This window comes from Aquarana catesbeiana, linkage group LG12, assembly GCF_042186555.1.
Source record: "Aquarana catesbeiana isolate 2022-GZ linkage group LG12, ASM4218655v1, whole genome shotgun sequence".
Taxonomy (NCBI): domain Eukaryota; kingdom Metazoa; phylum Chordata; class Amphibia; order Anura; family Ranidae; genus Aquarana; species Aquarana catesbeiana.
This window is the reverse complement of record NC_133335.1, coordinates 206,452,587-206,570,319: the sequence shown is the minus strand read 5'-3', so window position 1 is coordinate 206,570,319 and position 117,733 is coordinate 206,452,587. Positions and strand designations below refer to the sequence as shown.

General features: G+C 42.2%; 1 protein-coding gene across 3 annotated transcripts; it reads left to right on the top strand.

Moving 5' to 3' along the window:
- Positions 1–3,458: 3,458 nt before the first annotated feature.
- On the top strand, positions 3,459–70,388 carry LOC141113453 (BPI fold-containing family C protein-like). Of its 3 annotated transcripts, none has more exons than XM_073606551.1 (16): positions 3,459–3,609; positions 12,293–12,383; positions 22,783–22,894; positions 26,101–26,229; positions 32,092–32,247; positions 36,744–36,807; positions 38,594–38,654; positions 44,039–44,130; positions 46,362–46,535; positions 55,175–55,222; positions 56,242–56,412; positions 56,499–56,584; positions 59,922–59,964; positions 66,703–66,766; positions 66,853–66,920; positions 69,367–70,388. In XM_073606551.1, exons 2-16 carry the CDS (start codon positions 12,356–12,358, stop codon positions 69,403–69,405), a joined length of 1,335 nt encoding a protein of 444 aa, XP_073462652.1. In that variant the 5' UTR covers positions 3,459–3,609; positions 12,293–12,355; the 3' UTR covers positions 69,406–70,388. The 3 variants fall into 3 exon arrangements, with proteins under 3 accessions (XP_073462652.1, XP_073462651.1, XP_073462653.1); XM_073606550.1 differs by having other exon boundaries at positions 12,293–12,414; XM_073606552.1 differs by lacking the exon at positions 22,783–22,894 and having other exon boundaries at positions 12,293–12,414.
- The last annotated feature ends 47,345 nt before the right edge of the window (positions 70,389–117,733 follow it).

Genomic DNA, 117,733 nt, shown 5'->3' with positions numbered 1-117,733 from the left:
ACACCCATGAAAAATTCCTCCGAGTCTGGCAGCCCTGAATATCCCATGTTCAGCCATTGCACTTTGATAACCTCCTTATGTCAATCTGAGGACTTCAATCCATAGTTCACTGGGACTGCTTTATCTATGTCTCTTCTTTCTTTTCTTTCTCTACCCTTTCTGGAATCTTCCTCTTCTTTCCGGCTCACCAGCTTTTATCTTTCTTTAACTCTTTAGTTTGCGTGTAAATCTCATAGGCCTTTAGATTTTGGCCTGGTTATGACATAATTGAGCTTGTCGTTCTTCTCTGTCTATTTCTTTATTCTACGTTCTAATTGTGGATTTGCAATTTCTTTGGCTTAATATTTCAACTAACCTTAAAATCATCACTCCATCCAGATGGAGTATACTTTTGCGTATTATGACGTAAAGTTCTGTTTACTTACCGTACTTTTCGATCCATAAGACACCCTTGGGGGAATATGGGAGAAAGTGCCTGTGTGTCTTATTGAGAGAATATTGAGCAGGAGTCACCACCTTTGCTCGCTTGGTGCACACACACGGGGCACACCACCGACTCGGGCCACCATCTCTCACTCCAGCTTACCAGAAGCCAGCACTGCCCATGGCAATGCTGCATCGCCTCCAATCGCGGTGCCACTAGCCCAATGTGGGGTGAATTGAGAGTCTGCTGTCACCAATCGCTGCCATCCCCATGACGTTTCTGGGGACACCTTCCTCCCGGCTGCTGCTGCGTAGTTATCATCCCATCAGCTCTGTTGGGTATGTTTTAAAGACATTAAAGCCTTTTGTAAAAAAAACCTAACAGAGCAACCTACAATCTTTGCAGATTCTACCAGAAGATGTTTTGTTTTTGTATATTATTGATTTCTGCCCCAGAGATACCAAATCACCTAGATAGGAATAAAGGGTAAATCTTACCAATGGAAACACAGGAAACACTAAAAACTTGAGAGAGATTCCTACTTCCTCGCTCATTCAAAACTATAAAAACAGATGTTTTGGAAGGAGTTGGCATTGGTGTCCCAAGCAAAACAATAGACAAATTTGTATTTTTTTGTATTCTGCTCTGGTGGTTTGCCAGCTGCCTGTTGATTGTTATGTGGGTAGCAATAAAACAGCTGTTAATTAGGGTTACATGATGTTGTTCTAATTATGGTAATTAGCATATTAGCTTTTATGGTGCTCAGGAGAAACCAGTTAAACAAGGATCTCCATGTGTTTACAGTGTGTTTTACCATCAGGAAAGTAATTATCATTAGTCTTGGATTCCTAGGAATATCACCCAGTCCTACATGGCTGTCAAGGCAGTTCTGTTATTTTGCACTTGTGACAGGCATTGTTAAAATGTTAGACAGATATCATTTGATGTTACTAGTTGCTGACAGTATGACAGGAAGGAAGATGAGTTTGGGCATCCCCTGAACTTATCTATATTTGCATATCAAAGTTGCAATCTTTTTTAGTCTAATCAGCTGTTGGTTGGGTCAGAGATAAAAAAAGGGTGTTGCCCTGAAGACCCTGTATGTAGGTGGGGCCCAGCTACATGTCATAAACACATATTGGGCAGCCAGCCATGGCCATGGCCATCCACACACGTTCTGATTTATGTGCTGATGCCAGTCAACATACTGGTAAGTGCTGCAGCACCCTCTTACTCCAGGTCGTGTTCAGGAACATGTACGATGGGAATAATTTAAGCAACACACCTATGAGCATATCCCCCAGTCATTCTGCTATCTCCTCCTCTCTGCATGCTTCTTCCACTGCAGTCCAACTAATTAGCGTCTTGTGCTTGTTTTCCCTCCATCCATTATGGGGTCTGCTGTAGGGGAATTGCAAGAGTCATCTACCAAGTTTCCAAATTCAGGTACTTGAATTTAGAACAACATATTTAAAGATGAATTAATATGATACTGCAATCATTTATGTTTTTTGTATTTGTATGGAGTTCAGCTTGAGGTCTAGGGTAAAAAAGGGGTAGCCGAAAGTTTAAACTCATGTATTCAAAGATGTTTTAGCTCACTATAAAAAGGCTTTCTTTGGAGACATTAACCTTCTTTATTTGTCCTGCTTACTGTTATCACTGAGAGTGGAAGTGAAAGTTAATCCCTAATTTTGGGCTGTCACCAGAGCAGGAATAGAGGGCAAATCTATCAAAAGTAAGCGTAGTTATGGTGATCTTAGTGACAACCAGGAATTCCCTCACTTTGGATAGATTTCCTCTCACTTCCTGTTTTGTCTATGGGAAAGGAAGTGAAAGCAAATCTCCCCCCATGGGCATGCAGATGGCAAAAAATTAAAAAAAACTCTTCCTTACTCTGTCCGAAATGCAATAAAATGTTTTGCCTTTAGTTCTACTTTAGAGTGAGCCTGTACTTTATGGTACAGGAAAAATCATGTTCAAGTTCCTGCTGGTCCTACCTTTATTTTAGCTCCCCTGCTACTCTGTGCAGCCACTGGGAGCAAAAAGAGGACTCTCTTCCAGCCATTCTGTAACAATGCTGGGTGCCTAGGAAGCCAAAAATATCAAGTGCCAGCACTGTCAATTTGGAGGAAGGGGAATAAGTAACATGGCCATCCCATATCCAGAAATTCCAGGTACTTCTCTTCATTTCAGATGGCCAAAGAAAGATATGGGTGAGTTAAGAAAAAGAAAGTATAATATACTGCTGGGGTAGCCATAACATTTAACCTGTTCATCTGCTCTGCATGGTTAAAGCACAGGATTGTGTTAAAACATAGCAGTCCATTTAAAAACCTGCTAAACTTTCTAGAAACTAAGTACCCTTTAACATATCTATTAGAGCCCTGTGGCCCTCGAATTGCAAATTTTAACATTTGTGATAATTGCTGGCTGCCACTGCTATGAACCCATTTTATACCACACTTCCATATTAGCCTAGCGCAGCCTCATTGAGCAATAAGGAGATGTTAAAAGTGGAAGGGAGAGGGTGCAGTTTAAGACTGAACTGGGAAGTAGAGGAACTTCACTTTTAAGGAGCCTCAGTATTCAGGAGGGGCTCTAATTGAGATGTGATTGTGTCCAAAGTTTAATTTCCAAGTCTTTCTTGTTATCTTGGGTGACCTGTAGAGATCTCTGCATTAGCTTCCTAGGTGGCAGCGAGGAACAATGTAGCTGGTTCGTACTATTTACAAAGCTGGTGATTTCATTGCTATGCCAAACAATGTCAAAGTGATGAATGTAATTTTTATACACAGCATGCTATAATGGATGCACATGGCATCTTCTGTAACAATTACATTTGTTTTATAGACCCGTTATTAAAGCTATGAAAATTAAACAAAGCACGTTCTGAAATGTAATTCTAAATTGCTGGAATAAAATAATAGTTGTTATATGTATCACCTTATATTGTTATACTATTGCAAATTTCCATAAATACAGATGTTATGTCACATGCAATTTGCTCCTCCCTATTCCCACACCCAGAATAAAAGAAGAAGAACCAGATCAGTCATTGCAGACAGTAATAACCATTTATTAGCCTATTGTTCATGACCTGTACATATGTGAAGCAGCATTACTTATTGCATACAAACACTGGACTGAGAGGCCCCGGAATTTTCTGTCCTATTTTAATACAGGTAAGTGTTTGCTTTTTTTATTTACAAAAGTTTTATTTGGAAGTTAAAGTTAACATACAAAGAGTATAGATATGAAAAAGCATATAACAGTAATATATTACTTTCATTTTAACAGGGGTGTGATTACAAGTTACAGACAAAATAGTAAATACTAATGATGGATTTACAGGAGTGATATGTAAGATAGTGGGTCTCAAGTATAAAGGGTTATAGGGAAAATGGGTTGAAGATATATTGATATATGTTAGGATGGGTTCCAGTAAGACCATTTCTTCTTGTGAATATGAGTTGTATCATTAAGAGAGTGAAATATCCATTCTGAAAGTTTAAGAGATTCCATTCTGGTAACTACTTGTTGCCAAGGTAGATTATTGGATTTCCAGTTGTAAGCTATCATCCAGTGGATGGAACTGCATAGAGAATGAAACGATCTTGTGCAAGGTGAGGGAATGTTTGGTATGCTTGCATATAACAAACATATCTGGGGGGTGGGAGTGATTTTTAGTTTGGAGGCGTTTTCAAATGTATCAATGGCTTTACGCCATATTTGAGTAAGGTGAATGCAATTTCAAAATGTGTGCAAAAGTGTACCAGGTTCTGCACATCCCTTAAAACAATTTGGAGAAATTGAAGGGTAGTATGTGTGAAGTTTAGAAGGGGTTAGGTGCCATCTGGAGAATATTTTTATTGGAGTTTCTCTAAATGAAATGGCTTTGTTACTTTTGCGAAGATTGTCTGACATGGAGTTCCATTCTTCGACGCTAAATGAGACTCCTACATCTGATTCCCATTTAAGCATCTGTGTGAATTTATCTGGTATTCCAAGGTTATTCAGATAATTGTATAATCTTGAGATGAGGCCTCTGTCACTGGTTGAAGAGATACAGATTTGTTCAAAGGTAGTGTTGGAGGGTTGTGTTGTGAGTGTGAAATGTTCAGCGTAAAAGGATTTAATTAAGTGGTAATGGTGGAGTTCGGAGGAAGGTAGACCATAGGTGGTATGCAATATGGAGAATGGGATAAATTCCCATTTTGATTGTAAGGACCTAAGTGTGGTTAAATTTCTATTGGTCCAAGGAGAGAAGGAGTGTCTGTTGCTATAGGCATAAGGAAATCTAGGGTCTCCTAAGAATGAGGCTAAGGGGGGAGTGTTTGAGATGAGTTTAAATGTATCTTTGTGTCTAATCCATAGTTGATAAAATTGAGCAATGATAATATTGTGTTTAATGAGTTTACTATAGGAGGTGATGTTGGACTGTAATATTCCTTGTAAGTGTAGTGGGGAGATGGAGATGGTTTCAAATTTTTTTCATGGGGTCTCCTGGGTAGGGGTGAACCATTGGGTAAGTTGTATTAATCCGGCAGCAAGGAAGTAGAGCCAGAGGTTAGGGAGGCCTAGGCCGCCTGTGGATTGGAGTCTATGCATAAGGGCATAGCTGCATCTGTGTGTTTTCCCGGCCCATATAAATTTGTTAATAATTCTTTGAATAGAGTTCAATTTAGATTTTGGGACATTAATGGGAAGGGCTCGAAAATAATATAGGAGTTTAGGGAGGATTGTCATTTTAATGTCACATATTCTACCCAGAAAAGAAATATGGAAGGATGACCAGGAATTAAGAAGTGAAGCGATCTGAGAAAATAGTGGGATATAATTATATTTGTATAAAAGATTATGTGTGGAGGTAACTGTGACACCAAGATATTTAAATGATTGGGGGCACCATATAAATGAAAAATTATTTGATAATAAATTTTGAGTATTTTGTGTGTAGTTAATTGGTAGAGCAGAACATTTATTAGTATTAATTTTAAGGCCTGAAATGTTATGGAAAAGTTTGAGTTCTTTAAGAAGAGATGGGATAGAGGTAAGGGGTTCTGTGAGGAATATAAGGGCATCATCAGCATATAAGCTGAATTTGAATTCGCTGTTTCCTTTGGTGTACCCTTTTATGTCAATGTTATTTCTAATCTTATGGGCTAATGGTTCGATTGCGAGGGCGAATAGGAGTGGTGATAGGGGGCAGCCCTGTCTAGTCCCTCTACTAAGGGGAAAGAAATCAGATTGGTGACCCGGAATTTTAATTCTGGTTTGAAGAGCATGATATAACGCGTTAAATCCTTGTAAGAATTTATCTGAAATCCCATATTTAGGCAGTAATAAGTTAAGGTATGACCAGCTAACGCTGTCAAACGCCTTATGTATATCTAAACTAAGAAGGCAAAGTGGGCGAGAATGTAGATTTGCGTCTTGTATAATGTTAGTGACAAGTCTAACATTATCAACAATCTGTCGGTCGGGGATGAAACCAGTTTGGTCAATATGAATTAGATTTGTGATGACAGTTGCTAATCTGTCAGAGAGTAGTCTCCCAAACATTTTTAGGTCGTTGTTAAGAACCGATATAGGGCAATAATTCTGAGGGAGGGAGTGGTCTTTGAGCGGTTTAGGGATGAGAGAAAGATTGGCTAGGAGCATCTCATCTGGGAAGTGATTTCCATTGAGGATATGATTAAAGAGGTTAGTTAGGTAGGGGGTTAAAAGGGAGGCAAATTTTTTATAATATGAACATGAGAAGCCATCTGGGCCAGGGGCTGTAGAAGTCTTGAGAGATTTAATTATTCTAATTATTTCTAATTCTGTAGGCATTCTGTAGGCATTCTGGGGCATTAAGAGATTCTATTTGCTGTTAGTTAAGAGAGGGTAATTGAATATCATCCCGCCATGATTTAGAGGTATGATCGAGAGGGGGTTGTGGGCTGGAGAGTAAGTCTTTGTAGAATGAGGAAAATATATTTAAAACTTCATGAGGATGGGTGATCATGTTTCCAGTTTGATCCCTAAGTTTATATGTGTGTGGGGGTTTGTGTTTGTGATTACGTTTTATGGCGAACATGGCTGAAGGGGAATTACTATGTAATAGAAACTTGGCTTTAGAAAATCTGAGGGATTTTTCTGTGTTTGCTGATAGGATAAGGTCTAAAGCTTTGCGTTTGTCTTGAATCTGTTTTGTGAGTTCTTGAGAAGGAGCATGTTGTAATTTGTTGTAAAGGTGATTTAGATCTCTAGTGAGACTTTTGATGTTTGTGAGTCTTTCTTTGTTTCTATTTGCGGCTAGGCTAATTAGGTGGTCTTGTAGAACAGCTTTGTGAGCCACCCAAAGTGTTGTTGGAGGGGTTTCGTCATTGACGTTGTCTGTGAAGTAGTTTTCAATGTGTGTTGATATAGATTGTGTTAATAAAGGATCAGATAAAATTGAGTCATTTAGCCACCAGTTGTAGGGGGTAAGGTAAGATTCCTATGTGAGAAGTTTCAAAAGAGGTGATATCATGATCCAACCAAGGGCATGGGTGGATAAGGGCTTTGGAGGAGTTAGCTAAAAGTATGGGGGTGCAGAATATATAATCAAGTCTAGCATAGACTTCATGTGGGTGTGAATAATGTGTATAGGCTTTAATTCCAACATCATGGGCCCTCCAGGAGTCAAGAAGTTGATATTTGTTAATGGATCGGTTTAAAGATTTAGAGAAAGCTTTGGTGGATAAGGTTACTTTACTTCTATCTAAGGCCGGGTGTGATGTTAAGTTAAAATCTCCGCCTAGAATTATGTGGGGAGAGCTATATTGGTCAAGGGTGTCAAATTTCAGGAAGAAGGTAGATTGAGATTCATTGGAAACATAAATTGATGCTATAGTTATCTCTTTATTATTTATCAGTCCTTTGATGATGATATAGCGGCTATCTACGTCTTTATATATATTTTGTATATCTAGAATTATGGTAATGCGGATGAAGATGGCTACACCATGGGTTTTGTTGTGGAAAGTGGTATAGTAAAATTGGTTGTAGGTTTTGTCAAAATTGTTTGGATGGTTGGAGGAGGAAAAGTGGGTTTCTTGCATGAGTATGATATCTGCCCCTAGTCTCTTGTAGTGTTGAAAAGCTTTTTTCCTTTTGTGGGGAGAATTGAAACCCTGTACATTATGAGATAAGATTTTAAGAACCAATGGATATGGATGAGTGATAATGTTTATGAAAAAATCTTGTAACTATAAAGTGATATAGATGAGATGAGTTCATGTGAGTGTAAAGGAGATTTAATGACTATCGATTTTAAAGATTGAGGGTGGTTATGCAGAGAAATTTGAGAGAATAACTTAGGGTGTACATCACTTCCTGAGAATAAATTGTCGTAACAAAGAGGAATATAACATTGTTTTTTCCAGTGGAACTGGGAAATATTATTATAACTTCCGGTTTTCAAAATGAATTTGTCATTGGCCATAAAGGCAAAGTTAGCATGTAAGATAAGAAAATATAACAGGAACAGAGGGACAAGAAACATCTTGTCACTAAAATATGAACTCGAGTCCAAATGACAAATATGTCCTAAACCTGCAAACATGATCAGGTGCAGCATCCTCACTGGTAAGGACAATGCAGTTAACCGCATATGCAGGAGGGGGGACAATCCAGCGACGGCGGACGTAACAGGCTTTTGGATTAAACTAGAATTAGGCATCATGAAGTAACAACCAGGGCGGTAAATAGGTTTTCCAAAATTAACAAATATAACTTATATGTTAGAGAGGTTGGGGAGAATGTAAAACATATAATAGTGACATAATTGCGACAAAATTAAAAGGGAATAGTAGAGTTATCTTAGACTTGCAGCATATCCAACTATAACATATGACTTAATAGGTATCTGAAAATTATATATAAGAGAGAGTTTTAAGAGGGGAGGAGGGAAAGGGAGGGGAGAGGGGAGAGGGGAGGGGGGGAAGAGAGGGGGAGGGGGGGGAAGGGGAGGAGAGGGGGGAACAAATCTTTTCCTCTGTTCTTATCCTTGCGATATGTCTTAGAGCTGGCGATGAAGGCAAGAATCGGTAAGAAAAAGATATAATGATGGTAGTTCAAAAACGTGAGTTGTAGTAACAGTGCTGAGTATGACCCTTTCAAAATATGGGAAGGGATTTTGGGTATACTTTTGTTTGTCTTCACTGTTGGGGTACTACAAAAGCAGTGCAAGGCATCATAAGGATCTGCTTAAAAGAAAAAAAAGAAAAAACAAAAAGTGCAGGTAAGTGTTTTCTATTTGTATCTGTGTGTAAAGGGGTTTTACAGCTCAACTCAGCTCACCTAACACTACACATTGAGCTTTTTGTCCTTTATAGGAAGTATGGCTGTGGTGTAGTTGGGCATTGGGTTGATGTGCTGGGTGTAAGTCAGGAGGACCATGTCCTATTAAGCTTAGTCTGGAGCCTATACAAGGCACTAATTTTCTCTGTAAACCAAAGACAATGAAAAGTCACAAAGCGTTAAAGAGGTCTTACAACTCTACTAATTCTGTGTGACATACCATAATTCTTGGCATGTGTGGTGGCTAGCAAGACATGTTACATTCTGTAACCAATAGTGTCAAAACTATCACCAACTCTTAGCTCTTGAGGAACACGCCCCATCACAGGAGGTATTTTGTTAAGAGATGCCAAGATTTATAGAGAATTCTAAAGGTCCCTTCTGAATTCTGTTACCAAACAATGTCTCCTAATCTTGCTTGTTGAATTTAGCTGTATGCCTAACTTTCTCTGTATAATCATCTTCCCAAAGCAGTTCAGTTAATTATGTTTGGAGGCCCTTTTCAACATTCAGTCATTTTGCTCTAAACAGGGTCCTTATACTGTTTTGCCTGCAAAAACAGCTGCCCATATTACCTCTGTTCACTACCACATATCACTACACCATTCAGCCCCATCTGCTCCCTTCCTTGCATCACTGACACCAATGGCATTGCATCCTGTGACACAGCACCAAAAAATCTCATCCCATGGCCACATTCAATTAAACAGTTATTGCTGATGATAAGCACTTACATGGAGGGTTCATCTGCAAAAGGGATATGCAATTAGAGGACCTCCAGCTGTTGCAAAAGTCCCATCATGCCTCTGCCTCTGGGTGTCATGCTTTTGGCTGTCAGAGTCTTGCTATGCCTCATGGGACTTGTAGTTCTGCAACAGCTGGAGGTCCGCTAATTCCATATCCCTGATGTACAGCATGACCACCTGATTCTCCGTGCAGTTCCCCCTACATCTCTACTAAAGCACATATAGTGTGACCATAGGTGTGCGCAGCCTATTGCATTAGGGTGTGCACACCAAAGCGCAAACACACATGCATGTGTGCATATACTGTATATATATAGGGCAGTATGGCAGAGCTTGGTGTCGGTAGAGCAGTGGACGATGTGAGAAGGGCAGAGATTGGTGTTAGTAGTTTCTTTTTATATATTTTTTTTATTATTAGTTTTTTACAATTTTATTATTTTTTACAATATTATTATTTTATTTTTGAAAGAGAGAAGGGAAAAATAGAGAGAGAGAAAGAGGGAAAAATGGCTAGGTTTTTGATTGGCCTGAACATTTCCATATGGACCTATGTGATCTGCCAACAATCACTAAATATTGAAATCCATGCAATCACAATTTATAAATCATGAAAATAAAAATAAAATCACCAGTTAATGATAATTCTGGTTTTAAAACTTATTCATTAATTACTATTTTATTATTATTTTATTATAATGTTAGGAAAATATCCACTGGGAGTATAACTGAGATACCTCCAGAGAGCAGTCAAGTCAGGCCCTCATAAGTAATAAGTGACCATTTTTTTATAATCAAGCAGCTTACAGAAAACTCCTGGCTGACCAATAGGACAGGACCATGGGAAAAGAAATAGGGATAGGCAGGGAGCAGAAAAATTAAAATGTTTGCATTTTAGTTTTATTTTATGGGCAATATGCTTCACCCATTCAGAAGATGCACTTTACTGTTAGCTGCACCAGACATAGAACATTTATTTTCATATATCCCATAAAATGAGATATAAATGAATACAGCCTTCTTCATATAGACATAGGCATGCGCACAGGGTGTGCCAGGTGTGCCTGGGCACACTCTAATAACCCTGCGCTGGGCAGATTTCCCCTGCTGCTTGGCTGCAAAGAAAGGGACTGGGGAATATCTGTCCTTAGTCCCTTTCTCTGTCTCAAAAGTGAGACATCGGGAGTCTGTTTAGACTCATGATATTTCACCAAAGCCCCCCAATGGGGCTCCTAAAAAAATTGTAAAAAAAATAAAATAATAAAAAAAAAAATGTAAAAAAAAAATTGTAAAAAAGTAATAATAAAAAAATATATAAATAATGAACTACTGACTCTGCCCTACTGCCCTATATATACAGTATATGCACACACGCAGTTGTGAAACTATGTGTAAGAATTGACTTTACCCTCAAACGTCTACCTAAATATATCATCCCTTCCATAGGCATGAGCACAGGGTGTGCCAGGTGTGATTTCCCCTGCTGCTTAGCTGCAGAGAAAGGGACTGGGGAATCCCTGTCCTTAGTCCCTTTCTCGGTCTCAAAAGTGAGGCATCAGGGGTCTGTTTAGACCCATGATATTTCACCAAAGCCCCCCAATGGGGCTCCTAAAAAAATTGTAAAAAAAAAAAATAATAGTAAAAATAGTGTAAAAAATAATAAAATTGTAAAAAAGTAATGATAAAAAAATATATTTATAAAAAGAAACTACTAACACCAATCTCTGCCCTTCTGACATCGTCCACTGCTCTACCGACACCAACCTCTGCCATGCTGCCCTATATATACAGTATATGCACACATGCATGTGTGTTTGAGTTTTGGTGTGCACACCCTAATGCAATAGGCTACGCACACCTATGCATATAGATTTCACCAAATTATATTGTATTTATTTGGTACCACATACACTGTGTGAACAAAATCTATTGCATTAGCATTCTGGGTCAGGTTTTGCTATGATGAGCAATTTACTTTTACCCTAAGAGCCCTTGCACACTGGGGCGGTTTGCAGGCGCTATTGCGCTAATAATAGCGCCTGAAAACCGCCCCGAAAGTGCCGCTGCTTGTATTCCAGTGTGAAAGCCCCGAGGGCTTGCACACTGGAGCGATGCGCTGGCAGGACGGTAAAAAAAGTCCTGCCAGCAGCATCTTCGGAGCGGTGTGTATACCGCTCCTTTATCGCTCCTGCCCATTGAAATCAATGGGACGGCGCGGCTATACCGCCGGCAAAGCGCCTCTGCAGAGGCGCTTTGCGGTGGTATTTAACCCTTTCTCGGCCGCTAGCGGGGGGTAAAACCGCCCCCGCTAGCGGCCGCATACCGACGGTAAAACGCCGCTAATAATAGCGGCGTTTTACCGCCGACGCCGCCCCCCCGCCCCAGTGTGCAAGGGCTCTTAAAGGAAATCTTTTTTGAAATAACTAAGACAGCTAACATTACTACATTCTTTGGGAAATTGCTGCTACCATGGCTGTCTCTGGCTTCTACACTTTTTAAATCACAGATTCACAGCTTCAATATTTTCCTTGATGTAAATTTCCTTTAAGTAAAAATATATATATATGAACTTTACTACTAATAAAATATGTATGCACATTAATTTATGGCAAGAAAAAAAAAGTATTCATGGCATGTACAGTATAATTAAAGGATTATAATTATACAGGATCAAGACTTTATCTAACTGAATCCCATAATTAAGCACAAAGGAAAATGATTATTTTTATTATCATATCCTGAGATGCTTTAGCGTTTCAGAGGATACTAATATAATCAATTGTTCTCTACTTAACAGATATAAGACAACAATGCTGCTGGCTGGCTCTGTGTTGTTCATCGTTCTTAGCTTATCTGCTACATGCAGTGGGGACAATCCTGGAATAAAGGTCCGAATGACGCAAGATGTCTTGGAAAACGGTAGATAATAAGAAATGTTCTTTTTCAAGTCCTTATTGATGTGCACCTTGTTCCCTTGACCTTTCTTGCAAGCAAACCACAATCCCTTTACAGCAATATATTCTTTAACGTGAACCCATGGCCAGACTATGGACCATCAAGTATTTATATATTCTTAGCTAGGGATGAGCTTCGTGTTCGAGTCGAACCCATGTTCGACTCGAACATCGGCTGTTCGATCGTTCGCCGAATTGCGAACGTTATGGGCCGTTCGCGCTAAATTCGTGTGGCGCGTCACGGCCCATAATTCACTGCGGCATCGCAGTGCATTGCTGGCTGATGATTGGCCAAGCATGCACTATGACCCGCATGCTTGGCCAATCACAGCGCTGTCAGTAGAGAGAGCTGTAATTGGCCAAAGCCAGGGTGGCTTTGGCCAATTATGGCTCAGGGGATTTAGTACACACCCCACACTATATAAGGCCGCCTGCACGGCGGCCCTGTGTAGTGTGTGTTCCGGTGTGCTGAGAGATAGAGAGAGAGAGAGACAGTGTCATTTGATTTGAGTTAGATAGATTAGGCAGAACAGTCAGTCAGTTAGCTGCACTTACAGTGTATTGTGTATATATATGCATCCCAGGTGTTGCATATATATATATACACTGTATTCAGTTTAGCTAGATCTGTTCCTGTTATCTTCTATCTAGACTATTTACATTTAATGCAGTGCGTCCTGCTCACAGTGTTCAGCTAGATCCGTTCCTGTTAAATTCCTACTGACCGGCAGGCTTGTCTGGTTACAGTATATAAAGCTACCTGAAGAAAATTACAGGTGTTCTATTTGATCCTATTAGTACCACGGTCAGGCAGCTAGACTATTTACATTTAGTACAGTGCGTCCTGCTCACAGTGTTCAGCTAGATCCGTTCCTGTTATCTTCCTACTGACAGGCAGGCTTGTCTGGTTACAGTATATAAAGCTACCTGAAGAAAATTACAGGTGTTCTATTTGATCCTATTAGTACCACGGTCAGGCAGCTAGACTATTTACATTTAGTACAGTGCGTCCTGCTCACAGTGTACAGCTAGATCCGTTCCTGTTATCTTCCTACTGACAGGCAGGCTTGTCTGGTTACAGTATATAAAGCTACCTGAAGAAAATTACAGGTGTTCTATTTGATCCTATTAGTACCACGGTCAGGCAGCTAGACTATTTACATTTAGTACAGTGCGTCCTGCTCACAGTGTACAGCTAGATCCGTTCCTGTTATCTTCCTACTGACAGGCAGGCTTGTCTGGTTACAGTATATAAAGCTACCTGAAGAAAATTACAGGTGTTCTATTTGATCCTATTAGTACCACGGTCAGGCAGCTAGACTATTTACATTTAGTACAGTGCGTCCTGCTCACAGTGTACAGCTAGATCCGTTCCTGTTATCTTCCTAATGACAGGCAGGCTTGTCTGGTTACAGTATATAAAGCTACCTGAAGAAAATTACAGGTGTTCTATTTGATCCTATTAGTACCACGGTCAGGCAGCTAGACTATTTACATTTAGTACAGTGCGTCCTGCTCACAGTGTTCAGCTAGATCCGTTCCTCTTATCTTCCTACTGACAGGCAGGCTTGTCTGGTTACAGTATATAAAGCTACTTGAAGAAAATTACAGGTGTTCTATCCCAGCTTAGTGCAGCTACAGGCCATTAGTATGTCTGGAAGGCCAAGAAGGAGAGGCAGACAGTCACAAGCCAATAAGAGAGGGCAAGCAGGCTCTGTGTCTAGTGCTGGTCGTGGAGACGGTGCATCCTCATCAGCACGTGGCCATGGGACACGCTTGGCCTTTTTTTCGGCAGCTGGCCATGTTGAGCCGCAACATGCGGAAGACTTGGTCGAGTGGATGACCAAGCCGTCCTCATCCTCCTCATCCTCTCTCACCCATGCCCAGGGTGCTTTGTCTGGCAAAGCAGCGGCCTCTTCCCTCAGCTCAATGTCATCAGTGACTCCTTCCCTAGCTCCACCATGTCCTCATGAGGATTCCCTCGAACTGTTTGACCACAGTGTTGGGTACATGCTCCAGGAGGATGCCCAGCGTTTGGAAGGCTCTGATGACGATACTGAGCTCGATGAAGGCAGTAACATGAGCGCGGACAGAGGGGGTGCCCAAGAAGGACAGCAATCTGGCAGTCATGCTCCCCCTGCTGCAGCATACTGCCAGGTTTGCTCCAGTGATGAGGAGGGAGGGGATGATGAGGTCACTGACTCAACGTGGGTGCCTGATAGGAGAGAGGAGGAGGAGGAGGAGGAGGAGGAGGAGGAGGAGGAGGAGGCGGCAGCACATCACCAACGAGGCAGGATGCCCTCCAGGGGCCAGCCTAAGGGCAGCACATTGACTGCATCACACCCCAAAGCTCCACATGTGCAGGGCGCTGCAGTCTCTGCGCGTTATTCAAAAAGTTCTTTGGTGTGGGCCTTTTTTGAGACGAGTGCATCAGATCGCACCGCTGCTATTTGCAACATATGTCTCAAGCGTATCTCGCGTGGCCAAAATATCTCCCGCTTGGGTACCACATGCTTGACCAGACATATGTTGACCTGCCATGCAGTTCGTTGGCAAGCGTATCTAAAAGACCCACACCAAAGAACAAAGAGGATCTCTCCTTGCTCCTCATCAGCTGAGATTTCCAACCCCACTAGACCTTCAGTCCTCTCTGAGACCTGCAGTGAGAGGAATGAAGGTGTAGAATTAGGTGTGTCACAGCCAAGTACTTGTGGGCAATCTGCTTTTGGTACACCGACGTCAGATTGTACCAGGCAAATTTCCCTGCCCCAGCTGCTGCACCGCCGAAAGAAGTTTGCTCCCAGCCATCCACATGCCCAGCGGTTGAATGCTAGCTTGGCAAAATTGCTAGCACTTCAACTGCTGCCTTTTCAGTTGGTAGACTCTGCCCCCTTCCGTGAGTTTGTGGAATGTGCGGTTCCTCAGTGGCAGGTACCCAAACGCCACTTTTTCTCACGGAAGGCGATTCCGGCTCTCTACCGGCATGTGGAAGGCAATGTCCATGCCTCGCTGGACAGGGCGGTCAGCGGTAAGGTGCATATTACCGCTGACTCATGGTCCAGCAGGCATGGACAGGGACGTTACCTAAGTTTCACGGCGCATTGGGTGACTCTGCTGGCAGCTGGGAAGGATGCAGGACAAGGTGCAGTAGTGTTGGAGGTTGTTCCGCCACCACGCCTCCAAAATGCTGATTGTGACACACCTCTCTCCTCCACCCCCTCCTCTTCTTCTTCCTCCATGGCCTCTTCCTCGGAACCAGCGGTGCTCCGTAGGCGTTCAAGGGGCTACGCAAGTACGCAGGCCAAAAGATGCCATGCGGTGCTTGAGCTGGTGTGCTTGGGGGACAGGAGCCACACTGGGGCAGAGGTTCTGTCAGCTCTGCAGGGGCAGGTTCAGAGGTGGTTGACGCCACGCCAACTTAAGGCAGGAATGGTGGTTTGCGACAATGGCACCAACCTCCTCTCTGCCCTCCGACAGGGACAAATGACCCATGTGCCCTGTTTGGCTCACGTCCTTAACTTGGTGGTGCAGCGGTTCTTGGGCAGGTACCCGGGCTTACAGGATGTCCTGAGGCAGGCCAGGAAAGTCTGTGTGCATTTCCGCCGGTCATATAATGCCAGTGCTCGGCTGACGGACCTCCAAAAGGAGTTTAACCTGCCCAAGAACCGCCTAATCTGTGACATGCCCACCAGGTGGAACTCAACGTTGGCCATGCTGCAGCGGCTGCACACGCAGCAGAGGGCCATAAATGAGTACCTGTGCGACTATGGCACCAGGACAGGGTCAGGGGAGCTTGGTTTTTTTTCCCCACGCCAGTGGGCCATGATCAGGGATGCATGCACTGTCCTGTCACCATTCGAGGAGGCCACGAGGATGGTGAGCAGTGACAGTGCATGCATCAGTGACACTGTCCCCCTTGTCCACCTGTTGGAGCACACGCTGCGTGGAATAATGGACAGGGCACTTGAGGCAGAACAGAGGCAGGAAGAGGAGGACTTCCTTAGCTCTCAAGGCCCCCTTTATCCAGACAGTGTTCCTGCGTGCCCGCCGATCACACAGGAAGAGGACGAGGAGGAAGAGGAGGAGGAGGAAGATTGTGTCAGTATGGAGGTGGAGCCTGGCACTCAGCATCAGCAGCAGTCTTTAAGGGATCAGTCCCAAGAAACACATGGACTTGTACGTGGCTGGGAGGAGGTGGCTGCGGACCATGTCGTTCTTAGTGACCCAGAGGACTCCGGACCGAATGCCTCAGCAAACCTACGCTGCATGGCCTCCCTGATCCTGCAAAGCCTGCGTAAGGATCCTCGTATTCGTGGTATCAAGGAGAAGGACCAATACTGGCTGGCAACCCTCCTTGATCCACGTTACAAGGGTAAGGTTGCGGACCTTATCTTGCCATCGCAGAGGGAGCAGAGGATGAAACATCTTCGGGAGGCCTTGCAGAAAGGTCTGTGCAACGCGTTCCCAGAGACTGGGAGGTTACAAACTCCTGTTTCTGGACAACGTGTTGCTGAGGCTTCGGTCAGTCAAAGAAGGAGCGGTGGAGAAGGTGGCCGTCTGACCGATGCGTTCAGACAATTTTTTGGTCCGCAGCCCCAAGGTATGATCGGTTCCAGCAACCATCGCCAGCGTCTGTTTTACATGGTGCAGGAATACCTAGGGGCAAGATCAGACTTGGACACCTTTCCCACCGAAAATCCTCTGGGTTACTGGGTCTTGAGGATGGATCACTGGCCAGAGCTTGCACAGTATGCAATTGAGCTACTGGCCTGTCCTGCATCCAGCGTTCTTTCGGAACGCACATTCAGTGCTGCTGGAGGCGTGGTAACCGATCACAGGGTGCGTCTGTCCACCGACTCGGTCGATCGGCTGACCTTCATAAAAATGAATGAGTCTTGGATCACCACCAGCTACCAAGCACCTGATGCTGATGTAACCGAATAATTTTTTTTGAAATCTCAGATCCCTTCAAAGACTGCCTATGCTGATGCTGAGTGACTATCCCTGAGTAATTATCCTCTTCCTCCTCAATCATCACGCTGATAGCTTGTTGCAGTGTTGTGGCACCAGCACCAGTGCCTAAGGCCCAATTTTTCTGCCCCTGTCTAACAGGGGCGTGTAATTACAATTTTTGATGCAATACTTTGCAGCAGGGCTCGTTCCTGCGTTCCAACTAGAGTGTCTGTGAGGGGTTGCAGTGTTGTGGCACCAGCACCAGTGCCTAAGGCCCAATTTTTCTGCCCCTGTCTAACAGGGGCGTGTAATTACAATTTTTGAAGCAATAATTTGCAGCAGGGCTCGTTCCTGCGTTCCAACTAGAGTGTCTGTGAGGGGTTGCAGTGTTGTGGCACCAGCACCAGTGCCTAAGGCCCAATTTTTCTGCCCCTGTCTAACAGGGGCGTGTAATTACAATTTTTGAAGCAATAATTTGCAGCAGGGCTCGTTCCTGCGTTCCAACTAGAGTGTCTGTGAGGGGTTGCAGTGTTGTGGCACCAGCACCAGTGCCTAAGGCCTAATTTTTCAGCTCCTGTTCAACAGGGGCATGTAATTACAATTCTTGATCTAATATTTCACAGCAGGGCCCTGTGAGGGCTTACAGTGTTGTGGCCACAGCAACACCTAAGGCCCAAATTTCTGCTGAGTATATAGGGCAGGACCCTACTTTCAAACATCTAACTTACAAACGACTCCTACTTGCAAACGGAAGGAGACAACAGGAAGTGAGATGAAATCTACCCCTAGGAAGGGAAATTCTCTCCTGTAAGAGTTAATATGGGAAAACAAGTTCTCCTTTCCACTGATGCTTTCCAATCCTTGTTCCACAAAAAAACCCAAATTTTCAAAAAACATTTTTCATTGGGACAAAAAAGTGAGGTGAAATCTTCTGAAGAGGAGGAAAGACAGCAAAACAAATGTCACAGGGGTGATAACCCTTCCCTATGTTTTCCAAAAAGCTTAGAAAAGATTTTTTGGCTGGAGCTAAACACGTTAAAAATGTTCAAAATTACAAACAGATTCTACTTAACAACAAACCTACAGTCCCTGTCTTGTTTGCACCGCCTGTATACTGCTGTTCAGAGTATATAGGGCCTGGTGGCCCCACACCTTTCCTTATTTTAATTTGGGTGCGGGGTTCCCCTTAATATCCATACAAGACCCAAAGGGACTGGTAATGGACTGGGGGGTACCCATGCCGTTTGTCTCACTGATTTTCATCCATATTGCCATGACCCGACATGACATTAAACCCGCAAGCAGTTTTAAATGAGATTTTTTCCTTTAAAAATGACATTTGGTGCAGGGACTGTTCTAAACATGGGAAACACGCGTCACTTTACAGGCATACTATAGACACCCCCCAGGTACGATATTTAAAGGAATATTTCACTTTTTTTTTTTACTTTAAGCATCATTAAAATCACTGCTCCCGAAAAAACGGCCGTTTTTAAAAGTTTTTTTTGCATTGATACATGTCCCCTGGGGTAGGACCCGGGTCCCCAAACCCTTTTTAGGACAATACCATGCAAATTAGCCTTTAAAATGAGCACTTTTGATTTCGAACGTTCGAGTCCCATAGACGCCAATGGGGTTCTAACGTTCGTGCGAACTTTCGGTCCGTTCGCGGGTTCTGGTGCGAACCGAACCGGGGGGTGTTCGGCTCATCCCTATTCTTAGCTTACAGTAAAGAACATTTTAAAACATGTCCTCTCTGGCCTTTGTAGTTGCAGACACTGTGAAGGAATTCATCCTCAAAATTCTCAGAAGGACTGAAGTTGTTCAAGTTCTTCTCTCGGCAGCTCAGCATCTCCTGCCCACCCTTCCTGTTATGGCTGGCAACCATACCATACTCATTTTAACTAATGGAGAACACTCAATTGCTGAAAGCAGAATCAATCCAGGGCCTAGGGGGATTCCAATGAACACAGACACGAGAAAGAATCAGAGCTTAGGCTGACTACATCCCATCTGCAAACACTAAATTTAGAATATGGACACTCCAGCTTTAAAGCAGGGTCCTTACAGTAACTTTCCTAACAAAACAATCTGGCCGCACTGTGTGCAGTAAAAAGGTTCTTCTTGGTCATATTCCTGAAGGCAAAAAAAACACAAATGCTGGTGTGATCACTCACAATAATTCTAATTAAATAATAAGAATAGTATAATAAAAGTCCGCATATACGGTATTTAAAATTAGAAATGTCAATCAATGGTGAAGGATACTAGTTAGTGAGTCTGGAGGGATGAATCAGGATGATAGAAGCGTTCTCACAAAGGGCTGCTCTTCTCTGGAGTGAAGTCAACTCGAAATCAACATAGAAAAAGCAAGAACAGAAAAGCGCCTCTGAGTGAAGTGTTTTAATCAATAAAGCAGGAAAATAATGAGCACTCACCATTAAATAAGTACAGAAATACTCGTAAAGAAGGGCAATGTCCTATGGATCTGGCTGGTGTCAGTGCCATGTTTCCCGGAGGTACCAAGTCCGGCTCCCTGAGCCACAAGGAGCCGGAGAGGAAGCTGGCTAAGTCCTGTAGGGGAGAGGTAACGTAGGTGCATGCGCCTTACGGACTTCATGCATGCTCTGAAACGCGTTGTGTTCCCTTGCCAGCGCTGACGTCACACGCCGTTACCTCTCCCATACAGGACATAGCCGGCTTCCTCTCCGGTTCCTTGTAGCTCACAGGGTTGGGACTTGGCACCTCCGGGAAACATGCCAATGACACCGGCCAGACATTGCCCTTCTTGACAAATATTTCTGTACTTATTTAAATGTACGTGCTCATTATTTTCCTACTTTATTGATTAAATAAGAAAAAAAGGGGGTTGAATCGCTCTAAAACAGATTGGTGATCATACACATCATCACCAAACCAAATATTTAGAACTAAGTGAAGAGTTCCCCTTTAGTGTATACATAATATACAAAACACATGTCAAATGAATAATCAATCCAAAAATAAAATGTTCAAAGTGATAATAAAAAGTCCATGTATAAAAAATAAATCACCCAAGTGATATGAAAGTATCTTAAAAAAGTTCCAAAAAACAAATTCTTGCTGTGAGAAGAAAAAAGCGTGCTTGCTCCACCACCGTGAAATCAGACTGGCCGCTTACCAGAAAATCATGATCCCCCGTTACAGAGGATCAGAGAAAGCTGTTTGTTAATACTGCTTTCGAACCACGACCAATGGATCAGAGACCTTATACCGAGATGGGACATCAAAGACTGCAGGGTCAGGCTAAAGATGTTCACACTGACAGGTACTCAGACATCAGCCCACAGCAATGCAGATACGGTCATAGAAGGAAAAAAAGGCTCCATATAGTGTAAAATCATTGACTTTATTGGATAAGTAAAAAGTTAAACTCACATGTTAGTAGACAATAGTAGGCATGTAGTGTAGTCTGGAGCGTCAGCCGGAAGCTCACAGACAGCCCGTCCTACTGGAAACAACAGCAGCAATGGGAGGTGACGAGAACACGTCGCTCTGCCCTATGCGGCGTTTCGTGATAGAGTCACATCATCCAGGGGCACGGGCGGCGCGTCTCGTCACCTCCCCTTATAATAGAGCCTGACCAAGCCTCGCTTTGAGTTCCACTCATCGGCAGACTTGCACAAAAAATTGAAAAATCCCAAGCGCTGATTGGTGCCTCACTAAACCAAGCCTCACTGTGAATGCCGAATCATCAGCGAGCCTACCCAGGTCAGCTAATCCCAAACACTGAGTGGTGTCAGGTGCGCAAGTGTGTGCACAATCACTGGAGAAAGAATTAATCATGAATTGCAATAAACCGCTGGCTGGAAGGGGGTAGGAGGTCAGGTATCTGGGAACCATAGAACTCATATGGAGATAGGTACCCCAAAAAAAAGCAATAAAATGTCAACAAATTACTAAAATTGTCAAGTCAACCAGTGCGATCCGTGTCACAGACAGGACATGAATTGACTTGAGCATAAGGGGACATTCTAAAGATAAAATAAAATAAACAAAGGCCACCCTTTGGCCATGTTAAAAATTGCAATAAGATATATAAATGAAAATAGAAATAGAAAATGGAAATAAAATAAACTATAGGTAATAGAGCTGTGTATCCTTACGAACACACAGAAGTCATACCTATATTGTATAAATAAAATAAAGGCAAAAAAGCCTCAAAATAATCCTAAACAAATAGGTCCCAACTAGCAGCATGGTCCGTGTCACAGACAGGAACCGGCTTAAAAAAGACATAAGGAGACATGTCAATGAAAAGCACGGTGGCCACCTACTGGCCGTGTTCAAAATGGCACAGCACTATAGAGCCATGTCAGAAAACTAATCCCAATGGATATATTGAATCAAATGGAACCAATAAACCTAATCGTGACTGTAATAGGACCATAGCCCCACAAATTCGTCTTGAGGAAAATATTGATAGAAAACATTCCAAGAATAGATCCCAAAAGACAAATAAACAATATTTAATAATAATATTGATATTTTTAAATGAATCCTTATTATTAGTTTTTTATTAAGGAAAAATCGGATGTGCCATAGAAAGATAATAAAGGACGGTATGTTTACCCCGCCACCACATTAATGGGGCTATGTAGGTGGTCTAGATGGATGGGAAGTCAAAGCATAAGCCTTCAAAAAATTCACCAAGGGCACAGTTTGAACATCGAAATACAATACCATCTCTCAAACGCAGCTCATCCAAGTACCTAGAAATTGGGCTGCATACTTCATGTATATTGGTTAATGGCAAAAAGCTGTATCCCTCCTTAGGAAATATTAATAAAGGCATTTACATCCACGTCGACATTCATGCCGTGTGGTACATAGCTTTTGAGCCTGTGGATCCAGGACATCTCATTCTTAGAGATCTCCCTGACCAACAGGCTACCCCGCCAATGTGGTTTGTACTTATCAATACCCACAAACAGGGTATTGGAGGGGTCCCTGTTATGTACCTGGTCGTAGTGTCTGGACACAGGGTGCTTGTCATAGCCTCTCTTAATATTTTGATATATTAATATATTTTAATATATTGATTAAAACACTTCACTCAGAGGTGCTTTTCTGTTCTTGCTTTATTCCTCAAGGCAAAGCCTGGGGAGGAAGGACCTTTATTCAAAAGGTCACCCTGAATATGTATCCCCAGCACGCATCCCTGGTGCTTGACCAAGGCAAAGGGGCAGGGATAGGGGGGGTTCTGTAGTCCAGCGGGCAGGGCTGATAATGCTGGTTGAGATTTCAGGGCAGAAGCGGCACTGTGTTGTCAATTCAAAGACGAGGTTAGAAGCTCACTGTATGTCTGGCAGATCAGCAATTATTTTTCTGTTTCCTGTAGGTGTGAAATATTTAATTGATAAAATGACAGCAGAGATCTCTACTTACAATCTCCCAGATGTGAATGGAAGTGCAACAATAGATTCTGATGAAATGTTATTTGAACTGACAAAGTAAGTTTACAGTGCATGTTGGGTCAAAAAGAAATGTTTAGCTATGTTCTATATGTACCATTGTAGTAATGCTGAACTCTAGGCATATATAAAAGACACACATTATTGCAGCTCTTCACTCATTAATATATAATTGACTGTATTTTTAAATGCAAGTAGTGTAAGTACCTATATTTGACCTGGTATCAGCTTCCTGCAGTCCCCGCAGGACTGAAGTGTGAGTGGAAGCAGCAGCGCAAGAAGCTAATCAGTTCATCTGCTGCCAAAAAGCATGTGGACAGAAGGAGGAAGCAGAGTGACAGATAGCTAACCTCATCTCTGTGCTGCTTCCCCTTTTACTGTCCAGTCCCAAACTGGGGCTGGTCCAGACAACCTGAGCTCGGAGATAGTGGGTTGAATGCAAGCCATCAGACTGAGGACATCTAGGGGAAGAAAAAGCACTGTGGGGGAAATCTCTGGATTGAAGGTGAATATTGCATAAAAATTAGGTTTTGGAACCTTTTAATGGGTTATTCATTTTTATCTTATTATTTTGGGCTAGAGTTATACTTGAACCCTGTCTTGAAAGACATATACAGGTGCATTGTTATGCACCAGCACACATTTTCTATGTTCAATGACATGCATTTAGACTCTTTGTGTCAGAAACCGTGAACCAGACCGAGACAGAAGTACAGTAAAATCACACTTGTTTATTAATAAAAATAAAAAAGTAAATAGAGTAAGCGTAGTCAAAGCATAGCCAGAGTCCAGTAACCAGATCGGGTAGTCAGCCAAGCCAGAGTTCAGTAACCAGATCGGGTAATCAGCCAGGCCACAAGTCAGGGATCCAAGTAGAGGAACAGCAAGCAGGATAAGGAGCCAGAAGGGATGTCAGCAAAGCCAGTCTTTAAACAGGAACGCAGGAGATGGTTTCTTGTGATGTGACCAAGGCGAAGGCAGGAATGAAGTGAGCTGGAGATCTTTAAGTAGGCGGGACTGACGAGCAGATCCACAACAGCTGGTTAACTGTGGAGGGAGATGAGAGCTGGCAATTAGCCGACAGCTGAGCAGCCAGCTCAGAGAAGGAAGGGCTGAGCCAGCCCTGACACTTTGACACATGTTTTCAATGCATTGTTCAATTTAGAATTTGGAGCAGATATGGCTACCACTCATTGACAAAGGATTGTTAATATCTGTTGCCAATGCATCAGAATGATATAATAAGTGTTTTGAGGTACTGCTATTGGCTTTTATGGGCCCCCTAATACACTGGAAAAAACTGAAAAAAAGGACATGTTGTATTTTTCAAGAGCTGAGATGGGAACAGATCCTATTTCTATTATTTTGAAGTTGGACACCTGCATTTTTGCGTGTTGCAACGTGTACGTTAAAGCGCCTGTTTCCTGTGATCCTCTCTGACCTTAAGCCTCGTACACACGATCGGACTTTCCGACAACAAAACTGGGGAATTTTGTCCGAAGGGCGTTGTCTTAAACTTGTCTTGCATACACATGGTCAAACAAACTAGACGTACTACGTGGTTTTTCAGCTCTTTAGCGCCACCCTTTGGGCTCCTTCTGCTAATTTCATGTTAGTAGAAGTTTGGTGAGTGTTGATTCGCGCTTTTCATTTCGCACTTTTTATATCGCACTTTTCAGTTCGTTCCTGAACGGCCGTTCGTCAACCAGACATGTTGCGGAATCGGAGGAGATAACGTGTTATTTATTATTGGCCTTGGAGTTATTGCTTTGACATTATTTTTTTGGTTGAATAATGATTTGATTTGGTATATTTTCTATATTTTTGGATGCATAGAATGCACTTTTTGGTTAAGTTCTATTGGCAGATAGCATGTCTAATTTTATTTGTTTTATTTTTTTAATGCACAATAAAAAATTGTGGAGAATAATACTTGGCTATGTGTTTTACTTCAAATGACAGTTTGGGAGTAGTCAATTACATTTTAAAAAATACAATGTAATATTGACAAGGGACGCCAATATAGTTGTACCTTTGATCTTAAAAACTACGGGATTATGGTGTTGTGGTAACTTGCCCAAATAAAAAAAAAAAAAAAAGCATAATAATATTATTCTTGATATCACTAGAAAAAAAAAGCAGCTTCATTATTATCCCATTAAAGAAGAAGAGAATTGTGCGCTGCATTTGGAGATTTTATAATTTGCTACGTCACGAATGTTAATTCTCCATTACGAACGCTAGTTTACAAGACTGCCAGCTTCCGGCTCGTCCTTGCTTCCGATCATGCGTGTTTGTACTTTGGACTTTTGTCCAACGGACTTGTGTACACATGCTCAAAAAATCTGACAACACGCATTTGTTGGCGAAAAATTTGAAGACATTTGTTGGCGGAAAGTCTGACAATTGTCCGATGGAGCATACAAACGGTCGGATTTTCCACCAACAGCCTGTCATCGAACATTTCCCGTTGGAAAATCCGTGTGTATGGGGCTTTAGTTCACTTTGGTAGTCTACCCTGGCATTCCCTGAGTTTAGATTTAAGCCCTCCCTTTGTTTATAATACTGTCATTTAACAATTGTAGGACTTTCATTCCCTTGAAGAACAAAGTCTAATCACATCAGTGACCTTTTCAAGCATTTCCTTCAATCAGTGATTCTCTAAGTATATTTTTATAAGAAGGGAACTCAATTACAATGCTCTTAATGACATGTATTCATTCTTAGAATGACCATGCCTACCGTGGGGGATTATAGATTAGTTAGATACCCATTGCATGCATTTTTAACAAGAATAAGGCTCGGTTTCCACTATTACAACCCCAAAGTCGCGCGATTTTGCTGCAATTTTTTGCCGCAACTTGAAGCAATGCCTGTGTACTCTTGAGGTCTATGGACCTCAAGTCGCAACAAAGTGAGACCAAAGTAGTGCAGGGACTATTTTGAAGTAGCTGCGATTTGAAGTCGCCCAGATATGAACGGTACTCATTGGAAATCATGGGGTACGACTTGGCATGCGACTTTTCAGTCCCAAGTCGCATGAAAAGTCGCACTAGTGGAAACCGAGCCTTAGCACAAGTACCTGACTGTTACTTCCTATAAGTTAAGTGTCATTCCATGTAATTTTACTTTGGTGACAACCCAAAGGGGCAACCCTTTAAAGATAATCAGTCTTTTATCTGTATGTTGTGAGTTACTTTAATTATCTGTGTTTTGCATCTCATTTCCATTTGTATTTATTTTAGGATACAGATTGCGGATTTCAAGTTTGAGAACGTTTCCTCAAAGTTCGTCCCAGGAATTGGAGCTCAAATATCACTACATCGTGGAAACGCTGTCATCAATTGTCAATACAATATAAACAGTTGGTTGATGTAAGTTGTCATTCCTGAATATATGTTATTTAAATACAGTATGTAGCCAATTTCACCAAAATCAGTATTTCTACTTTGCATTGTTGTTGACAAGTTGTTTTTTATGTCCCTACGGAACTGTAATAGCAAGACCTCTACAAATGTTTTGCCAATATTTCCAGCATTATTCAACAGCCACAGCCATTACCAATCAAAATGATGATGCTGTGCCCCCTCTCACCTAGATTCCCATAATGAAGAATAAACACTTAGAGTCGGTTCACACTGAGGCAGCACGACTTGCAGCGCGACTGCCTCAGGCGACCTGCACACGACTTCAGCGGTGACTTGCAAAACGACTTCTGTATAGAAGTCAATGCAAGTCGCCTGAAGTCGCCCCCAAAGTAGTACAGGAAACTTTTTCTAAGTCGGAGTGACTTGTGTCGTTCCTATTAGAATGGTTCCATTGTACAGAATGGAGCGCGACTTTTCATGCAGCTAAGTCGCCTGACAAGGTCCCCCAGTGTGAGGGGTTGATTTACTAAAACTGGAGAGTGCAAATTCTAGAGCAGCTGTGCATGGAAGACAATTAGCTTCTAACTTCAGGCTTGTTCAATTAAACTTACAAAAAAAAAACTAGAAGCTGATTGGTTTCTATGCAGAGTTGCACCAAATTTTGCACTCTCCACTTTTAGTAATTCATCCCCTTAATTGGGAGCTCAAACTGCTATGGGAAATCTCAGTATTTGAAAGAGAATCACTAGTTCACTTTTAATCACTTTTTTCTTACATACTGTTATTTGCATTTAGCTTTGTCTGATCTGTAGAAAGTCACACCATGTGTGTGACAGATTCCCGTCAAATTGTATTACTCTGCATGAATAAGTTAAGGAGAACACGGGCTCTGCACGTGGGGTGTGCGAACACACCGGAGCTCATCCTTACTAACCACCTACTGAAAATTCGAGTTTCAAACTCAAGTCCTTAAAGTGAAAACTAAACCCATCAATTTAATGGTTTTAAAAAACTTACATTCCCGGCATGCTGGGAATGCTATCTGTAAAATTTGCTTGTGCTTTCACCCAAACTGTCAGACCATCAAATGGCCGGAGTCTTACCTGATCACATATGCAGCACCATGGGAGTAGCGGACATAGGCGTGCGCACGGGGTGTGCCGGGTGTGCCTGGGCACACCCTAATCACCCCCTGCTGTGTCCAGAGATTTGCCCCAAAATGCTGCATCCAAGAGAGTGTGTGGCCCGCGCTGCCTGTGAAACAGTTTCTCAGGCAGTAGATCGTGAGAATTGCCAGAGCTGTTCAGTGTATGAAAGTGTCAGATAATGACACTGCATGCAGGGAGAGACACCAGCTGTCAAAATGTCGGGGTGATGTCGGGGGTGGGCGGGACAGAACGGCCATCAAACACCAGCCAATGGGATAGGGTCTGGGCAGGCCGCTACATTTATGTGGCCCCGCCCCCTCTCTGAAGCAGCTCAAACATTGGCTGGTGTTTATAGCGCTTGGTCCCGCCCACTCCCGACATCGCGGCTGAGTTGTAAGTCATCACAACTCAGCCGCGATGTCGGGGGTGGGCGGGATCAAGCGCCAACACCAGCCAATGATTGGGCTGCTTCAGAGAGGGGGCGGAGCCAGAGAAATGTAGTGGCCCGCCCAGACCCATCCTATTGGCTGGTGTTTGGTAACTGTTCAGTCCCGCCCACCACCAACATCACCGCTGACTTTTAACAGCTGGTGTCTCTCCCTACATGCAGTGTCATTATCTGACACTTTCATACACTGAACAGCTCTGGCAATTCTCACGAACTCCCGAATGTGAAACTCCCCCTCTCTCCTATCTGTGCCACCCAATGCTGCCTATCAGTGCCAACCAATGCTGCCTATCAGTGCCAATGCTGCCTATCAGTGCCAACCAATGCTGCATATCAGTGCCAACCAATGCTGCCAATCAGTGCCAACCAATGCTGTCAATCAGTGCCAACCAATGCTGCCTATCAGTGCCAACCAGTACTGCTTATCAGTGCCAACCAATTCTGCCTATCAGTGCCAACCATTGCAAACCAGTGCTGCCTATCAGTGCAAACCAGTGCTGCCTATCAGTGCCAACCATGCTGCCTATCAGTGCCAGTGCTGCTTATCAGTGCCAACCAATGCTGCCTATCAGTGCCAACCAGTACTGCCTATCTGTGCCAGTGCTGCTTATCAGTGCCAACCAATTCTGCCTATCAGTGCCAACCAGTGCTGCCTATCAGTGCAAACCAGTGCTGCCTATCAGTGCCAACCAATGCTGCCTATCAGTGCCAGCCAATGCTGTAAATCAGTGCCAACCAGTACTGCCTATCAGTGCTGCATATCAGTGCCCATCGGTGCTGCCTATCAGTGCCAATCAGTGCCCATAAGCGCTGCCCATCAGTGCTGCCAATCAGTGCACATTAGTGCTGCATATCAGTGCCCATCAGTGCTGCATATCAGTGCCCATCAGTGCTGCCTATCAGTGCCAATCAGTGCTGACAATTAGTGCCCATCAGTGCTGCCTATCAGTGTCACCTACCAGTGCCCATCAGTGCTGCCAGTCAGTGCAGCCTATCAGTGCCAATCAGTGTCCATCAGTGCTGCCAATCAGTGCTGCGAATCAGAGCCTATCAGTGCCCATAAGTGCTACCAATAAGAGCCCATCAGTGATGCATATCAGTGCCCATCAGTGCCACCTATCAGTGCCAATCAGTGCCCATTAGTGCCAAACAGTGCTGCCTATCAGTGCCACCTATCAGTGCACATCAGTGCTACCAATTAGTGCCCATCAACGCTGCCAGTCAGTGCAGCCTATTAGTGCCCATCAGTGCTGCCTTAGCAGGGATGGTGGAAACCCCTCTACAGATAATTGCAATACAAATTACCTTCGAGTGCAACAACTTTTTAGTTGGGAGGTTCACACCATTATAGCACTTTGGATTTTTTATTTTTTAGAGTGTTACACTTAATTGTATATGTTTTAGTTACAGTTATAATGTGAATTATTGCACTTGAAGTTAATTTCCCACCACCCTTGCTAAGTCCATGTCTTTATGGACCTTGCTTTGTGCACTGGTGAGCAGTCATGTTGGAACAGGAAGGGGTCATCCCCAAACTGTTCCCTCAAAGTTGAGAGCATGAAATTGTCCAAAATGTCTTGGTATGCTGACGCCTTAAGAGTTCCCTTTACTGGAACTGAGGGGCCAAGCCCAACCCCTGAAAAACAACCCCCCACCATAATACCCCCCCCCACCATAATCCCCCCTCCATCAAATGATTTGGACCAGTGCACAAAGCAAGGTCCATAAAGACATGGATGAGCGAGTTTGGGGTGGAGGAACTTGACTGACCTGCAAAGAGTCCTGACCTCAACCCGATAGAACCCCTTTGGGATGAATTTGAGTGGAGACTGCGAGCCAGGCCTTCTCGTCCAACATCAGCGCCTGACCTTACAAATGCCCTTCTGGAAGAATGGTCAAACATTCCCATAGACACACTCCTAAACCTTGTGGACAGCCTTCCTAGAAGAGTTGAAACTTTTATAGCTGCAAAGGGCGGAGCCAACTCAATATTGAACCCTATGGACTAAAACGGCATTAAAGTTCATGTGCGTGTAAAGGCAGGCGTCCCAATACTTTTGACAATATATATATATGTATGTGTGCTTGAGCTTTCGGGTGCACACCCTAATGCAATAGGCTGCGCACGCCTATGGTAGCGGATCAAACAAAAGATGGCAGCCTCAATGGCTGAAAAGGATAAGAGGGTTTAATTCAGCTTTAAAGTGATTGTAAAGTCACAAAAATTTTTTATCTTAATGCATTCTATGCAGGGGCGGACTGACCATTCGGGCACTCGGGCACTGCCCGAGGGCCCCATGCCACTAAGTAGACCCATCAGGGTTGCCAGCCTCAATAAAACCAGGGACAGTATGTAAAAATCTGTTTTTTTTTTTAAAAATCCCAAGATTATAGCTGCCCCGCCTCTCCAGTACCTTTTCAGTGTGTGTATGTGTATTCTGTGTGTGTATACTGTGTGTGTATATTGTGTGTCTGTGTGTGTGTATACTGTATGTGTGTGTATACTGTGTGTTTATATTGTGTGTCTGTGTGTGTGTATACTGTATGTGTGTGTATACTGTGTGGCCCCATAATCTCTTGCCTGGGGTCCCCATAATCTCCTATTGCCTGGGGGCCCCATAATCTCCTATTGCCCGGGGGCCCCATAATCTTCTCCTATTGCCCAGGGGGCCCATAATCTCCTATTGCCCGGGGGCCCAATGAGTTGTCAGTCCACCCCTGATTCTATGCATTAGGATAAAAAGCCTTCTGTGTGCAGTAGCCGCCCTCAGCCATATAAAATAAAAAAGGCCAAGGATAAATCCAAGGAAAAAACAAACTTACTTAACGACCAGCCCACAGACAACCGAATCAACCTGTCTAACAGTATGCGTTAAAAACAGGGGTTTAGTCTGCACACATTTGCAAATGCATGCATAAGCTACAGAGCCTCATCAAGGCACCCTGGTATCTGTAGTCCTATCACTAACTAATGAGTGACTCCACAGTAGAAGCACATGCATTCTGATAGATAGGTGAAGGGAAGATGGACTGAAGGACAGCCACCCTTTCTTAAAGGTGCAGGAGCACACTGAGCCCCCAGCATATAGCTCAATGGCTGCAAAGGTGTCAGTGCATTGCCTGACCAATATACAGTGATACAAAAAAAGTGTCCACTGCCCCAACCTATAACTGGCCATTGCAGTAAGCAGCATTGGAGGGCAACATAAGATATAAACAAGGCCAAGGATAAATCCAAGGAAAAAACCAAGCTTACTTACTGACCAGACCCCTAATACTTACCTGAGCCCCATCTCTGTCCACGAGTCTCTTGGCCAGCCGTGACTCTCCCTCCCGATTGGCTGAGACACAGCAATGGCACCATTGGCTCCCACTGCTGTCAAAGTCAGTCAGCCAATCAGGGGAGAGAGGGGGCGGGGCTGTGTCGCAGCTCCGTCTCTGAATGGACACAGGGAGCTGTGACTCGGCTCGGGTGCGCCAATAGCAAGCTGCTTGTTGTAGGGGCACTCAATAGGAGAGAGGTGCAAGAAGAGCCGAAAAGAGACCCGAGAAGAGGAGGATCCAGGCTGCTCTGTGCAAAACCATTCACCAGAGCAGGAAAGTATAACATGTTTGTTTGTTTTTTCTTTAAATAAAAATGACTTTACAATCACTTTAGGTACTTAATGTCACTGATCTGGAACAAGTATGGAGATCAGATGAGTCAGGGATGAGTAATAATTCCTAAAATTTATCCTTGTTTTTCCATTGTATCTCCACCTAGTCCACACTGGTGAGATGTGGGAAACCCTGTGAATCCAGTGCGGGTTCCCGCATTGCACCTGAATCGCCAGCGGTTCACACTGCCCTATGTGAACCGCTGGGAGTGTCAATACAAAGTTAATGACACCCCCAGATCGGTTCGCAGATCACAGTGCGAACTGTGAATTCAGACAGGAATCAGATAGCATGGGTGTGAACACCCTTACGATCCGATTCTGGTGCAGACAAAAAAAAAAAAGGGTCCTGCATGAGTTTGGTCTGAATGCGATAGCACAGACATCACATGTGATCTGCACAGCAATGCAGTGCAAATCACATGCAGTTTCTCAAATCGCACCAGTGCAAACCGAGCCTTAATGTATTAAAGAAAAAAGGGTCAGCATTATAGCCAGACCCCAAGTGTATTCAGTAGCAAAGCTCAACAATGCCAGCCTACAGTTTTTTTCACGAATAAAAAGACCAAGTATAATTTTTTTCCCGCTAATATGATAATTATTATTTTCATTTCAGAAAAGATAGTGCATCCGCTCTCTTAACATTAAAAGAAATATCCATCGTCATGATCTTGGGGGTTCGTAGGATTGATCCTGGAGTGCCATCGCTGTATATGTCTGACTGCCAATCAATAACTCAAAACATTGATTTCAAAATGTACAGTGAAATAAGGTAACTGTTGCTAAATGTGGCTATTAGTCACATGTTGATTAACCATTAAATGTAAACGTGATCATTACAATCTCTAAACTTTAAAAATCTAAAGTAATTCTAGAAGTCATTATCAGCATTTTAAAATCTGTAGCTTTCATCAAGCCATGAAGGTCCTTGTTTGGCATTTCTTGTTATAAAAAAAAAAAAAAAATCAAATATAAGTCAGCACTCTCCTTACTTGTTTCTTATTAGCAAATACCTATATGCTTTTTATAGCCAATCAATTTTAAAACAAAGAAATATACAAAATTGCATATAAAATGCTGACAAAAAAAATAGAAATAATAGTAATGTCTAGGAAGCAGCGTAGGCAATAAAGTCTATATAATATTAAACAAACAAAAAAAAAAAAAAAAAAAAGAAAAAAGTGTCTTCTTAAAGCGGGGTTCCACCCAAATTTTGAACAATATCTGTATGTATTCTCTTCCTTGCCTACATGCTGACATGCCGTTTAAAAAAATTTAAATCGCCGTAATTACCTTTTATTTTTCTGATCTTCTTTGCACTTCCTGGTTCTCCTCCCATGGGAGTAGGCGTGTTTCTAGCCTCTCCCAGACTCCTGGGAGCTAGTCTCAGGCTTCCCAGGATGCCACTGAGCATGTGCGGGAACGAGCGGTGAATGCTGGGAGCACAGCATTCACCACATCCAGGAAATAAATGCTTGTGGGCTTCAAATGCCCACAATGAAGATGGAAACCGCCTGCAGTGAATAATATAAGTTATTCTTTCCGACGAAATCTGACACAGGCGGACATATTACACACAATATGTGAGTATGTAATGCTGAGAAGAAAAGTTTGTGAATGAACTCAAAAAAAGAAAAACGATAGATAGGTGGACCCCCGCTTTAAGCTGATTACTGTGATAAATATTTACACTCAAAGATGTGCCAAAACTTTCTTTGAAAAAATTGATGTCCATGTTAATAAATTACTCTAAATAATGAAAACAGTGACCCACCATCTTTTATCCTCCAACACTTTCACCCGTGTATTAACAGCTGGATGCTCACCCTCCTCAATGGACCTCTTGTGTTACAGGAGGTAATATAAATTCTTAGAAACATGAAAAAGTGACGGCAGAAATCTGCTCTTTGTTTTTTTTTTATTACCTAATTTTGTCTGACTATAGCTTTATGTCTTCTGAACATAGTGTCAGTACCCAACAGATAATCCACCACTTTTTTAGTTGGGATATTTTATTAATATGGACACAATTTATTCAAAGAAAGTCTGGGCAAGTTTTTAAGAATGAAGATTTATCACAATAATCAGTTTAAGGACATATTTTCTCTTTTCTTTCACTTGTTTATTATTCTATAGACTGTATTGCATACACTGGCTCCTAGACATTACTATTAATTATAAATCAATATTTTTAGTCAGTATTTTATATGCAATTTTTTATATACAGTAAGTGAACAAAAAGGGTTTTTTTTGGCTACAAGTGGTCGTGCCGACACACATCATAGAGGCATAGTCCTCCATTTTCAGTTATGTGCAGCAGTTGCTGCAGTGCACGTAGACAGCAGGAGGCTGCCTGAGATTTGCAGTGATCATATGCAACTAAGTATAAAAAAAGCTGGAGACCCACTAAGTATCCCCAATGTGCAGAGTATATACACCCCCTGCCCAAAAAGACCAGGAACTGTCACAAGATGGGGAGGATGTCTATTATAAAAATACAGACTTTTAAAAAGTTAGTGTTTGCATCAAGCTGTTGCCACACTAATGCACTGAGCAAGAAAAGGTCTAAGGTCAAGCATTTTCGCCACACAGAGTTTCAGAAACTAGTGTACATGTCTAAGTCCGTGACAGTGGTTGACACCACAATGTTGTACCGTCTTCTAGAGGGGTGGCATATCTATGGGGTGCCTGTTTGGGTGCGGGCAAGACTACCCAACCAACAGCTGCCACACCAAAATGGGGAGCCTGCCTGGGTACAGGAGCAAGACTACCTACATTGTTGCCAGTACACAAGAAAAGGTCTAAGGTCAAGGAGTTTTGCCACACAGAGTTTCAGAAACTAGTGTCCATGAGCAAGACTACTTACATTGTTGGGGTTGAGTTCTTGGAAAGAAGTTGTTGTCTCTACCATTCCAGTTAAAGGTCAAGAATACTCATCGTGAATTTGAAGACTTTTGTGTATAATGTGTGTGCCCGGATCCCAAGGACCTCTTTACGCCATGCATTTTTCCCACTTACTGTACTTATTTATTCCCCATAATCAGTTACAGCTATTCTGACCATACACCTAATCAACAACTGGTATAAGCCACAATTCTACTCAGGTCTTGTCAGTTTGCTTGACAAAAATTTCTACTTTTTGAGATTAGTGCCAAGAGGCTGCAAAGGCTGTATTTAAATTTTTGCTGAATGTGTTTTCTTTGGAAGTCAATGTAGAAGCATCAAAATGCACCTTAATGTTTTAGGGTGCATGTTCACACACTTTGTCCTTTGTGCATGTTCAGTACCCAAGCTGAACACTGTCATTGGTTGTTATGGAGCAGGAGGCCACCTGTGTAAAATATGGCCAACTCAGAAGGCATCTGCCCCAGGCATGCCTTCATGTAGGACTGTGCTCAAGCGTGGAAGAGTTACGTTGCTGGTAAGGCTAAAGGCAGTTTTTTTCGCAGGCAGAATATTTTATTCCAGGAAATCATGTATGTGTCGAAATGGCTTCTTTGAGTATTGATGGGAGTTGTTGCACAATGAGTTCCTTTATTTGTTTTTGTATGGCATGTTGTTTAGTCAGAGTTTTCTCAGAAACTAATTGTTCTCTGGAAAAAATAATGAAATTACGCCCTGTGTAGTTGTAGTAAAGTGTGTAGTAAAATGTTCACTTCAAAAAGCCAATCAAGTGAATGGGAATTAAAAATAAAAATAGAGCTTCCCTTACACGATTGAATGTTTAAAGTGAATATGGATTTACTTTGTTTTAGCTATTATTCTACTTTATTAAAGAGAGTGTTTTGTGTATGTAGCTTATGCAGCTAATGTTAAAAAACTATATTGTGTATGACAGCTCTGTTAGTTGAGCTGAATCGCTTTAGTGAGGTTGCTTCCATAACACAAAGAACCCCACAAACAAAAGAGGAGGTGCTGAGGAAAATCTAGTAGATAGCAGTAAGGCACCACACCAATGGAGAAAAAGTCAAGAATAGGTTATTATTAGAAGACCAACAAAGTAAAAACCCCAGCACGTTTTGGGGGATTCACAAAATCCCCCTTCATCTAGACTTTAATGTTCTGTTATTCCCCAAGTAAAAAACATACAAGCATTGATGAAAGGGGATTTTGTGAACCCCCAAAACACATATTTTTTAATGGTGTGGCACCCCTAGTGATATCTACTGTACTATATTTTTATTTCTGTCAATGTGCCTGTTGCAAAATTTTACCTCACTTCCTGTGTGGTGAATCTGTTTTCAGCAGGACAGGAAAAAGGGAAAAATCTCTATAACAGAGCTCCACATAGCAGTAAAAATGTGACAGCAATTATATTCTTTCTACATGCTATTTAAAACTAGAAATTATATTTTTGGCTTGAGATACAAGATAATATCCCTCCCCTACAAGAAAAACATGCTGTACTGCAAATTACTTTGCAACCGGAAACCGGTGCTCTGGCCCAAATGCCTTTGAAATGTATCAATAATCGTTTGATACAATGAAGCCAGCTCCTTGGTAACATCCATTGCAACAATTCTTTATTGGCTACATAGCAGGATATAGTAGTAACACGCTAACAAAACCAGTGCTATGAGTAAGCATTCGGCCGAAACGCATTAGCGTGTTATGACTGTGTCCTGCTATGTAGCCAATAAAGAATTGTCGCAATGGATGTTACTGAGTAGCTGGCTTCATTGTATTAGAGGATTAATAGCCCTCCCCTACCCATGTAGTTGATATTTACCATCCCCACACACCACTGAAACTATGTGAAAAAGCCTTATGTAAGCTTTATGATAGTCTGGTCCCTCAAGCCTTGTAATCGGCCACTCATAGTCACACGTTCTTCCATACCCAGAGTAATCAGGCATCACACTTTTTTTAGCAGGAGAATGGGGCCATTGAGAAGCAAGAGGATGAAAAGTATCAGTAGGCGTAAGAGGATTACCAAGTGAACAGGATTACCAAGGATTACCAAGTGAACAGTTTACCTAAACTCACTTTGAGTCAATTACTTATGATGGAAGGTCCCTACTTTTAGCTTTGATATTGCCTTTTCTCAGTTTTGGAGAAGATTATGGTTCAGGCTTACAATCTCTGTTAGGCTTATATTTTTGTGCTTGAACCAGATGGGGAGATTTCTAACAAATTCTAACTCCTTCTAACTATCATATTTATTTATTGTTTTTTTACAAAAGTCAGATCAACTTTTAATTATTGTACCATAGTACAGTATGACAAACAACTTTAACTGAGTGCTTTTTTTTCTTATTTTTTTTTTAGTTATGTCTATGAGGCCCTTAAATCACATATAGAGGAGGTTCTTCAAAGAAGTACTTCTGAGCAGGTATGAAAAAGATTGCAAAATCAAGAAAATGTATGCATTTAAAGTGCAACCTTCAAGTCAGCTTTAAAACTTCGGGCAGCCTTTCAAAAAAACATTCATGTGACCCCTTCCAAATAGTAAGGGTTAAACGCATCTGTATGATACAGGGGATGTAGATTAGAGAAATACTTACCTTATTTCTCACTTACTGCTCCAGTCCCGGTATGCAGATGGACCCTCAATTTCCTAACATACCATGCAGAACATTGTGCATAATGATGTCAGTGAAGACCAGTGAAGAGAAGCATCTACTTTCCTGACAATTCCATCCTGGAATTGGTAGGAAAGAATCCTGCAGGAGTGAGAAATAAGGTAAGAATTCCTATGCTTTAAACCCCCATAAACAAAACGAGCATTTAACCCTTACTATGTTGAGCACACAAAATCCTAGTGTAATTTTTCGGCTTCCCCCCATAATTTGCCATTCACAGAACACCATGTATTCTGTAAATGGTCAAGGGGAAAGTGATAAGAAACTCTGCTGCAATCTATGAGAATACTGACCTTATTTCTTACTGATTGCTCTAGTCCCAGAATGCAGGTGGCCCTCAACATCCCCTGGTCCTACATTGTATGTAATGACATCAGAGAGCTCAACCAACAAAGAGGAGTGGCTACTTTCCTGCCAATTCCAACTCAGAATTGGTGAGAAAGATGTCTGCAGGACCAAGAAGTAAGGTAATAATCCCAATGCTTTACACCATGTAAAATGAATAAACATTTAACCCTTACTACACTTACAAAATCATACATGCAAACATAGGACTCAGCCCAGCTGGTGTTATGTGATCGTACCTCAAAATAGAGAGCTTATATACTGATAAAAAAATAATTTTATGTAATTTTGTATGTAATTTTATTACATACAAAATATAAAATCATAAATTCCTTCCCCATTAAAAAAAAAAAAAAAAGAAAACAGATCAAAATACATAGTATTTATACTTTTAGTAAGAGCTTCATTATCACGTCTGAAACGGGTGGATAGGTTCATTGACCATCATAGATGGATTCTGTTCATTTCCAGTTACATGTGAAAACTTGTGTAACAGTCATGAAGAAGCCCCACAAAATGCATAGAAGGATATACTGTAATGTGCAGTGCAAGTCTTCTAGACCAATATACAGTACTATGTGGGAGGTCGATTTTGAGGTTCATCGCACAACACCAGTTGGGCATATTTAAAGTCCATTATAAAAAGCTGAGTCCTACTTTTGCGCAGTTGATTATGTGAGGATGATGCCCTCTAGTGTTACATTTCAGACCATGATAATATAGTGATCCCCAATACCTAATTATTTGTACCTTACTATACAAAACACACAGAATGCTAGAGTCTTTTTTCTGTCCTTTCTCGCATTGGCCATTCACAGAATGCTGTGTCCTGTACTGTACTATGTGAATGGCCAAAGGGAGTACAGGGGAAGAAAACCGACAATAGTGCTTTAATCTAGGAGATTCTCAGCTCTCATAATGGAAGTGCAGTGGGAGCTATATTATCTGGCATGCAAGTGTTGATTTTAAGCTACAAAGCAGCGATCCAACCATATAATACACCGTACCAGTTGTTTACACATTAGAACCTACCAAATCTCTGTGCCTGAAGTTGGGAATTGAGAGAAATATTATTATTATTAACATTTTGTAATTTTTAGCAAGAAGAATAAATAGAGCATGGCGTGGGGTTTCCTAATATATATTACCTAAGCCACTTGTATCAAAATAATATATTTCTTTTAACCATAGTTATGTTCTGCTGTGAGAAGTCAAGTTATTGCCTGGAATATGTCCTTCAGCGATTTACAAAGTAAGTAATATGAACACATACTTTAAACACATTGACATGTTAGGCCTTGTTTAAATCAGTGGGTGAGCGGTAGTAAAAACAGGCAGTTGAGCTGTGGGTTTACAGCTCTTGACCGCTGAGATGCAAGTTAGTTACGGTGCGGTGTGCCAAATTTTTTATGCTACAGGCTGCATTAACTGAGCAGCAGCGTCGTCCAATTCAACCCATTCAAGTGAATGGGGCCATGGTACAACTGAGCTGCAATCATGTGTAATGCAGTGAGAAGGTGACAAAATGCTTCTGAACCACCTGTTAAATGCATTTGTAAAGCAAGCCACCAAAGGATCACTTTTTAGAGGGGTAGCAAACATGGACCCCGTGTATGACTTTCTACTAAAGATCACTGCACTACATATTGCGCTGACGTTCTAAAGCCTAGTGACCCCTTCCCCTCAACCCTCCCACCCATTCATCCCCACCCTCCTCACCATCTTGTACCACTCTGTGAGGTATTTTTTTAGGATTCCAACAGCCCCTTTTTACTCATTTGATGTTGTCATCACATGTCTCTTGCCGGTTCTTGTCCAGTAGGAGAGGCCAGTTATGCAGCGCTGAGGTCTGGTCTGACTGGTCTCCTTACCACCCCTCATCATGACCGCATCATACTAAATGTTATATTGTAAAGCGCTGCGCATACTATTGGCACTATAGATATCACATACAGTAGGTGGCCTGTCCACTAGGGGCGCCCCCCCATCCATGTGTCTGGCCCCTAATCTACATACAGGGCGCCAAACGCATGGATTTTATTGTGGGGGGGGGGTTAAAGCATGTGATTAGAGCCAAAGGCTCTAATAGGCTTCAAAAAAGGGTTGGCTAGGAGAGCAGAGAACTGCGCTCAGCGCCCACCCAGTTGTGTGACAATAGCGAAAGATTATGCGCTATTTTCACACTAAATCTCCTTCTCGCCAATCAGGAAGCGTGTCGTGAGAGCCGTTTCCCGATTGGTCGAAAGGAGAAGCAATCTTATTGGGCATGGGGGAGGAGACGCATGTAGAAGCAAGGAAAGACCCACCGACCCACCAGCCACCACGATGGCTCACCAGCAGCGGCTCCACTCCCTGGCTCGGTCAGGGCTGGGAGGAGGACGGGAGAGCGGGCAGGCAGGACATCTGCCTCCTAAGGTAAGAAGGCCGTCTGTCCCCCACAAGGGGGGTTCCCCACATTCATGTCAATCTCTGGGGGGTGGCGTTGGTTAGCTGCCACCCCCCCCCCCCAATTATCAAGCACCAGCCACCACTGATCCTGTATAATAATGATAATGTTCATCTGGAAGTGGGGTATGTTTATCTTAATACATGTGATGATGAACAATGATGTACAAACTGCAAATGTACAAATTGTCAGACACAAGCATAAATTTGGAGGCAATGGCCATATGAAACATTGAGCAAATAACTATCCAGAAAATAGAATTGCTTCCCTTATGTTTATGTGAGACTGTAGACCCATCCTCAAGGGTGAAATTATAGCCATAGAGGACCAAGTGACAGCTGTGTGGCCATGAAAGTACAAGGGGCCCAGTACCATCTGGCTACTTTGTAAATTGAGTTGAAATAGCATAGGGAAAATACATAAAATAATGTACAGTATCTCACAAAAATGAGTACACCCCTAACATTTTTGTAAATATTTTATTATATCTTTTCATGTGACAACACTGAAGAAATGACACTTTGCTACATGTAAAGTGGTGAGTGTACAGCTTGTATATCAGTGAAATTTGCTGTCCCCTCAAAAAAACTCAACACACAGCCATTAATGTCTAAACCACTGGCAACAAAAGTGAGTACACCCCTAAGTGAAAATGTCCAAATTGGGCCCAATTATCCATTTTCCCTCCCCGGTGTCATGTGACTCATTAGTGTTACAAGGTCTCAGGTGTGAATGGGGAGCAGGTGTGTTAAATTTGGTGTTATCACTCTCGCTCTGTCATACTAGTCACTGGAAGTTTAACATGGCACCTCATAGCAAAGAACTCCCTGAGGGTCTGAAAAAAAGAACTATTGCTAGATGGCCTAGGCTATAAGAAGATTGCCAAGACTCTGAAACGTATCTGCAGCATTGGGGCCAAGACCATATAGCGGTTTAACAGGACAGGTTCCACTCAGAACTGGCCTCGCCATGGTCGAGCAAAGAAGTTGAGTGCACGGGCTGAGCGTCATATCCAGAGGTTGTCTTTGGGAAATACACTTATGAGTGCCGCCAGCACTCCAGCATTGCTGCAGAGGTTGAAGGGTTGGAGGGGGTCAGCCTTTCAGTGCTCAGACCCTACGCCGCACACTGCATCAAATTGGTCTGCATAGCTGTTGTCCCAGAAGGAAGCCTCTTCTAAAGATGATGTACAAGAAAGCCTGCAAACAGTTTGCTGAAGACAAGCAGACTAAGGACATGGATTACTGGAACCATGTACGGTGGTCTGATGAGACCAATATAAACGTGTTTGGCTCAGATGGTGTCAAGCGTATGTTGCTGCAACAAGGTGAGGAGTACAAAGACAAGTGTGTCTTGCCTGCAGTCAAGCATGGTGGTGGGAGTGTCATGGTCTGGGGCTGCATGAGTGCTGCCGGCACAGGGAAGCTACAGTTCATTGAGGGAACCATGAATGCCAACATGTGGCCAAGACCATACAGAGGTTTAACGGGACAGGTTCCACTCAGAACAGGCCTCGCCATGGTCGAGCAAAGAAGTTGAGTGCACGTGCTCAGCGTCATATCCAGAGGTTGTCTGTGGGAAATAGACTTATGGGTGCTGTCAGCATTGCTGCAGAGGTTGATGGGGTGGAGGGGGTCAGCCTGTCAGTGCTCAGACCATATGCCGCACACTGCATCAAATTGGTCTGCATAGCTGTTGTCCCAGAAGGAAGCCTCTTCTAAAAGATGAATGTATAAGAAAGCCTGCAAACAATTTGCTGAAGGCAAGCAGACTAAAGACATGGATTACTGGAACCATGTCCTGTGGTCTGATGAGACCAATATAAACGTATTTGGTTCAGATGGTGTCAAGCGTGTGTTGCTGCAACCAGGTGAGGTGTACAAAGACAAGTTTGTCTTGCCTACAGTCAAGCATGATGGTGGGAGTGTCATGGTCTGGGGCTGCATGAGTGCTGCCGGCACTGGGAAGCTACACTTCATTGAGGGAACCATGAATGCCAACATGTACTGTGACATACTAAAGTAGAGCATGATCTCCTCCCTTCAGAGACCGGTCCGCAGGGCAATATTCCAACACGATAACAACCCCAAACACACCTTCAAGATGACCACTGCCTTGCTAAAGAAGCTGAGGGTAAAAGTGATGGACTGGCCAAGCATGTCTCCAGACCTAAACCTTATTAAGCATCTGTGGGGCATCCTCAAACGGAAGTTGGAGGAGCGCAAGGTCTCTAACATCCCCCAGCTCCGTGATGTCATCATGGAGGAGTGGAAGAGGACTCCAGTGGCAACCTGTGAAGCTCTGGTGAACTCCATGCCCAAGAGGGTTAAGGCAGTGCTGGGAAATAATGGTGGCCAAACAAAATATTGACACTTTGGGCCCAATTTGGACATCTTCACTTAGGGGTGTATCCACTTTTGTTGCCAGCGGTTTAGATATTAATGGCTGTGTGTTGAGATTTTTTGAGGGGACAGCAAATTTACACTGTTATACAAGCTGTACACTCACTACTTTACATTGCAGCAAAGTGTCATTTCTTCACATGAAAATATATAATTAAATATTTACAAAAATGTAAGGGGTGTACTCACTCTTGTAAGATACTGTATGTATAATTTAGGAGCCCTTATTGATATATAAGCGATTGGTACACGGTATCTCTAGAGGAATTTTCTTTTGGGATGGAAATGAGAGCCCCATTACACATAATTATGAGACTAACCTAGCTTTTCTTAACCCCATGCAACACTAAGGTTTCTCCAGATGATTCTAGGGGTTCCTTGAGCAATTAGTAATTTCTCTCTCTAATGAAACCAATGATCTTTGTAGCTATCTGTAAGAGCGGATTTGTCCAACTGATCACATATGTAAGAAATTTTTTTCCCAATTACCATCACAGTAATTTGCGATCTCTGTATTTGTGGATGATACTAAGCTAAGCAGGGAAATAACTTCTCCACAGGATGTGGAAACCTTGCAAGAAGATCTGAACAAATTAATGGGGTGGGCAACTACATGGCAAATGAGGTTTAATGTGGAAAAATTTGGGTGTCAAAAATATGAATGCAATCTACTCACTGGGGGGAAGATTCTCTGGGGAATCAAGGATGGAAAAGGACCTGGGGGTCCTAGTAGATGATAGGCTCAGCAATGGCATGCAATGCCAAGCTGCTGCTAACAAAGCAAACAGAATATTTGCATGCGTTAAAAAGGCGATTAACTCCAGAGATAAAACAATAATTCTCCTGCTCTACAAGACTCTGGTCTGGCCTCACCCGGAGTATGCTGTCCAGTTCTGGGCACCAGTTCTCATGAAGGATGTACTGGAAATGAAGAGAGTACAGAGAAGGGCAACAAAGCTAATAAAGGGACTGGAGGATATTGGTCATGAGGAAAGGTTGCAAGCACTGAACTTATTCTTTCTGGAGAAGAGACGCTTGAGAGGGGATATGATTTCTATTTACAAATACCGTACTGGTGACCCCACAATAAGGATAAAACTTTTCAGTGAGTTTAATAAGACACGAGGCTTAAATTAAAATTAGAAGAAATTAGGTTTTACCTTAAACTTTACTGTAAGAGTGGCAAGGATGCGGAATTCCCTTCTACAGGTGGTGGTTTCAGCAGGGAGCATCGATAGTTTCAAAAAACTATTAGATAAGCACCTGAACGACCATAACATACAGGGATATACAATGTAATACTGACATATAATCACACACGTAGGTTGGACTTGATGGACTTGTGTCTTTTTTCAACCTTGCCTATTATGTAACTATGTAACTATGTAATGTACTGTGAGCTTGGGATATAGTAATTATTATGTTATTTCAAAGGGTTCCTCCATGTGAAAAAGGTTGAGTAAAGCTAGACTAACCTTTTAAGTTGATGAATCAATTCAGTGAGTAAATACATAGAGGAACCTATAAGGTAAAGTACAATAAGTGATGGGCAGATACCTAGAAAAAAGAGTCTGATTTGATCTTTCATCTATGAGTAAGCCCATGGTGTTCTTTGTACTTCTTTATGAGAAAAGACCTGTACTACAAGTACATAATGAGTACATTGGTGGATTAGTCTTAACACTCCTTACCATTGTTGTGCATTACCATACTTCATGTTGTGAAATACTCCTATTTGGCTTGATTTACTGGAACAGGAAAATATGAATGCTGTTTCACTTTTTGCAGTGAACTTCACGTTATCTAGGAATATTGAGGCCGATTTGTCACTTACTAATGATCCAGAGATTTCCGAAAGGTATGCTGATCTGAATCTCAAGGTAAGCAATCCAACACGTCCAAAAACTCCTCAAGTGAAGCAAAACATGTAAATTATAGAGGTTCATTTGCAACCTATCTTTGTTTTCATTTTCGGGGCTGTCTACCCATTAAACATGTATAATAAACCAAATAAAGTATAAAAAGGGATTTTAAATGACTTCCTCAGAAATATGTAGAATGAACAATTTCATATCCAAATGTATAAAAAGCTTTGTTACAAATAGTTGTACATTTTTTTTTAGTAAAATCACATCCCAAGAGGGTATTGCATAATTTACATGTCTTCAAATTTAAGCAGCAGTCAACGCGTTTCAGAGCATTACCGCTTCCTCCGGACTATAAATAAGCTTGAAACTGTGTCATATCAACAGAAATAAAGTTAACAATAAATAAAACATAAATACAAAATTATATGTTTCTCTCTCTCTAATGAAACCAATGATCTTTGTAGCTATCTGTAAGAGCGGATTCGTCCAACTGATCACATATGTAAGAATTTTTTTTCCAAATTACCATCACAGTAATTTGTGATCTCAGTATTTGCGGACGATACTAAGCTAAGCAGGGCAATAACGTTTTCACAGGATGTGGAAACCTTGCAAGAAGATCTGAACAAATTAATGGGGTGGGCAACTACATAAATACATAATTATATTCTTTCACTCTTCATCTGTGTCCCACCAATGTATATACATACCCACTGTTGTAAAGTACAGGGTTACCAAGCAGAATTTTTACTGTGCTGTATCTGTACCTGGACCATGTCCTTCACAAGCTATAACACAACTGTCTGTTATATATCCTTTTCCTGCAGACAAGAGAACAACCAATTAAAAAAAACAGGCATGGAAATCATACAGTATATGGGACCTGTTTAGTCTGCAAAAGGTTTTTTTTAATTCTGTACAGCCAGTTTTGTGATCCAGGCACTCTACTACACGGACACTTTAACCTGGTCCTTAAGCTGGCGATATGCTAATTGATTTCTTTTGTTTAGCTTGCGAGCTGAACAAAAGAAATCTAACAAATTATTTCATCCACATTAACAGAGGACAAATCCCTGCTGCCAAGCTATATTTTTCAGCTGTCAAAATACCCAAACGGTGACAATAATTTGACTGAACAATGAACTTTTACAGTGTACACTCACCTAACCTTCCTGTTTTTCAGGAATCCCCTGCTGACAGCTGAATGTGCTGTGCTGGGATGAGTCATTGGTTGTTGGGACTCCAGTGTGTACCGACTCCCTATTAATCAGGAGGAAGCTGTCACAATTAGCAGTAGTAATAATTAGACTGCACACAGTGCAGAGGTCTCCCTCATATTATTTCCCCTTCTGGTCAAGTGTTCTTAGCCTTTAGTGTTAGGCTCTTTTTTCTATTGATAAATGTTAACTCTTAAAGGATATGTAAACGTTTTTTTTTTTTTTTTTAAACAAACATGGTATACCTACCTCCTCTGTGCAGTTGGTTTTGCACAGAGTGGCCCTGATCTTCCTCTTCTGGGGTCCCTCAGCGGCACTCCTGGCTCCTCCTCTTCTCAAGTGCCCCATCGGAGGAGCGCTCTCCCTTGGGGGAACCCATGTGGGTGCGCTCCCGAGTCCTGCTGCTGAGTCCATTGACACAGACAGCAGGACTCGGCTCCACCCCCCAACTCCCGCATCATTGGATTTGATTGACAGCAGCGGGAGCCAATGGCTCAATAGCAGACTTACTGGCTGGATCACAAGGTACTAAAACTATGTTATGGGAGGGACACAAGAAAAACAAAGACTGCTGTGTTAATGCCAGTGATAGACTGCATCATATATGTCATAGTTCTACTTTAAAGCGGAGTTCCATCCAAAAGTGACAGCTCCGCTTATCTGCTTTGGGGGGTGGGGGGGACGAGTACCTGTTCTCCTTCCCCCGCCGCCAGGCCATTCAGAAAGTGCAGCGTGCTTCGCGCATGCATAGTAGGGAAGCGGCCGTGAAGCTGGGGTGCAGACATTGCTGGATTCCAGGACAGGTAAGTGTCCTAATATTAAAAGTCAGCAGCTCCAGTATTTGTAGCAGCTGACTTTTAATAATTTGCTGCGGTAGGGTGGAACTTCGCTTTAAGGAAGGTTTCCTGCTAGTAAGACTGTTGCAAATCTAAAACATTTTATGCTTTATCTTTGAAAATGTTGTGCATTTATTGAGTAAACCAATCTACAAACATCATTTTAAAATTAATTATATCCTAATTACAGGGCCAGTTCCGTGAGCCTAACGTGACCGCGATGCAATATTCTCCAGCTCCATTTACTTTACCAGCCCAGGATTCCTCCAGGTCTTGTGCTGGAATATCAGAGGCCTCAGTAAATTCCTTTGTTAATGCCTACTACTCAAGTGGATCTATGAATGCCATGCTGTTCAGTACTTCAGTAAGTACAAGTGCCTTTCGGTATACCAGCTGGAGAAAATAGGGAATAATGGGGAATAATGCCCATGACAACCAGTCAGATTTTTCCTGCCATTTTTTGACAAAGGTTAGATTCCTTTCTCATAAACATGACTTTGTTCATCTAGCTACCAACACATGCTGTTCCCCATATTTATATGAAAGGTACAGAACATACAGTGCTTGAAGGATGATACTGATACTTAACAAAGTGTTGGTAATAGAACTGCTACCTTATTTCAATACACAGGTGTTGACCGATTATAAAGTTAATACGGTTTTGCAAAACAAAATATTAGAGAATCACCACTGAATGCTTTATTGCTGCTAAATTACCAAAAAGGACCTCCTAATCTACACCGAAATGCTTACTGAAATAGATGGAAAAGAGAAATAGAAAACATAGCACACTGGGAAGTACAAATATATTTTTTTTTTATTGAACAAAAAAAATGTAAATGCACTCAAAACAAATTGATCAGGGCCTAGCACCAGGAAAACCATCCAGTGGACATTTCAAAAGTTGCTTAAAAGAAGTATCACATTAAATTTCTTTACACCTATCCCTTCCCCATAGGACTGCATGCATTTTATCCCATCTTTCTAGGTGATGTTGGACAGAGCGCCCCTCTCCACTCAATGCACATCTAGCCCACCACAGTTATTATTATTATTATTATTATACAGGATTTATATAGCGCCAACAGTTTGCGCAGCGCTTTAAAAATGGGGGCAGACAGACACTTACAATACAAATCAATACAGGAGGGATCAGAGGGCCCTGCTCATTAGAGCTTACAATCTAAAAGGGAGGGTCAAGTGAAAACAAAAGGTATTAACTGTGGGGGGTGAGCTGATGGAGAAAATGAAAAAACAAAAACAGTTGTTAGGTGTTGTCACGGACCTGGCCGGAGCAGAGGCTGTTGGAGAGGACTGTATGCAAGCCTGTTGCCCACCGATTATGGGCCCTAGCATTTGAGGTGAATGAGAAATCCAGTCTGAACTGTATTAATCGGACTCAGTCATGTATATATTGTATGGGGACTCCTTACTGTAGATTTGTGTCCCTGAAGAGGGAGGGGGGATTCCTCCAGCAGCCCACTGCTGATAAGACTGATTCATTCTGTTGGGACACATCCTGTGAGGAGATGCTGGTGTTATCAACATGTGTTTATGTTAATTGAGAGAGCTGATCACATTAGCCACCAGCACTGGCTAATAGACGAATGGTCTAGGCTGAGGAGGGGGGAGATTGTTGTTTGTATTGTTAATTGTATTAATGTGTGAAGCTCGGTGCCCACAAGACTGTCATCTGGTCTGGGTACATTTTGTAGTAAATTAGGTCATGTTAATTAGGTTAGCTTTGAGTCATCCCTGCTGTATAAAGGTCTGTGAGATCTCAAAATAAAAGTAGTTCTGATGTACTCCAAGACTGGTGTTGTCTAGTTCTTGGGGTTCCTATAGCCAGATCCATTGGACTCGTGTTCCAGAACTTAGGAAGCGGTATATGACGGAAGCACTCAAGCGGAGTGTGGGGCGTTCCGTGACAGGTGTGGGTAGGGTAGGCTTCTCTGAAGAGAAGGGTTTTCAGGGATTGTCTAGAAGCTAATAGAGTAGGGGATAAGCGGACAGATTTGGGTAGGGCATTCCATAGGATTGGAGAGGCTTTGGAAAAGTTCTGGAGGCGAGCATGGGAGGAGGTGACGAGGGAGCTAAAGAGCAGGAGGTCTTGAGAGGAACAAAGAGAACGAGTAGGTTGGTATTTAGAGACTAAGCTAGTGATGTAGCTGGGGGCTAAATTGTGAATGGCTTTGTAAGTAGTTGTTAGTATTTTGAATTGAATTAGTTGAGTGAGCGGAAGCCAATGGAGGGATTATCAAAGAGTTAGCAAGGAGATGGAGAAGACAGGATGCTTTGACAGCCGAGCACTTGCCCGGTCAGATATCACAGACAGCTTTACAGGGCACTTGGAAACATGAAACAAAATACTACAAATGTAGTCCCATGGAGAAGTGTTAGGTGTAAAGAAATTTAAAGTGATACTTATTCTTTATAAAAGTACTTTATGAAAGTACTCTTTCTAGGCCTCCAGCAAAAGCACAGGTTCAAGCAGGGATGGATGCTCTGATGTTGGACACTGCAGGAACCGAAAGAGAGATCCACAAGATCATCCCAACAGATGGTGCAGAAGGGAGACCAAAGTTGTAACCTGAATTGTACCTCCACTGCACTAACATGTTTCAGGGCCATGCCACTTCATCACCCTTCTGCACCAATTGTTGGGACAATCTTGTTGTTTCCTTCCTTTTGGTTCTTGCAGTGTCCATCTCAGAGCATTCATCTCTACTTGGATCCCTCCTTTTTTAGTACTGTAGATTGGGGGTCACCTGAAACCTTTTTTGTGCTTTTATTGCTAAGCATGTATTTCTGCTCCAGCGACACCAAATCCTTTAAATAAAAGTGAGGTGATACTGGATATCCAAAGGGGATGTAATCAACAACAATAGTATTTAACCGAGGGGCGATTCGGCGTTTCTCTTCTTACATGATACATATAAATTGGGACAGCATGCGATGGGTCAGTTTCTTTTTCTGGCAAAACCGGTCAGGCACATTTTCTACTTGGACCACTTTTACCGCCTGTTGGCGATGACTTATCCATTCTGAAGTACATTAGCACAAATGCTGCCTGGGAGTGTACAGTATATATGCACATTACTATGTTGGCACAAAGGCTATGGACGCATGAGGACGTAGACATACACATGAGGACCCAGGCCTGGTCCATATATTGTAGCCTGAGGAGAGCTCTTTTTATTTGCACAATAGACTGATGGAGATGAGCGCACTAAGCTTGTGACTCGCTTATCTACAGAAGGCAACTATTTATCACCATGGGTGCTTAATATAATGGGCTGGGAGTCTATACAAGCTTTTCCACAGCTTTGTCTACTTATAACATTGCTCCACATACTGTTCAAGTTATTATCTCTGGATACTTGTTATTTTGGATAGCTCCTCAAACATATTTATATTTCTGGTACAGTATATCCAGATAGCCTAATTGCCTCTAGCCTTGGATATTACCTTTAGAAGGACAGAGCCTTTGGTTTGCCTCATTTGTTCCCTTTTTATTTTAGGCAGTTTATTTGTGCCATATAGGCATTTGATGAGTCCAATTTCTGGTGAATTACCTAATAATTGTCCTTGTTTGGATATGCTGTTTGGATGTTATTACAAGCGAACTCCTCATCAACTCCTTATGAGTATTGTATTGTGATACAAATTTCAGCAAGATGGACAGGATGTTTTATTGTATATACATGTTTCCATTCTGATGTGTCACATAATTAACTGGCCCACTATTTTTCTTTTGTCTTAGGGGTTGGTAGTCAAAGTTTCTTTTTTCTTTTTTTTGATGCTCTACATCACTGTTAATTTTGACATCAAATTTTGATTTAGTTTTAGCCATAGTCTTTTAACTAAAATGCCATTTTAGTTTTAGTTCTAATTTGGTCATCTGAATTATTTTAGTTTTAGTCAACTAAAATCACAGGTACATTTTAGTCGACTAAAATCGAATAGGTTTAGTTAAATTGTAATGCATTATTTAAGCATTTCTCTAGAATTGCCAAACTCATTATATACTCCTGGAGTAAAAATCTTATTATTTATGGTATTAAGGTTTGAATATGCACCACAGACACAGATTTAGCCGTTGTGATATAAAACATCATTATATCTAAAACCAAGTTTCATAATTAAACAAAAATATAGATTTTTGACAAGCACAAGTGCAACTTAAAAAAAACAAAAAAACCCTGTAAACATTATTCACTGTAATGCCATTGCACATATTACCTGAGTATATTACCAACATGAAAGATTAAGAAAAGCCTTTTCCTTTTTTTTTTTTTCTTTCAGCAGCTTAGTAGATTCTCTCTACATATTCTTATGTAGTAGTGCAATAGCCAAATACATGTTTAAACTGAAGGCTCCATGCACACTGGGCTTAAAAAACATAGTTCCCATGGCAGAAAAAAACGCTCTAAGACCCCTTTCACACTGGAGCGTTTTGCAGGCGCTATAGCGTTAAAACTAGCGCCTGCAAACCGCCCTAAAACAGCTGCTCCATTCGCTCCTAAGGGCTTTCACATTGGAGCGGTGCGCTGGCAGGGCGTCAAAAAAAGTCCTGCCAGCAGCTTCTTTGGAGCAGTGAAGGAGCGGTGAACTCACCGCTCCTCCACCACTGCTCCCCATTGAAATCAATGGGGCAGCGCTGCGATACCGGCGGCATTTTGTGGACGGATTTAACCCCTTTTCGAGCTGCGTTTTGCAGGTGGATTTAACCCCTTTTCTGCCGCTAGCGGGGGGTTAAAACGAATAGCGCCGCTAAAGCGACGGTAAAGCGGTGCTAAAAATAGCGCCACTTTACCGCTGATGCCAGTGGCGGCACAGTGTGAAAGGGGTCTAAGGGCCAGTTCACACCAGATGCAGTTCCGTTTAGTTCCGTATGCTTTTTCCTGCACTAAAATGCATGCACAGTGTTTTCCATGTATTCCAATGGCTCTAGTTCACACCATGCAGTCAGTTTCCGGCCAGTTTCCAGTGCAGAAACTGACTGGAAACTGACTGCATGGTGTGAACTAGAGCCATTGGAATACATTGAAAACACTGTGCATGCATTTTGTACAGAAAAAAAGCATACGGAACTAAACGTAACTGCATTTGGTGTGAACTGGCACTAATAGTGTATTTTTGTACACAGTTTAGGCGAGTTTAGCGTTCTTTCTGCCAGAAAGCTCCAATCAGAAATCCAGAAGGGTTTTTTTTTCCCTACTTCTAAAAGCTGAGCTCAAAATATGCCTGTAATCGTCCTAATGTGAATGGACACATAGGATAACATTAAAAGAGAAACAAAAGAGTGCCTCTAAGTGTAATATGTATTTGTACATTAAAATAATCCCACAATTGGACACTCACATGATATAGGATTATCATCAGTGGTGATAATCAGGCAGAAGGTGTCTCCAGAGCTTCCAATCCGAGTGTGTAACAAACCACGGTATGACAACGAGATTGTTCGGTATGAAATCCAGCAAGTCCAAGTCATTTCCAGGTGTAGGTGGATGGAGAGCGGCTGGTAATGCAGCGCCAGCCTGCATATGACATCACCAGGTGGAAGGGGAACCACAACGCATTTCAGAGCATGCGCAAGTCTCGCACAGAGCAAACACTCTGAAATGCGTTGTGGTTCCCCTTCCATCTGGTGAAGTGACAAGCCGCTCTCCATCCACCTTCACCCGGAAATTACTTGCACTTGCCGTCTCTCATCCCGACCATCTCCCTGTCATACCGTGGTTTGTTACACACTCGGATTGGAAGCGCTGGAGACACCCTCTGCCTGATTATGGCCACTGATGAGCCTTTCACAATCCTATATCAAGTGAGTGTCCAATTGTGGGATTATTTTATTGTACAAATAAATATTACACTTAGAGGCGCTCTTCTGTTTTTCTTTTTATGCTATTTCTCAGAGTCGGCTTCACTCCAGAGAAGAGCTTGTCATTTGTGTACTAGTCCACCTCTAGCCTGCTCATAGACAGGCGTTCCTTTACCACATAGACTTTTAATGGACTTTATGGACTTTTATTTGATTGGTTTTATTTTGAGCGCTGGCATTTATTGTGTTTGTACATAGGATAACATTGAGCTGCTTCTACAGACAAAACACAAAACTCCTGTGGAAGCTGAAATTTTGAAGCCAGTGTGCATGGAGCCTTAATGTGCTATCATAATAGGCAGTGGATGTAATTGTGTTTACAAATGCCAACAGACGGTGCCAAAGAGATAATGTGGATGAGTGTAATGCACGCTTTCTCAATCTTTTAACCCTAGAGGAACCCCAAAAATGTTAATTTCCCGAGGAACCCTTACTAAAACCAGTTCATCAGGACTCAATAGGAACAATGCCCCTTATATTGGTGGTCAATAGAAAGAATGTCCCCCTAAAGTGATGCTCAGAATGCCACCCTTAAAGACAGCTAAAACAATATTTGGTGTCATGCTGCTGGCTTTGTTAAGTGGTGCTGAACCTTCAACTCTGTAGGCATCATCAAATAGGTGGTTCATCACCCACAGCTTAAGGAACCCTTACCTACCTCTAGAGGAACCCCAGGGTTCCATGGAACCCTGGTTGAGAATGGCTGGTGTAATGTGTGGAACTGCATAGGAAAGGGAAAGGATTGATGGGAGTCTGCGTCTCTCAGCCAATACAGCTTCCCAAAAGAGTCAGGGGCCTGGGGCTTTACAGACAGGGGGAGCTCCGAGGAAAGCTGAGGTTCAGGTGGGTAAATGTCCCTACCTCACATTTTTTGTTCTGTTTTCGTTTGTTGACGAATATTGGAGTTAATTTTCGTCAATTGACTTTGTTTGAATTTTATTTTTTGTTTAGTTTTCATCACTGAAAACATGCAGCTGACAAAAATTATGGACAAAAATATTTTCGTCAACTAAATTAACACTGCTTTACATTTAGTATACTATATCGGTGACTACCTTCTATCCTTAAGGCTACTAAAAATCTGTTTTGTATTATAGGACAGACCAGATTGAGGACTTTTTTTTATTGGTGTGTGTATTTAACCTCTCTCCCCATTATCTCAAAAAAAAAAAAAATCTGCTGTTGGGTTTAAAGTTTGAGTATGTAATGTATTGTGACCCTCTAGTCTAGTGACTGTATGAATAAGACTATACTGTATAAGTAATGTTAATAGTAAAGTATGAAGTGTAATAGACAAGTGCACTGACAAAAAATATGTTCGTTTTCATTTCATTCGTTTTTTTTCTTTTTTCGGAAATTCGAAAATTCGGAAATTTCCGAATTTCCGAAGTTTCGAATTTCAAATTTTCAGATTTCCCAATTTCGGAATTTTCGAATTTCCGAATTTCAAATTTTTGGATTTCCGAATTTCAAAATTGCCAAATTTCGGAATTTTCGAATTTCTGAATTTCTGAATTTCGAATTTCTGAATTCCGAATTTTTGAATTTCTGAATTTCCGAATTTTTGCATTTCCGAATTTCCGAATTTTCGAATTTCCGAACTCCAAATTTCAATTTTTCGGATTTTCAAATTTCCGAATTTCGAATTTTCGGATTTCCGAATTTCCAAATTTTTGAATTTCTGAATTCTGAATTTCCGAATCTTCTAATTTTCGAATTTCGAATTTCCAAATTTTTGAATTTCCGAATTTTGAATTTCCGAATTTTCAAATTTCCGAATTTTGAATTTCCAAATTTTCAAATTTCTGAATTTTCAAATTTTCGAATTTCCGAAGTTTGAATTTCCGAATTTTCAAATTTCCGAATTTCCAAATTTTCAAATTTCCGAATTTCGAATTTCCAAATTTTTGAATTTCCGAATTTTGAATTTTTGCATTTTCAAATTTTCGAATTTCTGAATTTTCGAATTTTCGAGTTCCGAATTTCTGAATTTTCAGATTTTCAAAAATTCAAAAATTCAAAAATCTGAAAGAAAGAAAGAAAATCAGTAAAATTCAAAATAATAACTAACTATTAAATTATAGGTATTGGAATTTCCTTTAAAATTTGGCTGTTAGTGAACGTAATGAATACAAATTTATCTGAAGTTACAAATTATCCGAAATAACGAATGATGTATCTAAACAAATGGAATGGAACAAATTAATAATAAATAATAATAATAAAAAGGTTTTATTATTATTATTTATTATTATTAGATCGTTATGTTCCATTCGTTTAGATACGGCATTCGTTATTTCAGATAATTCATAACTTCGGATAAATTCGTATTCGTTACGTTCACTAACAGCCAAATTTGAAAGGAAATTCCAATACCTATAATTTAATATTTATTATTAGTTATTTATTATTTCAGATTTTCGGGTTTTCGAATTTTCAGATTTTCATTCTTTTGAGTTTTCAGATTTTCATTCTTATTCTTGAATTTTCAAATTTTAGAATTTTTAAATTTGACATTTCGAAATTTTCGAATTTCCTAATTTTGAATTTACGAATTTACTAATTTCGAATTTTTGAATTTTCAAAATGTTCCAATTTCCGAAATTTTTCAATTTCCGAAATTTTGAATTTTCGGAAATTCGGAAATTCGTATTTTCGGAAATTCGAAATTTGGAAATTTGAAAATTCAAAATTCGGAAATTCCTAATTTCAGAAATTTGGAAATTCGACATTTGAAAATTCAAAATTCGGAAATTTGGAAATTCCTAATTTCAGAAATTCGGAAATTCGAAATTTGGAAATTCGGAAATTTGAAAATTTGAAATTCGGAAATTCAAAAATTTGGAAATTCGTAATTTCGGAAATTCGAAAATTTGGAAATTCGGAAATGGAAAAATTCGAAAATTTCAGAATTAACGAATTTGTCAAAATTCGTTAACAAAACAAATTCGAAACTAAACGAATTGCACGTGTCTAAAGTGTAATAACAGTAATAGATAATAGTAATGATACCTAATCAACTGCCACTTGCATCACCACTGCTTTTCCTTTCTTACACTTTTAATACCAAAGGCATTTGTGAATTAACTTGATAACTGTCTATTTTATATCTTTAACAGAGATCCATAAAATTAACAACATCGGATCTAGCAGATGCGGTGCCAGAGGTGGGCCATATGTACATATAACCTTACATATAACCTTTGAAAGCATTTACGTACTTGAGAAATGCATGACATTTACAGCCAAATAGAACCCTTAGTTTAAATCGTCAAAATACATCCCATGTGCATCAAAACAAAAGATGTTCAATGTCTTACAGTTTTTCTTTCTAAAGCAGCTACAGCCTGAGTAAAAATGGCTGTCCCATGCCACCAGGTGCAAAGGGGAACTCTTGTTCTCTTTGGAGAAGCAGTAGTCTATCAGTAGAAGCCTGACGCACCTTACTGTCTCAAACCTATAGCTCTGGAATTAGAACAAGTCATGCGCCTTGCTGATTGGAGAGTTCTGACTATGATTCAGGTGGTGTGTTGGACCTTTGTTAAGGGATCACTGCTTCCCCACAGAGAGCAAAAATCTGACTATGCAACTGCTGGCAGAGGACAGGATTTTCTATTCAGGCTGTGGCTGCTTTAAAAAATCAAGCAAACTGTAATGCAGGCCATACATGGGTCGAATTCTGAACAAATTTTCTTTAAAAAATCTGAAATTTTGTAATCTGATGGTACCACCACTGATTTAGAAATTCAACCAACCAAGCCTTCAATTTCATCTCATGTTGCTACAGAAAAGAAATTTCATGGCCAGGAATCTTCTTTTCTTTCCAGGTCACAGCTCATGGACATTTCCTTTACGATTATATCTCTTGCGCGATTCTCCCATCATTGATTAGAAATGTATTTGTTTTTCTAAACATTTATAAAATGCCCGATCACTCAAATTCAATGGACGCATGAAAATCGCCAGTTGCTGCGGCCCACTAATGGTGCAAAATTCAAGCGAAAATTCACAACTAAGATTTTCAAAAGGAAATTTGTTCGGAATGCAGCCCGTATATGCATTGGAATGCAACCCAGGCTTAAGACATGGGGAACATTTTTATGCACCTGGAATGTATTTAGTCAATTTAAACTGATGGTTCTATTGGGAATTAGGTTTGATACAACTTTATTTTCTTTCTTTTAAGATTTCTGAACATTTCAAAAGCCCAACACCTGCGAAAATTATACTGTATGCTACTAGCTGTCCAAACGTAACCCTGAAAGACAAGGATATAACCATGGACTTTCAAGGACTTTTTCAAATTCACGCCAAACCTGCTGAAGGCAAAAGCCAGGTGCTCCTTGAAGCAAACATAGTGAGTGTCTTCATCCTTAAAACAATTATTTAAAATAGAAAAACATGGAATTTTTGATAATACGTTTTCTTTTTAATCAAATATAGCTGGCTGTCTTGAATGGTGACATCACTATGTCAGATGCAGAAAAATTCCCAGGTTTGAATGTGAGTGCTTCAGTCAGCCTGAACAGGTAATCAGCTTTGGATCATCTATATCTGTGGTGTAGCCATTTGTGTTTGTTATTTCTCATAAACACGAATGAGGTTTAAAGGGAAAACACATCAGAAGAGATCATCTCCTGTTAGTGTAATATGTACAGTATGTATATTTTCCCTTCTCTGTATCACTCTGATATTGACAATTTCTAATATGTGATTAAAGTAAAATAATTTTAAGGGGAATCATGTATTTTAATGACTGCACTTAAAGTGAACCCGTCACCCATTCTGAATACCCAAAAGAGAAAGTGTTGCTTGGAGGAAAACATCTTAGTGAAGTTGCTCTTAAATTAATCCCCCCCCCCCACCACCATTAATTGAGTGCAGCCCAGAAGCCTAGAACCAGCCCAGAAAGATTCCTAGTGTGGTCCTGCCCAGCACTGCATAAGATACAAAGAAAACCTGTGGCTGGCTCCTCTTCACACTATGTATTCATGCTGGGGCCCCATTTTTTTCTATGGGATATCTGTACTCCCCAGAGTGGAGGCTAACCTATAGAAATTAATGGCTGGATTGAGGCTGAAGGTAAGTATGCTACTGAGTAGGTTGCACTTAGAGGGGTGGGGGGAATTAACTAAAGAAAAGCTTTGCCAAAGATGACTTCATCCTTTAAAGAAGACTATGTATTCATGCTGGGGCCCCATTTATTCCTATTGGATATATGTAGTCATCAGAGTGAAGGCTAACCCATAGAAATGAATGGCATGGGATATCTGTAGCCCTCAGAGTGGAGGCTAACCCATAGAAATGAATGGCTGGATTGAGGCTGAAGGTAAGTATGCTACTGCATAGGTTGCACTTAGAGGGGTGGGGGGAATTAACTAAAGAATAGCTTCACCAAAGATGACTTAATCATTTAAAGAAGACTATGTATTCATGCTGGGGCCCCATTTATTCCTATGGGATAGCTGTAGTCCTCAGAGTGGAGGCTAACTCATAGAAATGAATGGCATGGGATGTCTGTAGCCCTCAAAGTGGAGGCAAACCCATAGAAATGAATGGCTGGATTGAGGCTGAAGGTAAGTATGCTACTGAGTAGGCTGCACTTAGAGGGGTGGGGGGGGGAATTAACTAAAGAATAGCTTCACCAAAGATGACTTCATCCTTTAAAGAAGACAGTACATGTTATATAAATTACAGACAGTTATAGAAAAGCACCTTCGAAGGCCCCACATACAATTCTTAGATGATCGCACTCCAACATTTCTCCAACTTCAACCTTTTTTGACAGGACATGGGCATACAGTAGGTTAGAATCTCTCTTATGCTTTTATACTTAATATACTTAAATAATTACACAGTTCCAGTGACCTAATACATCTATGGAGCACAATCTTTTTTAAATTTTGTGTTAGGTTGAGTCAGCACCTCTTTGTGCTTCTTGTGCAATACAGGTTTTCTATTACTGAGACAAGTGGTGGTCGCTAAAGAATTCCAAATGACCCATCCAGTGGCATATTTAGCAAGTTTGACACCTGGTCAGATTATTTAATAACACCACCAATGCAAATGATGAGCAATTCAAAATAATCTCAGTAATGCTCATAAAATGAATAAACACTAATAATGGCCAGACCATAAAATGGGGTTTTTATGCTAGTAAAAACTGTAAAGTTCAAGGTTGAAAAATGGGGATATTAGCAGCATTGATTGGTAGTGACAACTCTAAAGAGGACTAAATTATAGTAATATGGTCCTCTAAACACAATTTACTTGACACATAACAATCCATAGAATACATAATCTCTAAATAGGCAATTATCTACTATGCACAGAAACAATCAATTGGTATGATTAACTGGCAACAAATGGGAAATCATACCAATAGCAGGGCATTTAATGGGCTCCATTGCCAATTAGGATCCCTTCCCCTACCAAGCAAAAATTTCTGCAACCCAATCTTTTTAAGTTGAGTAGCTGCAAATGGCTGCACTCAGTGTTGACAGCTCCCGCAGCCCTGCCCTAGATATGCCACTGGACCCATCTGAGATTGCATTAAGTTTGCTATGGACACCTTGACTTTGGGGTTAGGCCCTTTCCTTATTCTACCCAATAAACCACCAGACGCTATCCAATAGGAGTGACTCACTATCCAATGGGAGCATTCTCATTGGACAGTTGGCTGACAGGTAGCCAAAGCTTTGCACTGAAAGCACACATAGACCCAAAGTTAAGGACCTACTAGCAAGCTGAAAGCAATCTCAGACAGGGTGACAAGGGAGCCCTACCCCCCTTGTCTGTAATGGTTTGGAGTAAAGTGAAATACACAATGCTACTCAAAGAGAAGACAATATTTATGAATGAGTGGCTGAACTGTAATCTTAATCTATATGTAACAGCAACTTTTTTTTCTTAGTTTTGGATAAGAAAAAGTTTTGGATGGAAAAGTTAAACCCTTTGTCATGATTTTATTGCTGTCTGTTTCCATGCTGAGGAGATTTACCGCTCTATTTTTACTAGTGAGCATTGTTGAAGTAAAATCCTCCAATGAGGGCACCTGTACCTATGACAAATCTCTAAGATGAGATTTCACTTGCCAAATATACGGTACATTTACTATAGGAAAATTGGTACTGTACATACATTTAAAAATAAATATATATTTCTGTGGCTTATATGTTTTCTTTTCTTTGCAGCTAAAGATTACATAAGTTTAAACTCTCTGTTTAATTTTGACAAAGTAGGGAAAGTATAAGCGATGGGTAAAATCATTTACAAGTTATTCAAACATTTCATCGTAAAGCTTAAAACTCTTTAAATAGTTTTATGCTTTTAGAAGAAATGTTTGAATAAGTTGTAAATGATTTCACTTGTGTGATTTTCTTATGTGGCACCTTTAAAATCCTGCGTTTTCAGAGTGTATTTGTTGTGTGCAATTGGGATGTGGTATCAGCTGGCTTGCTCACTACCCCTTTACTTTAGGGAAAGTTTAAATCACCTATCAGCAGTATATCACTAAGGAGATTTCACTCCCTGTCCTATAGACACAACAGGAAGTGAGAAGGACAACTCTCCAAAGTGAGAGAGATACCCTCTCAGACAGTTGTCTCTGGAACAAATGTTCCCGTTGAAAATTTCCCCTTTATTTCTGTTCTGGTCACAACTCATAATTTGGAATTTTCCCTTATTTTTAGCCTTGGTTAGAGTGGTCACCAGGGCAGATAGAATGGGTGACTTTCTCCAGTAGAGATAGAGACAGCAATATAATCTTGACAGGGACTTCTACATTTTCCCTACTATATCCAAGACTAAAGTTTTAAGCAGTATGCTAGCTTCCCACTGAGCTCACAGAAAATTATCTTGTTGCAGATTTCAAATACTCAAAATTGAGCCCAACAATAAAGAAGCAAAGGTAGGCTGAAGCTCACTGAGGATTTTCAGTAATACTGACTCGTATTTGTATCATTTATATTAAGTTTTTAAATCCAGTAATAGCTGTGTCATGTGGCTGCAAACCAACATCCTTTTTAGGTATTGCTGTGCCCTGTAAAGTTATTAGAGCTGATTTACTAAAGGCAAATAGGCTGGTCACTTTGCAAGGTAAGTTGCACTTTCTAAGAGAATTTGCTCCAGAGCTTAGTGAATGTGGTGAAGTTTTACTGTGCAAAGAATACCCAATCACATGCAAGTAAATTTAACTGGTTGCCACCTGGCCACGGTACATTTACTGTGGCAGGGTGTCATGGGCAGACTGGATCAGGTACATGTATGTCATCCAGCAGAGGGGCAGGCAGCGCACCACTCCCACATCCGGGGAACACGGCATATTGCGCCCCCCGATACCTGGTTGCTTTGAGCAGCTGGTGGATCAATTGATCATTCATCACAATGTCAGCAATTCCTATAGCTATGCTGTGATTGGCCCACAGTTATCACATGGTACAGGGTGCTGTGATCGTCCCAGGTACCATGTAATAGCTGTGGGCCAATCACAGCATAGCTATAAGAATTGCTGACATTGTGATGAATGATCAACTGATCAACCAGCTGATCAAATCACAGCATGCAATAGTAACCACAGCTGTTATGAATGTAACCTATTCATGATAATTCAAAAAATTGCTGTTACAGTTATCATCACTATAATGCCCCGTACACACGGTCAGATTTTCCCACGGAAAATGTGTGATAAGACCTTGTTGTCGGAAATTCCGACCGTGTGTAGGCTCCATCACACATTTTCCATCGGATTTTCCGACACACAAAGTTTGAGAGCAGGCTATAAAATTTTCCGACAACAAAATCCGTTGTCGGAATTTCCGATGGTGTGTACACAAATCCGACGCACAAAGTGCCACGCATGCTCAGAATAAATAAAGAGATGAAAGCTATTGGCTACTGCCCTGTTTATAGTCCCGACGTACGTGTTTTACGTCACCGCGTTCAGAATGATCGGATTTTCCGACAACTTTGTGTGACCGTGTGTATGCAAGACAAGTTTGAGCCAACATCTGTCAGAAAAAATCCTAGGATTTTGTTGTCGGAATGTCCGATCAATGTCCGACCGTGTGTACGGGGCATAACAGCAATCAAAGTGTAAAAAAAATCCTGATCTGCCCTTCCCCAGAGTAGTACAGTGTCTACTACTCTGATAAAAGTATGTAAAGAAATAGTACAATAATTAAAAAATGTTAAAACAAATTGAATAAAAAACTATTCTTTTTTTAACATAACATACTGTCATGTCAGTATCCCTGAACACAGCCACACCTGTCATATGATGACACTGTACTACACTGGTGTCTGTATGTAAAAAAAAAAAAAAAGGGGGGGGGGACCCCAAATTTGATTTAATTTCTTAATTTTTCAAAAAAATTATGACAAAAAATGAAAAAAAAATGACTTCAAAAACCTGCTACGCCTCTTACTAAATACCTTAGACTGTCTACTTTCCAGAAAGGGGTAATTTGGTGGGTATTTGTACTGTCCTGGTATTTTAAGGGCCTCAAGAAATGAGATAAGTCATTAATACATTAGGATTGCTCAGTTTTCAAATATATACCATAGTTTGTAGACACTATTACTTTCACATAAACCAATTAATATATAATTATAGTTTTGTTTTTTTACCAAATACATGTAGTAGAATGCAGTGCATCTGGAAAGTATTCACAGTGCTCACTTTGTGTTATGTTAGTCCTATTCCAAAAAAGATTAAATTCATTATTTTCCTTAACATTCTACCAACAATACCCCATAATAACAACGTGAAAGAAGTTTTCAAGAATCTTTGGAAATTTGTTAAAAATAAAAAAGGAAAAAAATCCCATGTTCATAAATATTCACTGTCTTTGCTCAATATTTTGATGAAACACCTTTGGCACCGATTACAGCCTCAAGTCTTTTTGTGTATGATGCTACAAGCTTGGCACATCTCTTTTTAGGCAGTTTCTCCCATTCTTCTTTGCAGGTCCTTGCAACCTACATTAGGTTGGATAGGGAGCGTTGGTGCACAGACATTTTCAGATTTCTCTAGAGATGTTCATTCGGGTTCAAGTCTGGGTTCTGGCTGGGCCACTCAAGGACATTCACAGAGTTGTCCTATAGCCACTCCTTTGTTATCTTGGCTGTGTGCTTAGGGTCGTTCTCCTGTTAGAAGAAAAACCTTCACCCAAGTCTGAGGCCTAGAGCAGGTTTTCATCAAGGATGTCTCTGTACATTGCTGCATTCATCTTTCCTTCGATCCTGACTAGTCTCCCCATTCCTGCCCTTGAAAACATCCCCACATTGGCCAGGTTATTAGTGGTTCCTGGTTTCCTTCAGACATGACGCTTGCCATTCGGGCCAAAGAGTTCCATCTTTGTTTCATCAGACCCGAAAATTTTGTTTCTCATGGTCTGAGAGTTCTTCAGGTGCCTTTTGGCAAACTCCAGGTGGGCTGTCATGTGCCTTTTACTTAGGAGTGGCTTCCTTCTGGCCACTCTACCATACAGGCCTGATTGGTGGAGTGCTGCAGAGATGGTTGTTCTTCTGGAAGTTTCTCCCCTCTCCACAGAGAAATGCAGGAGCTCTGTCAGAGTGACCATTGAGTTCTTGGTCACCTCCCTGACTAGGAAGAGTCCTGGTGGTTCCAAACGTTTTCCATTTACTGATGGTGGAGGCTACTGTGCTCATTGGGACCTTCAATTTTGCAGTAACCGTTCTGTACCCTTGCCCAGATCTGACCCCCGATACAATCCTGTCTCGGAGGTCTACGAACAATTCCTTGGACTTCATGGCTTGGTTTGTGCGCTAACATTCACTGTTAACTGTGGGACCTTATATAGACTGGTGTGTGCCTTTCCAAATCAACTAAATGTACTACAGGTGGACTCCCATCAAGTTGTAGAAACATCTCAAGGATGATCAGTGGAAACGGGATGCACCTGAGCTCAATTTTGAGTGTCATGGCAAACACTGTGAATACTTTCAGTAAATACATGGGATTTTTAATTTTTTTTTATTTTTAATACATTTGCAAAGCTTTCAAACAAAACTTCTTTCATGTTGTCATTATAGGGTATTGTTTGAAGAATTTTGACGAAAATAATTAATTTAATCTATTTTGCAATAAGGCTGTAACATAATAAAATGTGGAGAAAGAGAAGCGCTGTGAATACATTCTGATGCACTGTACATTTTAGCCTAAATGTATTATTTATTTATTATTTTTAGGAAATTGTATTTTATTGGATATGTTTTATAATAGAAAGTAGAAAATGTTGGTTTTTTTTTTTTTTTATTTTTGGTCTTTTTTGGTTTATTTTGCAAAAAATAAAAAATCCGGTGGTGATCAAATGCCACCAAAAGAAAGCTCTATTTGTGTGAAAAACATGATATAACTTTCATTTGCATACAGTGTTGCATGACCGAACAATTGCCAGTTAAAGTAGCACAATGCTGAATAGAAAAAAATGGCCTTGACCCCTTCATGGTCATGAAGGAGGTAACATTTTCCAAAGGTCAACTGGTTAAAAAACAACAGCATTTTTCTTTGCACATTGGATGTTGGAAGTCAGCAGAGCTTCATATCATTCACTAAGCTTTTTTTCCATTAGTAAATTAAGCCCCTTGCATTTGCTGAAGCTGAACCCCAGACAGGCATAAAACACCAATTGATACAGTCACAGTAATAAAAATTCATTACATTTATTTTTAAATGCGACTGTTCTCTAAATCTGTCTTGGTATCTGCCTCCTCTCATACCTTGCACAGCTGCACTGAGGCTGGGAAAGGGAAGGGCAGTACTAGCACCCAATCAGGTTCTGCTGTGGCTTACACGTGCTAACAGGCTACGTGCTACCAGAAAGAAAGAGTAGAGTGAGCAGTGGTTACACTGATCACCGTGCTATTGCTCCTTTATTGTCCAAGTGGAAGGTAATACTGCTGCTTGTAGCCAGGCTATGGACATTAAAGCATTTACATATTATTAACAATCAGTAAAATAACTTCAAAACAGGTCCTCACTAATCTCTGTAGCTGCATGTGTTGTGGAGCAATTCATCCTTAAAGATCATAGCAGAAGCCCTGAAGCTGTTCAAGTCAGGTCTCACCAGCTCAGCTTACCTTGCTTCCCACTTTACACTGGTTCTAGATATTTTGGTTCTGATCAGGACCAAAAAACCTGCTTGTATAAGCAAAGAAACATCTTCAATATTACAGAGCATTTAAATTGAAAGCTACTAACTACTAAGATCCATCAGACGTATACCCTAATTGCCCAGAATAAAAAATAAAAAATAAAAAAAATACACAATTTAAAAAAAAATTAAAAAAATAGAAAAACAGTTTTTCATTTTTCAATATATAATAAACAAAAACAGGTGAGGGTTTTAAGTAAAACAGTGTGGCAAATAGAAGTCCTATATGTTCTTACCACTTAGATTAGGCTTTTTCAACTTTTTTAAAACAGAGAAACCCTTGAAATAAGTTTCAGGTCTTAGGGAATCCCTGTTAATAATGCCCAATATCTCATGGGACATTTAAGTGAACAGTGAATTGAGATATGAGAATAAATTAAAGGACAGGTTATGCAGGGTACTTAGGATATTTGACAAACACCAATGTCACAAAATTATTTTTAGGAATAATAATGAAATGAAACTAGTAAAAAAAATAAAAATGGCTAGAAAAAAAAAAAATGCAGACAATGAAAAATGTAGTGTTTCCTCCGATTGTTGGTGATTAAGAAAATGCCCACTTACACTAGGGGTCAATGAAATGTTTTCTTAGATTGGTGGTCAGAGGAGGGGGGGCATCCTTAGATTGCTGCTCAGTTAGAGAAGGACCCCATTACACTGGTGCTCATTGGGAAAAATTATCCTTACATTGGTGGTTAGTGTGATATTTACTCACGTTAATGGGCACTGGGGAAAACGGACCTTACATTGGTGGGCAGTGGGAAGAATTACCCATAAATTAGTGTTCAGTGAGAAGAATGCCCCTTACAATAGCGGTCAGTGGGAAGAATGGCCCTTACATTGGCAGTCAGTGGGAAGAATGGCCCTTACTTTGATGGTTGGGAAAAAACGGCTATTACATTGATTGTCAGTGGGAAGAATAGACCTTACGTTGCTGGTCAGTAGGAAGTATGCATCTTTTACACATAGCTAGAAAGACTCCTGTCAGTGGTTACTGGTCTGAGAGTCAGAAATTGCTCAAGGAACCCCTGGATGCCTCTAGAGGAACCCTAGTTTAGAAAGGCTGATTTAGATTTAATCAAATTAGTCTTAAGCCTCGCACACACGATCAAATTTTCCGAGGGGAAATGTGTGATGACAGACTGTTGGCAGATAATCCGACCATGTGTAGGCTCCATCGGACAATTGTTGTCGGATTTTCCGCGGACAAATGTCGGATAGCAAGTTTTAACATTTTCCGCAGACAAATGTCTGTTGTCGGATTTTCCAAGTGTGTGTACACAAGTCCGTCGGACAAAAGTCCAAAGTACAAACACGCATGCTCGGAAGCAAGAACGAGCCAGAAGCAGTCGGTCTTGTAAACTAGCATTTATAATGGAGAAATGACATTCGTGACGTGGCAAATTATGAAATCTCGAAATGCAGCGCACAATTTTCTTCTTCTTTAATGGAATAATAATGAAGCTGCTTTGCTGGTGATACTGATGGAGTTAATGCAAATTAATTTTCAAAGGCTTTTTTTCTAGTGATATAAAAAAAAAAAAATTTTGGGGGGGGGGGGGGAGTTACCACAGCACCATTATCCCGTAGTTTTTTAAGGTCAAAGATACAACTATTTTGGTGTCCCTTGTCAATTTTACATTGTATTTTTTTTAATGTAACTGCCGACTCCCAAACTGTCATTTGAAGTAAAACACATAGCCAAGTAATATTCTTCACAATTTTTTTTTTATTGTGCATTAAAAAAAGAAAAGAAATAAAAATTAGACATGCCATCTGCCAATAGAACTTAACCAAAAAGTGCATTCTATGCATCCAAAAATATAGAAAATATACCAAATCAAATCATTATTCAACCAAAAAAATAATGTTAAAGCAATAACTCCAAGGCCAATAATAAATAACACGTTATCTCTTCCGATTCCACAACATGTCTGGTTGACAAACGGCCATTCAGAAACGAACTGAAAAGCGTGAAAAGAAAAGTTTGAAATGAAAAGTGCAATCAACACTCACCAAACTTCTACTAACACAAAATTAGCAGAAGTAGCTCAAAGGGTGGTGCTAAAGAGCTGAAAAACCATGTTGTACGTCACTACGTTTGTGATTGTTTGCCAACAATTGTGTGCCATGTGTATGCAAGACAAGTTTGAGCCAACGCCCTTCGGACAAAAGTCCACGGTTTTGTTGGCCAACAAGCCGATCGTGTGTACGAGGCTTAAGAGTTGTTCTCAAGTTAACCAATGAATGCTGATACTGCTAAATTTGGTCTGGGCACCTAGGCATCAATGACTTCTGGTCATGAAAGGGTTGAACACTGCCAAAATAACTCACCTTTCTCATTACCTCCAAAGCATTTTCACCATTTCTTTTGAGTCTGGTATTTTTATTTTTATTCAATGAGTATAAGACATGAACTGCGTTCTTACTCTGTGATATGTAAAAATGTGCATTTCCCCATTGCCTTCTAGGAAGCTGCATCAAAGAAGGGTATTCAGCACATATTTAATCAGATGCTCTTGCCAAAAATTAATGGTAAGTACTTCCAGTTTTGATACTTAGTTGACTATCAAAACATCCTTCCATGCACTGAATTCACGATTACCTACTATATTTTGCAGAAAAGCTGAAGCAAGGATTGCCAGTACCTACAAGTATCCTGAAGAATCCCTCTAGTATTAGTAGACAGGTAGGCCATTGTTATTTTATTTATTTATTTGATGGGTACCATCACATCTCTTGTTAGGAAAGCTGTAGGTGACTGCTTAAAGTGTATGTGTGTCCAAAAATAAAAACAGTATTATCAGCCCTGCCAAGTTCCGTTCTAGGGTGTCAATGTTGCTCTTCCATATATAAAGTACAGTGAGGAAGTGTTGTCACCCTAGGAGAGGTACTGTGTTACTAGCAGGTTCACCAGGTAAAAATAAGAAAAAAAAAACAAGCCTTAAAAAAAGAAATCTAAACATCCAAAGACTGGTATGCTGCAATCTATTACCTTTTTGATCTTTGGTTTACATATGTTTTACTGTTACTATGAAACTAAGAGTCACCATCTAAGAAGCTATGCATTAGGCATTGGATAATGGCATATTGTAAAAAAAACACCCTTTTTAGGGTTTTAAGGTTAGGGTTTAGAGTGGTCATGTGACCACTTCCTGTATCCTGATATCTGTGCAGTGCCATGGCTTGTTAGGAACCAACAATGACACTTCCTGTGGTACCTTGTGCCAGAAGCCCAGAACTCAACTCCCTGAAATTCTTGACACATTATTATACTGTTGCAGTTGGAGAGTGAAGGATTTGTCTCTCCTTCTGGTCTACATAGGGATTCTAGCAGGCTCTGTGTGCATCAACATGGCAGCCTTGCAGCGGGAGTCCTCACAAAGGGGTGACAACTCCACTGTTGTCTTGTAAGGCAGTGTGTGAGAGTTGTCACCCTAAAACAAGATGTGCAAACATCACAACAGTTTAATAAGGTATATTTAATTGATTAAAATGAACAAATTCATGTATTCTGTTGAGGTTAGAGGGTGATTGAGCTCCTACATATTTCATTTGCATACACTTAAAGGCCCAGTGTACACCGGGTGTTTAAACTCAGTATATGAGGCTCTGGCGTTTAGGTGTAGGTGGTGGTCATAGGTGCACCATCCAGCTCTGCTGCAGACAGACTGTCAAACTCTATGGGAGGCTGCAGCTGGATGGTGCACTGAGTGGTATGAACCTGTATAGGGATGAATGCTCAAAATACTAACTTCTTGCCTTCTGGACATTCCTCCCTGGTTGCATACTGTCCTAAACGCTAGTGCCACTAGATGCGCCATCCTCCCACAATAGCTTTCAATCTCTCATAGAGCTTTATAGGCTGGACTGTGCACCAGTGCCCTCTGCCTACATCTAAACACCCGAGACCCATGCATCGGGGCTAAACACGCAATGTACACAGGGACTTAAGAAGCCATCAGATTAAGATGTGCTCAATCAAAGCATCCCGCCCATCTGCTACTTACCAAGCCCGTTAAGGTTGTAAACCTCTGACATGAACTATGAACAAAGCATAACCTATCTATAGCAGTGATGGCGAACCTTGGCACTCCAGATGTTTTTGAACGACATTTCCCATGATACTCTTGCACACTGCAGTGTAGTTGAGCATCATGGGAAATGTAGTTTCAAAACATCTGGAGTGCCAAGGTTCGCCATCACTTGTCTATAGTGTGTGCTTGCCTCAATCCAGAAGTGTAATTTCTGTCTACTGCCTTGTTTCTCTGTTATCTGCATGAGTCACTTCTAACAGGTTTTTCTGACACCAAGAGAAAAAAAGGTGACAGGGGTGGGAGCTCCAGCACACAGCATGTGATTGACAGCCTCGGCTCTATTCTTGTGTGCTGTGTGATAAACAGTGTGTCCCTTCCCTCCAATCAGCTCTCAGAGCTCTACTCACTGAGCTCTGCAGTGTGTGACATCAGATCCCTGTCCTTGCCTCTGGAAGCTGTGAAAAACTGTGTACTTCCTGCACTGAAGAGAGCACTGCAGATAAACAGGCACAACTTTTGTAGGAGCATTTGTTTAATCTGTATGAATCACCTGAGGCTGGTCACAGTGCTGGTTATACGTAGGGGTTTACAACCACTTTAAAGCCTATGGACAGACGACCTATCTGTAGACCAGCGGTTCTGGAAGGATAGTTGCCCCAGGAGCAAAAAAAGATAATTCATACAGCTTTGCCCATTATGCTAAAATGTGGAATGAATCCTGTATTATCATGGTTTGAGAGTGAAGGTAGTCATCCAGAGAGTTACTGTTTTAAGATGCCTCTACTGCACTCAGCACTGATTTGGCTTCTTTGGTTCCATTTATCTCAGCTCACCTCATCGTAATGTGTATAGGTATACCATCTCCCCATACATGTAACAACCTGGCTGTACAATCTTCAAATGATCTCCTTTAGGTTTAAAGGAATTGGTAAAATTAGAATATACTGAGACCATCCAGTCAATTTTTATACCCTCACATAGCATAGTTGTTGATGGATCTAAAGGAGATTGTACAGTCAGATTGTAACCTATGTGGTGATCTTTGTTGAGCAATGCGCTTTTTGCTGAAATGTAACCTTTTTTTTATCTAAATCTTAGGGCTATGAACTGGTGGAAATGGATTTTATCCTGGGCTGATGCAGCGTTATCTGGATAGCTGGAATGCGATACATAACCCATGGTCATTTAAGAAAACAGGTCCACAATTCGTGAGGACAAGGCTCTGCATTTTATATCTCCTTGTGAATATGGAATATATGAAATTCCCAATACCATTATTTAAAAAAAAAAACTTGTCAATCAGTAAAATGTGTTGGCTGCTATTCCTGACCTTCTTTGAAAATGTTAGTTGCCTGGCTGCCTCTAGCGTTACTGACCTAGACAAAGCATGTAGCCAGTGAAGCCAAACATCTTTATCTGCATGTCAGGTTTGGGTAAGTGCATGACAGCCAGGCAGATGGAGAGGTCAGCAATGGAAGCCTACATATTTCCCATATACAGGTTCCCTTTGACTTATAGGGCGTACACACGGTCGGACTTTGTTCGGACATTCCGACAACAAAATCCTAGGATTTTTTCCGACGGATGTTGGCTCAAACTTGTTTTGTCTACACACAGTCGCACAAAGTTGTCGGAAAATCCGATCGTTCTAAACGAGGTGACGTAAAACACGTACGTCGGGACTATAAACGGGGCAGTGGCCAATAGCTTTCATCTCTTTATTTATTCTGAGCATGCGTGGCACTTTGTCCGTCGGATTTGTGTACACGCGATCGGAATTTCCGACTACGGATTTTGTTGTCGGAAAATTTTATCTCCTGCTCTCCAACTTTGTGTGTCGGAAAATCCGATGGAAAATGTCCGATGGAGCCCACACACGGTCGGAATTTCCGACAACACGCTCCGATCGGACATTTTCCATCGGAAAATCCGACCGTGTGTACGGGGCATTAGGATACATGCAGTGCTTGTGTGCAATTCCTAAATATATATTTATAATTTATATGTATATAGCTCAGGAATACAGATGATAAGATTTGTTCATTATTTCAGTTATCTGTAATGCTTGTTATGTCACGTTTCATTTAAAAACATTCAATAAATAAATAAAAAAATAATACAACCACAAGGTGTCTGTCTGTTGTAGCTACTAATAATACAGAGCTATATTTTTTAAAGCCTGACTGCTGCCAGCATGCTGTAGAGAAGGACCCTTGCCATCTCTCTGTGTGGAAGCTGTGGTCTTTCTGCAGACCTCCAACATATCTGCTGAATTAGAGCCCTAGCTCTCCAATTAGCAGGGATAATGAGCATTACTATTTGCAGAGCTCTAGGTGTGACTCTAGTAGCTAGAGAATAATTAATTTCTGCAAAAATCACATTTTAATTAAATCCTTCTGGCCAGGCATTTTATTTATTCGATTCTAGTGTAAAGATTAGGCATAATAAAAGGTGTATTAGTGAGCATTCTGGGGGAATAGCGGCCAGCACAAAAAGGTGACATGCCAACCTTATTAAACATCAACTCAAAAAAAGTGCAGCGCTCTAACCCAAAATAAGGTAATAAAAAACACACATACATAAAAAGTGCCTTAATTAATAAAGCATAATAAATTCAAAAACATTAGTGTGCGAAACAAAGCAACCCTAAAGTGCTATAGTGCTCAATAATCTGCTAATATACAGTGGGGACGGAAAGTATTCAGACCCCCTTAAATTTCTCACTCTTTGTTATATTGCAGCCATTTGCTAAAATCATATAAGTTAATTTTTTTCCTCATTAATGTACACACATCACCCCATATTGACAGAAAAACACAGAATTGTTGACATTTTTGCAAATTTATTAAAAAAGAAAAACTGAAATATCACATGGTCCTAAGTATTCAGACCCTTTACTGTGACACTCATATATTTAACTCAGGTGCTGTCCATTTCTTCTGATCATCCTTGAGATGGTTCTACACCTTCATTTGAGTCCAGCTGTGTTTGATTATACTGATTGGACTTGATTAGGAAAGCCACACACCTGTCTATATAAGACCTTACAGTTCATAGTGCATGTCAGAGCAAATGAGAATCATGAGGTCAAAGGAACTGCCTGAAGAGCAAAAAATTCTGCTGCACTTTAGGGTTCTAAGATCACAGTGGCCTCCATAATCCTTAAATTGAAGACGTTTGCTTGTATGAAATAACCCTCCAAGCTGTTAAAATTAAGTCTCATTCGTACAAACTGTCTCTTCAGTATGTTTTTAAGCCAAAGGGGATGGTGACAGCTGTCTATGGGGATAAAACTATTCTTATCCATGGGCTTAAAAAAGGATTTAGTGACAATAGCTTTCACATTGCGAAATTTACTTTTTGGGCTCAACTTTATTTAATAATGGGAAAGGTATTGTCACTAAATCCTTTTTTAAGCCAACGGATGTTTTATCCCCATAGACAACTGTCACTCTCTGCTTTGGCTTAAAGGGATTGAAGTCTCAAGGTTTTTCACCTTAAAGAATAAGTTCACATTCGTTCACTTTTTTTTCTTCTAAATTCCAGCTCCCCTATGTACCAGTATAGCATTCAAAATATCAAAATATCAAAGCTTTTCAATAATTCTACATACACTTACTTGTTCTCATCCATGTTTACAGACGTATCCATTTGTAATGTCATGCTTCCTGGTCAGTCTATAGGTTATGACACAGGAAGGAGTTGACTAGCTGACCTCATTAGCATACACCCTGCTACATCAAACTCCTACATTCCCACCCACTCCCAGCTGCACGTTTTTTAAATGAAATGCAATCAATCAGTGATCATCCTTCACACTAAGTGCCGGTTCACACAGGGGCAACTTGTCAGGCGACCTAGCCGCCTGACAAGTCGCCTCCCGTTCTGTACAATGGAACGCAAGTCGCTCCGACTTAGAAAAAGGTTCCTGTACTACTTTGGGGGCGACTTGCATAGACTTCTTTACAGAAGTCGTTTTGCAAGTCGCCCTGGAAGTCGTGTGCAGGTCGCCTCGGTGAGGCGACCTGCAAGTTGTGCCGCCCCTGTGTGAACCGGGGCTTAATGCACAATATACAATCAGATTGCATAGTGTAAGGCCATCTTTATACAAGTACATGGAAGGGAGTGGACAGAAACACTCAACATGTTGTAAATGTTCTCTCTCAAGCAATCCCTCAACCTTCTGATTGTTCTCCCTATATATTGCTTCCTGCATAAACATTCCAACAGGTATACTACATGTTTAGTATTTCAGGTAATAAAGGAATTGATCTGATAACTCTTCCCTGTAGTTTGGAAGAAGTTAGAGTAGAAACATGGACTTTATAGGCACACGTGTATATTAGGTAAAACATTTAGTTTTTAATAGGATATAGTTAAAACCATTGTATACAAACACATTAAAAAACATATAGTTGAGTGACCTCAAGGACTCTCAGAAGACCTCTAATACATATATACAGTTTATACCACATGTTACAAGCACAAAGATATGAAACACGTAGAATATTATAAATCCAATGGTTATTTGAATACATGGAGAGGTTGAGTGGTATTTGAAGGTCGCTCAAAAAAGTCGTCCACGTGTTATGCGCGTTGATGCACTTTTTCGGGAGATTGCATACCTAATAGACATTTAGGAAGAGATCATAAGAATACATCATAATATCCAGAAAAACATAATTATATATAAATAAAAGGATAGGTGAGGCTCAACAATGCATGCAGCCCAAAGCAGGCAGCCAGAAAAAAGGGGGGGGGGCAGGAAACAGGGCCCCTCCATGTGGGGACGCATATATATATATATAGCAAGGTAGCATATTTGCAGAAAAATATGTAGTTGAGCATACGACCGATATGTATTGCATATTATACTCTAACAAATGAATATTTACATAGTTAAAGAGTTCTCATAAAACAATAACAAGATGATGAATAAGCACGGGCGAAAAAGAATTGTCCCGTAGATTCAAAGTAAAAAATCTATAGAAGAAAAGAAAAAAGGAGAAATACATAGTGGCAACATGTGTATATATACACATATAGCACCCAACGGAGAAAACTTAATAGCACGCACATACTAGAGTCAAACCTACAGATATCATGCATATGGCCATTTGGTTTAAGAATGTTAAAACAAATTACATAGACAGATGCTAAGGGATGGCTTACCATAGGCAAAGTACAGGTGTGTAATTAAAACCATGTATGGCTAATAAATGTCACCACCAAGAGAGAGGTGATGGACACATAATGGTAGATACTTATCTACAGCGGCAGAATGAGTAAGCTGACGTCAATATTAAGGCTATGTTTCCACTAGTGCGACTTTTCATGCGACTTGGGACTGAAAAGTCGCATGACAAATTGTATCCCATGATTTCCAATGAGTACCGTTCATATCTGTGCGACTTCAAGTCGCAGCGACTTCAAAGTAGTCCCTGCACTACTTTGGTCCCACTTTGATGCAACTTGAAGTCCATAGATACAGGCATTGCTTCAAATCGCGGTAAAAAGTCGCGGTAAAATCGCGGTAAAAAATCGCGCGACTTTGGGGACGCAATAGTGGAAACATAGCCTTATTGTTGTAACAATAACCAGCGATGTCCAATGGTAGAGAAGGGAGTGTTTGACTAAGATAGCCAATCACCTTATAGCCATTGAAAAATTAAAAGAGAGCAGTAAAGTATTGATAGTAGTACCAACACGGTTAAAAGATAGAGAGAATACATAAATAGATATGGTCAATATTGCCCACTAATCTTATCTTTGTGGACAAAGCTGTGGTGAATGATAAAAAACGAACGACATCCGTGTGTGATCGAATGAAGGTATGGTAGCCTGACTGACTGAGCCGAAAAGCAGCCCCATATATATGGGTACCGTCAGCAAACCGGAAGCGGGCCACCGCAAGCCGGGAACCGGAAGTGCGTAATTGCAAACCGGAAACGCACCATCCGGCCTGGTCACAGTAGTTGCTGTAGTTCCTGGCTCCCCCCTTCATCGGGTGCCCTCGCGGAGAGCTGCTTTTCATAGGGGCACCCGTGGGGGCACGCTACCGAGTCCTGCTGCTGTGTCCATTGATGCAAACAGTGGGACTTGGCCCCGCCCCCTGCTCCCATGTCACTGAATTTGATTGACAGCAGTGGGAGCCAATTGTTTTGAGTTAGTAAGCTGTCTGGTGAGTGCATAAAGGTGGAGAATCTTTGCATATTTGGTGACGGAGTGAAGGTGCTTTTTCTGCACTTGGGGACATTAATTCCCAGTATTTTGAAGAAGATTTGTGAATATGTAGACTATGGGAAATGTTTGCACTAGTACTTTATGATCTTTTTTCATATCTAATTGTTTTATGTAGATGTTTGCATATATATTAGCAGATTATTGAGCACTATAACACTTTACGATTGCATTGCTTGGCACACTAATGTTTTTGCATTTATGCTTTAATAATTAAGGCACTTTTTTATGTATTTGTGTTTTTTTATTACCTTATTTTGGGTTAGAGTGCTGCACTTTGTTTTTGTTTTGAGTTAAAAATTAGGCATAACAATTCAGTTACAGTGTGGCCGTAACTAGCGGGTGTGCTGGGGGGACTGTGCCCCCCCAGATTTCAGATGCCCCCCAAAACCCCACCCCACACCACCCCTGACCCTCTGTCACCCATCTCCCATCCTTGCACAGTACATAGCCTGAGCACAGGCAGCAAGATCTCCGCCTCCCTGCACAGCACACACTGTAGCTGAAATCTGATTCCCTTACACACAGCTAGAATATACACAGTGTATAGGTGGCCTCTGTTCTACAGTTCTGACATGTGAAATTCCTTGGTCGGAACAGCAGCATGGCTGCCGTTACCAACGCTGTATCCTGGCCTAGGCCAACAAGGCCCAGGCCTAGGGCAGCACTTTGCAGGGGGCAGCACGGAGAGAGTCCCTGCTGGCTTGCGCTGTTTATTTTTTACCATCCCTGTCCCATTGCAGAGATTTCCTTTCACTTCCTGTCCGAAAGCCAAACAGGAAGTGAGAGGAAATCTGTGCTCCCCCCAGGCCCTTAGAACTAGTGTCACCACTCGAAAATTTCAGGGCGGGTCTTAAACACCAAAGGGGTGTGGCCTTGACAGGAAGGGGTGGGTCATATTTAAATTAGGGGGTGCACGAGTTTAGTCAGGCCTAGGGCAGCACAAAACCTAAAAACACTACTGGCCGTGACGAGCTATACACTGTGCAGATCATAGCTGTGTGTAAAGAAATCAGATTTCAGCTACAGTCTGTGCTATGCAGGGAGGAGGAGATCTTGCTGCTTGTGCTCAGGCTGTGTACTGTGCAGGGATGGGAGAAAGAGCTATTTCCTCTCCCCTGCCAGTAGTGACCTTCTGTCCTCTCCCCTGCCAGCGTTGACCCCCTTCCTCTCCCCAGCCAATGGTGATCCCTGTCCTCTCTTCTGCCAGTGATGAACACTGTTTTTTCTCCTGCCAGTGATTATTCCTGTCCTCTCTCCTGCCAGCGGTGGCCCCTGTCCTCCCTCCTGCCAGCAGTGCCCCCTGTCCTCTGCATTGCCAGCGATGACCCCTGTCTTCTTTCCTGCCAGTGGTGACCCTTGCCCTTTCTCCTGCTAGCGGTGACTTCTGTCCTCTCTCCTGCCAGCAGTGATCCCTGCCTCTCCCCTGCTAGTGGTGACCCCTGTGCTCCTTCATGCCAGCTGTGACCCCTGTCCTGTCCCCTACCAGCGGTGACCACTGTTCTCTCTCCTGCCAGCGGTGACTCCTGTCCTCTCCCCTGCCAGCGGTGATCCTTGTCCTCCCCCTGCCAGTGGTGACCCTTGACCTCTCTCCTGCCAGCGGTGACCCCTTTCCTCCTTCCTGCCAGCGGTGAGCCCTGTCCTCCCTCCTGCCAGCGGTGACCCCTGTCCTCCTTGCCAGCAGTGACTCCTGTCCTCTCCCCTGCCAGCGGTTTCCCCTGTCCTCTACCCTGCCACCAGTGACCCCTTTCCTGTCCCCTGCCAGGGGCGAACCCTGTCCTTTACCCTTCCACCAGTGACCACCGCCCTCTCCCCTGCCAGCAGTGACCCCTGTCCTCTCTTGTGCCAGCGTTGACCCCTATCCTATTTCCTGCCAGCAGTGATCCCTGTCTTCTCCACTGCCTGTATTCAGGACGAATGTACAGAGGCATTTGAAACGCCAAATTCCTGTAACAGCTTGTAAACGCGTGTTTTTCATTTTTGACTATGCAAAAATAAAAAAATTATATATATGTGTGTGTGTATATATATATATATATATATATATATATATATATATATATATATATATATATGATTTAAAAAAAAAAAAACGATTCTAAATGCAAATGCGGCTAAGCTCGTTAAGTAAATGCGGCAAAACAGACGTTTTTAAATATCGGTTACTATCTGTCAAATTAAATCCTTCGGGAGAGGTTGTAAAACATTCTGTGTACATTAATCCTAAAGCTGTTGATTGCATGGTACTGAATGCATACTGCAATTATCATATTTTATTATGTGTTCAGGCACAATGATGTGATACCTCCCTCTAGTGTTCAAGAACTACAACAAATATTGCTTTCTAGCATTAGTCAGGGCTCAATGCTGTATAAATCCACTGGTGATAATTTTGAAAGATTGTTAAATTTGAAATGTAATTCAAGTTCACAAACAAGAATGTATTTAATTTCATCCACTGAAATGTACCCCCACTATTCACTGTATTTACGGCATTTTGCTACTGGGGGTAAACATGAGATATGCATCAATGTATGTAGTAGGATCAAATGCGTTGTATCATTCTAAATAATCAATTTATCAATAAGTGGGGAATTCAGATGTTCGACATTCAGCTCTGAATGGTACCCTCTGTAACAAAAAAAGCAGAATAATGTGCATTAGAACTAAAAGATGGAACCCAAACTACTGGATAATCAACCAATATAGAAAACCGACTGAAACCAACTGAACGGGGTACCTCCACAACTGTAGCACTATATCTGAAGAGGGGGGGTTGGGGACAGAGGACAAGAAGAGTTGTAAAGGTGGACCAACCACGGTGTATGTAATTGGTGATGTAAACGTTAACGATACAAAAGACAAACAATTTTGACATGGGCACAGTGGCCCACCCCTTTAACCACTTCCCGCCCGGCCTATAGCTGAATGATGGCCGGGTGGTGGTTCAGTTATCCTGACTGGGCGTCATATGACATCCTGCAGGATAACAGCCGCCGCACACCCGTGGGGGCACGCATCGCGTCGATCGGTGGTGCGGTGTGTCAGTCTGAGGCTCTTTACCACGTGATCAGCCGTGTCACGGCTGATCACGATGTAAACAGGAAGAGCCAGTGATCGGCTTTTCCACACTCGTGTCTGACAGACACGAGTAAAGGAGAGCGGATCGGTGGCTCTTCTGACAGGGGGGGTCTGCGCTGATTGTTTATCAGCACAACCCCCCTCGGATGCCCACACTGGACCACCAGGGAAGCCACCAGGACCACCAGGGAAGCCCCCAGCATGTGGATGGCCTGGTACATCCCCCATGGCCATCCAAATTGATGCCAAATATATGCCAATCAGTTCCAATCAATGGGCAGTGACTGGCACCTCTGTGGCACAATAAAAACAGTGATGCCCCGCAATGCCACCCATCAGTGTCATCAGTGCCACCCATCAGTGTCCATCAGTACCACCTATCAGTGCCTATCTGTGCCCATCAGTGCCCACCTATCAGTGCCCAGAGGTGCCCATCCGTGCCACCTATCAGTGCCACCCATAAGTACCCATCAGTGCCGCCTACAAGTGCCCATCAGTGCTGCCTATGAGTGCCCATCAGTGCCACCTACCAGTGCCTATCAGTGCCACCTATCAGTGCCCATTATCAGTGCCCATCAGTGCCACCTCATTGGTGCCACCTCATCGGTGCCCATCAGTGCTGCCTTATCAGTGCCTGTCAGTGCAGCCATATCAGTGCCCGTCGTTGAAGAAGAAAACTTACTTATTTACAAAAATTTTTAACAGAAACAAAGAAAAACTTTTTTTTTTCAACATTTTCGGTCTTTTATAATTTGTTGCGCAAAAAATAAAAATCGCAGAGGTGATCAAGTACCACCAAAAGAAAGCGCTATTTGTGGGAACAAAATGATAAAAAACTTGTTTGGGTACAGTGTAGCATGACCGCGCAATTGTCATTCAATTTGCGACAGCGCTGAAAGCTGAAAATTGGCTTGGGCAGGAAGGTATATAAGTACCTGGTATTGAAGTGGTTAAGCACCGTTAAAATTGGTTAAAAAAAAAACAACATTGTCGCTTCAACAGAACACACAGGACGCCATTCACATGTGCAATCAAACCGCAATCAACCTAAGTGGAAACTCCCAAGTATCTGAGCCTAGGGGGTCTGGCTATAGGGTGATCAGGCACAAAGCAATACTTGTCCCTTCCGGGGCTTGTTGTATGCTATTTATGTCATTAACCCCTATAACCTTAGACCTGACCATTGTAACATGGTCCTCAAGCCTAGTGATTCATTTCTATACTAACCCACACTGTATATGAAAAAAATAAATGAAGGTAGCAGCTAGATGAATGGCCCAGATCAATCGGGCAGTTCTGGACAGTCTTGGAGTATTCCTCTCAAGAGATAAATTGGATGGACTGACTGGAATAGTTAATAGTCCATTGGTAGGTATGGATCACTGTCAGGGCTGAGTAGAAAACGTGGTACTCCTGTCAGAAACCATGAATCAGACTGAGATAGAAGTACAGTTAAATCACACTTGTTTAATAATATTAAAAAAGGTAAACAGAGTAAACGTAGTCAAAACATAGCCAGAGTTCAGGAACCGTAACGGATAGTCAGACAAGCCAAAATGTCAGGGAGCCAGAGAACAGCGTAGTAGAACAGCAAGTAGGATCTGGAGCCAGAAGGAAAGTCAGCCAAGCAAGTCTACAGGAACACAGGGGAATGTCTCTAGAGATGTGAACAAGGCAAAGGCAGAGATCATCTGGACTGGACGGCTTAAGTAGGCAGGACTGACGAGCAGGATATCATCAACAGGTGAGTCACTGTGGAGTGATAGGGGCTGGCAATTAGCCGACAAGTGAGCGGCCAGCTCAGAGAAGGAAGGGCTGAGCCCAGCCCTGACAGTACCCCCTCCTCAATGACCCCTTTCCCTCAGAGGACCACCAGGTTTGAGGGGAAAACGTCTATGGAAATCACGGAGGAGGACAGGGGCATACACGTCCGAGGATGAGACCCAAGAGCGTTCCTCCAGACCGTACCCTTTCCAATGCACCAGGTACTCTATGCGCCCACGAAACCTACAGGAGTCAACAATGGACTGTACTTCATACTCCTCATGGTTCTCAACCTGTACAGGGTGAGGATGAAGCACTGAGGTGGTAAAGCGGTTGCAGATCAAAGGTTTTAATAAGGAGACATGAAATACATTTGAGATACGCATATTAGAGGGAAGGTCTAATGCGTAAGCCACTGAGTTAATCCTGCGAACAATACTTAAAGGCCCAATAAACCGAGGTGCAAACTTCAGAGAGGGAACACGAAGTCGGAGGTTGCGAGATGACAGCCAAACCCTGTCCCCAACCTGGTAGGAAGGCGCAGGCAGGTGTCTGCGGTCAGCATGGAGTCTGTACCTATCATTAGCATGTCGCAAAGCCTCCTGGACTTGTGCCCAAGTGGAACGAAGACCACAGAGATGCTCCTCTAACGCAGGAATACTGTGCGGAACAAATGAGCCAGGCAACATGGAAGGTTGGAAACCATAGTTCGCCATAAACGGGGACAATCGGGAAGCAGAAATAAAGGCACTATTGTGAGAGAACTCCGCCCATGGTAAGTGGTCTGACCAGTTGTTATGATGGTCACAAATATAGGAACATAGGAATTGCTCCAAGGACTGATTGGCTTGTTCTGCGGCTCCATTACACTGCGGGTGATGCGCAGAGGAGAAAGCAAGCTTAATTTCCAACTGTGCACAAAAGGCTGACCAGAACCAGGACACAAACTGACTACCCCTGTTCGAGACAATCACATTGGGTAGCCCATGGAAGCCAGTTCCTTAGAAGTGGGCAACTTGTTAAGTGAAATACAATGAGACATTTTCGAGAACCGGTCAACCACCATAAGGATAACTATGTTGCCCTAGGGGTTGGGTAACTCCACAATGAACTCCATGGACAGGTGGGTCCAGGGCCTCTTTCCATTGGGTATGGGTTGTAGGAGGCCCACTGGAAGGTGTCGTGGAGTCTTACTCTGAGCACACACGGTACAGGCAGTTACGAAGGCAGTTACATCAGCATGTAGCCTAGGCCACCAGAATTTTTGGGAAATGGCCTTGGGAGAATGGTAAGCCTGGAGCACGGTAGTATGGAGACTCTCTGGGACAAAGCAGCGGTCACAAGGTTTCTCAGGAGGAGCATGGACCTGAGCAGCAAGAATTTTGTCACCCAAAGGAGAAGTGAGACTGGTGCGAACCATAGCCAGAATACAATCAGCAGGAATCCCAGGAACCGGAACCGACTCCATCTTGGAAGTGGAGGAAAATTGTTGTGACAAAGCGACAGCCCTTACAGTCTTAGTACCGGGTAAGAATGAGACAATGTAAGAAGTAAGAAGAAAATATGGCAAATGAAGTACATAGGAATTCTGTGAATAGAGTTTGTTGGGTGACAGGTTAAAGAGCAATGGAGCCAGTAAAAGATCGGCATAGTTTATATTGAATACTGGTGTAACACATAATATCCAGTGCTCTATGATTGCAGTGTAGATTATGGACTCCTTCTTTAATGTGTATTATGTTTGTAATATTGTAATACATGTAATATATTAGTAACATTTCTATTTTTTAAAAATTAATATACATATATTTTTTTAAATGGTATTAAGTGAAACAACATGCCTAAGCCCATGCTTACCTTCATTAAAAAGGAACTCTCCCCCCCCTAAAACTTACAACAAAGACAGAAACACTGTTTTTTTTCCCCTTCCACTTGAATTGGTATTCTTTGCAAAGTGAATTTTCACCACATTCACAACTCCCTTCTCTTTTTACAGAAATTAATAGAGAGCACTTACAATTCAGGGTCTGTTTTTTTTCTTTTCTTTTTAGTGAAGTATTTGCAAGATCATTTAAAATGTTTTTGAGCTTCCTTAAACTTTATCTTTAGCCAAGTGGAGATCAAAGATTGGGACCTGAAACTGTAGGCACTGTTTTTTATTGCTTTATACAATTGAATAATGATCTACAAAATAAAAAAAAAAAAACAGATTGAAATGTTGAACATAACCATGTATTTAATGTTTCATCTGCACTGCTTCTTTCTGTTTTCATTGATAGCCGTCAGTGCTGATGGGGTACATGCGTGACATCTTTAACAAGACTTACCTGGTTCAGCTTAATAGTAAACAAAATAATTTATGTACTGTGTATTAATATTAAAGCAGAGTCATCTAAAATCAACTTGGTCTAAGACCCAGACTGAGTCAAGGCTAAGTCATCAAGTCATAAAGTATGTGCTATAGCTAGTTGGTAGTCAACTGTGTTACAACTGCATAAGCTGAAATAAACTCATATCAAGATCTCTCCACTGACCCTATGGGAAGCCCACAAGCCAGTCATTAGAGAGACCTGCAGCAGTCAGGCATCCCACATACGTAAGGAGAAACGTCTGCTTCAAAAACATCTTGAAGACACATTTTACACAGCATCGGCCTCATTTCAAAAGCCACCCCTCCCTGGCCACTAGCCGGGACATGAATAAAGCTCGACTCGACCTATTCCTCACGGAATCAGCTGAGAAACCCCTATGCAAATCTCGACACAAATTTTATACTAAGGAGAATAAACCAGATACGTTTCTCGCCCTCGCCCTCCTTAAGGCGGACCATACCCACAAACCTAAACGCCTAAAACTCTCACACGATACATATTTTAGCAATCCCCTAAAAATACTATGCAAATTTAATTGTAGACTAACGGAATTATATACACCCCAGAGAGCATTCGACCAGAGTAGATCTGAGAACCTTTTCTCTCAAAACAACTTCCCCACACTCTCAGCCACTAACTCCGAGAACCTAGATAAACCTATCACAATCTTTGAAATCCTAACGGCCATCAAAGCTCTCAAACCTAACAAGCGCCTGGGCCCTAATGGCTTATCGGCCACATATTATAAAAAAATTTGCTGACCTCCTAGCGCCTATGCTTGAGATGGCACTAAACTCAATCTTAGATTGTCAATCGTTCTGGGCAGAGACCTAGACAGCAAGTATTTCAATGCTCCCCAAACCACACTCTGACAATACAACACGGTCCAATTATAGACCCAATTCGGTCCTTAACTTAGATATAAAAATATTGTCAAAAATCCTCTCTGGCCCCCTGAACTTAACCATAGGCACTCTGATCCATAGAGATCAGGTTGGCTTTATTCGCTCCCACCAAGCAGGCGATAACTTTCCTGGGTCTCCTCCCTCTACGCCAATCCCAAAGCCTATGTTCAATACGCCCGATATAAATCAGATCTCTTCCCCATTGCTAGAGGCACTCGCCAGGGTTGTCCACTTTAACCCTTACGCTTTTCCCTAGCCATAGAGTCTTTAAGGCTCCTGATCCGGTCTGACCCAACATCAAAGGCGTTGAACTGGGGAACACCCAACACAAGCTCTGCCTCTTCGTGGATGATGTCCTGCTATTCATGACGTCTCTGCTCATCTCTGCTCCTAATCTACTCCAGGTCCTAGACCATTTTGGCAGTATCTCAGGCCTGCAAGTCAATCCCCACAAGTCGATGGTGCTTAATGTCTCCCTCCCACCCCTCCATCAGCACCAATTAGACCATGTACTCCAATTTACATGGTCTTCTTACCATATCCTCTTTCTTGGAATCAAACTAACTGCTAACTTTTCCAACTTATACTCAGCAACCCCCCCCCCCATACTCTCGTACCTCACTGCACTCATGTCCACGTGGTCCGCTATATCCCTTGCATGGCTAGATAAAATAACAGCAATAAAAAAATTACCGTCCTACCCAAAATACTCTACTTATTCTGAGCATTCTACAATGCCGAATCTCTGCCTTCATCTGGGGAAAATCGAAACCCTATGTTCCAAAGGCATTTGGGACTGACTCAAAACACGTTATGGTCTACAATCTAATCATAAACCCATGCTCTCTTTCCTCCGAAACCTGGCGTTCTAGCCAACATGGACATCTCTATCCTCCTTCTCAGCATGTTCCACAGCAGGCTTGATCCGCATCCATGAATTTATGCAATCCGGGAAAATAATAATGTTTCCTTCTCTCTGCGAGACATATGGCATCCCCCATCGGAACTCTTCCGTTATATTCAGCTCAAACACTTCCTGACCCCCCTTATCCCTCCTGATGTCGCTGCCCAACAGTTTCCCACTTTGTGCACACCTGCAAATCTGATCTACATAGAAGAGGGCTTATCTCGGACCTATACAAACGACTGTTGCTACCAACAACTACTAACCCTCCATCCTACGTTGCTAAATGGGAGAAAAATATCCACACTTCTTTAGACCCCGCGGACTAGTCCCACATATGGGAAGCCACTAAGTCAGCCTCACAAAATATTATTGCCCTAGAAACCAACTATAAGACCTCATTAGGTGGTACTTGGTCCCCGCCAGAATATCTAAATTTTTTCCACAATACCCCTCCCAATGTTACGGTGGCTGTGACTCGCTGGGTACACACTAACATATATGGTGGGAATGTCTAGTGGTACAAGTATTCTGGTCTGATATCTCCGTTTTTTCTCAGGTTTTAGGACAATAGATTATTTTTTCTAAGGATGAAGGTGCATTATGCAACTTGACAAAGGGATCCATAGAGGTTTTAAAAATGATGACTTGAATACCAACATGATGGTGGACCATTACAGGAATGACTGACTTAAAACGGTTGTGATAGCTGGTCCATAGACAGTTTCAGGAATCAGTGACATAGATATTTACCCATAGTTCCACAGAACCTCTGTCAGCTGCATTATTGTTAGCTCTATGTTACATAAAATTTCACTATTACTAGGACATCAGCTGTGTGTAAGAAATTGATATAGAATGAATTTACTACAATGAATGAACATATGTAATTCACTAATTGTGAAACTAATAGTTAAAGGGTAAATCCACTTGCATGGAAAAAAAATAGAAAATAAAAAAAAGAAATGATATAGCATATACAATTACGACACAAGTCATATTGTGTTTTATTGTTATTAAAAATCACCTTTCCTTTTCAATCTGCAGCTCTGTAATTTTCTGTGAACACAGATGGTGTACAGAACGCCCCCTGAAAATGTGATTTCCTGCTTGTGTGATTGGCTTACTGATTTTCTCAGAAGTCTGCACTAAGATACAAGTCAGATTTCAGGCATCCCCTGCAACAAAAAATTCATTTTTGGTGAGATAACCCCAATAGGAAATAACATCTAAAGGGATGCAGACCAATTTTCCGCATTAGAGTTTTACAGGTGCAGCAGCTGGTTGATATTTAGGAAACCACTCCCATTAGACTCACCTCTGCACATGAGCACAGACAAAATGCAAGAATTTCTTCAGAATAACAAAAGGTAGTAATCTGCCACAAAGTTTGTCAAAATCCTTGTAATGCACATAGATCACCCAGAAGGGAATGTTTTTTTCTCAACAAAAGTGGGGTTATTCTTCAAACATTGCAAAATTATGTATGAACTTAGATGCCTTAGATGCCTACTAACAGTGCCGAATAACACTTGAAAATCAAAAAGCACAATTACATGTAATTATATAAAGCAAAAAAAAAAAAACATAGTTAAAAAAATCACAGTGCAAAAAAAAAAAAACATAGTTAAAAAATCACAGTGCAAAGTAAGTCTACAAGCAATCAAGATAAGCAAATTCTTCTCAAGTTAGCCAAACCGCCAAACATGAATATCAGAGACTTGCTTCTGTACTATGAAAAGTTTATTTTTATTTTTCGGAGTACTGAGTGCATTGTGTATAGTATATTGCTATAAATCCTATGTCATGGAACTCTGCATGTTGAACCATAAAAAAGGAGCTTGAGAATGTGGAGAGGTGGAGAGCGAACTATGACTTACATTGTAATAAGGAAACCTCTGCACTTAGTGTAAAATAAAATGATCAAACACTCATAAGACACAGCAGCACCCTACACAGTGTCAGAATACAAACACTTAAAGCAGTAGTAAGCCGCATAAAAAAGAAAAAAATAGGCACTGGGCAGTTTAACCGCTTGGCGCCAGACGCACACAAATATGTGGCCTCTCGGCGCTAAGGTCCTTAGCACTGAGGGGCCGCATATTTGTCTGAATTGCTGCCAATACACCTGTGCCGAGAGTGCGCGTCAAAAGAAGGAGTGATTGGAAGTTTTCGGATCACGTGATCGCTGTGACAGCCAATCGTGACGGTCACGTGGTCTTAAGACTCGCCTCCCCTCCCGGCACCATAAACCTCTTAAAGGGCCAGGAGGCGCCGACTCTAAGTGGTTAAGTCATAATGTGCTACTATATATCACATACTAGCATAATATGACAGACTTACCTGAAAACAAAGCCCTCTAGTAGTGCGCTGTCACCACTGAAGGCGCTTCCATTTTCACCTGGCCTTTCTTCCAGGATTGCGGGCTTCAGCCATATCAATGGCCGAGCCAGCGATGATGTCACTCCTGCACATGCACACGGGTGTCACTGTTTACAGTATGGCTCTGAAGAAACGCAACGGGTATGACATCACCGGTCCATCTAGAGTAAATGTCTCATAAACCGTGCACGTTTAGAAGATATTTACTGTACTTATAACTCCCACTTTAACCCAAGCTGAAGCAAAAAAACTGTACTATCTCTTTAAATAAAAATATGTAAATAAGTGCACAAAATTACTTAATATATAGTAACACTATAAACATTCACAAAGCTCCTGTGTCATATGAACATAAGTGAAGACACATCTATACCAAATAGTGACAATCCACCGTGTTATCTTCGGTCTTCGGTGATCCAACACCAAACACACCGACTTCTTACCAGATAACATGACCCTTTAAACTTGAGGTCATTACCAAATGAAAAGCAAGCTGCTCAGCAGAGCATGTGTACATGATGACATAACTGCCAAGTTCCCGCCCAACGCGTTTTCTTCAGGGACAGCGGATGTCTTCAGGCTGTGGTGGCACGCTTTTCATTTGATCTGCTAGTTTACTCTATTCCCTTGAGCATATGTTTCGTTTTAATAAACAGTGTTTTTAAATGTTAAACACCATATCCTCTTTATCTTTCCTCCTTGGTGCCCATGGCCATATTGTGCTTTCAGCGGAGGTGCGCTGATGGCAATATTTTAAGGGGCCTAATGCTTAAAATAACCACTAAGTGATTATATGGTGGAGTGGTCGGGTGCTGGGAGTTTCTGGTGGTTTGGAGGCAAGATTCTTTGCACAAGCGCAAATGACCTCAAGTTTATTTTCTGATACGAAGCTGGTGTGTTAGTGTGGTGTTGGATCACTGAAGATTTATTTGTTCACACAGTGGACTGTCACCATTTGGTATAGATATGCTATCACTTGTGTTCATATGACACAGAGACGTGTACTTTTTAAAAAATCTTCTTGGATGAGTGATAAAAGGCCAACAGAACAAGTCCAGTTCAATGTAACTACTACTGGTGGTAACATTTTTGATCTTAGATTCATATTATGACCAGCTGATATCTTCCTCCACTCACTGTAATCTGTAGTCTTTCAAATTTACTTTTCTTGAACAAGGGGCATTTATTGTATAATTTGACATTTCATAACACTGCATACTTTGTTGTATTTTTAAAATTTATTACAAATTTGTGCCATTTTTTTTTACAGCTGACCTGAGCATTGGAGTATCTTTACCATTATTACCAAATGTTGAGCTTATTAATGAAATCATAGAAGTGAAAAAGGTAAGCAACACATGTTAAAAGATAATTCTAGTGTAAATATTGTTGTGGGTCACCAGGAGGATAGTGACGTTTGTTGAGCTCACCGGTCCTTGCCTGGGGTGTGTAGTTTTAGTTGAGATGACCAATCAGAGCTTGAATTGGAGTTCACTGCTGATATGCAACGCTTAGTGACTGGTGATACTTAAGCGCTTGTTACCCCAAAACTTCATATTCCTGATATGTGCCTGCTGTATCATGTACTTTTATGAGAAAGTATCCGGTTTATCCTGTATGCTTCCTTTATGTGAAATCATTGGTGTTCCTGCTAGTCCCCCTGCTTTCCAATTAAAAACTGACCACACTAAGCAGGAGAGCACACCATGGTCAGTTCTCTAGCTATGCTGAAAACTCAGTATGCGCTCCTCCAATGATCAGACTTGTCGTGACATGTCCCCGCTGCACAGCCATTCACTGGGAAGCTCAGTTTGCTGCTGCTTCTCCTCCCCCCAGCTCTTATGCAGCTGAGAACAGAGGGAATGGGATCACTTATAAAAAAAAGGAAAACTGTATTTGTAAAGAACATAGCATATAGCATGAGGGACTCCATTTTAATTCAAGATGTAATTTTATGTTTTAAAAGGAAAGTTGAAATCCACACATGTTTAAGCTGTTATCTATAGAAATGTTTTCATGTTTACTTATGCATGTATATATAGCTAGAATGTGGAGTTTGCCCTAAGCTTATGTTTGTTTTAGATTAGCTAAGTACTTTCCTTAACATCTGTATAAGTATACATATAGTAAAAATGATGTGAATTTTGTCTTATGACACCAGCTAATAGGTAAATATTAACTGAACCTATTTTCATTGAAATGACACGTACAAGCTTAGTAAACTCCTCCTGTCCCCTCCCCTGCCCCCTAGACTGCATAAATGTTCTCGTTCTGAGTGAGTAAAATTAGATATCTTTAAGTGAACAAGCAAACCAGTCTCCTGTGTCACATTATTGATATCTCCGGGCCTGTATTTGTAATGCATTTTTATATCTATACTGCCAGGAAAGAACTCGGAGAAGAACTGGCAAATATGCCAATATCCAATATGGCCACACTAATGCGCGCCTGCGCATTAGCGAACGGCATGCAATGATGACCGCATGATTGCAATGGCTAAAGGGCGTTGGCAAAACATGCTAATTGCCAGTTTTCACTGGCCTATATAAGGACACCAGTGGCTCTTCCAAAATGCTTTATTATCATCAGCCTTGTATCCTGTGTTCCTGTGCCTTGTGCTTCTGTTGATTACCCATTACCAACCCGGCTTACCCCTGACCTGCTCTGGCTTCTCTCCTGGCTCCTAACCTGGCTTGCTTCAAAGACATACTCCTGCCTTTTCTAGATTGACATCCTGTGTTTGTCCCCGGCTTGATCTTGACTACGCTTCCTGCCTCTGCTCCTGACTGACTTACTGTGTTTGACACCCGACCTGGCTTCTGACCTCGCTTTACCCATCTAGCAAGATCCACCAGCACTTCCAGAGAATCATTGGCTGTGACCACCTTCCCTGCTCCTGGGTGTCCTCGCATCTGGAATCATCGGGCAGCTTCATCTTCAGGCAACCCATGCATCTTTGGGAATAGCACCCTCTGTTACCACCTTCAGGGGTACTCTGCACTCAGCCACAAGGGGAGCCCTTTTGTCACCTCAGCCTCCAGCCTGGGATGTGAAAGTTTAATCCAGCCATAATGTGTGAGGCTGAAAGAGATGCTTCCCCGTTAGAGACTCTCTGACAGCAAATTACTCTCCTTACCCAAGCGGTGAAGAATTTGCAAGAAGGTTAATTTCAGTTGGAAGGTCGCCTATAGAACCTTGCTGTGTAATCTGCACCTATTAACCAGAATCCACCTGCTGTACCCTCTGTTTCAGCTGCTCCTGCCCAAGAACATTCTGTCTCTGCTCCCACTGTGGTGATGCCACCTCCAGAACCCAGGGTACCAATCCCCAAATGCTTTTTGGGGGACCAACGAAAGTTCAGGGTATTCCAGAATGCTTGCCTTCTATATTTTGCTCTCTAGCCAAGGACTTTTTCTCTAGAAGCTGTGAAAGTGGGATTTATCATCTCACTCCTCTCAGATGAACCCCAGTCTTGGGCCCACCACCTGCTGGAGCAGAAAAGTCCTGTGCTCAACTCTGTCTCCACGTTCCTTGATGTCATAGCACAACTCTTCGACGATCCTTAACGTGTGGCAACTGCAGAGACTGCCCTTCATACCCTGTAACAAGGGCGTGCCCAGTTGAGGATACCGGATGGAATGAGATGTTTCTCTTCATTCACCCAAGACAATTGGGCTTCCCTTCTCCCATGTGCCGAATTTGCTTATAACAATTCAGTTACATACATTGCTTTTACAGGAATGTGCAGTCGTGTCATGTGACGCTCAGTGTGTCGAGTAAATACAAGCTTTGAAGTGTTGTCAGTTTCTGTTATGTTAGTGTTATCTGTTTAATCAAAATCACTGGTGAAGAGCCTTACATCCAGAAAAAGGACAATCACTAACCATTAATTCATATTAAAAAAAAATTAAAATCTTTGATTGAATAAAGCTATCTGCACTTGTTTTTTTCTCCTATTTAGAATTTATTTTTATTTATTTTGAAGTGCCATGATTTTTTAGGTACTAATATAATTGACACCGGTGTCCTATAGTGATCCGAGGCTTCAGTAACTAAGCAGGGGGGTCTCACACAAAGGTTTCTACAGGATTATATTTATTCAATAAGAAAGTGAAAAAACAAGGTGACCACAGCAGAGAATTTAGGTTTTGATAAGCTAAGTAAATTATAAAATATAATTAGTTGATATTGGTGATTGTATTTTCCATCAGACATTGTATATTACACATTGCACTTCTTATGAAATTATCCATATGACTTCTAATTCAGGTGTGAAGCCATACTATCCATGGAATGAAGGTAGAGTGCCCATTTACACATGCTCAGTGCCAAAATCTGATTACAGTCACTGTGAGATGATGTTTCTTGCCACATACCGTAGGAGGTCTGATCTCACTAAAATAATTAGTTTGCAAGTATGAAATTTCCCAGATCATGTTTCCCTGAGATAAGGCCAGTGTCAGATGTGTTTGCTTGGAGCTCAGTCAAAATGACAATGCATGATTGTATCTAGGCCATTTTACAGAACAATCGTGTGGCACTGGCAGCCAAAAAACTCCATTACAAGCACAAAATCTATTGGAGCAGAAATCTATTCATATAGATTTTGATACCAACACCCCATATTGCATTTAAGTTATAATGGTATCTGAAAAGTTCCTCACCTCATGTTTGGAAGTCAGGAAATTTAACTTGCCTACTAGTAGCCATAGAACAAAAAAACACTAAGAACCTTGGTATTCATAGGATTACACTTCCCATTTGGTGGCTTGGTATAGGAATGTTCCCAATACTTCTACAACAGGGGCCCAGGTAGAGTCATGGAAGTTTTTTTGCTAAAAATAACAACTGTGTACAGATGATTTCTGATAAGTAACTACAAGCTAATGCGCATTGCTTTTCTAAGAGTACAAATAAACATTAGGCTAAACTCTAGTAAGCTCTAAAAAATAAGTGCATAGTGTCCCCCTTCTCTACACAGTAAGGGTTAAAAGCTTGTTCCTCTTCATTGGTTATGTGTTCCCAACCTTTCTGATGTCATCACATACAATTCAGGATTGCCCACATATCAGGAGTGAGCCAGCTGCTGGATAAGGATAATGACCAAAGTTCAATGTTAAATTATTATAATTGTGCAGGCTTACTTATCAAATATTTTTAGATGCTTAAAATTCACTTTATAAGTCTTTTGCCTATTACACAATAGCAAATCTGCCAATGACAAGATCACCAATTGTCCACTTTCCTTGCCCTTTGGTGTCAATTTTTGTCGGCTGAACAAAGACGTCAACCATTACTACTCCCACGTGAGTAATCAAGGTTCTGCAGTCAGCTAACAAAGTAGGGATTTCCAATAAGTAAAGTGGCATCTGGATGATGGAGATTCTGCCTGTGGCCAGGTGTCACCAGCAACAGAATCAGTCTTAAGCCCCGTACACACAATCAGACTTTCCGATGGGAAATGTTCAATGACAGGCTGTTATTGGTAAATCCGACCGTGTGTATGCTCCATTGGACAATTGTTGTCGGACTTTCCGCCAACAAATGTTGACTAGCATGTCTTCAAATTTTCCGTGGACAAATGTGTGTTGTCGGATTTTCCAAGTGTGTTTACACAAGTCCGTCGGACAAAAGTCCAAAGTACAAACATGCATGCTCGGAAGCAAGGAGAGGCCAGAAGCAGTCGGTCTTGTAAACTAGCGCTCGTAATGGAGAATTAACATTCGTGACGTGGCAAATTATGAAATCTCTAAATGAAGCGCACATTCTCTTCTTCTTTAATGGGATAATAATGAAGCTGCTTTGCTGGTGAAACTGATGGAGTTATTGCAAACAAATTTTCAAAGGCTTTTTTTTTCTAGTGATATCAAGAATAATATTATTATTATTATTTTTTTTTTTTTTTTTAGGGCAAGTTACCACAACACCATTATCCCGTAGTTTTTAAGATCAAAGATACAACTATGTTGGTGTCCCTTGTCAAATTTACATTGTATTTTTTTAAATGTAACTGCCTACTCCCAAACTGTCATTTGAAGTAAAACACATAGCCAAGTATTATTCTACACAATTTTGTTATTGTGCAGAAAAAACCCAACAGAAATTAAATTAGAGAGATGCTATCTGCCATCCAAATAAAAATAACTTAACAAAAAAAGTGCATTCCATGCAATAAAAAACTAAGAAAATATAACAAAACATTACCAAAAAAATACACAAATCTGAAAATCGCAAATCAACGCTCACCAAACTTCTACTAACACGAAATTAGCAGAAGGGGCCCAAAGGGGGGTGCTCTAGAAATGAACTTCATGCTATCTGCCAATAGAACTTAACCAAAAAGTGCATTCTATGCATCCAAAAATATAGAAAATATACCAAATCAAATCATTATTCAACCGAAAAAATAATTTCAAAGCAATAACTCCAAGTCCAATAATAAATAACACGTTATCTCCTCCGATTCCTCAACATGTCTGGTTGACAAACGGCCGTTCAGAAACAAACTGAAAAGCGCGAACTGAAAAGTGCGAAATTAAAAGAGCAAAATGAAAGGCGCAAATCAACACTCACCAAACTTCTACTAACGCAGAAGAAGCCCAAAGGTGGTGATAAAGAGCTGAAAAAACACGTAGTACGTCTAGTATGTCACTACGTTCGTAATTGTTGGCCAACAATTGTGTGACCATGTGTATGCAAGACAAGTTTGGGCCAACGCCCTTCGGAAAAGATTCCACGGTTTTGTTGGCCAACAATCTGTTTGTGTGTACGAGGCATTAGAGCCTAGGTGGAAACTGACGTGGAAAGTGAGAACCACAGTGATCACCGCAGTCTTCAGTCTGTGATGACCGGCTCCCTTCTGCATAATGAACAAAAGGGGGTTGCTTGCTAGGTATGGGTGCCATTCACAAAATTCATTGCATTTCTTTCAGGAAATATAAAGCGCTTCCTGATTGATTGAGGTGGAGAGATGGGTTGGTGATGTCACAGGATCTGGAAGACTGCAGTGGCTTGGAATATAGCAGTGATTTTCCACTTCTACAGTAGTCCCAGAAGTATTGAATATGTATACTTGCACAGTTACCAATGTAACTATACAATAAAAACCATATCTTGAGTTCGTCTTTAAAACAGGTAGCTGAAATTGTTTGAAAATGTGTATTTTCAGGACTATGGGTGACCTCTGACTCCTTCACACAAATTGAAACATCCCACTCATACAGGGTAATTAAAATTGAATAAAGGGGAGTGTATAAACTTTTTTTTATGTAAGCCTACACAAATATAATATCTTTAAAATAAAAATGAAGTTGATTCTAAATGGGCAAAATATGCTTGATTGGAGAAATAAATGGTTTGTGTATGGGTAATTTAGACAAATTGGGACTCAATACTAGCCCTCAAAAGAGGGAGGGGGTACTAGCTAGAGCTTGTAATCCAGTGAGGGCCAACCAAATGGGAACTCTGGCTCTGGGCCCATAATATGGTCAGTTAGTTCATGACCTTCAGTGTACTTTGTGCTTTTGTTGTGTAAGAGGAAGGATATGATTATCCCTTATCTCATGTAAATCTTCAGAAATCATGACCAAGGTAATATTTACAATACTTATCACCTGATGTAAGGATAATCTTTTTATCCTCAATCTATCCTAGGAGGAAATTAAAAATATTTTAGTCTACTAAAAAAGATTATGCATCAGTAAAATAAACAGAGCAGTGTGTGCGCAACCATTCTTTTAAATCAAATGTAAATGACCTCATTTTAACTTTAACCACCTGACCTCCGGAAGATTTAACCCCCTTCATGACCAGGCCATTTTTTGCTATATGGCACTGTGTTACTTTAACTGACAACTGCACTGACAAAAAAATCCCAATAGGCATATATTGATTGGTTTGCTCAAAAGTTATAGCGTTTACAAACTCAGGTATATATACTGGAATTTTTTTTAATTTATTTTTTTATACTAGTGATCAGCGACTTATATTGGGACTGCAATAGTGCAGCGGACAATCTGTTGGAACTAGTGACACTAATATAGTGATCAGTGCTAAAAATATACATTGTCATTGTGCTAATGACACTGGCTGGGAAGGGGTTAAACAACTAGAGTGATCAAAGGGTGCCTAGCCAGTGTTTATGTCTTCCGTGTTAGGTGCTTTAACTAGGGGAAAATCCATCGCCCCCCCCCCCCGTCAGAACGAAGCTCTGCCTTGTTTAACCACTTCAGCCCCGGAAGATTTGTCCCCTTAATGACCAGGCCATTTTTGTGTTTCAACACTGTGTCATTTTAACTGACAATTATGCAGGCGTGCGACTTTGTACAAAAACAAAATTGATGTCCTGATTGATTTGCTCAAAATTTATAGTGTCTACAAAATAGGGACTAAATTTATGTCTTTTTTATTATAATTTTTTTTTACTAGTAATGGCGGTGATCTGTGATTTTTATTGGGACTGCGGCATTGTGGGGGACAGATCAGACACTTTTGACACTATTTTGGGACCATTGACAATTATACAGTGATCAGTGCTATAAAAATGCACTGATTACTGTATAAATGTCACTGGCAGGGAAGGGGTTAACAGTAGGAGGCGATCAAGGTGTTAACTGTGTGCCCTAGGGAGTGATTCTAACTGTGGGGGGATGGGACTGCCTGGGTGGGGAGACCGATCGCTGTTCATACTTAGTATGAACAACAGATCGGTCTCCTCTCCCCTGACAGCACTGAGATCTGTCTGTTTACATTGACAGATCTCCGTTCTGTCTCTCTGTGGAGCGATCGCTAGTGCCTGGCGGCCATCGCGACCGTCGGGCACACACATCGGCTCCGGCGGCGCTCCTTGCCTCCTGCCGCAGTACAACTGCAGCAGCTGGTTGGGAAGTGGTTAAAGAGTTTTCATAACGTGCCTCTGCCCGACAATCTTGAGGGTGCCAGAAGACATCTTGTGCCTGGCACCCTCATATCGGCTTCTGTTGTGAGTAATCATAGCAGAAGTGGTCCCCCTAGCCAGAAGTGCAGAATCACACACACACACACACACACACACACATATATATATGTGATTCTGCGCAGGAGGGCCGCTCTGTAGCAGTGAATCTGCTATGGGGGGGTCCGGAACTAGTTAATGTTTACTGGATAGATTTGGTTTTAGGTTATGTTATTGCAACGAAGAGTATAAAATCATTTTTTGCCAATTTTGGCCCGATCTGCTAAAAAATCATATTTTTTATTGGATATTATATCAATAGCATCATCTAGAATCATAAATGACACTAATACAAGACTGAATAAGTACACACTGTAGGAAATAATTATTATCAACTCTGAGGTCTCTTTATATTAAATTAACTGGTTAGCCCATCCACAACTGATATTTGAATTTTTATCAGATGCTAAAGAGGTGCATCACCTGATATTTTTTTATATCTTTCAGGTTCTAAAACTGTGCTTGAATTCCTGGGTTTGAACATCTGCTGGCTATTATGAGGTGTTCCTAATCTCTCTGTTGGGTTTAATCTATTTTATTTCATGGAGAATGCAACAAGAGGTGCTGGAACACACAGGTGAACGGGATCCCTCAAAGCTCTCAGAAATACAGAAACCTAGTTGGAAATGATGGCAAAGAGATCTTGCTGTTGCAATATCCAAGACTTAAGCCAGGGACTTCTTTTAGTAACAGAGTTTTTATCAGAATGTCCTAAACTAGTCAGAAAACATTGTCATACGACGCATATTTGTTTTCAGGCAATCAGCAAACCTATCTGTCGGTAGTCTAGCTAAAGTTGAAAACTCTTATAGGGCGTACACACGGTCGGACTTTGTTCGGACATTCCGACAACAAAATCCTAGGATTTTTTCCGACGGATGTTGGCTCAAACTTGTTTTGTCTACACACGGTCGCACGAAGTTGTCGGAATTTCCGATCGCCAACCACGCGGTCACGTACACCACGTACGACGAGACTAGAAAAGGCCGGTTCAGAACCAAGCGCGGCACCCTTTGGGCTCCTTTTGCTAATCTCGTGTTAGTAAAAGTTTGGTGAGAGACGATTCGCGCTTTTTCAGACTTGTGGTTTTCAGATCGTTTTCTGCTGTTCAGTTTGTGCTTGTGGGTTTGTATCTGCTCTTCAATGCGTGCAGTCAGTTCGTATTGGAGTTTTCTGAGCGATCTTGTCCGCTCGTTGCTGTTTTTCAGGTCGCTCTTCACAGGCCTTGCTGTTCTTTAGTGCGTTCTGTTACTTCGTTCTGAGCAGCTGACCGTTTTCTAGCCATGTTGCATATGCGTACTCCTCGTAGAGTTCGTGCTGTGCGGGGGCTTGGTGTTGGGGTCCTGACCTTGACACAAGTCCAGTCCATGAACAGGGTGGGGAGGAGTTCATGGACCAAGAATTGGTTGCTTCAGCGTGACCAGTTCTCTCATATGCCTTTGCTCCGTAAGATCCGTGAGAATAATCCTGATGATTTCAGGAACTTTCTCAGGATGACGGACCCCGTGTTTCACCGTCTGTTGGCTTCGCTGACCCCTTATATTAGCAGGCAGGATACCTGCATGAGGCAAGCCATCACTCCGGAGCAGAGGCTGGTCGCTACCCTGCGGTATTTGGCGACAGGGAGAAGTCTGCAGGACTTAAAGTTCTCGACAGGCATCTCCCCAAAGGCTCTGGGGATCATTATCCCAGAGACCTGTTCTGCCATCATCCAGGTCCTGCAGAAGGAGTATATGAAGGTAAGATTTTTATCCTTTAATATCACATTTTATTGTATTGAATGTTTGGTAATATCTTGTATTTCTTTCCTCATTCCCTAATTACCATGATTGTAATATGCTGTGAATGTCCCCTTTGTTCTCATGCATGCTGGATTTTTATGTAATTATTATTTTAGGTCCTTCATACATATTTGCCCTTCAATAACCTCCCCAGCATGGTGTCTCCTGGCCTATATTCACCTCATGTAGTCACTTAACAATGTATTTTTTCAGCTCCATAGTAGTGCTTTACCCCAAACACCCCCTAAAATGTTTGGAAATGTTATTTTTGCTTTAAATTCTGGCAGAGCGCCAGAGGCTTTTTTTTGTGGTGTCCCCAAATAATTTTTAGTAACCCTCCCTCCCCCAACTGCTAAGTCAGCTGATCCCAATTCTCTATCTATCCTCAATCATCTATCTGCTGACTTTGCCAAACCCATACACACTATACCCATCTCTTTACTGGTCAGATTTATGGATGAATTCCCCAAAGCATGTAGTGCAAGGGCCTGCCTGTATACTTTCAAATGGTACTGTTTAAAGTTTTTGGATCCTATTATTATCTTGATAGGTAATAGCAGAATGTCCAAATGTCCTCAAATGTGTACAGTGTGTATTTATATCTTTGTATTATGACACTTCTTACCTGTCCAGTGGGCTGCCAATAGTGTAACTAAGGAGGGGCTGTTCCAAGTAATACCCATTATTTAGGCATTCATCTCTCAATGAAGTGAAGAGGGTTACCTGTCCAAGATTTCCACACACCCCCTATAATGTTAGAAATGGCCCATGAGAGGGGGGAGGGGGGGGATACGATAGGTGTACCTTATACTTTGGCGTTGTTAAATTCCCCTTAATAAATGCTATCTGGAGGTTGCCCCATAATGTTTGTGTCTAATCTGCTTGCCATGTTTCTGATTAAAAATAGTAATGTTTATTGTTTTTTCCTCAACAGTTTCCTTCCACGCCACAGGAATGGCAGACTGTGGCCTCCCACTTTGCCGAGTGGTGGGACTTTCCTAACTGCGGAGGGGCAATTGATGGGAAACACGTCCGCATCGTCCCACCACCCAACTCGGGGTCATACTATTTCAACTATAAGGGGTTCAATAGTATAGTGATGTTGGCGGTGGTGTCGGCTAATTACGACTTCCTGTATGTGGACGTGGGGAAGAATGGCCGGATGTCCGATGGTGGAGTCATCGCCCAGACTGAGTTTTACAGGCGTCTCCAGAATGGCAGCTTGGACTTGCCAGCTCCAGAGGACAATGTTGAAGGACTCCCATTTGTGTTCGTTGCTGATGAAGCGTTTGCGCTGGGGGACCACCTGATGCGGCCATTCCCAATGAGGACCCTCACCCCGGAACAGAGGGTTTTTAATTACCAGCTGGCCAGAGCCCGAAGAGTGGTGGAGAACACATTTGGAATCCTGGCCAGCCGGGTCCACCTATTTCTGACACCCATCCATATGGCGGAGTATAAACTGAACAATATTATACTTGCGTGCTGTGTTCTCCATAACTTTTTAAGAAAACATTCGGCCAACTATGCTGGCTCAGTTGGGCCTGAGGCCGGAATGATACATCAAACCACACTGACGGCGCTTGAAAGCGGCCGTCCTGGCTTGCCCTCCCTGAGTGCCCGTGATGTCCGGTTACGCTACCTGGAGTTCTTTGCGGGTAGGGGGGCTATCAATATGCCAGCAAATCTGTGAAGCCTTTTTATAATAAAACAAAAAAAGAAATTCTTTGTGGACATTTACTGCTTGTGTTTGTTTTAGCTGACCCTGACAGAAATGTGTTGAGTCCAGAAAATGTCGTGATTGTGTAACCTTATTATACAAAGCACTGTTGGCTGTTATTTACTAAAATGCAAAAACACATTTCACTACAAGTGTAATTGCAACTGCACTGAAACTGCACTTGTAGTGCCAAGAGGATTTGCCCATAGTAAATAACCCCCATTTTCTCACAAAACAACAATGACATCACCACAAAAGTGTTGTAGTGTTGAGACAATAATCCACACATTCTTGATTAACAATCTTTTTAATACCTGCACAATCACATGTGCATTTACCAAAGGTTTTTCAAACAAACCAACCTGTTTGTTGTATACCAAATTTTGGGGTGGCATTATCAAAACTCAAAATTTCCATTTTAGATAAAACAGGCCTGTGTAAAACCAACAAGAAAGACACAAATCTTGAACTTACAAACGTCACATTTTGTAGAACTTGAAGGCAATATCAGACATGAGTATTTAGGAACTGGGTTTGATATAGCGTTCAGATGGGGTGAAGTCACCCCAGGAAAAGCCAAATTTGGAAGATGCACACCAATTTAACAATGTCAACATGTGCGACCTGCCATCACGGGGGATCAAGGGATGTGTTTTGGGGGAGCAAGCCCTTCCTCACCGCTACTTTATTATTGAGGAAGGGGTTGCACCCCCAAAACGCGTCCATTGATCTCCCGTGATGGCAGATAGCACATGTTGACACACTGTGTGCATCCTCCAAATTTGACTTTGGGAAAAATCACAAAAACATTTAGCACATTGTAGCACACAAAAGAAGAAAGTGATTTGGAGGGGCTTTAAACTCGCCCCAAAACATCAATGATGTTTTTATTTTTTGGAATAACATCATTGATGTTTTTCTTGATGATTTCCAATTGTAAATTACACCCCATGATCTAACAGATCAGGATCTGGGCACTTTCGGATGTGAAAGGATCTGGATCCACAACCTCACGATCACCTAAAAAGAGAGGAACCCCAAAATAAATTAGGTCTAAAAAAAATCCCGGCATCCTTCTCTTATCTGAGCCTGTGGTCACAGACACTCACCTGTTGTGGTGACTAGTTCCACCACGTCTTCTTCCTCATGCTCAGATTGTGTTGGTGGGATTTCCCCTTCTTCCAGAGGGGGGGGGCTCTGGTCTCCTTGGATGAGGGGTGTCCTCCGAGTCTTTTATCCCCTATGTAAAACAAAAATGGTATAATTAGCACACAGATATTTGATGGCAGAACTAGAAATAGGAAACATTGCTTGGAAGTGTGGTACAATTGGCAATTTTAGCAGAGTTCCAAGATGTAGCATTTTCAGTGTCCTTTGTCAAGCTGCAATACTTTACCTGTTTGGTACAAGCTTCACAGATGTAGCCCCCCCCTATAGTATACACTGGAGCACCTGTGTGCCCCCCAGGGCTGGACTGGGACAAAAATTTGGCCCTGGACTTCTTTCAGACCGGCCCACTTTACTCCAAACACCTGGTGTTGGCGCTTCAAGCTTCTCGGCACCATGGTTGTTATGGTGTCAGGATGATTGAAGCGCATTATTTCTATTATTACATTGTAATATAACATGAAATAGTTCAACTCACCATAATGCAGAATCAGTGGGAGCCCTGAGTGTGTCACCTGCCACGTAACTTACACTGCATCTGGTGGCAGGCGATGTGGCAAGTGACACGTTGCATCTGGTGGCAGGCGACGTGGCAAGTGACACGTTGCATCTGGTGGCAGGCGATGGTGGCAAGTGAGATGCGACACCTGGTGGCAGGCAACGTGGCAAGTGACATGTGGCATCTGGTGGCAGGCGACATGGCAAGCGACACGCTGCATCTGGTGGCAGGCGATGGTGGCAAGTGACATGCGGCACCTGGTGGCAGGCAACGTGGCAAGTGACATGCGACATCTGGTGGCAGGCGACGTGGCAAGTGACAAGCTGCCTCTGCTGACAAGTGCCGTGGCAAGTGACACACTGCATCTGGTGGCAGGCGATGTGGCGTCACTTGCCACGGCACTTGTCAGCAGAGGCAGCTTGTCACTTGCCACGTCGCCTGCCACCATATGCCGCATGTCACTTGCCACATTACCTGCCACCAGATGCTGCATGTCACTTGCCACGTCGCCTGCCACCAGATGCTGCATGTCACTTGCCACGTTGCCTGCCACCAGGTGTCGCATCTCACTTGCCACCATCGCCTGCCACCAGATGCAACATGTCACTTGCCACGTTACCTGCCACCAGATGCAAAACGTCACTTGCCACGTCACTTGTTAGCAGAGGCAGCTTGTCACTTGCCACGTCGCCTGCCACCAGGTGTCGCATGTGAATTGCCACCTTCGCCTGCCACCAGATGCCGCATATCACTTGACCCGTCGCCTGTCACCTGCCAAGTAACTTGTCACCAGATGCAGTGCTACTACAGAACTTGCTGGGCACCTCCAACCCAGCTCTGTACCCCCCAAACACACAACGTGACAGGGGAGAAGAGAGAGATACACAGCGCCAAATGTAGCATTAAAACAACTTGTATTCCACTTAAAGAACGTTACTGACAAAGTTAGCAGGGTGAAAGGCATTGAGACACTGTGCAAGAGTCCAGGCTTGTCATCGTTCTGAATTAGGAGCCACCACCGGGAACCGATCGGGCCAGTAGATGCAGAGCTACTACTTCCTGGTAGCGGTGGAATGCATGATGGGGCGGACGTGATGTCATCATCCGGAAATGATGCAAGGTGTGGGAGGTGATGCATCCTTCAGACCATCATTCCTCTGCCACCAGGAAGTAGTAGTACACACCGATGCGCTCTGCATCTACTGGCCCGATCGGTTCCCGTTGGCGGCTCCTAATTCAGATTGATGACAAGCCTGGACTCTTGCACAGTGTTTCAATGCCTTTCACCCTACTAACTTTCTCAGTAACGTTCTTTAAGTGGAATAAAAGTTGTTTTAATGCTACATTTGGCGCTGTGTATCTCTCTCTCCTCCCCTGTCTCTGAAACTGGCCCACTGAGCCATCGGCCCACCGGGAATCTCCCGATGGTCCCGATGGCCAGTCCATCCCTGCTTCAGACCATCATTCCTCTGCCACCAGGAAGTAGTAGTACACACCGATGCGCTCTGCATCTACTGGCCCGATCAGTTCCCGTTGGCGGCTCCTAATTCAGATTGATGACAAGCCTGGACTCTTGCACAGTGTTTCAATGCCTTTCACCCTACTAACTTTCTCAGTAACGTTCTTTAAGTAGAATAAAAGTTGTTTTAATGCTACATTTGGCGCTGTGTATCTCTCTCTCCTCCCCTGTCTCTGAAACTGGCCCACTGAGCCATCGGCCCACCGGGAATCTCCCGGTAGTCCCGATGGCCAGTCCATCCCTGGTGCCCCCCTAATAAAAATGGTGTTCTTGTGTCCCACACTAGTGCTCCAGTGCCCAGATGTGAAAACAGCTGCTCAGTGTCCTCTCCTTACACAGAATCTAGTTTGCATTTCATTCTAGTAACAAAGTCATCTACACAACCCAATTCTTTTAAGACAAGTATAGGGCGTCAAAATGGTGGCCAAATGCATATGGCCTAAACAATGGTATTTTAGAGTCCGGAAGCAAAATGTTTGATCCGAAGAAATAATGTGCCCATGAACATGAAAGTTGCCATTTTAAACTGTACAACAGTTCCTAAAAGCACATGGAGCAGCACGAACGTAATAAACATAAAGAATAGGAACACAGCACAACTACTTACTTTTTTGCAGCACTCTCCGGATCTTTCTGTACTGCTCATGTTCTTGTAATTTGAGGTCCGACCACCGGTTCCTGAGCTGATCTTTCGATCGTCGTACCCCGAAATTCCGGTGCAGACTCCTGACCACTTTCGCAATGATCTTGGCCTTTCTGACATTGGGGTTGGGGTAAGGCCCATACTTTCCATCATAGTCGGCCTTCTTCAGGATGTCCACCATCTCCAACATCTCCCCAAAGGACATATTTGAGTCCTTAAATCTCCTTCTGGATCGGGACGTCTCCGGATCCGGCCTTTCCTCCTCCTCCTCCTCCTCGTTGCTACAATTAGCACGCACCTGCTGTGTATCCGCCATGTGCTCTTCCCCCACTGCGCCGAACGAAAAGGGGCGGGGAATAGACTAGAAAGAACGTCAGGGGCGGGCGGAGTTACACGCATGCGCAGTGTGTAAAGCGTAACACGCGTGCGTCTTACGTACGATCTGTGAGCGGAGGAAGGAGCATCGGAGGTGCCGATCGTGATAACGAAGGTAGGATCTAAACTTGGGCCAATACTGCTTCGAAATGGAAGCCTATATTGTAACAAGATTAGGGGAGTTTGGCCTGACATTAGGGTTTGTCTTGTGTTGTGTCTTGCAGAGAAAATGGATGGGTTCAACGACCACAATTTCCTCCCCCTGTTCATTGACAAATACAGGGAGCTGCCCTGTCTGTGGCAGGTCAGACACCCCCACTATAACCATAAACAGAAGAGGCAGGCAGCGCTGGAGAAACTGCTGGAGTTGGTGAAGCCGGTGGTCCCCACAGCAACCATCCCCTATTTAAAAGCCAAAATTGGTGGCCTGAGGAGCACATATCTTAGGGAGCGCAAGAAGGTCACAGATTCCCAGAGGTCCGGAGCTGCAGCAGATGACGTTTATGTACCCAGGCTGTGGTACTATGAGAGACTGCGATTTCTGTCAGACCACACTGAAGTCAGGGAATCCCTCTCTACTCTTCCTTCCACGCTTCCTTCCACCCCAGCTGAGGCTTATGATGTCCAACCTGAGCCTTCCAGCCAGGAAGAAGTGGAGGAGCCCAGCTGGAGCCAGGTATAGCATTCTTCTACTGATTTCTGGTCAATAAAGAAATTATGTTTACTAGATGTTAGTATTGATCACTAATTGCTGCTTGAAAGTGTTTTACATATCAATAGACAGTAGTGGGCACCCAAAATTGGGACAAGAATGAAAAATGCTGGGCTCAGAAGGATAGTTATATTTGTTAACATTCAATTTGCAACAGTCAGGAGGTGAAAATTGTGTGTGATTGATGAAAAAAATACTAAAACTATGTCCCTTTTTCATACACAGGAAGACCTCAGCCAGGAGGAGGTTGTGGAATGTGGCAGTCAGGAGGAGGCAGGGATTAGTGGCAGCCAGGAGGAGGCGGGGCTAAGTGTCAGCCAAGAGAAGCCTGGGACCAGTCGCAGCCTGACTGAGTCTCAGGTTCCTCCCCTCCGCCTTCCATATAAAACAGCCAGAAAGACGACTCCGAGTCCCGTGCAGGATTCAGCATTCAGGCTGATCCAGGAGGCTTCGGCGTTCCTACGAGCCTTACCCACTCCTGAAGAGGCCTTTGCCTGCATGGCTGCCACCAAATTGCAGGGCATGCAGGAGGGTCAACGCAGGCTCTGTGAGGACCTGCTTTATAAAGTGCTACATAAGGGGGTGAGTGGGGAACTAACACCCAAGACCGACGTAGTTGAGTTGGACCATCCTCCTCTTCCTCCTCCTGCTGCCACAACTCCACCACCACAGCCACCGCGTGGAAGGAGGCGTGGAAAGAAGACCAGAGAGTGATTGCCCTGGGTTCAGTCTGGTCTGACAGAAGCTGCAGTCTCTCGTATGACCACAGCCTGGGGACACAGATGTCATCTGCTGCTTTCCGGATCTCTGGGACTTCTGGACCAGACTGCACTCCCTTAGATATGGACTCCTCAGGCCACCAATTTTGCTTCAAAATAGTTGATGTGTGCCCTGGGGGTACAAGGCTTCATCCACTTCTGCAGTTTCTCCAGTGTTGCCTCCCTCTTTGTTTAGTTGTGACCCCTTAATAAACATTTTTTTTGGAAATTATACTCTCCTGTGTGTGTTTTCATCCAAAAAGGACAGTTTGTTGGTGACGATTCAGGTACATTTCTAACATAAAATGTGAAATTAACAAGGGACGACAACACCAAACAATCTCCTACAGATTAAATCGAACAACATATCAATGGTGTTGTGGGAACTTGTCACAAAAAACACACACAAACATTTTTGGGAGTACAAATTAAAATCTCAAAAAAACCCTTCAAAAAAATACAAACACAAAAAAAGAATCTACATTAAAGCCAAAAAAAATATAAAAAATAAACACAAATATGTTGTCAGATGTGAGAAATCAAAATATATTGAGGGAATCCAGATAAATAGTAATGAAATAAGTTTGTGAGAAGTCTGTGTGAATATGAGCAGCAAAACTAATATATTCTTGTCACATTATAAAGAAGAAGAGAGTGCGCTGTATTAAACCATTTTTAACAATGCAGCGTGACGAAAGTGCTGTATCCATTGCGAATGCTAAGTTTACCAGAACGAGCTGTTTCGTCTTGGAATTTCTTCTGAGCATGCGTGGCACTTTGTACGTCGGAACAGGCCACACACGGTCGGAATTGATGCGATCGGATTTTGTTGTCGGAAAATTTTATCTCCTGCTCTCCAACTTTGTGTGTCGGAAAATCCGATGGAAAATGTCCGATGGAGCCCACACACGGTCGGAATTTCCGATGACACGCTCCGATCGGCCATTTTCCATCGGAAAATCCGACCGTGTGTATGGGGCATTACACTTTATTACAAAAGCTCTAGCTGCATTCAAGGCATTGTTTTATCAATGTATAATTGACATTGAGTGTAACCCTCTTTTTATGAAAAATTACCCTCACCAAACAGGATATTGCGCTAATCCTGTAGGTAAAAAAGCGAGCCAGAACCTTCGTGGAAGAATGAGTTTGATAATAAAGTTGGCAGTGCCTCCATCCAGGACAGGGCCTCTGCAATCAGAGGGGTTTCCACTCCTGGGAAATTAATCAGAAATCTAATCAAAGTAATTTGGAGCAGAAAAACTACTGCAACCAGCATATAACCATAAATATATAGGTGCCCACCAGTATAGAAATAATACAAGCTTTATATAAGAAGAGATTAATAACAGTACATACATCCAATGTACAAACAGATGTTATCAGCAAAGGGCCCAATAGGAGTCCTTGGTGGAATTGTGCATATATACCGGGGTAAATATATGGTTATTTATAAAGATACCTCCAGATGATCTTGCAGCAAAGTCCAGTTGCAGGGGCTCCTGAGGATGGTTCGCTGTCTGTCTTTGTGTCAGAGACCTGAAGACAAAATCAGTGGTCACAGGGGATCCTGCAACTGTTGTCCAACCATCCTGGAATGGAGCTTCTCACCGGCAGAAACTGTGGTGTGGTACCTGAGCTCAAAGTCAACCTGTCTCCTCTACATATTAGTCCTTCCCCTACAGTTTCTAATCTGACATGCGACCAAACTTCTAAGCCTATGATCCCAATGTGGCCATGGAAGCCTAACCTGGCTAAAGCCTATGCTGGTTATTAAGCCCTAATTTTAAACTAGCTATCCCAGACCAGAAGGGACAGAGTTAACTAGATTTACAGGAACTGCATTTAAAATATATTGCTATAAACAGGTTCACCTACTAATATATTGAAAGGTGACAACAACACACACTTAGCATGAGGCTATTCACACTGATGTGAATTGGATGCATCCAATTCGCATTAGAGGAGAGTGTGCCTGGCTCTCAGTGGAGCCAGTTCACACAGCTCAGGGGCGGCCGCGGAGCACACTGGAAAAGGGTCCTGTGCGGCTTTGGCTCTGTTTTACGTCCAAATTCAGGCAAAAATTCGGCCCTATCATGCAGGTGACTTCGTGAAGAAACTCCACCACTGGTAATACTAGCAGCTCACCTTCCAAAGTGGACCCCTAGAGGAATGGGGTCACAAGCGCTTTCCCCAAACGGGGTAACTATCACTATGTTGCTGGATGAAATCACCAGGTTGGGCTAGCAGTAAGGATCCCTCTCTCTGCAATCCAAGCTCCAAACTCCAAGCAAAAGGAACAGATTCCCCAATACCACAATTGTCATGCAATAAAAAAGGGTATATAGTGCTCCCTGCTTTGGACAGGTTTTTATTGTAAAAAAAGGAATACAACTTACAAACATGGCACTGTGATCAGTGCCCAAGACACAAGCGTGTATCATATGGATAAACGTTGGGTGACATCACGTGTATCCCTTCCGTCCATATGCGTTACGTACCAGGGGGCGGGACTTCATCAGCACTCCCTGGGACGTAACGCGTATGGACAGAAGGAAATCACGTGATGTCACTCGCAGCCAACGTTGATCCATACTATGCTTGTGTACTGGGCACTGGGTCACAGTGCCATGTTTGCACTTTTTATTATTTTTTTACAATAAAAACCTATCCATAGCAGAGAGAACTATATACCCTTTTTATTGCATGACAATTGTGGTCATGGAGAGTCTGTTCCTTTCGCTTGGAGGGGTTTGGAGCTTGGATTGCAGAGAGAGGGATCTTTCCTGCTAGCCCAACCTGGTGATTTCAACCACCAACACAGTGATATTTACCCTGTTTGGGGAAAGTGCTTGCGACCCCATCCCTTTAGGGGTGCACTTTGGAAGGTGAGCTCTTTTATTACCAGTGGTGGAGGTTCGTCACGAAGTCACCTGCATGATCGTTTTAACAGCACTGTTTCTAGACACTTACCATTGGTGCTTGCGATTAGCGATATGAACTTTTTTGCACATATTTTTTCCTTAGCGCTGAACTGCTTTATTATTATGTTTTTATGGGATTTGGTAATTTGACCCTGAGTGCTCAGCAGCTTTTCATGTTTATAGGGTTTTAATTGCGCTGATTGATATACAAATTTTACAAAAATTCGGACCTGATTCACACCTGAAACGGAGAACAAGGACACACCTGACCCCCTGCTGTGCCTTGCGGCCGCAACTGGTGAATTAATGAATGAATGAAAAATTTATAGAGCGCTGCAAATGCGAACTGAATCGCCTCAAGGCGCTAAAGCGTTGGTGTTGACAGCTTCTAGAAGAGGAAGGTCTTGAGTTTTTTCCTGAAAGCCAGATGGTTTTCTTCCATGCGTATGTGGGGCGGAAGTGCGTTCCATAGTCGAGGTCCTTGGACTGCAAACCTTCGTTCTCCCTTTGCTTTGTAGCGGTGTGAACTCGGCCTAAAACAAACTATCTAGTACTATGCATATGTCAAAATAGCAATAGGACAGTAATAAGTCTGTCAGAAGGATTCAGAAATACATTCAAATAACTATAGGCAACTGCATTTCAACATTTAGGCTGCATTCACATCTCTGCGTTTTGAATCATAGGCAGATTTGCAGTGATTCTGCCCGCAATTTCAAAGCTCCGAGGTGTGAATGACAAATCGCAGAAAGCACATTTGAGATGCCATTCATTAGGTGGCATTCATTTGAACGCCACCTAAAATCGTGGTGCTGTTCTGCCACAATTGTCTTGCCATAAATCGCGCTGCAATCGCAGCAACACACATCCCCATAAAGCATGACGCTGAAAAGTAGCTCTTGAACTTTTTTTGGGCTTCACACGATGCAGATTGCCGCGATTGCAGCACGATTTATTGCACAAAATAGTGACAGAAACTCACAGCAATTTTAGGTACCATTCAAATGAAAGGCATCTTAAATGTGCTTTCTGTGGTTTGTTATTAACACCTCAGAGCTTTGAAATCATGGGCAGAATCTCAGCAAATTTTCCCGCGATTTAAAACACAGAGATGTGAATACAGCCTTAGAACTTTACCTTGTGCAAAAGATACCAAAAGCCAACAAGTAAAATGTAATATGTTTAAAATAAATCCAGCATAGAAAGCTATTAACCCTAGTCTGCTGTTTTGTTGAATGCGCCTTTCCCAAGAAAAAGTAATGCAGAAAATGTTTGACTTCAACAAGTAAATAAAACTTCTCCAAGGTCTTGTTTCTGTGTACTGGAAAGCAAACCAACTATTGCACACAATGCAGTTCAACCAAGCTGCAGCCCTTCCCCACATAGGGTACTGCTTGCACAGCTGCTGATAGCAAGGTACAATAGTACCTTGGATTACGAGCATAATTTCAAAGCACTTGTATATCAAAGTGAGTTTCCCCATAGGAATCAATGGAATCAATGGAAACTCAGATAATTTGTTCCACGGTGACTGCTGGTGTATGCAGTACCGCATGTGGCCAGAGGTGTGGGGGCTCAGGAGACACTCGGAGACACTCCGAGTGTCTCCGATCGTCTCTGAGTGTCTCCGAGCGTCACCGGCGACCCCACACCTCTGGCCAAATGCAGTACTGCATACCCCAGCGTCTTGAATCCTGCTTGTTTTGCGAGACAACTCTCGCAATCATGTCAGATTTTTTTTTTTAAATAGCTCGTATTGCAAAATGCTCCTAAACCGTGTTACTCGCAATCCGAGGCAGGGAAGGGGTTAACATCAGGGGCCATCAAAGGGTTAAATGTGTCCCTAGGGAGTGCTTCCTAACTGTGTGGGGGTTGCTTGTACTGTGAGAAGACAGAGATCCGTGTTCCTGCTTAGCAGAAACACAGGATCTCTGTCTTCCCTTGTCACAGAACGGCGATCTCTGGAACAATCAGCGGGCCCCTGGCTCCCACTGTGTCCAATCACAGCGGGAGCTGGTCACTGAAGAGGCGTTCACATACAGGCACGTGATTTAGCATGTACATGGGGCGGTCGGCAAGTGGTTAGGGTGTTTGCAATCAGGAAGTTAGCCGGGAAGAGTCAACAGAAGCAGCAAACTGTGTGTGTGTATCACATGGATGAGAACCACTGTGGACAGCAAAGGAAGTGTTGCAAGTCAACCAGATGGCTATGATGGCCTTATATGTAATGTAAATGGGCTTGGTTACATATTTCAGGGCATTGCACCGTTTGTCAGACCTCCCCCTTGACGGGGCACAATTTGTAAGTAAGAGATTACCTATAGGTAGCGCATCCCTTAACCACATCAGCCCCGGAAGATTTGGCCGCCATTTTTGCGATACGGCACTGCGTCACTTTAACTGACAATTGCGCGGTCGGGCCACGTTGTACCCAAACAAAATGTATGTCCTTTTTTTTCCCACAAATAGAGCTTTCTTTTGGTTGTATTTGATCATCTCTGCGGTTTTTATTTTTTTTGCTATAACAAATATCCCCAATTTTTATATAAAAAAGCAAATTTTTTCCTGTTTAGGCCGATATGTATTCTTCTACATATTTTTGGTAATAAAAATCACAATAATTGTATATTGATTGGTTTGCGCAAAAGTTATAGCGTCTACAAAATAGGGGAAAGATTTATGGCATTTGTATTATTTATTAATTTTTTTACTAGTAATGGCGGTGATCAGCGATTTTTATCAGTACTGCAACATTATAGCGGACAGATCAGACACTTTTGACACATTTTTGGGTCCATTGCTATAAAAATGCACTGATTACTGTATAAATGTCACTGGCAGGGAAGGGGTTAACAGTAGGGCACGATCAAGGGGTTAACTGTGTTACCTAGGGAGTGATTCTAACTGTGGGGGGATGGGACTGGCTGGGTGAGGAGACCGATCGTTGTTCATACTTAGTATGAACAGCAGATCGATCTCCTCACCCCTGACAGCACAAAGATCTGTCTGTTTATATTGACAGATCTCCGTTCTGTCTCTGTGTGGAGTGATCGCGGGTGCTCTTGGCGGTTATCGCGTCCCAATACTTTTGGTTAAATGGTGTACATATGACCATAAAAAAAATATATATTTTTGTGTGTCCAGTGATATATACAGTAATTGCTAGAAAATTGTATCCTGATGCCCCGTACACGCGGTCAGATTTTCCGACGGAAAATGTTAGATGGGAGCTTGTTGACGGAAATTCTGACCGTGTGTAGGCTCCATCGGACATTTTCCATCGGAATTTCCGACACACAAAATTTGAGATCTGGATCTCAAATTTTCCGACAACAAAATCCGGTGTCGTAAATTCCGATCGAAGTTCCACGCATGCTCGGAATCAAGCAGAAGAGCCGCACTAGCTATTGAACTTCATTTTTCTTGGCTGATCGTACGTGTTGTACGTCACCACGTTCTTGACGTTTGGAATTTCCGACAAGATTTGTGTGACTGTGTGTATGCAAGACAAGTTTGAGCCAACATCCGTCGGAAAAAAAACATGGATTTTGTTGTCCGAAAATCCTATCGTGTGTACGGGGCATGACACGTAGTTTGCTAAAGCACTGTGTATGATACATATTTGACATTTTCAAAAATAAAATACCTATATTTACTCTTTTTTCATCCTTTGTTGCATCTGAGCACTTCTAAAAGGAAGTGCCTGAACAAAGAGCTTTATGGCAGGATCACCAGGTATTGTAATGAAAGCTGCAAATTTCAAAATATTGGAAATGACTTTGAACACATGTTCGAGTTTATGAGATTGAGTTTGCATGTACTTTAAATCCATATAGATCTATTAATTCTAGTAAATACAGCTCTTAAGTCTAAGAAGTATATACAAAAGCCAATTCAAACAGACTTGACATGTAGGGTTTATCAGTACAGAATTAAGTACACATTCACTGTTAGCTCTTCGGGTGGCTAAAAGTTATAAATATTTATTTAAACAATATCCTCCCTGTATGAAATGAGAGATATGTTTATTTAAGGGGCGACCACAATTGACCTTTTGTGTTGATATGCACTTTTTCACTTATTCATCTTGGGATAGTTATAAATTGGTGTTGTATACAGTTTAGATTATTTTCTTTATTGATTAGCTTTTGTATTTGTATTTAGATACAGATGTGATATGGAGCCCAACTCCAAGCTATCTTCAAATGTAAATCTTTTTTTTTTTCTTGGTTGATAAGATATGGGTTGATAATATTTTTGGGGGTGGGGTTATGTGTTTTTATAATAAGTGTGTCTCTAGTGTGCTCTTGTAGATAAGTATGCCATAAGTGGTTTGCACAATGACGCCCTTCAGTAGTTATACTGCTCCTCAAAAAGTTGAAATAATTGACTGAGATTGCTAACATTTATATGCCTATGCTAACATATATACTATGCTAATTGTAATTTAGGATTTGTTCAGTCTGTACACTGCCATTAATCATCAGGAGGGTATTTTTTTGTATAATCAGTATTTATTTTCAAAACAACACATAACAAGACATGTCCAACAATTTGTAGAGACATAAGACCAACGACCACGCAGTGGTAACAATTATTCAGTGAGTAGGTTGAACAGAGACATATACAAAAAGAGAAGTCCTGGGAATGGGGAGAGTCTAGTGAGCCCCAGAGGGGAGGGGGGGCAACAATATAACAATATGAAGGTTGCGGGGATGAGGAAGGCATAGAAAGCGTAGAATCTAGCCCAGGAGCACCCCGACCCCGGGGATAAACCAGGGGTGGGTTGCTGTCAGAGGTGTGTGGGGTGTATGGTCTGGTGGCCTGCAGCTGGGGCAAGGGGGGGGGGTCATCAGCCTCCATCAAACCGCCCCCAACCCCTCCGCATGCCAGGAAAATCAAAAGGCAACAATACGTGCCCAGACGGAACTGCCAGTGTCCCCAGTAATACTGGGGCCTGTACCACGGGCATTGGGGCTATGTGAGTCAACTTCTAACCAACATTCCTACATGAATTCCCCAAGTACCTGCAATATATGTACAAAGAGAAATAAAAAGGGGGGAAAAAGGAACTTTTATCTTGTAGAGCGTACTAAGGAAGGAAAGGATAGTAGGGGGAAGGAAAGGAAGAGGGAGGGAGAAAAAGGTGGAGGGGTGGAGGGGTTGGACCAGGTTACCTGTAGATTAGAAAGGAGCATCTTCTACATCCGCACCGAGCACACCACGTCTCTGATAATCCCCTATGTTCCCGGGGCAACCAGGGTGCATAGGATAAGTTTCTACCCGCTAGGCATTTCTCCAGGGGAACCCAAAGTTTCGAGTGGGTATGGAAACGCCAGTTAAGTATCCTCTGTAGGGCTATGGCTCTGTAATATTGTCTAATGTCTGGAACTCCCAGGCCAACACCCCACTTCGGACGTCGCAGAACCCGTAGAGCTATCCTGGGTTTACGTGCGTTCCAGATAAAGTCAGACAGTAGGCTGGACAGTCGGTCAAAAATGAGTCGGGGTAAGGGGACTGGTAGCATCTGTAGATAGAAGAGTATGTGTGGCAGGATATTCATCTTTATTATGTTCACCCTACCCAGCCATGTAAAGGCAGTCTGCGTCCATTGGGAGAGGTCTTTTTTGACCGCAGTAAGCAACGGGGGATAGTTGGCAGTGTATAGGGTGTCAAAGCGATCCGTGAGTTGCACATCTAAGTATTGCAGGGACGACGTAGCTGTCAGGTCACTTGGGTCCAGGTGACAGATGCACTCTGTAGGAGTCGGAAGTGCACCGCTAAGGTAGTGGACCCTAGGACTGACTGCTGCGGATTGAACCCTGAAAGGTTCAGGAAGCAGGTCTACAGGATAACTAACATGGATCCCAGTGGGAGCTAGAGCATAGATTCCCCAGGGCGTGGAGTTTAAGAGCCAGTGGGTGTTCACCAGAGCCTCTAGTGGTGAGGATGGACTGCGCTGCAGTCTGGCTCCAGGTCGCGGCCCCCAGGGTCTCACAGCTCATGCTCACCGTAGACTTACAGGAGAAGGGGAAGGAGGCAGCAGGCTGGAACGACAGGGAAGTAAGGGGTAAGCCAAAGGTCAGGGCGACTAGCAGACAAGGATAATCATAACATTCCAAAGGTCAGGGTAACAAGCAGACAGGGAGAGTCGAGAACAGGCCAAAGTCGGTAACAGGAAACAGACGTAGGAAACACAGCAAGTACACACGGAGGCTAACACACAATGGTTGATCAGCACTGCTGGCTTGCAGTGCACAGGTTAATATAGGGTTCCCTGATAGGGCCTGGGGTGGGGCCATGCTTAGAGGAGAGGTTATAAAACCAGTTAGGTGAGAGGCAGCTGGTCTCTAGAGATGAACACATGGAGACAGGTAAGTTGACAGAGAAAACTCTATTGCATAACCATGACAGTAGCCCAGGCAAAGGCGAAAGCTGCCTTAAGGGTCGTGGCCAAGTAGGGCGCCAGTTGGAAAGAGACCCAAAGAGCTTCAGTTCCTTCATCAGGTTGGGCAAGGAGAGCAGGGGATCCAAGAGGTGGAACAGGACATCATCGGCATACACCGAGAGTTTGTGTTCTGTGTTACCGACCTGAAGGCCTTTAATGTCCGGGATAGCTCGCACTGTGCGGAGAAATGGCTCTAGCACTAGGGCGAATAAGAGGGGTGAGAGAGGACACCTCTGTCTCGTGCCATTTCTGATGGGGAATCGAGTCGAAAGGGTCCCATTTACTTTGACCTGGGCGCAAGGTGTGGAATACAGGGCCGTAATTGAAGCCAGCATTCGCGGACCTAACCGTAATGACTGGAGCACCTCTGTCAAATAAGACCAGTCTACGCGGTCAAAAGCTTTTTCCGCATCTGTTGATAAAATAATATAGTGTTGTGGAACCGGGTGGGTACGGGCCCAGTGTATGAGGTGCACCGCTCTGAGGGAGTTGTCCCTGGCCTCCCTACCCGTTATGAAGCCTGTTTGGTCTGGATGGACAATTTCAGGGATAAGGTGTTTAAGCCTATTTGCCAATATTTTCGCTAGAATTGTTATGTCTAAATTAAGGAGAGAAATGGGGCGATAGCTCTTAGGGACGGTGGGGTCCTTGCCTTCTTTCGGAATCACAGTGATGTGGGCCAAAAGGGGGATGTCCCGACTCCCTGTTATAGAATTAAAGTAGTTACACATGGGAGTCGCTAGTTGAGGCAGAAAGGCTTTGTGCAGTGAGAAAAAAAATATAATAAATGAATATCTTTAGGACGATAGTGCAATAAAATCATCCAAATATCAGAGAGCAATGGCAAAGAGTCCATAAAATCATCCAGTGAGATTCCACCATTCAAGCGTGATGTAAAAACATGCCAGATAAAGTGACTGATCGATGTGCCCTCCACCGTTATTAAGACTGGCCTGTCACCTGGCAACCAGGACCCTTTAATTACAGAGGGTCAGATAGACATTCCCATAAGGGTCATAGAGAGATGATGCACTCCAGATCAGCATACAGGACTTCCGTCACATAGCAGGTAAATGAGGATCAGGGTAATCTCGATAACATATGGAACACAAAGGGGGACAGAAATAGTGCTCTCCATATAATAAGATTTATTAAAAGAAGATAAATCATTGCACTTACAAATGAAGCACTTCTCAAGTGCAAGTACGACAGCGATTCGCGATGGTGTGTACACACAAACTGATAGAACGACGTCTCGTTCTGGACGCGTTGCGTCCCAGTGGGCGGGGTCTTCTTCAGCAGATAGAGAGACTACGTGGGCACCCGCGCTTTATACAAGGTGGGTAACCATAGCAAAGGTAAACAAACCATAGACGGCGCACACCAGAACAGGAAATCAGTTCCCGGAAGTGTCCCCTTGTAAAACATACAGGACAAACGGAACCAGATTTATGTCCACTCATATTACAAAAAATGCATCATTCCACAGGAACTAATGCGGTATACAAAAATTGAATAAGATAATGAGAAAATTTATGAAGAAATCCCCCATATTATAAAAATCATATGTTTAAAATTTTGTTTTCTCCCCAAAAAAATTTTTATTTATAAAACTTTTTATTTTTTTCAATAAAAAATGGGGAAATAAAAACATCTATGCGTCCATCATCCGCGGCCATCTCTTACTCCAATACAAAATCCTAACGATACATAATTACAACACCAGGACAATAAAAAATATTGCCGTATAATACATTAAAAACCATAAATAAATATCTTAGCGATCAGAAATAAAACAATTGGTATCTAAATCTACATTTAACCCCTCAGGGCAGAGTACTCTCGTTTCATATATCCAATAAGACTCTCTTTTACTTAATTGTCTGATAAAATTTCCCCCCCTCCAGTGCTTCGTAACCCTTTCGATACTCCAGAATTTCAAACTTTTAGGATTCTGTTGATGGAATGCTTTGAAATGTCTGGACACATTATGGGTCTTGAGGCCTTTCACATCTTCCACATGCATAAAAACCTCCCAAAAAGGAAAATAGCCTATTAGAAGTGGGAACTGGCGGATTTAAAACACCAGGGGCTAAACGATCCCTTAGTGTGGAGGCTTTCTTTTAGATAAATTGAGGTCGGTCTGGTAATACAGGGCCCAGAACCTTATCCTGCTTCAGAATTGACCAATTTTTTTGTATAATCCTCTCAAATTTACGATATTGTATATTATAATCCAATACCATTTTGAAATTATGGTTCTCTCCAATAGGAACCTTAGTGGAATTGGAAATTAACTCCTTTCTAGCCAATGATTTAACTTTTGTTACCTCTTCATCTAGAACAGCTCGATCATAGCCTTTTTGTTCGAACCTGGAGGAAAGGACTTGAGATTGACTAATAAAATCTTCCACAGTGGTACAATTGCGGCGTAACCTTATATATTGTCCCCTGGGGATGTTGCACAACCAAGAACTGTGATGACAACTCCCCAGGGGAATATAAGAGTCATGATCCGTGCACCTTATTCATTAATATTCATTTGAGGGATTGACCCTGGTGTTCAGCTGCTCATTTTACATATACGCGCTGATTTATATTTATATTTAGAAAGGCTTTGTAATATGCCTTAGTGAACCCATCAGGGCCAGGACTCTTTCCATTGGGCAAGGAATCCACCGTGGCTCTAAGCTCAGCTGCGGTGATTGGGAGTTCTAGGGCCAAGGGCTGATCGTCTGTAAGCGTTGGGAGACCAGCTGCAGTCAAGTAGTCATGTCTGGCATCTTGTGAGGCGGGGGGAGGTCAGAGTCCAAATTATATAGTGCGGCGTAATAGTCTCGGAACCCCACTGCGATTTTGGAGGATTGTATGATCGGGACCCCTGAAGCGGTATGTAATTTGTGTATGTACGTCTGTGCGTGTCGTTTCCAGAGAGCACGAGCCAGCATCCACCCGCATTTGTTCTCGTGTTCATAATATTTATGTGCCATAAAGCGAAACTGTTTGCGGGTTTGACGGTCAAGCAGACGCAGGAACAGTTCCCGTAGCTCTGTCAGGTCTTTCAGTGCCTCTGAACTCCCATTGGCTTTGTGTCAAAGTTCAGCCTTCTGAAGTGCAGTATGCACTCTCAAGAAGTCTGCCCGATGTTCTCTCTTAAGTCTGGATCCTTGAGGGATCAGTTCCCCCCTGACCACAGCCTTATGGGCCTCCCAAACCACCCCCTTGTTTTTCTCGTCAACTGGGTTTTCCCTAAAATAGTAGGTTAGGGTGTCCGCAACCTCCTTCACCACAACCACGTCGTCCAGTAGGTTGTCATTTAGCCGCCACGTCCAGGCCCTCTGCATACCCGGAGGCAGGGCAAAGGCAACCGTCAACGGGGCGTTGTCCGAAATGGAAATGGTGCCAATGGACGCAGACTGGAGGAGTTCTAGAATATTGTGGCCCACATAGATGTGGTCGATGCGTGTGTATATTGTAGTTTAGAATAGTAGCTGAAGTCACGGTCTGAGGGGTGCAGTGTCCGCCAGCTGTCGACCAGGAGGTGCGATTGAATGGTCTTGCGGAAGTGTTTAAGGAACGCATAGGAATGTGGGGGTCTCGCGTGGGACGTGTCTAGCAAGGGGTCAGGGCTTACGTTGAAGTCCCCTCCCAAAATCAAGAAGCCTTCTCTAAAGTCCGCTAGGCGGTCCAAAGTGTTATCAATGAAGGTAAGTTGGTTAGCATTAGGGGCATAAATTGCCGCAAACGTGTACGTCTGGCCAGCAATACTACCCTTCAAAAAGACGTACCTGCCCAAGGGATCTACCTTATGGTCTGAGGGTTGAAAGTGGCATGTCTTGTGTATGGCGATGGCCATCCCCCTAGATTTAGGTGTCGGAGAGGTGCTGATGAACCGTTGGTTGTAGAGATGGATAGGCAGTTTAGGAAGGGATTTTGGCATAAAATGAGTCTCCTGAAGGAAGACCACCTAGGTTTTCAGCCTCTTCAACTCCCCCCACAACTTGTTACATTTGTGTGGGGAGCAGAGACCCCTGACATTATATGTACTCACCTGTAATGTAGCCAAAGGACGGTGTGAAGGTGGTCAGGGCGTGCAGATTGGTGGCGTGCTCGGTGCAGACGACGAGAAGGCAAGGTTGACCTGGAAAGGGGGGGACGGGAAAAGAAAGAACAGGGAAGAGGGGGGAGGGAAAGACAAATCATGTATGAGACAGATACAAAAAATATAACAAAACAGGATGGCGGAAGCCATCAGAGCTCATGAAACAACTGAGGGCCA

What these genes read in the sequence shown, in the direction of transcription:
- LOC141113453 (XM_073606550.1), top strand. Translation starts at nt 12,306, where the DNA reads ATGCTGCTGGCTGGCTCTGTGTTGTTCATCGTTCTTAGCTTATCTGCT. An exon ending in GTCCTTCAGCGATTTACAAA is followed by an intron (nt 38,655 to 44,038) that starts GTAAGTAATATG and finishes CACTTTTTGCAG; the next exon opens with TGAACTTCACGTTATCTAGG. An exon ending in CCAACAATAAAGAAGCAAAG is followed by an intron (nt 59,965 to 66,702) that starts GTAGGCTGAAGC and finishes ATTGCCTTCTAG; the next exon opens with GAAGCTGCATCAAAGAAGGG.